At 38.9% G+C, this 144,179-nt stretch overlaps 2 protein-coding genes across 4 annotated transcripts; one reads left to right on the top strand and one right to left on the bottom strand.

Moving 5' to 3' along the window:
* Positions 1-23,189: 23,189 nt before the first annotated feature.
* Positions 23,190-104,886, top strand: ABCD3 (ATP binding cassette subfamily D member 3). 2 transcript variants are annotated; one of them, XM_055585065.1, is made up of 23 exons: positions 23,190-23,460; positions 53,420-53,456; positions 60,094-60,192; positions 65,600-65,688; positions 71,806-71,875; positions 74,764-74,861; positions 75,220-75,343; positions 77,516-77,572; positions 79,834-79,976; positions 82,901-82,970; positions 85,164-85,233; positions 85,325-85,422; positions 85,536-85,627; positions 87,224-87,315; positions 87,402-87,465; positions 87,594-87,657; positions 92,750-92,827; positions 92,932-92,997; positions 93,094-93,183; positions 93,652-93,771; positions 98,831-98,935; positions 101,318-101,374; positions 103,418-104,886. In XM_055585065.1, the coding sequence occupies exons 1-23, from the start codon at positions 23,351-23,353 to the stop codon at positions 103,493-103,495; spliced, it is 1,971 nt and encodes a 656-aa protein (XP_055441040.1). In that variant the 5' UTR covers positions 23,190-23,350; the 3' UTR covers positions 103,496-104,886. The 2 variants fall into 2 exon arrangements, with proteins under 2 accessions (XP_055441040.1, XP_055441039.1); XM_055585064.1 differs by lacking the exon at positions 71,806-71,875 and adding an exon at positions 73,342-73,411 and having other exon boundaries at positions 23,191-23,460.
* Positions 104,887-120,888: 16,002 nt separating this feature from the next.
* Positions 120,889-137,164, bottom strand: F3 (coagulation factor III, tissue factor). Of its 2 annotated transcripts, XM_055585063.1 has the most exons (8): positions 137,072-137,164; positions 132,298-132,457; positions 131,859-132,054; positions 130,661-130,772; positions 126,464-126,654; positions 124,145-124,323; positions 123,223-123,382; positions 120,889-121,888 (listed from the first exon to the last, which is right to left on the bottom strand). In XM_055585063.1, exons 3-8 carry the CDS (start codon positions 131,956-131,958, stop codon positions 121,752-121,754), a joined length of 879 nt encoding a protein of 292 aa, XP_055441038.1. In that variant the 5' UTR covers positions 131,959-132,054; positions 132,298-132,457; positions 137,072-137,164; the 3' UTR covers positions 120,889-121,751. The 2 variants fall into 2 exon arrangements, with proteins under 2 accessions (XP_055441038.1, XP_055441037.1); XM_055585062.1 differs by lacking the exons at positions 132,298-132,457; positions 137,072-137,164 and having other exon boundaries at positions 131,859-132,176.
* Between the last annotated feature and the right edge of the window lie 7,015 nt (positions 137,165-144,179).

Raw genomic sequence — 144,179 nt, 5'->3', positions numbered from 1 at the left:
TTGTGTTTCCTTGTTCATTTTCTGTTTAGTTAATCTATCCATAGGTGTGAGTGGGGTATTAAAGTCTCTCACTATTATTGTGTTATTGTTAATTTCTCCTTTCATACTTGTTAGCATTTGTCTTACATACTGCGGTGCTCCCATGTTGGGTGCATATATATTTATAATTGTTATATCTTCTTCTTGGATTGATCCTTTGATCATTATGTAGTGACCTTCTTTGTCTCTTTTCACAGCCTTTGTTTTAAAGTCTATTTTATCTGATATGAGTATTGCTACTCCTGCTTTCTTTTGGCCCCTATTTGCATGGAAAATCTTTTTCCAGCCTTTCACTTTCAGTCTGTATGTGTCCCCTGTTTTGAGGTGGGTCTCTTGTAGACAACATATGTAGGGATCTTGTTTTTGTATTCATTCAGCCAGTCTTTGTCTTTTGGTTGGGGCATTCAACCCATTTACGTTTAAGGTAATTACTGATAAGTATGATCCCGTTGCCATTTACTTTATTGTTTTGGGTTCGAATTTATACACCATTTTTGTGTTTCCTGTCCAGAGAATATCCTTTAGTATTTGTTGGAGAGCTGGTTTGGTGGTGCAGAATTCTCTCAGCTTTTGCTTGTCTGCAAAGCTTTTGATTTCTCCTTCATACTTGAATGAGATCCTTGCTGGGTACAATAATCTGGGCTGTAGGTTATTTTCTTTCATCATTTTAAGTATGTCTTGCCATTCCCTCCTGGCTTGAAGAGTTTCTATTGAAAGATCAGCTGTTATCCTTATGGGAATTCCCTTGTGTGTTATTTGTTGTTTTTCCCTTGCTGCTTTTAATATTTGTTCTTTGTGTTTGATCTTTGTTAATTTGATTAATATGTGTCTTGGGGTGTTTCACCTTGGGTTTATCCTGTTTGGGACTTTCTGGGTTTCTTGGACTTGGGTGATTATTTCCTTCCCCATTTTAGGGAAGTTTTCAACTATTATCTCCTCAAGTATTTTCTCATGGTCTTTCTTTTTGTCTTCTTCTTTTGGGACCCCTATGATTCAAATGTTGTAGCATGATACTGGATGCTTGGGGCTAGTGCACTGGGACGACCCAGAGGGATGGTATAGGGAGGGAGGAGGGAGGAGGGTTCAGGATGCGGAACACATGTATATCTGTGGCAGATTCATTATGATATTTGGCATAACTAATACAACTTTGTAAAGTTTAAAAATAAAATAAAATTAAAACAAAAAACAAATAATTTCGAATTTATCAATAGTAGCAAAAATTAAACTTGCAAACAAAACACTCAAATACTCTTTATCCAGATTTGTCTATTGTAACTATATAAATGTTGCTTTTACATTTGTGTGTGTGTGTTTCCTGAACCATTTGAAGGTCCTTTGCTTGAAAATTACAGACTTTTACTCCCAAAAAGCTCCAGAATGTGGATATTCTCTAATATGGTCATAGTATAGTTACTGACTTCAGTGAATTTAACATCAATGTAATACTCTAATCTATCAATTGTATTCCAATTTTGTCAGTTATTGACTCAGTAATATCCTTAACTGAGTTGGACCATAAAGAAAGCTGAGCGCCAAAGAATTGATGCTTTTGAATTGTGGTGTTGGAGAAGACTCTTAAGAGTCCCTTGGACTACAAGGAGATCCAACCAGTCCATCCTAAAGGAAATCAATACTGAATATTCATTGAAAGGACTGACGCTGAAACTGAAACTCCAAAAATTTGGCCATCTGATGCGAAGAACTGACTCATTGGATAAGACCCTGATGCTGGGCAAGACTGAAGGAAGGAGGAGAAGGGGGAGGCTGAGGATGAGATGGTTGGATATCATCACCAATTCAATGGACATGAGTTGGAGCAGGCTCTGGGAGTTGGTGACGGACAGGGAAGCCTGGAGTGCTGCAGTTCATGGGGTTGCAAAGAGTCAGACACGACTGAGTGACTAAACTGAGCCGAACTGAATGTCCTTAACAGAGTGCCCTACTTCCCCAATTAAAAAAAATAAAATTCAAAAAAAAAAAAATCCCATTTAGGGTCAGCTATTGCTTTTCATTGTCACCTCTCATGAGGCTTCTTTAATCTGAAATATTTCTAAAGCCTTTTTTTTCTAAAAGACTTTTCTGAAGTCTTTATGACACTATATATTTGACAAATTGGTACCTCTTCTCTTTTTAAAAAAGTGTTCCTCATTTCAGGTTGTTCTAATATTTCCTCACAATTAGATTCATATTATGCAGATCAGAATACTGCATGGGAGATGCTATATCCTTCTCAGAGTAGCACAACCAGAAGCATGAACTGTCCATCTGTCCAGCATTGGTGATGTTAATTTGGATTTCCCAGTCAAGATGTTTCTAATTTACTCACTATAAAATTACTGTTTTTCTCTGTTATAACTAATAGGTGGTCTATGGGGAGATAATTTAGAATCAAGAAAATATCCTGTTCCTTATGAAAGTCTCCTCCTAGATTTAGCATCATTGGTGATTCTTGCCTGATACAATCTTTACTGTGATTATGGCAAAATGATCATTTTCCAACTTGCTAACTCCTCCACACTTACCAGTTGGCTCTCAAATATTCAACTATAATTAAGAGCTCTTTCCTCTGCAATTTTATTTATTTATTATAGGTACAAACTCATTAATTTCTATTTCCTCAATGGCTTACAATTCATCACTTACTTTGGCACACAAATTATTCCAGATTTGGCCAAGAGGCGTCTCTTCAAGATGGCTGTCGTATTCTTGTGACATTCTTTCCTCCATGATTTTTGTCGTATCACTTCCTTATTTCTGGCATAACTAGATGTTTCAGGTTCATCTAATACCCACTTTGCTCCATCTCTGGTGTTAATCATTTCTTTGAGGAGCCCTGGTTCAACTCAGCAAAGAACGGTATTAAAGACCAAGATTTGGATATTAGGTATTTCCAAATTTGGATATACCTAATATCCATTTGGATATTAGGTATAATCACTGCTACCAGTATCTTTGCTTCTTGGTCCTTGCAGTGGACAGAATTAAAAATATAAATATACATACTTAAACACATACACTTACATATGCACACACCCCATATGCATATTTTGTGTTTGTGCTCAGTCACTCAGTCATGTCTGATTCTTTGCAACCCCATGGACTGTAGCCCACCAGGCTCCTCTATTCATGGAGGTAACCTCAGAGAAGGGATGCTTCTTCACATGCCTTCCACCCTATTTCCTCCCATTCTGGTGTGCTATCACTTTCATTATTATCTGGTTTCTCCTTCAGTGTTTCTTTTTGTAAAGATAGGCAAATATATGTATGTATCCTTACTTTTCCTCTTTTGCACATAAAAGGTAATATCCTATATAAGCCACTCTACTTTTTAAAACTGTCATATCATCAAAATTATGCTATTTCAATTTACAGAGATCTTTTCTATTATTATTATTATTATCTACAGCTGCATAGAATTCATTGTGTGCCCATGCCAAAGATTCTTCAATCAATGTCCTACACTTGAATCTTGGGTTCAGTTCAGTTCAGTCGCTCAATTGTGTCTGACTCTTTGCGACCCCATGAATTGCAGCATGCCAGGCCTCCCTGTCCATCACCAACTACCAGAGTTCACTCAAACTCATGTCCATAGAGTCGGTGATGCCATCCAGCCATCTCATCCTCTGTCGTCCCCTTCTCCTCCTGCCCCCAATCCCTCCCAGCATCAGAGTCTTTTCCAATGAGTCAACTCTTCGCGTGAGGTGGCCAAAGTACTGGAGTTTCAGCTTCAGCATCATTCTTTCCAAAGAACACCCAGGACTGATCTCTTTTAGAATGGACTGGTTGGATCTCCTTGCAGTCCAAGGGACTCTCAAGGGTCTTCTTAGTTTCCATTATTTTGCAATTTCAAATAATTCTACAAGAAAGAATTTTGTGCATATACAGTTTTGTATTTCTGGAAGTGGATCTATTTCCTCTGATTTCTTAATCCCTAGAAGTAGGGCAAGAGGCAAATTGCATGTATAATTATACGTGTGTATAATTATGCCAAACTTCTCTTATTTTTTTTCATTCCCGTGGTGATGTATGAGGGACAAACATGTGAGAACATTTTCCTCATAGTATTGCCACAGGGTAACCTTGTTAAGTTTTTGAACTCTTGCCACAGAGTAACATTGCTGAGCTTTTTAATTTTTGCCAATATTACGGGTAAGAAATGTACCCCAGATAATTTCTTTTCAGTTGAGTTCAGTCACTCAGTCATGTCTGATTCTTTGTGACCCCATGGACTGCAGCACGCCAGGCCTTCCTGTCCATCACCAACTCCCTGAGTTTACTCAAACTCATGCCCATTGAGTCGGTGATGCCATCCAACCGTTTCATCCTCTGTCATCCCCTTCTCCTCCTGCCTTCAATCTTTCCCAGCATCAGAGTCTTTTCAAACGAGTTAGCTTTTCACATCAGGTGGCCAAAGTATTGGAGTTTCAGCTTCAATATCAGTCCTTCCAATGAATATTCAAGACTGATTTCCTTTAGGATGGACTGGTTGGATCTCCTTGCAGTCCAAGGGACTCTCAAGAGTCTTCTCCAGCACCACAGTTCAAAAGCATCAATTCTTTGGCACTCAGCTTTCTTTATAGTCCAATTTCTCTTATTAAACATTTTTCAACATGTTCAAAGACCATTTTTTTATCTCTTTTTGTGAACTGTCTGGTTTTTGTCATTTGTTCATTTTTCCCTCAAGTTTTATACATACATTATTTATAAATTAGGAATGTTATTAACTGGAATGTAGGTTGCAAATATTTTTATTTTTTTCTATCACTAGTTTACCATTGTCTTTGGACTTTGCTTATGCTGTCTTTTGGACATATTGAAGTTTTATTATTACTTATATTTATCAATTTTTTCCTTTCATTGCATTTGGATTTTTAGTCACAGTTAGAAAAACTTTTCTGATACCTGGGTTAAAGAGAAATTTGTCTATGTTTTCTTGCAGTACTTGTGTAATTTATTTTTTACATTTGGAATTTATTCTGGTGTATGATGTGGGAAATGGATTTAAGATGATGTATTTTTCAAATCATTATCCAGTTCTCTGAATATAATTTATTTTTAAAAAGTATATAATATTTGCCCAGTGATGAGAGCTACTACTTGTATCAAATGCTAGATTGTTATACACAGTTGGCTCCATTTCTGGATTTTCTATTCTATTCCATTGGTCTATCTATTCATGTGTCAATGGCATCACTTTTAATTATAGATGCATTATAGTATGCTTTAATATTTGAAAGGGTTAAATCTTTTCTTCTCAGTTACTCTTGTGTGTTTATTTTCCCATATGAACTTTAGAATTAACTTATCCACTTTCATACAAAGCTCACTGGGATTTTTCTTGAAATTGTACCATTTACTAAGGGAGAACTGACATACTGATGATGTTGAAACACCTTAACCAAGAAACAGGATGTCTTTCTGTTTGTTCAAAGCTATGTTTGTGTCTTTTGGTGATGTTTTATAATTTTCTTCATATGGGTTTTGAGTATTTTATTAATAAGTTTATTCTGAAATAGTTTTTCTTTTTTATTGCTGTTGTTAATGGAGTTTTCTCATCTATTATAGTTTCTAAACTGGTTGTTATTTGTATATATGAATGTTATTGATTTTTGCATGACAAAGTTATACCTTGCTATTATAACTTTTTATAACTTTTTTATGGTTTGAGATAATTTTATCATTGCTTCTTTAGGGCAGAGTGCAGCAAACATTTTATGCAAAGAACTGGAGAGTTAATATGTTAGACAGGAGGATCTAAAGGTCTCTAATGCAACTACTCAACTCTGTTGATGCAGTGTAAAAGCAGCCATAGACAGAAATGAGTAGACATAGCTGTGTTTCATTCCATTGTTTTTCTCTATTGCTTTGCATTGCTCACTTAAAAAGGTTTTCTTTTCTCTCTGTGCTGTTCTCTGAAACTGTGCATTCAGTTGGGTATATCTTTCCCTTTCTCCTTTGCTTTTCCAATAGAATGGGAAAGACTAGAGACCTCTTCAAGAAAATTGGAGATACCAATGGGACATTTCATGCAAAGATGGGCACAATGAATGATAGATACGGCAAGGACCTAACAGAAGCAGAAGATATTAAGAAGAGGTGGCAAGAATACAGAAGAACTATTAAAAAAAGATCTCAATGACCTGGATAACCAAGATGGTGTGATCACTCACGTAGAGCCAGAAACCCTGGAGTGTGAAGTCAAGTAGGCCTTAGGAAGCATTTCTATGAACTAAGCTAGTAGAGGTGATGGAATTACAGCTGAGCTATTTCAAATCCTAAAAGATGATGCTGTGAAAGTGCTGCACTCAATATGCAGGCAAATTTGGAAAACAGCAATGGCCACAGGACTAGAAAAGGTCAGTTTTCATTCCAATCCCAAAAAAGGGAAGTGCCAAGGAAGGTTCAAAAACTACCATACAATTGCGCTCATTTCACATGGTAGCAAGGCCATACTTAAAATCCTCCAACCTAGGCTTCAACAGTATGTGAACTGAAAACTCCCAGATGTACAAGTTGGATTTAGATAAGGCAGAGGAACCAGAGATCAAATTGCCAACATCTGTGGGATCATAGAAAAAGCAAGAGAATTAAAAAAAAAAAAGTCAACTTCTGCTTCATTCACTATGCTAAAGCCTTTGACTGTGTGGATCAAAACAAACTGAAGAATTATTAAAGAGATGGGAAAACCAGACCACCTTTAACTGCCTCCTGCAAAACCTGTATGCAGGTCAAGAAGCAACAGTTAGAACTGGACATGAAACAACAGACTGATTCCAAATTGGAAAAGGAGTACGTCAAGGCTGTATACTATCACCTGGTGCAGTCAGATAAATAAATATTTGTTAAAATGAAAAACTATCCATCCATTATTGTAGCACAAATGAAACTATGAACAAAGCTGCTATCAGGTGTATTAGGAAACAATTAAGACCAAGAGACCCACTCCAGTGTTCTTGCCTGGAGAATCCCAGGGACGGGGGAGCCTGGTGGGCTGCCGTCTATGGGGTTGCACAGAGTTGGACACGACTGAAGCAACGCAGCAGCAAGACCAAGAGAATGAACAGACCAAAAGAGGAACCTAACCTTCCAAGCAGAAAATAAATAACAATTTTAAACAAAACAATCTAAACCTTCTTAATGATCAGTGATTGGTAGTCAAGTCAACTTTTTCCTATGTAGAGTATTCTTTAAAATGATTTAATCAGCTATTTGTTGTTGTTTGGTTGCTAAGTTGTGTCTGACTCTGCGAACCCATGGACTACAGCACACCATGCTCCTCTGTCCTCCACTGTCTCCTGGAGTTTATTCAAATTCATGTCCATTGAGTCAGTGATGCCATCCAACGCAACCATCTCATCCTCGATTGCCTCCTTCTCCTCTTTCGCTCAATCTTTCCCAGCATCAGAATCTTTTCCAGTGAGTTGGCTCTTTGTATCACATGGCCAAAGTATTGGAGCTTCAGCTTCAGCATCATTAAATGGTTACAGTTAATAGTTAATTAGCTATAACTGCTCAATTAACTATAACTATTTAATTAGCAATTTCTTAATTTGTTTAATGAATCTCATTATTTATTTTCTAATAATCCTGCTTTGATTATTAAAATCTCAAGTTAACAACTTTAAATAGAAATATCTGAATTCAAGTGTGTAGTAACATTAATACACTACTTTGAAAGGGTCTGTCTTCTTAATATAACTGTATTAAAGAGGAAAGAAGTGAGAAAGATATAGAAATAAAAAAAATGGAACAGGGAAGATTGTACTGATTCTGTCACTAATTAATCACAGAATATTAGCCAAGGTACTTCACCTCTCCTTAATTTAGTTTCTTCATCTGTAAACAGGCCATGGGTCTAGATATAAAGGTCCATTCATCTGTTGCTGGACATTTAGGTTGCTTCAATGTCTTGCTATTGTAAATAGCAATGCAGTGAACATTGGGGTACTTTTGAATTATGGTGTTCTCCGGATATATGCCCAGGAGTGGGATTGCAAGATCATATGGTAGCCCTATTTTCATTTTTTTAAAAACCTAATGTTGGGACTTGGCTGGTAGTTCAATGGTGAAGACTCCACACTCCCCATGCATGGGAACCCAAGTTCACTCCTTGGTCAGGGAACTAGATTCTGCATGCTGCAGCTAAAGAGCCCACAGGCTGCAACGAAGATTGAAGATGCTGCATGCCACAGCTAAGACCCTCATAGCTTAATGAAATATACAAATATTTTTAAAAAATTAAATGTTTATTGACAGATGAATGGATAAAGAAGATGTGTGTGTGTGTATATATATATATATATATATATACACACACACACACACACACATATATGTGTGTGCATGTGTTAAGTTGCTTCATTCATGTCTGACTCTTTGTGACCCCATGGACTGTAGCCTGCCTGCCTCCTCTGTCCATGGGATTCTCCAGGCAAGAATACTGGAGTAGGTTGTCATGCCCTTCTCCAGGGGATCTTCCCCATGCAGGGATCAAACATGAGTTTCCTGCAGCTTTTGCATTGCAGGCAGATTCTTTACTGCTGAGCCACTGGGGAATCATATAGATCCAATAGAATATTACTCCACCATAAAAAAGAATAAAATTATACCATTTGCAGCAACATAGCTGGACCTATAGATTATAGATTATCATACTAGATGAAATAAGCCAGACGGAGAAAGACAAACATCATATGATATCACTTACATGTGGAATATTAAAAAAAATGATACAAATGAACTTATATACAAAATAAATAGGTCAATAGACATAGAAAACAAACTTAAGGTTACCAAAGGGGAAAGAGAAGGAAGGATAACTTAGAAGTGTGAGCTTAACATATAGATACTTCCATGTAGAAAATAAATAATCAACAAAGACCTACTATATAGCACAGGGAACTCTACCCAATATTCTGTAATAGCCTATAAGGGAAAATAATCTAAAACAGAATAGACATAGATATATATGTCTTGCCATGACTTGAAACTAACATCACATTGTGTGTCAACTATACTTCAATTAGAAAAAAGCATCAGCATCAGCTTTAGAATCTGTTCATGCTTACCTTTTTATAGCTTTCCCCCTCATAGCTATCATTATGATTTAAATAATCATCTTCTTGTAATTGTTTCACAAAGTAGGACCCAAATAAATATAAAATAAATACCAAGCATTAAAGTAAACAAAGTAAGTCAGTCGGTTTGGATAGAATCAGGACTCACATTTTAGTTATATTGATTACACATATTGTGATCCCTTATCAAACACTAACTTTCCCCCATACTTGCTAATTTAAAGATCTATAAAATGAAGATACAGGTATTATATTTACTTTAAAAATTTGCATGAAAATGAACCCATTCAGTTCAATCTCATGTTGTTCAAGGGTCAATTGTATTCATAAAACAGTGTATATTTTCAGTTGTTAAAAATTTATATAAATAAAAATAATAAAGAGTTCTTTGGCCTTTTTATAGTTTTTTAATTTCAAAACTTTCTGGCTTTATTATTACACACCAAATTTTAGCAACTTCTTAAGTTTCCATCCTGGTGGGTAGCACACAGTGCTAGAGAATCCAGGAATCAGACAACAGCTGATCATCAAACAAAGAGGCTGTGGAGCAGGACCCTAGGCTGGGCAAGTAACTGTGCAAAGTTCTATTTCTACACAGGAGGCCTGAGAAGACTCAGCACAGTGTCTAATCCCAGTTGGGGTCAGGGTAGCACGTTAGTCCTGAAAGAGGGATAAAGTGGTATCCAGGTGAGTAATGAGTCAAACATCATTACGGAGGCCATAACTGTGTCTCTTTGACTAGGTCCCCTATACAAATGGATGACTGAGAATTTAGCCAGTCAGATAGGGCATCAAAACTTTAACTATGGACTTCCCGGGTGGTACAGTGGAGAAGAAACCACCTGCCAATACAGGGGACATGAGTTCGATCCCTGGTTCAGGAATATTTCACATGCTGCAGGGCAACTAAGTCTGTGCTCCACAACTACTGAAGCTCGAGTGCCTAGAGCCCGTGCCCCACAACAAGAGAAGCTACTGCAATCAGAAGCCCACGTACCACAACAAAGAGTAGCCCCTCCTCCTTGCAACTAGAGAAAGCCCTCATGCAGCAACAAAGACCCAGTGCAACCAAAAATAAATAAAAATTTTAAAACGACTGTAACTGCTATTTGAATCAAGGTTTGCTTAAAAATGATCGGAACTGATCATACAAGTGTGGGGCACGGTGTACCAGACGGAGAACTGAAGTGAGTGTAAATGCAAAATTCAAGTGTAGAAATAAGTGTTATCAGGAACTTGGCTCCTTATAATTCCCTAGCCTGTATTTGTCCTTATGTTGTTCATTTCAAGAGGGTAGGGGCTATCTTACTTACTTTTGAATTTCTTGTAAGTAGGTTCCCAATACATGTGTGGCAGGATAATTTCTTGAGGCATCAGTTTATGTTTCTCCCTATCATTTCCCCTTTCCCTTCCCCATTCACAGAAGAAAGCTTCTGCTACATTGCTTCATTTGGGCTTGGTAGGATGGCTTCATGACTTTTGATTGTCCAAGCTTACACTGAGATTGGAGTTTGAAGAAAAATAAAAAGATCATGCCCAAGACTGGAGGAGGAAGGGGGTTCTTAGCTGCATAGTGCACCAGGTCAGTTAAATACTAGATCAGAAGATCCCAGCCTCATCCAAGGTTTCCTGGCATGGAAGGAACTGTGCATGCTGAGACGATGCTTCAATCGCAGCTAGCACAGAGGACTGATACAGGAAGGTGCCTCTAAAGCTCCTAAGTCATGTAAGAGACCGCAAAACATCGACATGCCCCAAAGGAGGAAAGCTTGAAAAGACTAAGTTTATCTATTTGTTTCATACTTAAATTTCATTTCAAAAATATAATAGGTTCAAAAATAGTTCTAGGACAATTGAATGTTCACATGCAAAAGAATAAAGGAAAAAATTAGACAGTTTCATACTAATGTGCAAACATTAACTAAAGATTAACCAAAGGTCTAAATGTCAAAGGTAAAACTTACTCTATAAGATAAAACAGATAAATCTTCATGATCTTGGATTTGGCAATGGATTCTTAGATATGTCACCAAAATCACAAGCAACAAAAGAAAAAATAGATAAACAGGACTTGATTAAAATTAAAAATGAATGTGTCTTAAGGGACATTACCAAGAAAGTGAAAAGACAACTTTAACAATGAGAGAAACTATTTGCAAATCAAATATCTGATAAAGATCTAGTATCCATAATATGTAAAGAACTCTTACAACTCAACAAAAAGACAATTTTTAAAGGACAGAGGACTTGAACAGACATTTCTTCAAAGAAGATACACAAATGGCTAACAAACACATGAAAAGATACTCACCATCATTAGTTCCTAGGAACATGCAAATTATTACCACAATGAGTATTTGCACTCACTAGGAGAAGGCAATGGCAACCCACTACAGTACTCTTGCCTGGAAAAGCCAATGGACGGAGGGGCCTGGTGGGCTGCAGTCCATGGGGTCGCTAGGAGTCAGACACGACTGAGCAACTTGACTGTATTTTTTCACTTTCATGCATTGGAGAAGGAAATGGCAACCCACTCCAGTGTTCTTGCCTGGAGAATCCCAGGGACGGGGGAGCCTGGTGGACTGTCGTCTATGGGGTCGCACAGAGTTGGACACGACTGAAGTGACTTAGCAGCAGCAGCAGCAGGGTGGCTATAATTAAAAACCCAAAAAATTACAGGTGTTGGTGAAAATGTTGAGAAATTGGAACCTTCATTTACTGCTGGTGGAAACACAAAATGGTTCAGTTGCCGTGAAAACCAGTTTGGTGACTCCTCAAAAAATGTCAACAGAATTGCCATACATCCAGCAATTCTACTCTTAGGTATACATCCAAGGAATTGAAAACAGGTACTCTAGCTAACACTTGTGCATGCATGTTCATAACAGCATTATTCACAGTAGCCAAAGGTAGAAACAATCCAAACTTCCATTAGTTGATAAATAAAATGTGGTCTGTCTATACAATGTAACATTAGTCAGTCATAAAAAGGAATGCTACAATGTGGATTAACCTGGAAAACAGTATGCTCTGCGGAAGAAGCCAGACACAAAATGTCACATATTGTATGATTTTGCTTATATGGAATATCCACGATAGATAAATCCATAGAGACAGAAGATTGGTGGTTGCCAGGAGCTGAGGGAGGGCAACAGTGAAGAGGAAATGCTTAATGGGTACGGGTTTTCTTTTCAGGTAATGAAAATGATGATGATCTAGACAGAGGTTGTAGTTGTATAACATTGTAAACATACTAAATGCCACTGAATTGTTGATTTAAAAATAGGTAATATTATCTTATATGAATTTCAACTCATTGAATTTTTTTCTGAAATGTATTAGATGATATATTCACATGGTTAAAACATAAAAGGTACAAATTTATTCAGTGCAAATCTTTCTTCCTACTTCTCAATTCCATTCTACCCTTCCTGCAACTGACCAATATAATCAACTTTATGAGTATCCTTTTAAAGGTATTATATTTATCTATAAACACTTTTATGAATGGTAACATATTTTACAAATTATTCTACTCCTAACTTTTTCCCCCCTGGTTAACATTATATTTTAGTATCATTCCATCATAGTACATACAGAATGGCTTCATTCTTTTAGTGCATGTATAACATTCCATTATTAATAAGAATGACATTACAGGAATACATTACATTATAGAATTAAAGAATATTCCCATTCCTTGCTTTTACAGAAAGATGCATCATATCTATGTGAGAGTAAATCTATGGAATCAGTTCTGTGAAATGAATTGCTAGGTCAGAAAGTATGTATATTTGGGACTATTTTAAAGCTTTTTGAGGTAGGAGATAGATGGGCCCTTGGACTGGACAGCTGGTATTTGTCAAGTGCAGTAAAATTGAAGCTTTGGTCTCAACCAGACCCTCCAAGGACAAAGCTAGTGGCAAAAGCTAAGCTCTGCTAAAGTAAAGAGATAAGGTGCCCACTTCTGATGTCAAGGTAAACTTCCCTGTCTGCACCTGCCCAGGAAGGCTTCTTGGAGGTCAAAAAGGGAAGAGGGTGCCACCCCTGTAATAAGTGTGGACGTGTACCCATAGACCTCTGCAGTGGGATCCATCTTAGCAAAGACTTGTGCACACATATTTGGGGGGAGAGGTGGTCCTAGGACCAGGTGTGAAAAAAGAAACAAGATAATTTGCCAAAGGTAAGCAAAATCTCAGAAGAACTGTCCTATATAAGTGATTTAGATTTCTTTTTTACCGCGCTCCTCATTCAGGATGCCCACACTCCTCTCTGGCTGTGTATTTCTGCCTTGTTTCTGACTTAAACTGTTTTTCTATGTGCTCTCCCACGTGTCATACTGTGTCTCTAATAATAAACATTGAACCTGTTTTTACAGTTTTTGCCTCCTTGAAACAGCCTTGGTTTCAAACAGGAGAAAGAGCCAAGGACACTTTCCTTCTGGCCTATAGCCTCTTGTGGTCTGGTGGCTAGGATTTCTGATTTTCATACAGGGTACCCAGGTTCAATCCCTGGACAGGCAGCTAAGATCTTTCTTCAGGACCACTCATTGCTGTCTCTCTGAGATCTTTTTGACCAATTATCTTACAGTTTGCTCTAATTTGCCTGGCCCTCAGAAATATTCATTAAAAAATGACATAGTATGTTTTAAAAATTTGGGATCTTTGCTGATTTGGTGGGTGAAAATTGTATTTTAGCGTAGCTTTGTTTTGTGTCACATATCATGTGTGATAAAAGTTTTCAAATTTGAATTTTTTATTCTGTGAACTATTCATATTATTTACCCAGTTTTCTATTTAGCTGTGGCTTTTTTCTTACTGATTTGATGTACTTTTAGGAAAATGAACCTCTAGTATAAGAAATAAAGTACAGGTTTTTTCCTACAGTTTTCTTTTTGCTTAGTTTATGGTTGTTTTTTTTTTTTTTTTTTAATCAAGAAGACATTATTTTTAGTAACCAGTATCAATTATTTTCATCTACAGTTTCTGGATTTTAATATTTGTGGAGGTCTTCCTCATGTCAAGATTATAATTATTTCATGAGGAATTCTTTGTTTTCTGTCAATGATTTTAATAGTTTCTTTTCATTTCTTTTTTCTTTTTATTCATTCTTTGAGCAGTTTAGAAATTATTCTGTTTCTTTTGTTTGCAGTATGAGGTATGGTTCCAATTTTTTTATTGAGGTGATATGGGGTTACAGAAAAATAAGGGGCTTCCCTGGTGGCTCAGTGGTAAAGAATCTGCCTGCAATGTAAAAGACCAGGGTTCAATCCCTGGGTTGGGAAGATCTCCTGGAGAAGGGAATGGCACCCACCCTAGTATTCTTGCCTGAAGAATCCCATGGACAGAGGAGCCTGGCAGGCTACAGTCTGTGGGGTCACAAAGCGTTAGACACGACTGAGCTACTAACACTTTCACTTTTTCCTGGTGGTCTAAGGGCTTCCCTAGTGGCTCAGACAGTAAAGAATCCCCCTGCAATTTGGGAGACCTGGGTTTTAAAACTTCACTTTCAAAGCAGGGGGTACGGGTTTGATCCTTGGTGGGGGAGCTAAGATCCCATATGCCTTGGGGCCAAAATACCAAAACATAAAACAGAGCAATATTATAATAAATTCAATAAAGACTTTAAAATTGGTCCACATCAAAAAAGAAAAAAAAAAAAAAAAAGAAAAATAAGACTTGGTTCCTCCCCTTGCTATTTCCATTAACATGAATAAGCATTGTAAAGAAGCTGTCACAAAAGTCAGAACAGTGTGCATTAGGGACACCGGAGAGAGGACAAGAGAGTCCAGGAAAGGCTTCACAAAAGAATATATCTCCAATACTTAACAATAATCTGAATTAATAATCCTATACCCTTCTGGAACTCTCTTTTATCTTGACTTCTGTATCATGCCTTTGTGTTCCTATACTACCATATAAATTATTCTCACTGCCCCAGCTCTTTTTCCTTCCTTTATCCCTGAAATGTAGGTGTTTCATAAGATTATACTTCACTTCTCAACTGCCCCTTTTTCTTTTTAATTCTTATTCCATTCCAAGAATTCATCTGTTTGTAAACAGAAGACTTCTAAATCCATGTCTGTGTGTGTGCTTAGTCACTCAGTTGTGTCCAATTCTTTGTGGACCATATCCTACCAGGGGTTCTCCAGGCAAGAATACTGGAGTGGGTTGCCACACCCTCCTCCAGGGGATCTTCCTGACCCAGGAATCGAACCCATGTCTCTTTACGTCTCCTGCATTTGCAGGCAGGTTCTTTACCACTAGCTCTACCGTATATCTTTTCTAAATGTATACTTGAAACTCTTACTGTATTTGGATTTTATAATTATTTTATTTTTTGCTTAATATCTGTTCAGGGTGAGGGCTATTCTGTTTTTCTCACCATTGGCCTCAGTTCTTGGCCCAAGGTAAGTCATTAATAAATATTTTCAAATGAAAAAATGTTTAGTACTAGTCTTTTCCCTATGAACTAGATCTTAATTTTGTAATCACTTGCTGGGCATTTTCCACAGGGCATTCCTGTTAACACTAGAAAATATTTGCTCAATTTAACAAACATTTGCTATGTGTCTGCTATATGTCAACAGTATACAGGGCTTAGGAATGTACCTACTCTATAGAAAACAAAAAGCACAACTGTGTATGTAGGGGGGTGCTTCCCAGGTGGCACTAGTGGTAAGAACCCATCTGCCAATTCAGGAGACATAAGAGACGTAGGTTCGATCCCCGGGTCAGGAAGATTCCCTGGAACAGGACATGGCGACCCACTGCAGTATTCTTGCCTGGAGAATCCCGTGGACAGAGGAGTTTGGCAGGTTATGGTCCATGGGGTCATGGAGTCTGACACAACTGAGTACACACACACGTGTGTATGCTTTTAATCAGTATGACCTGCTTCATCAGTTTGCGGTAATACTCACATATCACTTCACATCATTTATTTTTTCAGTTAATTGACCAGTTTAGGTCCTTATTAGGAAACCCAGTACCTGATCTTTGAGACTGCCTTTCTCAGCCAATTCACCTCATGTGCTAATTCAGCTCACAGAAGTTAGTTCTCTGTCTCCACACAAGACAGGAAACTGTGGCCAAAAATCTTTGGCTACTAGCTGGTGTTGCCATTGCAAGTTGGCTTTCCTCACCATCCTTGCTCCCCTGTCATGACATCCTGGGTACACAGCTTGTAGAGCAGCTGAAGCATGGATCCCCAAGGTGTTTCTATGTTTGGATACTGTTCCCAAAGAATGTGGGTATTCCTACATGACTGGATTTATTTATTTAATTTATTTATATTATATATATATATTTAAATTCAGATGGCTTTCATGGCTTAGCTGGGCTTCCCAGGTGGCTCAGTGGTAGAGAATCTGCCTCCAATGCAGGAGATGCAGGTTCAATCCCTGAGTCAGGAAGATCCCCTGGAGTAGGAAATGGAAAATTCTTGCTTGGAAAAATTCCATGGACAGAGGAGCCTGGCAGGCTGCAGTCCATGGGATTGCAAAAAGTCAGACACGATGGAGCACATGGGCCATGCGTGGCTTTGCCAAGGACTGTGCTGGAAACAGCTCTTGCACCCATGAGACTCTGTTATTGAACTGGTTCACCAGCCCAGGCTTCCTATTTCACCTGGGAGTTTCTCTTTAGGATCCTGAGCTGTGAGATAGGACTATCTCTGTCTATCAAAATCTATCAAAAGGTTGTAATAATGTTGAACCTGGAAAGCAAAGAAGTTGACATCTCAATCTTTCTTCCCAAGAGGCAATTCCAGGCAAACTTTCTCATTACCAACTTGGGCTAACTAGGATTATTTGGAGGAATGGTCTTGTCCAGATGTCCTGTTACATACTTTCCCCAATCCAATGGGTACAAAACACTCCTATAAATGTGTCAGTAAGAAGGGCCTTTCAAGTGTTTCTTTTCTAAGCAAAGATGAACTGTTCCTGGTGACTTGAGGTTTACTTTGTCAGAGAAATGACTAGCAGTTTGTCTTAAAAGAAAGTTTTAAGATCTGCCTCCTTGATAACCTACTATCAGTTCAGTTCAGTTCAGTTCAGTCGCTCAGTTGTGTCCATCTCTTTCCAATCGCATGGACTGCAGCACGCCAGGCCTCCCTGTCCATTGCCAACTCCCGGAGTTTACTCAAACTCATGTCCATTGAGTCGGTGATGCCATCCAACCATCTCATCCTCTGTCATCCCCTTCTCCTCCTGCCCTCAATCTTTCCCAGCATCAGGGTCTTTTCAAATGAGTCAGCTCTTCACATCAGGTGGCCAAAGTATTGGAGTTTCAGCTTCAGCATCAGTCCTTCCAATGAATATTTAGGACTGATTTCCTTTAGGATGGGCTGGTTGGATCTCCTTGCAGTCCAAGGGACTCTCAAGAGTCTTCTCCAACACCACAGTTCAAAAGCATCAATTCTTCGGTGCTCAGCTTTCTTTATAGTCCAACTCTCACATCCATACATGACTACTGGAAAAACCATAGTTTTGACTAGACTGGCCTTTGTTGGCATAGTAATGTCTCTGGTTTTGAATGTGCTGTCTAGGTTGGTCATAACTTTTCTTCCGAGGAGCAAGTGTCTTTTGATTTCATGGCTACTATACATTAACCTGCTATACATTAAACAGAAGTAGTACAAAGGAGGGAGTGGTTAACTTTGCTGGGAGTTGGGGTGGATGGTGGTGGGGAAGTGGTTTCAGAAAAGACAGTTTGGGGTAGGAGACCATCAAAGCTTCATCTTAAAGTATGTTAGGACAAAACGGGATTGGTATTTCAAGTAGAAGGAATAACATACTCAAGGGAAAACCACAGAGGGGAATAGGAATGTGCATTTGTCTCTTGCATCAGGGGTAGAATATAGCTGCCAGGGCTGGGGAAGAGTGCAAAGTTAGGAATTCAGAGAGGTGGTGGTTTAATTGCTAAGTTGTGTCCAACTCTTGCAACCTCATGGACTGTAGCCTGCCAGGCTCCTCTGTCCATGGGATTTCCCAGGCAAGATTACTGGAGTGGGTTGCCATTTTCTTCTCCAGGGGATCTTCCCAATCCAGGGACTGAACTCCAGTCTCCTATACTGCAGGCAGATTCTTTACCAACTGAGCTACCAGGGAATTCCCTTCAGAGAGGTAGACAGAGTTTATATAATTGCCTTTGAATAGGATGCTAAGAATCTTGGGGTTTATCTTGGTGATGAGGAACTAGTGAGGAATTCATTTATCTGCATCTCATTATCTTTCCTGACAAGCAGGTGCCATTTCTGCGCCTCTGCCTTCTGGTAAATATTCTGGTCCTCTCAGAGTTAATTAAAAAATATCTAAATAATGATCCTACTAAACAACAATCTCACCCATCTCCATCCAATCTGAATCCACAAAGTGCTTTCCTTCCTGTTTGCTCTGTGCTGCTCTCACTCAGATGCCCACAACCTTTTACCTAGATTATTTCAGAAGTGTTCAAACTGGTCTCTCTACTCTCCTTCAATCCATCCTACACACTACCTTTCTTAAATGATAGCTGAGGCCCCGAAACCTGCAATACTCCCTTTTATACACAGAATAAAGTCCCAACTGGTTATCTTGGTGTTTTAGACCTTCCATTAAACATTGCATCCTCGTCTGTCATTTCACACCCCTTCTTGAACCTCCATCCACACCAGACTTAATCATCTTCCTGCTTTGTATCTTCTTGTCTTTGTGTCTTTTTCCTCCTATTATATCTTCTCCTAAAGTCCTTTTCCTCCACCCATCTTACAAGGGTTAGCCCTAATCACATCAGCTGCATAATACATTACTTCAAAATTCAGTAGTTTAAAACAGTCTTATGGACTCTGTGAGAGAGGGAGAGGGTGGGAAGATTTGGGAGAATGGCATTGAAACATGTAAAATATCATGTATGAAATGAGTTGCCAGTCCAGGTTTGATGCACGATACTGGATGCTTGGGGCTGGTGCACTGGGACAACCCAGAGGGATGGAATGGGGAGGGAGGAGGGAGGAGGGTTCAGGATGGGGAACACATGTATACCTGTGGCGGATTCATTTTGATATTTGGCAAAACTAATACAGTTATGTAAAGTTTAAAAAAAAAATAAAAAATAAAACAGCGATCAGCATGTATTCTCATAGCTCGTGTCAGCTAGGAATTCAGGGGTATCTGGGTTTAGTGTTCCAGCTGGTGATGGCTCATGAGGCTGCAGTCATCTGAGACTTGACTGGAGATGAAAGATCTGCTTCCAGGGCTCAGTGACCTGGTACTGGCTCTTGGCTGCTGCTGCTGCTAAGTTGCTTCAGGCGTGTCCGACTCTGTGTGACCCCATAGACGGCAGCCCATGAGGCTCCCCCGTCCAGGCAAGAACACTGGAGTGGGTTGCCATTTCCTTCTCCAATACATGAAAGTGAAAGGTGAAAGTGAAGTCGCTCAGTCGTGTCCGACTCTTAGCGACCCCATGGACAGCGGTCCACCAGGCTCCTCCATGGGATTTTCCAGGCAAGAGTGCTGGAGTGGAGTGCCATAAGTCCTCAATTCTTCCCCAGGGCTGTTTGTTCCTTGCAGCAGTTGGCTTCCCCAGCAGCAGCAATCTGAGAGACCAAGGCAGGAACTACAACACCGTTCATGATCTAATCTCAGAAGTCATGTATCATCACCTTTGCCATAATCTTTTGTTCACACACATCAGCCCTTGTATGTGGGAGATTACACAAAGGTATGAATACCAGGAAGCAAGAATCACCTGGGGCAGTGCTGGAGGCTCTTCAAGAGGTTTTCTAGATTCCTTAGCTCCATATGCCCCTCTCTTCCCTATTCTCAATAGTTCAAATTCTTTAAAAATCAGAGCTTCTGGAGATTGCCCAATAAAATCACATTAAAAAAATTACAAAGTATGAATCTAAAAAATTGCTTTGGTTAATTATTGAAGGATACAGTACTAAGGAACCTTTTCCAAAATCCTAGGTTGACAGAAAATTCATTGTTTGGAACTCCTATTAGTGAGGGGCTTCCCAGGTGGCACAAGTGGTAAAGAACCTGCCTGCCAATGCAGGAGACAAAAGAGACTCTGTTTTGATCCCTGGGTCAGGAAGATTCCTTGGAGGAAGAAAAGGCAACCCACTCCAGTATTCTTGCCTGGGAAATTGCATAGACAGAGGAGCCTGGTGGGCTACAATCCATAGAGTGCAAAGAGTTAGACACAACTGAAGTGAACTTAGCACACACACGCATATTCTACATTAATCTTATCTTTCAAGAATCAGATCCCCTAGTCTGCTTCTCGATGCAGGTCTGATATTAATTCCTTTACATATAGATCTGATTCGCTCTGAATCTATTAAGTACTGTTTCATTTAGTCTACCTAAATTCTTTATTTCCCCTAATATGATAACCGTCCACTTTTCCTCCCTTTTTGGAGACATACCCATAATTCCTCGGTTTCCTCTGCTCTGTGGTTTCCTTTCCTGCAGCAAATTAGTAAATGTAACTTTGTTGGGTTACAGATTTGTCCCTGGTGGTATTTATATGATGGGATAAAATTATTTGAGCTCATATTTAACTAACTTCATTTTTAAGAATCAGTTATGCTTCTTTTTAAAATTATTTATTTTATTTTTGGCTGCATTGGATCATCTTTGCTTTCTCTAGTTGCAGTGTGGGGGCTACTCTTTTTTTTTGAGTTTTAAACGAAAATTATTTTTTTAACACCAAAAACATTTTCTGCTGGGGTATAACTGATTAACAATGTTGCTGTAGTTTCATGTATGTAGGGAAGGGACTCAGCCATACATATACATGTATCCATTCTCCCCCAAACCCCTCTCCCATCCAGGCCGGCACATAACTTTGAGCAGAGTTCCATGTGCTATCAGTTCAGTTCAGTTCAGTCACTCAGTCGTGTCTGACTCGTTGCAATTTCATGAACTGCAGCAGGCCAGGCCTCCCTGTCCATCACCAACTCCCAGAGTTCATCCAAACTCATGTCCATTGAGTCGGTGATGCCATCCAACCATTTCATCCTCTGTCATCCCCTTCTCCTCCTGCCCTCAATCTTTCCCAGCATCAGAGTCTTTTCAAATGAGTCAGCTCTTCACATCAGGTGGCCAAAGTATTGGAGTTTCAGCCTCAACATCAGTCCTTCCAATGAACACCCAGGACTGATCTCCTTTAGGATGGACTAGTTGGATCTCCTTGCAGTCCAAGGGACTCTCAAGGGTCTTCTCCAACACCACAGTTCAAAAGCATCAATTCTTCGGTGCTCAGCTTTCTTTATAGTCCAACTCTCACATCCGTACATGACTACTGGAAAAAGTGTAGCCTTGACTAGACGGACCTTTGTTGACAAAGTAATGTCTCTGCTTTTTAATATGCTGTCTAGGTTGGTCATAACTTTCCTTCGAAGGAGTAAGCGTCTTTTAATTTCATAGCTTTACAGTAGGTCTTTGTTGGTTGTCCATTTTAAATATAGCAGTGTGTACATGACCTTCCCAAAGTCCCTAACAATCCCTTCCGCCAGCGGGGGCTATTCTTGATTGCAGTGCATGGGCTTCTCATTGCCCTGGCTTCTCTTGTTGAGGAGCCTGGGTTCTAGGCACGTGGGCTTCAGTAGTTGCAGCATCTGGGCTCAGAAGTTGTGGCTCAAGGACTTAGTTGCTCCGAGGTATGTGGAATCTTCCCAGACCAGGGATCTAACCCGTTTTTCCTGCATTGGCAGGCAGACTCTCATCCACTGGGCCACCAGGGAAGTCCACTGATGCATCTTGAACAAGGGTATTTTTAGAATATCTTGCCCAGTGAATCATTCTTGTCTTTTCTCTGATCTGTAGTCTACTTCCTAAATGTACTTTTTTTTTTTTTAAATAAAATCTATTTACTAAATAGACATATTTTGGACTAACCTTGCATGCCCTTTCTTCACTGCTAGAAACTCCAAGATGATAAACTTTCTCCATTTGTCCCTAACACTTTCACAGTGCTATGCAATTTTTAAATGAACTAGTAATTTTCCCTTTTGCCTTCTTGAGTGATTCTTGTAATCTGTATCAAGAAATTGTCAATTTAAATTGAGAAAACACCTTCGGAAACCAATGTTTTGTGGGCTACTTCAAATGGGCTACTTTAATATACGAACTTGTTTTCTGATTGACACACCTGTTTTTTTCTCCTTTCCTCAACTAAAGACAGGGACTCACTAGTCACTGTACAAAGCCGTCTAAATGCTAAGGATTTCAGTATCACAGGCCCTAGCTGAAGAATGCTGTAATCTCTAATGCCCTTCTGATTCCGGGAGTAAGGCCAGCATGATCACAATGCACTCTTGTTATGGCTGAATGTCCCTCTGCAGAGAATAGTGTTTCTCAAATGTGTTTGATCAGAGCCACATTAAGAAATACATTTTGTTTCACTTCTGGGGGCACATAGATCCAAAAGACTGGTATAAAAATTTCTCAGAACAACTCCATTACACGTAAAGCACCCTGAGATTGTTCTATTCTTCTATATTTCATTTAAAAAAAAAAAGTGATGGTCTCCATCTACCAAACCGATATATAATACCCTAGAGGTGATAATTTATGGTTTAGAAAACACTGGCTTGGAAAAAGACTTTTGATTTGTAGTCAGTCTTTCCACGTTTCCGTACACCTCTGAGAGTTTCCTGCAGTTGTTTTCCTCTAAAGGATTACTGCCCCCTCAGTTTTGTGTAAAGGATCTGTGATGGGGCCGGTCCCCTTCTTCCTGGCTCCTTTAAGAGGGTGGTAACTGCCCAACAGTGGAGGCGGAGTGGCAAGTCTCACCAAGTCGCTGACACAGCCCAGTCCCGCTTTTCCAGTTCTTGTGAAAGCCTTGTGCATGTGCATGTGCGTGTACGTGCGCGGAGGGCGGCTAAGGGTGAGATCGCGGGATACCCAGAGGGCTTGTTAAAAGCGAGCCTCGGCAAACAGAGCCTCAGGGGCGTCTCTGCGCTCGCGTGCTCGGCGAACCCAGGAGGGTAGACGCGTGCGCAGAGCTAGTCTGTTCCGGCCCTGTGGCGCCCGCGCGCGCTCCCGCCGAGCCAAAGTCCAAGGTGGGCTCCGGCGCGCGGCCGGCGCGGCGGCGCGCGCCAGGGGGCGGTCCTGAGCGGTCGGCACCGCCCTCCCTCCGCGCGCTCCTCTCCTCCCAGTCTCCCTCGCGCTTCCTGCACTACGGTAGTCGCCGCCGCGTCCGCGTCCCCGATCCCTTCCCTGTCTCGCTCGTGCTGGCTGTGCCATGGCGGCCTTCAGCAAGTACCTGACTGTGCGAAACTCCTCGCTGGCGGGGGCCACGTTCCTGCTGCTTTGCCTGCTCCACAAGCGGCGCCGCGCCCTCGGCCTGCACGGGTAAGAAGGCCCGTGGCCGCGCCGTCTTCCCGGGCCCGAGCTGGAGCTCCCCGGGCTCTGTTCTCCTTCGCCCGGCGGACGATCCCCTTTGCTCCGCGGGGTCAAGTGGAGCCGGGGCTGGCCGCGGGCGCTGCCGGGCTCCAATGTCAGGGTGCCCGGGTGTCCCGCGACGCGGGAGTTCTCCGTGTTCCCTGCGCTCAGCCTGCCTGTCTAGCTGCCCACTCTGCCCCCGGGGGTGTGAATCTTTTTCTTGCACCCGCTAGCAAACCTGTGCCTCTGACCCGAGGAGTCGCCCCCCATATCCTCCCCTTTTTACATCAACTCCACCACCTCCTTTTTTGCATCAACTTTCTGGGTGTGTTATAGGTTTGCCATCTCATCTGACTGTCAGTGGGTTTGCTTTGTGGACGTTTATGTGTGATTTGAGGATGAGGATTGGACGCACAGGCTGGAGGCTGTTGTTTAAGTCAGTGGGTGAGGTTTGGCATGAATCCTTAGTAGTTGCCATTGAAAGTCGCTAGGATGGTTCATGTGAACTATCCCAGATCCACTTGTAAAGTTGCTTTCTAAAGTGGTGTCCGTTGGAGTTGGTCAGTGGACGCCCTGGCATTTCAGCCGAAAAGGCTGAATGGGTTCCGAGGTATTTGGAGGGCAAGGTTCCCTTTCCTGATTCGCAGGTGGAAGGTGCAAGTGTGCTTTAGATCAGGGTTAGGAGCTCTTTTGATTATACTCCGTTGCTTCTCCCTCGAGAATTTTAATGTTTAAATTTAACTTTGGGAGATTATAAGATTAGAGAAGGAATAGAGAATTGAGTTACTTGTTGTGGGGTTATAGATATAATTTATTTGCTTCAGCAAATGAATGAGAAAAGGCTATGTCAAGTCTGCTTGCCTGGAAAGTATTAGGTATTTCATATGGAATCTTGGCATAGTGTTTTCATACATTTTATCTCATTCATTTCTTTGGGCAGGTATTGTTGCCTTCTCTTTTGGTTTGCCTATTATATCTGATTAGTAGTAAACGTTGATTTAAAACATTGACAAGTGGGCTTCCTTCCCATGAAGTTCTTCCTAAACCTTCCCCTGTCCCTGATTTCTTTATCTTATTAAAGTTTGAAGTAGTGGCCTTTCTTTTCCTTCCTAAATCTGCTTAACAAAGTTGAAAATGATTGGCATCTTCGTCGGAACAATACAGAGCTTTTTCTTCTATCCAGTTTGCTTTTAAAATACTTATTCTGGAAAATATAAACAAAATTTTAGATGAGATTGTATGTTTTCTGAGCTCCCAGTTGCAAATGGAAGTTATGCCTTATCTGGCAATATGCCAGTAGAAAATGTTGAATGTTGTAAAATAACTTTGAATTACACTTTTGCGGAGAAGTATTTCAGGGCATGAAACAGGTGTTTTATTATGGGAGAGGGGGATTTGAGGACTGCCCTAACAGCTCTGGCTTGCTTTTATGATTTTTTTTAAATAAAAACTTCGTTTTATTGTAGAATTACATACTTGTAGAAAAATACATGTAAGTGTAGGGCTTGAAGAATTTTCACAAATGAAACTCACTCATGTAATCATCACTCAGATCTGCACCCAGTTAAGAACATTGTCAGCATCCCAGAAACACTCTCCAAGTCCTTCAGGTCCCTTCCAGTCACAGCTAAAGTAGTTCCTGATTAATAAGGCCATAGATAATCGAGTGAGGGAAAGTTTAAGCATAATCTGATGGGAAATAGTAGCAATAATAGCAAAACAATATAATATAATCTGGCTTAGTAAGTAATTTTGGGTGTTTATTCATTATTAATGTAAAAGGCTCTATAGATCTCTTTTTGAGAAATTTTGTAAACTTTGGAGGGGATTAAACTATGCAGCAGTTAATTTACTAAACAAAAGATTCTTGTTAATCTTTTGCACTGGCAGTACAGTACTAAGGAAAATCTTTATTTTACACATTAAATAGTTTGTGGGAGGCGAATGCAAATTATGAGCAGATAAGCTTGAATTTTAAATTACAGAGATAAAGTGGTTGAATTATTTTAAAGTCATGAAGAATGGTGTCAAATCTATCTCTGTAGATAATATACTTCCAGAATCATTTGGATATCTTTCAGTTGCCGTCTTTGGCATCGTAGTGTTGTAGCCACTCATTCCGGCAAACAAACTCACTCAGAAGGACAATGCAGATGGTGGAGGCCAGTTATTACACTGGCGGGCCCAAGGCAGAGTCTCTTCTTAGCCAAGGACCCTGACCAGTTTTTGTGAAAACCTTATATACTCTTAAGTGTACGTGCCCAAACCCACCTCCCCAAATTCCCTGAAACTAGTCTGAACAAAGGAAAAGAAAGATACAAAGTTAATCCGTGATTCATATGCCTTAAGCCTAGGTAATTAACAGTGGACAATTATCAATAGGCCTGTGGCCATACCCCAATAAGCATAATAAAATTTATGATTCTATTTGGTTACACAGATAATTAGGATATTCTTTTAGGCTACGGAGAGTCTAGGTACGAGCCCTGGGGCTCTTACATCCCGGGGGTCTGGTTTTCCAGTTGGTATGTCGTTTCCATAGATATTGGGCATATAGCTCAAAGTCCACAGTCCGGCCCAAGATGGGGTGCTGCTTTCAAGATGGAGCTTGTTCTGTCTGTTTCCTCCTTCAATAGTTTGAAGATTAGAAAATTCTAACTTTATATTTTACTGGCTTTTTGGGTATCTTTGGTAACAGGGCTAATTAACTTTACTATCTAGAGCCTAATTAAAGAAATTGTGACTGCTTGACCTTTATAGCTTGTCTGTGCTATTGACAAATTTGTCTTAGAAGATATTCCTTAGAACCAGATAGGTAATAAAGATAGTAAAATCACTTTAAAAGATACAATGTTACGTTATTCCAGACATTGGGAGAATGAGTAATTTAATCTTCTGAGTAGTTTTTTAGTTATATATGATTTGACTGGGAGAAATATACTTTTTATTACAGAAAATCTCACACGCATTCAAAGTAAGCAGAATAATTTTGTGGACCCCCATACACTCTACACAAAAAGTACCATCAACATTCTACCATTCTTGTTTCATCTATAGCTCCTTGCTCCCTACCCCTTATTTTTTAAAGATTTTTAGGTAAAATTTGTATATATTGAGCTGTACACATCCTGCGTATTTTTAAAATAAATAGATGCAACAGTTTAACACATTCCTTTTGCAAAATTAGAACGTTTTCATCTCCCCAGAAAGTTCCCTTGTATTTGTTTTATATGACCACTGTACTAACTTTTTCACCCTAGTTTTGATTAGTCATACATCTTATTTGTTTATTATTTATATGGAGAATAGTGGAATCATTTTATTCATGGATAAAGGAGACTCATGTATTCAGTTCAAAGGAATTATCTGTTTCATAATGTATTACCACACTAGGTGCTGTGAGATGGAGGTGTTTGTATGCATGTGTCACACGTACATTCAAAAAATATATGACATCTTTAAGTGTGAATTAGTTAAAAATGTAAGATGATGACAATGCAGTGTACAGACAGGCCTTAGACATTTCTGAAAGAAGAGATTAATATGGTTGGGAAGAGTTAAGGAAGGTTTTATGAAGGATATGAGCTAAGCCTAGAATGAGGGTAGGAATGAATGACTGGAGATAAATTGAATGTTAACAGAAGCCTTTATCAGATTTTTGTTGCATTTTGTGAGGCATGGTTGTGCTCTTTCAGTCCAGTGTCCACTGCCACGAGAGCTCTTTTTAAGAAACACAAATATGGTCATGTTATTTCATCATTCAACTCCTTCAGCTATTCTAAAATACAAAATTCTTAGCATGAGAGAATGGTGTTCGTGATCTGGTCCTTTACTACTTAGCCAGCCATATGAAATTAATAGTCTCTGAGCAGGATGAGCTCTGCCCAGCCGTTGCCGTCTAATTGTAATCATTCTCATCCCCACCACTTCTTCCCACCCTTTGATGTGTATTTTCCTTCATGACTCAGTTCAGTTAGCACTTTCTTTTAAATGTTGTCTGTCTTTTCCTGATCTCCAAACTGATGTTGTTGTCCTCTGCTCTCATGCTGCGCTAAGCATTCCTCTGCTCTGTATTGTACCAGTTTATTTTCTTGGCTTCTGTCTGCATCAGACTGTGAGTTTCTGGAGGCTATGAACTGAGTTATCTTTACATTCCTAGTTTGCATATGTCACAGGATAGACATTCAGAAGCATTTATAGGGTGGACAAATGATACAGGATAGTTGAAGACTTTTTAAGGATAATTGACAGGCAGTTGGAGATGGGGTACTAGCACAAACATGAGTTAAAGGCATTATCTTCAGAGAGGTGATAGTTGTGTGCCTGAGATTATATAACAGGAACTGGGGGTAGGGGAGGGTAGGAAATCAGTGGGCCAGTTTTAGAAGGCAAGGCAGGGACCAGTCAACATTGCCAAACTATTTTATGATCTTAAAAAAAAACAAAGAGCAGAAGCAGAACAAAGCAGTTTTCTTTCTCTTCTCATGAATGCTTGTCAGAGTTCAGATTTCTCATCCTGAGTTTCAGAATCTGCCTTTATCTGGTCTCACCTTACCTGCTAATCTTTTATTCCGTAACCTGTTCCAAATAGACCAGTTTCTGCACTGTTTTCTGAACAGGCCACACTGCTTCTTGGCTTTGGAGCCTTATTCATGGTTTAGCCATACCTGGAATATCTCTTTCTATATTCTTTGTTCTTCAACTCTTATCCTTTAAAGGTTAGGTCAAGGTCACCTTTTCCATGAAGTGTTTTTAAACAACTTTTAATCTGAATGATAAGCATTCCCCTTTAGTCTTATGAACCGTGTGTTTAGGTACTTTTTTTGTTTCATCTATTAATTGTTTGAGTGTGATCTAGTTGTTGGCCATCAAAATGTAGCCATGTCCACCAGCTTATGGGGTGGTCCTTTGTCTTTTTCAAAGCCCCAGTCTGTAGATGGTAGGAATAGCCAAATGTTTCTGAAGAGTTTCAGAAAGTTGTGTTTTTCTTAGTCATGCCTTGCTTCACTTCTATGTTTCTGCTCTATTTTAGCTTCCACTTATATCTTGTCTCTTGAACCTGTTATTTTGGTATCTGCCTTGATTCCTCTAAATTCACAAATCAGGTTTTATTGTAGAGGTTTTTGAAAATTTGGAAATAGTGGCAGGGATTATATCACAACATGTTGTTGTTGTTGTTTAATCATTCAGTTGTGTCCGACTCTTTTGCAACCCCATGCACTGTAGCCCACTAAGCTCCTCTGTCCATGGAATTTCCCAGGAAAGAATACTGGAGTGCTCTTCTCCAGGGGATCTTCCCAACCCAGGGATCGAACCCAGGTCACCTGCATTGCAGGAGGATTCTTTACTTCTGAGCCATTGGGGAAGCACCATATCACGACACAGAGAACAGCTTAAAATGAAGTTCTTTTATTTACAAGTTTCTTGGACATTCCCATATGGGGGCCACCCCTATAACATCCACTCTCATGGTTCACCCTAAGGGTCTCATTCCCCCTGTTAGAAATTTGTTAGCTTTGTTGGATGCTATAGGGGTTGGCCCCATATGGATCCTCAGAATAAAAAGGAGATGCTTAAGTAGCTATAGGTGAAGAAGATCTCAAAGGATTTGCCAGGAAAAGCAGCTACGTACAGAAACCAACTGATGAAGTTCGTTTCCTCAGAACTGTGTAGCTGTCTGTGGTGCCTCAGGTAACTGGGTACAGACCGCTTAGTAAATTACACGTCTCAGTTTTTGGCACATTAGCATCATTAGCCAGGCAGTCTATTTTAGGGCTTTTGCTATTGCCATTCCCCTGCCTGTAATTCTCTTTCCTCATTTATCACTACTGTTTTCTCCCATTTTTCAGTCTTTTAGCAGATGTCTTCTCAGTGAGACCCTCCACTGGCACTTAGTGTAAAACTGCATCCTTCACATACACCCTCACTGCCTGCTTTCTTGGCTCTATTTTTCTCTGTAGCACTTAGCACTATCAATTGCTTATTTAATTCACATATTAACTTACTTATTGTATCTCTGCTGCTGGAATGTAAGTTCCATGAGGGCAAGAAATTTTTGTTTGTTTTGTTCATTGTTATAAGTCCAGTGGCTAGAGCTATGGCTGGCATATAGTAGGCACTCAAAAAAGTTTGTTAAATGACTACCTCTGAAATGCTCATTTCTTAGAGCTTTAGTTACTATTGTTTTAAATAACAGTTTTTTTCTTGCTACAAATGTAAATGTTGTCTCCTTGAGTATATTATGAACTCTTTAGGAGCTGGGCCGCTTCTATATGCATGCATAAAGCATATCTTAGAAATGTATAAAAATAGTATCATTATTATTATATTTTATAACCTGCTTTTGATAGTTAGCAGTAGAGTGAAAACATTAAAAACAGTTTTAAAAAATTGAAAATCATGTATAATGGGATCACCATAATATACATATTGTTTTATTTTTATTACCTTTATTATTTATATGCATAGATTTTTACATAGCTGTATGCATGCTTTGCTATTTTCATTTTAAAGCATAGACATCATTATTGTGTATTTACATGAACCTCTACTATATTTTAAAAGAAATCTATAAATACTCCTTTGTATGACTATATCATAATTTATTTTACCCTTAAATATTGGATATCTAGATTGCTTCTGTAATTTTTATGGACAATACTGTATGTATTTGTGAGTGAACATTTCTCTCTCTGCTGAATTATTTCCTTGGAATAATTGCCAGAAATAGGATTAATGAAGGAAAGTTACAAGCTTTCCTTAGTGTAGTTTATACCTTAGTTTATATCTTTCCTTTTCCAGAAAAGGTGTAAACATTCTAGAGCTACACAAGTTCTACATATTACTTTTTAAGAATTGTGCCATAGAATACTATGAATGAGTGCTAGTTTAATTCTCTAATCATCATTAGAAGATCATGGTATCTGGTCCCATCACTTCATGGGAAATAGATGGGGAAACAGTGGAAACAGTGTCAGACTTTATTTTTTTGGCCTCCAAAATCACTGCAGATTGTGATTGCAGCCATGAAATTAAAAAACGCTTACTCCTTGGAAGAAAAGTTATGACCAACCTAGATAGTATATTGAAAAGCAGAGACATTACTTTGCCAACAAAGGTCCTTCTAGTCAAGGCTTTGGTTTTTTCAGTGGTCATGTATGGATGCGAGAGTTGGACTGTGAAGAAAGCTGAGCACTGAAGAATTGATGCTTTTGAACTGTGGTGTTGGAGAAGACTCTTGAGAGTCCCTTGGACTGCAAGGAGATCCAATCAGTTCATTCTAAAGGAGATCAGCCCTGGGATTTCTTTGGAAGGAATGATGCTAAAGTTGAAACTGCAGTACTTTGGCCACCTCATGTGAAGAGTTGACTCATTGGAAAAGACTGATGCTGGGAGGGATTGGGGGCCGGAGAAGGGGACAACAGAGGATGAGATGGCTGGATGGCATCACCGACTCGATGGATGTGAGTCTGAGTGAACTCCTGGAGATGGTGATGGACAAGGAGGCCTGGCGTGCTGCGATTCATGGGGTCGCAAAGAGTTGGACATGACTGAGCGAGTGAACTGAACTGAATCATCATTAAGGGATATTAGAATTTTTTTGATAGGGGGATTATTTTAGAGGGGTAAAGTAATGTTGAAGACTTATTTTAATTGTCACAAATGCATATTTTTACATGTGAAACTTACCTTTGTTATGGAGACACTTGGTATAGTATAAAACATAGTCATTGGTGTTAGATACAGGTTCAGGGTTTTATTCAACTGTCTGCTAGACCTGTGATCTTGGTCAATTACTCAACTTCTTTGAGCCTCAGTTTTCTTATCTGTAGAACGTGAATAATGGTATTTACTTAACTGAGTAGTTGTGAGGATTAAATGAGGAAATGTCCTAACTCAGTAGCTGGAACAAAGCTCAGAAGATAAAGTGAAGTGGCTCAGTAGTGTCCGACTCTTTGCAACCCTGTGGACTGTAGCATCCGTCCGTGGCTCCTCCGTCCATGGGATTTTCAAGGCAAGAGTACTGGAGTGGGTTGCCATTTCCTTCTCCAGGGGATCTTCCCAACCCAGGGATTGAACCCAGGTCTCCCGCATTGTAGGCAGATGCTCTTACTGTCTGAGCCACCAGGGATAAAAGATAACTTTAACTTTCCCTTTGCTTGCTAACAGACAGCAAAAACCCATTGTGAGGTTCTCAATAATTATTGAGCCTTCCTAAAAATTTTCCTCACAAAAAAAAATATGCCCACAAAAATCTCCCTAAAGAAACCTTTTGAATCAGAGTTGGAAAGTATTTAAGTTACTTTTTATGTGACATGGTTTCAAGCCTTAGTGTTTTTCAGTTGTTGCTTCCTGAATATGATACTCTTTTTCCCAGCCCCTTAAAGAGGAGGTCTGAAACTGAATTCATTATTCTAAGTGTGGTCTGATCGGGTGGAATAGGTTGTTACCTGCTTTGTAGATCCAAAGCTTTTGTTAAAATAGATGAAGTTGCATTCATTATTGTGGCAGTAAGTATTCTTTACGCATATTTTAGCTTTCACAATTGTTTCTCTCCTTTCCCCTTCTCAACTTGCTGGTTTGATTTTTTTTTTTTTTTTAAACCTGGGTATGGGTATTTACAAGTTATCTTTGGGCATGTTACTTCCTGCAAAATTTTTTTTATCCTGCACATTAGTATTCCTTCTGTATATTTAGTCAGTAAATTAAGTTATTGGATAAGACTAAGTGTAGAACAATATATTTGTAGCACTATAACCTTTCTTTTAAATGATGCCCTCTGGGTGTTATATTGGTTCTCATCTTTAACCTGGTTCCTTTTCACATGTTTTCTTCTAGTGATGATTTGGTCCTCTAACAACAGGGCTAGGCGTCAGGGCCAGAGTCCTTCCTGCTCTGTGATGTTTCTGCTGGAGTCAGTGGTGAAGGGTCTTTCTTTTTTCGTCATGGATGATGAATATCACCACCTTCCACTCTGCTGCAATGAATAGAAACTGAAATTATAATTTTTGGCCATACCACATGGCCTGCAGGATCTTAGTCCCCTGACTAGGGATCAGACCTGTGCCCCCTGAAGTGGAAAGGCGGAATCCTAACCACTGGACCACCAGGGAATTCACTGAATTGGAATTGTGAAGTAGAGATAGGCACTCTTTGTAATTTTCTTTATAGAGTTATATATACCAAATTAAGTTTTATTCAAAATGGATAGTGTATTTCTCTATTGTTATTTTTTTGGAATGATTCTTTACAGAATGTTAGAGATGTTTAAAAATGACATGTGTAGTCATTTCTAGAAAAAATTAGGCATAAGGCCCTTGGTTAAGAATATGGCTTTTATCATAACGTTCTTTTTATGAAGAAATAACTTTTGTTTTAGGCATCTCTATCAGGAATATAACCTTCCATAGCATTAGGATAAAATGCTCTGGATAATTGATCGGTTGTTCCCAATAGTTGTGGGGACTATTATGCATATTTAAGATAGTTTGAAGCCCTGCTAGGTGAAACTAGTAAGTGTGCTTAAAAGTGTTTTTTTTTTTTAATTCATTTGTTGTCCTTTGGATAATTAGCAGTCCTAAATGAATGCAGTTAGACTAATAAAGTATAAAATTGAAAATAAAGCTCATCAAAGCATTCAGCTATATTGATATCTGTGAATCACTGCTATAATGATACTGTAATAATAGAAATAAACGTGGGTTGTATGATTTATTCTCTGCTTAAGAAGTTATCTATTGGCATTAAAAATAAATGAATTATGTGAATGCATGTATTTTGCATATCTTCAACTTGCTTGTAAAAAATGCTTCATAATAATTTGCATCAAACTCAATCTTCTGGCTCTAAATTCAGTGTCACTATCATTCTCTTTTCATTGTATCTTAGAAGTGAACTTAGGTTATAGCAGAAGAAGGAACTGAGGTACGGTCAGATGTTTTCCTCATTTCAGAACAAGGACTGGAGGCGTAGGTTGGCATGGGAATCAGTGAACCACTCAAAGAAAGGAACCCAAAGATCATGCACTAACTCATAAAATGTTGCATGCCTGCTACATGTTAGATGCTGGGTTTATCAGTTCAGTCGCTCAGTTGTGTTCGACTCTCTGTGACCGCATGGAGTGCAGCACACCAGGCCTCCCTGTCCATCACCAGCTCCTGGAGCTTACTCACACTCATGTCCGTCGAGTCGGTGATGCCATCCAACCATCTCATCCTCTCGTCCTGGGTCTGTAGAGATGAATAAAAGCTCCTGTTCTCAAGAGTTGGGGTATGATCCAAGTCTGTACCTTCATTCAACACTTAGTGGTGGCTCCTGAGGACACACAGTAGTAAGTGAGGTAGGTCTGTTTCCTAGATGGATCCCATAGTGGGAGAAGACCTATTTCATTTTAGTTTTGTATTGGGCACTTGGGAAGATTAAAAATTGAATTAGAATTTTTGCTGTTAAGAAACTCACAACTATTGAAAGAATCCTGTGTCTTAACATTTCACACTGAATTTCTAGTTTAGAACATCTGGTATATTTTATTTAAAATATTATTTCTCCATATACCTCTGAATACAGTTTTGTTGTATCAGGAAATGAGATTTAATTCAACATTTTAAACATTTGCTTTCCCCTGCAGTAATGCCCAAGATGTGTTGTTTAGGAAGCAAGTGTCAGAGAATCAATGAAATGATCCCCATTTTTAATAGATCGGGTAATTTCCAGTTTAACTATTGATGGGTGAATACATTTCTCTGTGTATTTTATCATTGGCTCAACAAAATAGCTACTTCCCCATCACTGAAGAAAGTTTCAGTGTTGGAGGAAATAAAACATTGATCCAGTACATTCTACTGAATGCTTGTTATATGTCACTAGGCTAGGTAAGTACTGAGATACCAAATTGATGAACGTTATTTCTAACCTCGGTTTTATGGAAATGCAAATACATAGAAAAGTTTTATTGTACAAATCAATATCAGTAGACGTTTGGTCTGATAATAATTCTGTGGGAGGGAGCTCTGAGCTGAGAATGTTTGATTGTTTTGGTTGTTACCTGGGGAGGTTTCACTCTTGGACCTGATCTTAAGAGATAAGGAGTAAAAGGCATTCCAGGTAGGGAAGGTAGCATGAGCAAAGGTATGGTGTCGGTGGAATTATGATTCGAGAAGGACTTTCAAGACATGAAGCTGGTAACATTACTATTAACTGTTTATTGAGCACTTGTCATATTATAGGTTTAAATATTTTGCATTTATTCCTTACAACAGTCTTTTGAGATAGTTGTTTTATTATCTTTATTTTATTGGGGAGTAATCAGAAAGGTAAAAATGACCCCTGATGATAAGAGTTCTTATGGTTGAATTAGCCATGTAGAGGGTAAAGGACGGAGTAAAACACTTATATCAGTCCTTCAGATTGACTTAGATTTGTAACCAAGCAAGGCCTCACGCGCCCATTCTCGCAGAAAGCCAGACTCTTGACAGCAGGTGTTTTCAGCCAAGTAAGGGTTTGTTGCAAGAGGCCAGGCCTGGGAGTGAGAGCCTGTCCTCAGATCCATTTTGTTTTTTGAGTTGGAGATTGTCTTAAAGGGGAAGAACAAAGAGGATGGGCCTAATCATCATCTGTGACTTTTTTTAATCATAGTTTTGGGAGTCAGGATGTTCTAGCTTAGGAGTCTCAGACCAGGTGGTCCATGGCTTGGGGGTCTGTTATCTGATCTTGCCCTGGAGAAACAACCTGGGTTAGTATGTTAATGATGATACACAGACTAGCGATTTTAGTACATTAACGATGTTATCGACACCAGCAATTTTAGTCATCTGACTGTGGTTGATTAGTGTTCAGTTAGCACAGGATTGAGGTCAGAGGGGACAAAAAAGGAGTAAAGAATTGGATAGAGAGATTAATCATAAACTCAGTAAGGGAGCTTAGATTCAAAAGAATAGCCAAGAATCATTGGGGGTGGGGTAGGGAGGGGAAAGAATTATTCAGAGGTTAGAAAGAAGTCTTATGTTGAATTCAAAGTGAAGTTAATTGTTACATTAACAGTTTTGTCATAGTACATTAGTATTGACGTATTATAATCATTGGAGGAGGTAGTGGTAACCCACTCCAGTATTTTGCCAGGAAAATCCCATGGACAGAGGAGCCTGGTGAGCTACAGTCCATGGGGTCGCAAAAGAGTGGGACACAACTGAGCAACTGGGCACTGAGCATATTACAGTCATGGTGAAATACTGTTTAAGATCTTGAAAGCTTTTTTATTGTACATTATACAACAAAATGTCGGAGAAGGCAATGGCAACCCACTCCAGTACTCTTGCCTGGAGAATCCCAGGGACGGGGGAGCCTGGTGGGCTGCCGTCTTTGGGGTTGCACAGAGTCGGACACGACTGACGCAACTTAGCAGCAGCATATTTGAACTACATACTTTGTTCTCTTAGAGAACTGAGGTTTTGAGGACTTCACTTTGCTGTTAGGCCTTAAGTTAAGGTTTCTTGAGTGACACTATAGGAAACAGCAATTGAAAACTCACTTTAAATGTTACTTATGACATCAAGTCGGAGAAGGCAACGGCACCCAACTCCAGTACTCTTGCCAGGAAAGTCCCATGGATGGAGGAGCCTGGTAGGCTGCAGTCCATGGGGTTGCTAAGAGTCAGGCACAACTAAGCGACTTCACTTTCACTTTTCACTTTGATGCATTGGAGAAGGAAATGGCAACCCACTCCAGTGTTCTTGCCTGGAGAATCCCAGGGATGGGGGAGCCTGGTGGGCTGCTGTCTATGGGGTCGCACAGAGTCGGACACGACTGAAGCTACTTAGCAGCAGCATGCAACAAAATGTAGAAAAGTGCGTGAAATACATATATGAATTAATGTCTTTTTTGTGTGTAACTAGCACCCAAGTCAAGAAATATCTTTGCCATCCACCCAGAAGCCTTCCACTTGGCCCTTCCTAATTACAGCCCCTTCCCTCTATAGTCCTGACTTCTCTGGTAATGGCATCTTTGTATTTCTTTATAATTTTTATCATCCAAAGCTACACTCCTGAGCACTGTAATTTAATTGTGTTTGTGGGGGTTTTTTTGTTCAAGTCTCTCTTAATCTCTGTGTCCCCATGCCCTTTCTCTTTCCCTTTTCTTTATTATAGTTTATTTGTTGAAGCAACCAGGTATTTCCACCTATACAGGTTTGCTAATCTGTCTTATGCCTCTTGTGTCATTTTTCCTCATTTTCTGTATTTCCTCTAAATTGGTAGTTGAATCGAAGGGCTTGATCAAGTTTAGATTTTGGGTTTTGGACAAGAATGCTTCCTAGGTGTTGATGTGGTATACTCTGTTGCAAGGTATATAATGTCTGGTTGTTTCTCTTTTTGTAATTTGAGCAGCCATTGATATTTGATGCCTAGAACAATGAACTTATTAGGGCTTACAAAATGGTGATATTTGAATTGTGTTCTTACTTCCTTTGTAAGGTGGAATGCTTCCATAAAAAGAAACTTTTCTTCATCTGTTTGGTTATCCAGTGACACAGTTCAGTTAGGAAAGGCAGGATAGATATTTTCTTCTTTAGTTTTTAAAATAATACAGTTTATATGGCAGAAACCAACACAACATGGTAAAGCAATTTTCCTCCAATTAAAAAAAACAATAATGTATTAGTTTCTTATTATTCTCCAAAGGTGATCAGTGAGTTTTTCTTAAGTGTCATTATGAGCTTATTGATTTACTCCTTGAAAAGAAGAATTTACTACTCTCTTTTAGATGCTTTGGAGGAACCTTTATGAATGCAGTGAATCTTATACATATATGAAATGTGCCTCAGTTATCAACTCTTGCATTGGTACCATTTCTATTTAAATTTTAGAATCAGCATGTTGGGATATTGATGAGAATTTCGTCTCATTTATAGATTAATTTCTAATACTGGTTATATTGCCCTTGCCTTTTTTTGATCAATCTTGCTATGATTGTAAAATGTGTCAGTTTTTTTTAAAAAATTGACTCTTAGTTTTGCTATACCTCTATTGTCTTTTATTTCATTTATTTGTATTTTCTTCAACTAATTTTGTTCTTTTTCAAATGTTCAGATAGATAATGATTTCAGTCTTCTTTTCTAATGTATGCATTTTAGGTTATAAAGTTCTCTAAGCACTGTTTTGTTGCATCCCACAGGTTTTTTTGATACGTAAACTCTTATTTTGTAAACATATAATTTGAGATATATGTCATTCATTTCAAATATTTAGAAAAATTTCTTAGACCCATGGCTTTTCACAAGAAAAAGTGAATCTCTTTCTGTCAATTGTAACACACCATCCCAACAGTTATTTCTGAGTGGCTGCGTAGTTCCTTTGCCAGGTTTGTCTAGCTTCCCTTATGAGCTGTATTCAGTAGAGGACTGGCTGTGCTTTGTGGTTCGTATCTGGTAGTTGGTGCTGGCTGGTGGCTGGGATGCCCTGGTTTTCATTTTAGTGATTTTGTATCTTTCAGTAGGCTCAACAGTTGCTCAAATGGTAGTCTCAGGTCAGCATTCCAAGAAGTCAAGGTGAAAGCAGAAAGGGTTCCACACATTCTGTTGACTGGAGCAAGTCAGAAGCCTGGCCCAGATTCAAGGATGGGAGAGGATTTCCTCCATTTTAGGAATTTGTCTCAGTATTTAATCTACCACAATTTCCAGACATTTAGGGGTTTTTCTTGTATTTTTCTTTTTGCTGTTAATTACCAGCAAAATTGCTTTGTGGTTAGAGTATTGATTTGTTTTTTCATCATTTTGTTTTTACCTCTTTTAGTTGTTTGGAAGTTATTCTCTATTTAAATTTTTAAAATTTTTTACTGATTACCCTAGAAATTTTGACATCTGCTTACCTTTTCAAGTCTAAACCATTAATCAATAAGAAATGCTTCATCATCCTCCCAGGCAGTAAAAGGACTTCAGAGCAGTGACCCCATTAACTTTGCCCCTGATTTAGATGCCATTTGTTGCTGTTGTTGGTTTTTTTAGTACTATAAGTCATTATGTTGTTGTTTTATATAATATTCACTTAGAGGTAATTATATATTTGCGATATTTGCTTTCCATTCCATCTTGCAATCTGTGCCTTCCAGCTGGAATCAACCCTCCTCTTCCCCGTAATATGTCCTTTAGAAATTTCTTTAGTACAAGTCTGCTCCTGATGACCCCTCTCCATGTTGTCAGGTAATGTCTTTATTTGCCTTCATTTGTGTAAGTGTCTTTTTTCCATAAATGTTTAAGTGTAGATTGGCAGTAGTTTTCTTTCTGTACATGGAAGATTTGATTCCATCATCTTCTGGTTTCCTTTATTCATGTTGAGAAGTCGCCTGTCAGTTTCTAACTGTTGCTCCTTTGAAGGTAATTATTCTTTTTTTCACCTGTAGCAATTTTTAAGAATTTATATTTGTCTGTGGTTTTCTGAAGCTCACTATAATTTGGTTAAGCGTGGATTTATTTTTTATATATCTTGCTTAGGATTCACAGGCCTTTTAACTTTTGTGGATTGGTGTCTTTCTTCCATTTTGGAATATTCTCAGCCTTTATCTGAGATCTGTTGAACCAATTGATGAGATATTTAATTTTAATTGTTGTATTTTTTATTTTTATTTTTAAGAATTCCATTTGGTTTTAAGTCTGTGCAGCTTTTTATTATTTCCTTGTCTTTGTAGATATCTTTATTTTATTTTATTTCCTTAAATACAGGCTGCGTTGTCTTATAGGATATGTTTGGAAATTCAAGTATCTGAAATCTTTTTAGATCTGCTTCTGTTTTCTCTGATCTCTGCTAGTTCTTGGTTATGGAGTTTAGTTTCCCGTGTGCTTGATTATTTTTGATTATGATCTGGACATGTTATTTAAAATCACTTGTAGGAGTAATTTTGAGGTTTATAGTAAACAATACTTTAATTTTAAGAGGAACGTTTACTTCTTAAAGTGCCTAGGAGCAGTGTTAGTTAGGGAACAACTTAAACCAAATTTCTTAAGAGAACATACTAAAATTTTTAATACAGTATCTTAATAAGCAGACGCAAGACTCACATTTCAGGTTTCATAGTTTTGTTTCCCAAAGGTGTTATATCATTATATATTCACATTATTGTCATGTTGTTGTTTAGTGGCTAAGTCGAGTCCATTGTCAGGTTAATTCCTTTGAAATTAACGTCTCTACTTTTGAACTTCAAATCTCAACTTAAAAAAAATTATATTCTGGACAATCCCATATAGTTATCTTATTGGAACCTGAAAATTAGCACATTCACATTATTATTTCCCTGAATGCTTCTGTGATTATTATGGTAAATAGAATCACTGTCCTCAGGTCACTCAAGGTGTAAACTATTTGTGAGGCAAGAGTTAAAATGATCTTTACCTTTCAGGGCATAAATTTGGAGCTAATACTTCCAGTATCTTTACATGGTTCTTTAAATCTTTGTTCTTCTTTCATTTCCATATTTAGTTAGGCCTTTATGGCACCCCACTCCAGTACTCTTGCCTGGAGAATCCCAGGGATGGCGGAGCCTGGTGGGCTGCCATCTGTGGGGTTGCACCGAGTCGGACACGACTGAAGCAACTTAGCAGCAGTAGCTCTTATCTGTTCCCTCATCCTGTTATTTCTAGCAAATTTTTTTTGCATCTTTCTTTCCATTTTCTTAGCCACCAGCTTTGCTCAGCTCTTCATTGTTTCTGGTCCCTGATTGACCTTGGCTGTGTGTGTGCATGTGTGCTTCCCCAGCCCCACCCCCCACCCCCTTAAACACACTCAGTGTTTGATGTGGCTATGGAAGTGAAGTGGGAGAGAATAGAAATGACAAGGAAAATCCTTCTTAGAAAGCAGGTGGGAAAATCGTTAGTACATGAGAAATTTTGATAGCCTGAATTGAAATCGGGGCAATAGAGGAAGAGGAGAGCATGGAGAGAGATTGGATAAAAAGAGTAAGCGAAAGGGAGATTATCTAAGAATAATTCTCAAGTTTGTGGCTGGGGTTGGGTAGAAAAAGGTACATTCACTGAATTAGGATCCATTTCAGTATGAGAAAATGGAAGAGTAGATTTGGGGTGGAACAGTAAGTTCAGACATACAAATACATGGAAAGTTTAAAGTAGTTTCAGTAGATACAAGTACAAATATCTTATTTTAAAAAATGGATATTCAAGTCAGGAGTTCAGGAAAGATGAGGGTACTAGAGGTTTGGGGAGTCTTTGGAGTACAGGTGATAGCTGTTATCATGGTTTTGACTGAGGTGTTCTAGAGCGGTATCTCTAGACTCTAATGGATCTAATGATTCTGATAATTTTTTAACTTTGTTAAATTTTTCATCTTAGTGATGTTATAAATAAAAGAATATATGCACCTTCTGGGTCATCTGAATGACTATTGCAGATTTGTGTTTCTGTTTGTGTTTGAATGGTTGTTTGTCTCCAAAGAGACCACATGTAAACAGTAAACAGACCTGCTGCATTAGAACCTGTATTAGGTTGACATGTAGTAATGTAAAATTAAGAAAATCATTTTAAGCTTTTAAATTCATGTTGTTCAGTTGCTAAGTCGTGTCCGACTTTGCCAACCCATGGCCTGTAGCACATTAGACTCCCTTGTCCTCCACTCTCGCCTGGACTTTGCTCAAATTCATGTCCATTGAGTCAGTGATGCTATCTAACCATCTCATCCTCTGTTGCCTCCTTCTCCTCCTGCCCTCAATCTTTCTCAGTATCAGGGTTTTCCCAATGAGTTGGCTCTTTGCATCAGGTGGCCCAAGTGTTGGAGCTTCAGTGTCAGCCCTTCCATTGACTATTCGGGGTTGATTTCTTTTAGGATTGACTGGTTTGATCTCCTTGCAGTCCAAGGGACTCTCACAAATCCTCTCTAGCACCACATTTCAAAACCATCAAGTTTTATATTTGTACTGAATTTTTTTGCTGTTAAAAGTTTCTTTTGTAGTGATAATTACAGGTGAAACTTGTCTTCATAGGATTTCTAAGTAACTGAACTCTTACTATAACGAAGCTTTGGATTTAAATAATGAAAAAGACATAGAGCAGCTGAGCAGTGTATTACTGCAATTGTCACAAACATAAAAGAACGTAGGGCTTTCGCGTGGATGATGTGTTGAGGGCCAGTGAAGGCTTCATAAATGTCATGGTACACACTGAATAAGATATTTTATGAAAGCTTGGAGGGAGAAAGTGATGGCAGAGTTGACTGACTGATCGTGTGACCTGTTGTGGGTGTGTGTATGTATATGCTTGTGTGGGTGGATATATGTGTGTACATATGTGTGTACGTATGTTTTATTTATGCAGAGTTCTCTTTTTGTGAGCAGTTATATTACATGAATCCCTGTTTATCTCTATAAATACCAATTTGTAATATTTATTTGCAATAAGGCTTATGATATTTTCTCTGAGTTTTTTGATTTTTTAGAATTTTCTTTGGGGGTATAGTAATAAATTGATTATCTCATCAGCATTCATAAAGCAGTGATTTAAAACCAGTTCATTGTTTACAAAGGAAAAATAGTATTATTAAGAACTCTCAGCTATTAACTAGCATATGTAACACATAAATAATTGCTCCTGCTTTTTTACCCCAGCACTGGCGAGTAGTTGGAGCAGTGCTGTCTCACCTGTCACTTTAAATGAACATTGATTCCATTTTTATTGGCTTTAACGTTTTTGCTTGTTTTTAAGTGATACATTGTATTTTGTGAATGTAGAGGAGCCGTAAAGGAAAAGAATATATTCAGCTGACTCTTAAACAGCATGGCTTTGAACTGTGAGAGTGTGCATACGTGTGGATTTTTTTTCACTAAATACTCACTTCAGTACTACACAATCCTTGGTTGAATCCAAGGATCTGGAACCTCAGATATGGAGGGCCTGCTGTAGAGTTATAAGTGAATTTTCAGCTTCGTGGAGGATCAGTGCCCCTGAACCTCATGTCAAGGGTCAGTTGTACTTAATTGTATTCTTATACATATTTAAGAAAGAACCAATTTAAGGCAATGCTGGGGTCTGTAAGAATTTTTTTTCCTTCAGGAGAGGTTAATCCATTACCCCAAGTCTAGAAAACACTGGTCTAGGAAAATGAACTAAGTGAGAAATTCTAGGATCAGAATTATTGTTCTGGATAACTAAACTCCGATTAAAGTTTTCAGAATTGTGTTCTTTTTTTGCTTAGTCTAGAAATTGTCTGAAAGCTTCTCTTCAGTTTTTGTCAGTTTCTTTTTCGTAGTCTCATAGTTTGTTGGAAGTTTCTGCTTATTAATTTTACATATTTTGTTGACTTTATTAAAGAACAGTTAACTCCTTCTCCCTCGCTTTTCCAATAAAGAACAAACAAAATTTACTTTTATATTGTATTCTTAGGAAAATGTCTCTCCTAAATTTTGGTCATCTTCCTTTGCTGCTGCTGCTGCTGAGTCACTTCAGTCGTGTCCGACTCTGTGTGAACCCATAGGTGGCAGCCCACCAGGCTCCCCTGTCCCTGGGATTCTCCAGGCAAGAACACTGGAGTAGGTTGCCATTTCCTTCTCCAATGATGAAAGTGAAAAGTGAAAGTGAAGTCGCTTAGTCGCGTCTGACTCTTAGCGGCCCCATGGACTGCAGCCTACCAGGCTCCGGGATTTTCCAGGCAAGAGTACTGGAGTGGGTCATTTTTTCTTTTAGAGTTTTATTAAAGCTTTATTGATGCATAATGAACTGCTTATATTTAAAACACAACTTAGTAAGTTTTCACATGTAAGCATCAGTGAAACCATCACTCCAATCAAGATAACAAACATCTCCATCACTCCAAAGGTCCCCCTTACCCCTCTGTGGTCAGTCTTCTCCCCTCCACCAGCCTAAAGGCACCACTGACCTACTGCATAAAACTGTAGATGAGATTTGGCTGCTCTGGAATTTCACATCAGTGGAATCTAACTATGCACATTTTTTGTCTAGCTACTTTCAGTCAGCATCATGATTTCGAGATATTTTCATATTGCATGCATCTTTTTTTTTAATTATTGAATACATTTTATGGAAATACTTTGATTTTTAAAATCCACTTGCTTGTTGAACATTTGGATGTTTCAAGGTTTTGGCTATTAAAAATAAAGCTACTGTGAACATTTGTGTAAGGTCTATGTCTGGAAATACACTTTTATTTTCCTTGAGCAAATACTTAGTAGTGGAATGGCTGGGTTATATGGTGGGTGTTATGTTTAACTTTTTAAGAAACTTTTCCAAAGTGAGTGTTCCATGTCATACTCCCATCAGCAGAATAAAAAAATTCCAGTTGCTCCACATATTGATAACACTTGCAAGGATCGGTCTTTCTAATCTTAGCCATTCTAGTGGATGTATGTAGTGGTTTCTCATTGTGGTTTTAATTTGAATTTCCCTTAGAACCAATGATATGGGGCATGTTTCCTGTTTATTTTTCATCCGTACATTTTCTTTGGCAATATATCTGTTTAAATCTTTAAATGAATTGCCTTCTTACTTGATTGTGAGAGTCTGTCATTTATTCTGAATACAGTTTTTTTCTTGGGTGTGTATTTTACATATGTTTTCTCCCACTTGGTGGCTTGTCTTTTACTTTTCTTAGCAGTATCTTTTGAGAAACAAACAGGATTTTGATGAATTCTAATTTATTGATTTTTTATTACTGTGCAATTTATTCTATTTAATGAATCTTTATTTAACTCTTTGGAGAAGGAAATGGCAACCCCATCCAGTACTCTTGTCTGGAAAATCTCATGGATGGAGGAGCCTGGCAGGCTACAGCCCATAGAGTCGCGAAGAGTTGGACACGACTGAGCGACTTCACTTTGCTTTACTTATTTAGCTCAAGATTACTGAGATCTTCTCCTCCCCCCTCCCTCCCCATACCGTCCCTCTGGGTCGTCCCAGTGCACCAGCCCAAGCATCCAGTATCGTGCATTGAACCTGGACTGGCAACTCGTTTCATCCATGATATTTTACATGTTTCAGTGCCATTCTCCCAAATCTTCCCACCCTCTCCCTCTCCCACAGAGTCCATAAGACTGTTCTATATTTTTGAATATGCTATCTAGATTGGTCATAACTTTCCTTCCAAGGAGTAAGCGTCTTTTAATTTCATGGCTGCAGTCACCATCTGCAGTGATTTTGGAGCCCAGAAAAATAAAGTCTGACACTGTTTCCCCATCTATTTCCCATGAAGTGATGGGACCGGATGCCATGATCTTCGTTTTCTGAATGTTGAGCTTTAAGCCAACTTTTTCACTCTCCACTTTCACTTTCATCAAGAGGCTTTTGAGTTCCTCTTCACTTTCTGCCATAAGGGTGGTGTCATCTGCATATCTGAGGTTATTGAGATTTCTCCCGGCAGTCTTGATTCCAGCTTGTGTTTCTTCCAGTCCAGCGTTTCTCATGATGTACTCTGCATATAAGTTAAATAAACAGGGTGACAATATACAGCCTTGACGTACTCCTTTTCTTATTTGGAACCAGTCTGTTGTTCCATGTCCAGTTCTAACTGTTGCTTCCTGACCTGCATACAGATTTCTCAAGAGGCAGGTCAGGTGGTCTGGTATTCCCATCTCTTTCAGAATTTTCCACAGTTTGTTGTGATCCACACAGTCAAAGGCTTTGGCATAGTCCATAAAGCAGAAATAGATGTTTTTCTGGAGCTCTCTTGCTTTTTCCATGATCCATAGGATGTTGGCAATTTGATCTCTGGTTCCTCTGCCTTTTCTAAAACCAGCTTGAACATCAGGAAGTTCACGGTTCACATATTGCTGAAGCCTGGCTTGGAGCATTTTAAGCATTACTTTACTAGCGTGTGAGATGAGTGCAACTGTGCGGTAGTTTGAGCATTCTTTGGCATTGCCTTTCTTTGGGATTGGAATGAAAACTGACCTTTTCCAGTCCTGTGGCCACTGCTGAGTTTCCCAAACTGGCTGGCATATTGAGTGCAGCACTTTCACAGCATCATCTTTCAGGATTTGGAATAGTTGATCCAATACCATTGGTTAAAAGATTATCCTTTCCTTAATGAGTTGCCTTTGCACCATATATGTATAGGTCTACTTTGGACTTTTTTATTTCTTGACTTCTATTTATACTCCAATATCAAACTCTCCTAATTAGCATAGCTTTATGATAAGCCTTGACGTCAGGTGCAGTTCCTCTAATTTTGTTCTTTGTCAGAATTTATTGGTTATTCTAAGTCCTCCACGTTTACAAATGGAGTTTAGATTCAATTTGTTACTCTTTACAGAAAAGTCTGGTAGGATTTTGATTGGGATTTCATTGAATTTCTAGATCAATTAGGGAAGAATTGACATTTTAATAATATTGACTCTTCTTATCCTTGAGCATGATAGATTTCTCTAGTCTTTTTTGCACATTTCTTTGCAGGGTGTTGTATTTTTCAGCATGCAAGTCTTGTGCATCTTTTGTTTTCATTTTAATACTAAATATTTAATATTTTGATGCTTTTGAAAATGGTATGTTTAAAATTTCAATTTCCAGTTGTTCTACACTCATATTTAGAATGCAGTTGATGTTTATGTATAGATTTTATATCCTAGAAACTAGTTGAACTCCCTTAGCTTTTTTGTAGATTCTTTAGGGTTTTCTATATAGATATTAATAGAGTCTGTGATAAAGGTAGTTATACTTATCCGTTTTCATTCTATGTGCCTTTTGTGTCTTCTCCTTGCCTTATTGTAGTGTGTACTTCAGTAATGATATTGAATAAAAGTGCTGAGAGTTGGCATCTTTGGCACGTTCCAGATCTTACAGAGATATTAAGTCTTTTGTTTTTTGGTATGGTTATAGTTGTAGGTGTTTGTTGATGTCCTTTGTTATATTGAGGAAGTTTCTTTTATTTATAGTCTGAGAGTTTTTTAGGATGAGCAGGTGTTGGGTTTTGTCATAAGGCCTTTTCTGTATCTATTGATATGATCATATGTTTATTCTTTTTTTTTTAATTTAATTTTATTTTTAAACTTTACATAATTGTATTAGTTTTGCCAAATATCAAAATGAATCCGCCACAGGTATACATGTGTTCCCCATCCTGAACCCTCCTCTCTCCTCCCTCGCCATACCATCCCTCTGGGTCGTCCCAGTGCACCAGCCCCAAGCATCCAGTATCGTGCATCGAACCTGGACTGGCAACTCGTTTCATACATGATATTTTACATGTTTCAATGCCATTCTCCCAAATCTTCCCACCCTCTCCCTCTCCCACAGAGTCCATAAGACTGATCTATACATTAATGTCTCTTTTGCTGTCTCGTACGCAGGGTTATTGTTACCATCTTTCTAAATTCCATATATATGCATTAGTATACTGTATTGGTGTTTTTCTTTCTGGCTTACTTCACTCTGTATAATAGGCTCCAGTTTCATCCACCTCATTAGAACCGATTCAAATGTATTCTTTTTAATGGCTGAGTAATACTCCATTGTGTATATGTACCACAGCTTTCTTATCCATTCATCTGCTGATGGACATCTAGGTTGCTTCCATGTCCTGGCTATTATAAACAGTGCTGTGATGAACATTGGGGTACACGTATCTCTTTCTCTTCTGGTTTCCTCAGTGTGTATGCCCAGCAGTGGGATTGCTGGATCATAAGGCAGTTCTATTTCCAGTTTTTTAAGGAATCTCCACACTGTTCTCCATAGTGGCTGTACTAGTTTGCATTCCCACCAACAGTGTAAGAGGGTTCCCTTTTCTCCACACCCTCTCCAGCATTTATTGCTTGTAGACTTTTGGATCGCAGCCATTCTGACTGGCGTGAAATGGTACCTCATAGTGGTTTTGATTTGCATTTCTCTGATAATGAGTGATGTTGAGCATCTTTTCATGTGTTTGTTAGCCATCTGTATGTCTTCTTTGGCCCATTTTTTGATTGGGTCATTTATTTTTCTGGAGTTGAGCTGTAGGAGTTGCTTGTATATTCTCGAGATTAGTTGTTTGTCAGTTGCTTCATTTGCTATTATCTTCTCCCATTCTGAAGGCTGTCTTTTCACCTTGCTAATAGTTTCCTTTGTTGTGCAGAACCTTTTAAGTTTAATTAGGTCCCATTTGTTTATTTTTGCTTTTATTTCCAATATTCTGGGAGGTGAGTCATAGAGGATCCTGCTGTGATGTATGTCGGAGAGTGTTTTGCCTATGTTCTCCTCTAGGAGTTTTATAGTTTCTGGTCTTACATTTAGATCTTTAATCCATTTTGAGTTTATTTTTGTGTATGGTGTTAGAAAGTGTTCTAGTTTCATTCTTTTACAAGTGGTTGACCAGATTTCCCAGCACCACGTGTTAAAGAGATTGTCTTTAATCCATTGTATATTCTTGCCTCCTTTGTCAAAGATAAGGTGTCCATATGTGCGTGGATTTATCTCTGGGCTTTCTGTTTTGTTCCATTGATCTATATTTCTGTCTTTGTGCCAGTACCATGCTGTCTTGATAACTGTGGCTTTGTAGTAGAGCCTGAAGTCAGGTAGGTTGATTCCTCCAGTTCCATTCTTCTTTCTCAAGATCGCTTTGGCTATTCGAGGTTTTTTGTATTTCCATACAAATTGTGAAATTATTTGTTCTAGCTCTGTGAAGAATACCGTTGGTAGCTTGATAGGGATTGCATTGAATCTATAAATTGCTTTGGGTAGTATACTCATTTTCACTATATTGATTCTTCCAATCCATGAACATGGTATATTTCTCCATCTATTAGTGTCCTCTTTGATTTCTTTCACCAGTGTTTTATAGTTTTCTATATATAGGTCTTTAGATTCTTTAGGTAGATATATTCCTAAGTATTTTATTCTTTGCGTTGCAATGGTGAATGGAATTGTTTCCTTAATTTCTCTTTCTGTTTTCTCATTATTAGTGTATAGGAATGCAAGGGATTTCTGTGTGTTGATTTTATATCCTGCAACTTTACTATAATCATTGATTAGTTCTAGTAATTTTCTGGTGGAGTCTTTAGGGTTTTCTATATAGAGGATCATGTCATCTGCAAACAGTGAGAGTTTTACTTCTTCTTTTCCAATTTGGATTCCTTTTATTTCTTTTTCTGCTGTGATTGCTGTGGCCAAAACTTCCAAAACTATGTTGAATAGTAATGGTGAGAGTGGGCACCCTTGTCTTGTTCCTGACTTTAGAGGAAATGCTTTCAATTTTTCACCATTGAGGATAATGTTTGCTGTGAGTTTGTCATATATAGCTTTTATTATGTTGAGGTATGTTCCTTCTATTCCTGCTTTCTGGAGAGTTTTTATCATAAATGGATGTTGAATTTTGTCAGAGGCTTTCTCTGCATCTATTGAGATAATCATATGGTTTTTATTTTTCAATTATTAATGTGGTGTATTACATTGATTTGCGGATATTGAAGAATCCTGTTTATTCTTTTTTAAACTGTTAATAGGATGAATTGCATTGATTTTTCAAATGTTAACATGATCTTGGAAAGTTATAACCAACCTAGACAGCATATTGAAAAGCAGAGACATTACTTTGTCAACAAAGGTCCGTCTAGTCAAGGCTATGGTTTTTCCAGTGGTCATGTATGGATGTGAGAGTTGGACTATAAAGAAAGCTGAGTGCCAAAGAGTTGATGCTTTTGAACTGTGGTGTTGGAGAAGACTCTTGAGAGTCCCTTGGACTGCAAGGAGATCCAACCAGCCCATCCTAAAGGAAATCAGTCCTGAATATTCATTGGAAGGGCTGATGTTGAGGCTGAAACTCCAATACTTTGGCCCCTTGATGTGAAGAGCTGACTCATTTGAAAAGATCCTGATGCTGGGAAGGATTGAGGGCAGGAGGAGGAGAAGGGGACGACAGAGGATGAGATGGTTGGATGGCATCGCTGACTCAGTGGACATGGGTTTGGGTGAACTCCGGGAGTTGGTGATGGACAGGGAGGCCTGGCATGCTGCAGTTCATGGGGTCGCAAAGAGTCAGACATGACTGAGCGACTGAACTGAACTGAACCTGATTTTGCATTTCTTAAATAAAACCCTGATAAACATTTTTATAAATAGTTGGTTACTATTGTCTTTCTTTTTTGTAATGTCTTTGGCAGAGAAAAATGAGAAATCTGCAAAAGTACTTCTTGCAGTGTACTAAGTACAGAGGTTGTCTTCAGAGAAAGCACTGTTCAATTATTTGAGTTGTGAACTGAACTAGCTACTTTGTGTGTGTGTGTGTGTGTGTGTGTGTGTGTGTGTGACATCATTTTTACTTGGAAGAAAGACTGAATAACTGTGTTTATTCAGCCTTGAATATTGCAGACATTTTCTTGTATTGCCTTCAAGGAAAAACAACTGGCAGTATTTGTTGCTAATATTATAATTTAGGCTTTCAAGTGAAAAATCGGAATTTGAAAAAGTTGTTTGCTACCATGAGCTTGCTAGCTTCCCAGTGCTTAAGGCCTTCCTTTCTGGTAAGATTGGCGGCAATATTAACAAGTGTAATTTTGAAAAACATTGTATAATAAAATGTGTTGCATTTGGAAGGCCTGCAGTTGAACTCAGTGAAGCATTATTGTCCAAATGACTAGTACCTGATCTTAGAAAATCTAGAATGGGTAAAAAGAGCCATTGAAAATGGAATATAATGTAGATTAGTGAATTTTATTGTATCAGAGTATAAGTTTATTGATACAATTTTCAGACTGCATTGCCACATTATAGTATCACAGAAGAATGTCCACACTTCTAGAATACTCCTGTTTTACAGCTACCTAGTATTCTTGCCTGGGAAATCCCATGGACAGAGGAACCTGGTGGGCTACGGTCCATGGAGTCACAAGGAGTCAGACACGACTTTATCAACTAAACAGCAACAACAGACCTGTATTGCCGTAGATAGAATAAATACAGACTCAGATATGAGAATCCACTTGTCCTCTATTAAGCCAGTCGTTAAGGAGATTTGTCAAAATTTGAAACAATGCCACTTTTCTTACTAAATTGTCTTTTTAGGAAAATACAGCTTTTTTTTAAATAAAAATTTTACTTAATGTATAATGTGTTTATTATCTTTAAATGAGTAAATAAGTATTTTTTTTTAAATTTCTGAGGTTGAAATTCTGTGTGATAAGTATTCATGTAACACAAATAAATAAAAGTTCTTGAGGATCCTGAGACCAGAAGGTTCGAGAAGTGCTGATCTAGAACAGTCCTTAGCATGCAGTAAGCAATTAGTAGATGTCTGAATGAGTCTTGACCATGTTACTTTATAATTTACCTGTCTTTTCAGTAACACGTGCATTTGATAATGTATCTATTCTGTGTGCCTCTGTTTCTTACTCTAGCAACCAAACTGTTTTTATACATCTTATCCTGGTACTGTGATTCTCTTTTCCTTCCCTCTGCCCAGGCGGAGCTATTGGGAAGTCAATGAAAAGAATTGATGTAGGACTGCCATCCAGTGTGCTGATTTATTGAACAAGAAGAAAATAGATGAGCAGCTCCTGTCTGAACATAACATCGATTTTGATATAATAGACTGGTTTAAGGTCATCATTCACATAGTCACAAAATTAGATTAAAAATAATTTCATTCGGTTATACCCTGAGATGTAACAAAACAGCTGATATTTAGTGACTGCTCCAAATCAGATTATAGATACCTCACCTGGTGGCTCAGCTGGTAAAGAATTCGGCCGCAATGCAGGAGACCTGAGTTTGATCCCTGGGTTTGGAAGATCCCCTGAAGAAGGGAATGGCTACCCACTCCAGTATTCTGCCCTGGAGAATTCCGTGGACTGTATTATCCATGGGGTCGCAAAGAGTCGGACATGACTGAGTGACTTTCACTTTCACCATTTTGTGTTCATACTGGTAATATATTTTGAACACGTTGAATGCTTTTATTTAATGAATTTAATTTAGCTGCTAAGTTGATTTTTTTTGGTAGTCAAAAGAAACAGATGAGTAGAAGACATGTCTGTTGTAGAGCCTTTCTAGTTTCATAGGATAAAAATCAAAAAAAGGAAAATACTGAATTTTTGTTAGACTTGAATCTGCCTACTAGTAGATCTTGTTTTTGGAAGTACATTGACTTCTCTCTACACTTTAGACATATGAAGTAAAAAAAGAAAAATAATCTTTTTGACATATGAAGTAAAAAAAAAGTAATCTATTAAACAGGATTCTAATATACTGCTCTCATATATCCTAAGTAATTTATATGTGTTTATATAGCTGGTAAGGGCTTCCCTGGTAACTCAGTCTAAAGAATCTGCCTGCAGTGCAGGAGACTCAGGTTCGATTCCTGCGTCAGGAAGATCCTCTGGAGAAGGAAATGGCAACCCACTCTAGTATTCTTGCCTGGAGAATCCCATGGACAGAGGAGCCTGGCAGGCTATAGTCCATGGGGTCGCAAGAGTTGGAGATGACTTAGTGACTAAATCACATATAGCTGGTATCTTCAAAACTGAGGAAACTTTAAAAAATTCTTTAAAAATAGGAATTTAGAAAGCCTTATAAAATGGGCTTATAATTAACTGTGCATGCTTGAACGTGTATATATATATATATATATAAGAGGCATCTTCTGAAACGGTTTTGTAGTCTCATGAAAATGTAAAAACAAATGAGCAATCCTGCAGTATAGTTGAAATTAGAAACAGTAATAATATGCCTAAGCACTTTAAAAATGATAGCATTTACCGCATTGTAGTTGTGTGTCTTCTTGCCTTACTCAGTGACATGGTGTCCTGTAATGAAAATGTTCAATCTGCAAAACTCTGGGGCTCAAGTAGGTATTGAACATAGAAGATTGGGTAATATATGACCCTTGTAGTAGAAAAGGAGATGTGCTATCCAGATTCCCCTTCAAAGAAGGGCTTATTGTCCAGCTATGAGCAGTGTGAAACACCAGGTAACCCCTTCTGCACACGTCTTAGGGTCTGCCTCAGCTGCAGAGCTACCTTCTCCAAGGTCATGGTCTTGCTGGAGCAGGGTAGATTTGCTTATTGAGTTAGGAAGAGGTGTAAAAAACCCTACCATTTCATCCCGTCTCAGAGCACTAGGATGAACATTTCTTGCTTCAGGGCTTCCCACCTGGTTGGCTGAAATTTTGTTGGTGTGTATCTCAGTTTTGAGTTCTGCCTAGCTTCCTTCTTTGCCTTTCTTTCACAGATGCTGATCTCTAATAGACCTTAGTACTCTACTTTGGAGAGACCAACCTGCAGTAGCTCCTGATTTCATGGAACTAATTTACTGGGAGGAAACGTACATTAAACAAGAGATTTTAACTGTGATCAATATTATACAGAAGCATAGGGTGAGGTGGTAGTGTATATAAACAGAAGCCAAGTTTGGTTATTAGATTGTTTAGGGGAGGAAGCCTGGGTTAGTAGTCAGATCTGGGTTCAAGTGGTAGATTAACTACTTTGAGTTGCATGAACCTTGGTGGTGCTACTGACTCTTCCAAGCCGGTTTTTTCATTTGTAACGTGGAAATGACACACAGTCTCCCATCCTTTAGGCTACTAACTGGGATCCCTCACAGGGCTAGGAAAGGATTCCCAGCAGCAAGAGAGTGAGCCTAGTACACAAATGTTTTCAGGCCTTTGTTTGTATCAGTTGGCTAATGTCATGGCCAAGCCTTGATTCAAGGATGGAAAGATAGATTCCAGATCTTCATGGGAGAAATCATAGAATAAGTATATTTGTGTGTGTATGAAAAAATTACAATGTAATGCCTGACACATGATAGTGGTAGTTAACATTTATTGAGCATTTTCTGTGAATTATAGTTCGTAAGAGGCAGTTGGACTATTGTATTTAATATAGTTTGTCTCAGTATGACATGTAAAAGAAGAAACTCATTTGGAGAATTTGGTATATTCTTTTTATTTCTTAAAATAATTTTTTTATGATGGAAACAATTTGCAAATAAAGCTCTCTTGCTCTTTTTTCTTTTTCTCTGCAGTAAGAAAAATGGAAAACCACCATTACAGAACAATGAGGTAAAATTTATATCATTTACTCTTTGGGATTTCATGCATTTACTTCATTTGTTTCATTATATATTTTTGAACTAGGATAAAGTCATGGAATTTTAGGGTTAGAAGGGAACTTAAGTATCATCCCAAACCTACTACATATCCTAAGATAGAAAGCCTTGATAGGTGACTTCCAGTATTTACTTAAATCTGTTCATTTGGTGGAAAGTACTACCTAGGAGACAGCTGTAACTTTGTTAGTTCAAATCCAAGGTACAAGTAATCTTTCTCTAAGATTCTATTTTGTCTTCTGTAGAGACACAGAACAAGTTTACTCTGCTTTCTCTAACAGACTCTGATGTTGTGTGAAGATAGTTGTATTTTCTGAATCTTTTTTTTCCCCCCATGCTAAGCAGTTCTCATTCCTTCAAGTGTTTCTCAGGTAACATGGTTTCTGATTGTTCTTAATTATGTATACATTCCTCTGGATCTGTACTAGTTACTTCCTCCAGACACTATGTTTAGGATAAAATGTAGTTGTCCAGAAATGGTCTGACTAGCATGGAATGCATCTGCACTATTACATCTCTTGATATGAATACCATATTGCTAAAATTCAGCCTAAAGTTGCTTTTACTTTTTTAGCCATTACTTCTGTTTACATTAATGGAGTTTATGGTAAATTGTAAGCTTGAGGTATCTTTCTGATGAACAGCTTTTTTAACAGATACCTGTATTCATCAGTTATTTCTTTTTTTGGGTGACAGTTTTATTGAGATGTAATTCATATACCATAAAATCCATCCATTTAAGTGTACAATTTAGTGGTTTTAGTATGTTTACAGAGGTATACAGCCATCACCACTATCTAATTTTTAAAAAATTTCAATTCCTCATGAAGAAATTCCACACCCATTAGTAATCATTCCTCATTACCCTCTCCTCCTGTCCCTTGGTAACCACTGAGCCACTGGTCTCTGTTGATTTCCCTATTTTGGACATTTCATATAAATAGAATCATGTGGTAATATTTGGCATTTTGTGACTGGCTTCTTTTATTTAACATGATGTTTTTAGGGTTCATATGTGTTGTTGAATGCATCAGTACTTCTTTTTTTTTTTTTTTTTTAATTGCTGAATTGTAATCCCCTGGAGAAGGAAATGGCAACCCATTCCAGTATTCTTATCTGGAAAATCCCATGGATGGAGGAGCATGGCAGGCTATAGTCCATGGGGTCATGAAGAGTTGGACACAACTGAATGACTTCACTTCACTTCACTTCATTTCATTGTTTAGATATACCGCATTTGCTTAACCATTAGTTGTGGGAAATTTAAATGGTTTCCTCCCTTTTGATCATTATGAATTATGCTGCTGTGAACTTTCATGCATTCATGTACAGGTTTTCATATGGACATGTGGACATATGTTTTCATTTCTCTTGGGGTATATACCTAGGAGTAAAATTTCTAGGTCATATGGGAACTCAGGTTGTTGCTTTTAGATAAACATTAAGTCAACCTGCAGGGTCTATGCTGCTGCTACTGCTGCTAAGTCGCTTCAGTCGTGTCCAACTCTGTGTGACCCCATAGACAGCAGCCCACCAAGCTCCCCCGTCCCTGGGATTCTCCAGGCAAGAACACTGGAGTGGGTTGCCATTTCCTTCTCTAATGCATGAAAGTGAAAAGTGAAAGTGAAGTCGCTCAGTCGTAGCGACCCCATGGACTGCAGCCTACCAGGCTCCTCTGTCCATGGGATTTTCCAGGCAAGACTACTGGAGTGGGTAGGGTCTATACTACTAGTCTATTCTATAATATATGTATTCTATTACTGTAATTTTTTTTTTTTTTTGGCCACACTACACGGCCTTCAGGATCTCAGTTGCCTGACCAGGATATAAACCAGGGCCATGGCAATGAAAGCCCAGAATCCTAACCACGAGGCCACCAGGGAACTCCTAGTGTAATTTTGAATATAATTCTATCACCTAATGTGTTAGGTGGAAGGTATTATGTACAAATTTAATTTGTCTTCTCACAATTGCTGATGGTATTGTCTAAGTTAGGACAAGAAAATTCCTCTGTGGCATCTCTTAATCTTGGTTTTTTTGGTTATGGTTTATTTAGCTATGACTATATCCAACTGTCACAAAATCTGGTCTTTATTTCTCCATTAAGGCCACAATAGTTTTATAAGAAATATCAAATTCCTTTTATTAAGTCATTCTGTCACCATGTATTGATTGAGCACCTCATGTATGCCTGGCATTGGTCTGGTTTTGTGTGTATAGCAGTTAGAAAAGTTCCTACCATCATGGAGCTTATGTCAGCTAATATACTAATACGATGTTCTTGTCAAACAACAAAATTAGAAGGGTTTGATATGACTCATTCCTAGTAAACTTCTGCTGGCTTCTTGTGATTAGAGTCTCTTGGGTCTTCCTGAGCCCTCATATGAATGTCTGTTCTCTGCATATCCTGGATATTGATATCAAATTGCTACTCTTTCGTTTCCATAGTCTAAAAAATGAGACATTTTATGCTTATCTTGTTATTTCCATCTTCATAGTCTCTCATATGTAAGTTATACCTGAGTCTTCAAAGCTTAGTTATCTTAGTTATATCATTCTCTGTATACCACTGTACCTGCAAGTTTTAGGACATGACTGAAACTATTCAGTACATCAGTATTTGTTCATACATTTTAAAATTCTTCCTATTTTTTGTATATTCTAAAAAACATCTACTTGTTTGCTACTTGTATAGTATAAGCAAGATAAATTTAGTTTTAGAACAAATGGTTGGCAAAAAAAGGTTTAAGACAATGTACATGTTGGTACCACATTTGTAAAATTTATAAGAAGTGCACACACGGACATATTGGTAAGATACGTGCCAAATGTTAATAGTTGACATCTCTAAATGGTAGGTATAGGCTCTGTTTTTGCTTGTCAGAATTTTCTAGTTTTTCTACAGTGAATGCGTCTCTTATGAGGGGAAGCAATTAGAATTTTTTTCATTGAAAGTTTTAGTCTTTGGTAGGATGGGTTGAGGTGAGATAATTTTCATAAGACATGAGATTTAAGGAGAAAAAATTTTAGAGAAGAGTATAAAAAGTGTTGACTTGACTTTAAAATAATAATTCTTTTGATTTTGATGTAATACACAGGATATAAAATTCAAAATATGTAAAGGTAACTCTGTGCTGGTTTTGGCATTTAGCATTCCCATGCATATTTTTATCCTTTTGAGGTATGTGTATAGCTCCATAAACACTATGGGTAGAATTATTTTGCTTATTGGAAACTTTTATAAATCAAATCATTGTATTTATTGTTCTACTTTTTTTCAGCATATTGTTTTTTTAAGATCCATATAGACCTAGTTAATTTAACCACTCTGTAGTATTGTCTTGTATAAATATGAGCTGCTTCCTTTTCTGCAATTATGTAGAATCTTCACTGTATAAATTTGCCATGATTTATATAGTATCTCATAATTGATGCACATTTAGGTTTTTAATTTTATAATATTATAAAACAGTATATGAGTTTTTTCATTTTTTATGTATTTAAGCACATGTGCAGGAATACCTCTAGGATAAGTTTCTGAAAGTAAATTTGCTGGATTGTTTTACCTATAACAGTGAGTATACATTGTACATTTTGATGGATACAACATAATAGTTGATTTATAGTTTCTCTAACAATATACAGAGGTGCTTACACTTTGTCAGTACCCTTTGACCTTTTATTTGCTATTTCAAGCATCTGTCTTTTTTGTCGACTCTAGTTCATGTCACCTTTCTAAGTTGGTTGACACATCAGTAGAATCTCATTGCCCTTTGGCATTGTTGCCTCCTGAATGTCAGGGACATATATATATATATATATATATATATATATATATATAATTTATGTATATATATATAATTTTTTTTTTCTGAATGCTTTATTACTTTAGCTTCTTAAATGGTCTTGAATGTTTTTTTTTCCCCTATGATTTGCATGTCAGATTTATATCATCAAAGTGTTTTTTAATATTTTAAAAAATTACTGGGAAGTTTATAGGTGGGGGAAATCAATTGAGAATTTAAAATGAATTCTTAGAAGAGACTTGTAGTGTTTATGAGCTGTACTGTCTCTGTAGTTATTTGTATTTAGATTGGTTTCAGGTATGAATTTTATTATGTGTCAGGAATGGTAGAGCACCTTGATATTTCTTCAGCCTTTCTGAGTCAGCCCTCCAGTCCAGGTGTCTGTTGTTTCCTTATTTTAGGAAGTATATAGTTGCCTTCATGGATTCAAATTTAACAAAAATAATAAAGTCAGCTTTCAGACAGCATAAGAAATAGGAGCAGTGACAATAGGAACAGGAGAAAAAGAGGAGGGGAAGTTATATACCAGGTAAAGTGCTAATTATATACCAGGTGCTTCATTGTTACTTTTTTATAACTTTTTTTTTAAACCTTCTTCATGGTTTGCCCTAGATCCTTTCTTTAGAGCAGCTAGAAATAGTAGTCCTTTGTTTAAATCAGAGGTGGTCATTTTATCTTGAAATTATTCTAAGGCTCAAGCTAGAAATGGAGAAGGTATCGACTACAGGTGGGATGAGGTGAGGTTGGGGGGCAGTTTCACTTTTTCTTTTTAAGGTAGTTGATGTTATATTGCTTTCTCTTTGTTCTTCCTATACTTAGTTTGTGAGGGGGGTGTGAAAGGAGAGATTTAGGTTGAAGTTGTAAAGTTTGGCTTGAGGAGAATAGACTAGCTCGAGTGAATCGACTGTGAATAGGGCGTTTTAGGTTTTGCTCACTAGTGGACCCTATGATTTAGAACAACGCCTGGGACCAGGTAAATATTGAATGAATGAATGCATATACGTGTGAATGGAGTAGACTTTTGCCTGTGACTCAGTAGGATGAGGTTTATAACCTTTATAAGTTTTGAAAGACCTGAACTTTGTTCCAGCAGGAATCAAAGGTACATGATAAGTTGACTCTTATCCAGTTATTTCTGTCTTAGTCTTTCTGACCTAACTCTGCACATTCAGTGCCTTCATGTTTTAGTCTACAATTCTGTAATCTATGCAGTGACTGTTTATTAGGATTATATATATAAAGCACTTAGTACAGTGTCTAACATGTGGATGGTAGCTTATTATTCTAATTCAGTTTATAGACTACTCACAGGGTTTAATAAGATATTAATTTAATTAAAGCACATTTACAACAAAGTTTGTCTAATAGAATTTACTATACCATGGCTATTTGTTTATCATGGGCATAGTATCAAGAGCATAGTAGTTAGTAAATAAGTGAGCAGAGATTATGGGAGTTGGGGAAAGGAGCTAAATTGAGGATGAGGTCCTTCTGGAGAGTCTTGCCAGTTCTGATAAATTTCTTCTGCCCGCTCTTACAGACAGCCCAAAACTAATAAGGTAAATAACGTCCACTATACCCAGTGCACATCACTTTTTTCTTATCCTTGCAAGTGGTTTGTATCTAGGTTTTCATGGACCAGTGGCAATGAAGAAATGTCTGAGAGTAGTCTCTGTAGCTCAGATGGTTAAGAATCTGCTTGCAATGCGGGAGACCTGGGTTCAATCCCTAGTTTGGGAGGATCCTCTGGAGAAGGGAATGGCAATCCACTCCAGTATTGCCTGGAGAATCCCATGGACAGAGGAGCCTGGTGGGCTACAGTCCGTGGGGTCGCAGAGAGTTGGACACGACCGCGTGACTAACACTACTAGTAGGATGGCTTTCTGCTCTTAACTGCCTTCAGTGGTTCCCCTCCGCACTGACAGTGAACTCTGAATCCTGCCTGTGGCTGCAGGGCTCTGTTCTTCGGGGCCCCGCCCCCCTTCTTCTCTCCCCTTGTCTCCTCTGCTGTCATCTCGTGCTTCAGCGTGCACACCAGCTTTATTCCTGAACTGGGTTTTGTGCCTGGTGTTGCCCGTGCTTTACTGCCCTCACCCAAAGGGATCTTTCTTCTCATACTTTCCTGAAGTCATTCTTTTTCTCTTGACCCTGCCTGGTCTATCTGTAATAACTTGGTTATTGGTTTATTTTTATCTGTGTTTCCCCTGCTAGAATGTGAACTGAATGAGTAAGGGAACCTTGTCTGTCTTTGAATTCTTAAGGAAGAGAGTGCACATTAGAAATGCTAAATGATAAATCTAGGAATCCAAACGTTTCCTGTAATTGATAGAAGGAAAATTCCTGTTCAAGATTTTTTAAAAATTCTGTTGTTAATCAGGAAGTGGATAATGAACAAACAGTAAGTACCTGACCATTTCTTAGTTGTCCTCTGACCTCATCTTCTACTGCTGTCTCTTGCTCACAGCTCCAGCCAGATTGGCCATTTTGTTGTTAAATGGGCTTTCACCTTGGTATTTGGCACTTACTGTTTCTTCTGTTTGCAGTGTTCTTTTTCCATATATTTTCTGAAATTTCAGAACTTATCACCTCCTTTTTCAGTTTTTGGTTATATCTTATTTTCTTGAAAGCATGTTTGAATATGAAGACCAGTATAGGACTATGTTCTTCAAATACTGTATCCATCTTGATAGTTGTTTATATTGACTTAGATGAAACATGGTTTTAAAATCTTATTTGTTATAGCTATTTAAAAAGCTTTCTTTCTTTCTTTTTTTTTTAATGTAGAAAGAGGGGAAAAAAGAGCGAGCTGTGGTGGACAGGGTGTTTTTTTCAAGGCTCATGCGAATTCTGAAAATCATGGTACCTAAAACATTTTGTAAAGAGGTAAGTCTTACGAAATTATTGCTTTATGAAACTGTTCACTGTTCACCTTTAATGGTTACATGAGGTCAGAACAACAAAATTATAAAGCCTTTGTTCTGCTACAAGTCAAATATCACTGTTGTTCAGTGCCAGTTTTTAAATGATTTTCTATTGCTTGTGAAATATTATTTTATTATATTTTATGTGAAATACTGGAGTACTTCAGTACAGCTATCCTAAATGGTGTTGCTTTGTTATATTGAAGACAAGATTAAATTTAGAAAGATCTTTTTATTACATTAAGATGTTAACAAGTAACATTGATACGAAATATGTTTGAAGGTTGCTTTTTCATATTTGATTTAATGTTTTTAAGATACCTGAATTCTTTATTTTTAGGAAGTGAACTGGTTGTCGGAATTAAGGTTTATTATTCTTTCCTTTGCCCTTCTATCAAGATTATCTTTGTCACTATTTATTATTTTTAATGATTAAAAAATAAAATAATACTGTGTTCTCCATCTTTAATTACCTTAGTATTCTCCTTTTGTACAACTGGGAATATTATCACCTTTGACTCTCGTCTCCATACATACCTGTCATCCTTTTAGTCACTGGTATCTGCTAATTTTTCTTTCTGAATATTCTTACCTAGATACTACAGTGTTTTTCAATTGGCCTCATTTCAAAGAATCTCTCCTTTTAAAATCTTTTCTGCCAAATTTGTCTTCTTCAAACATAATTGTTTCCTATTCTTCACATTTTAAAAATCATTAGCCTTATAATCTAGTGACAACAAGAAAAGGGTTAGACATTAAAGCACTGTAATTCTCAGAGAAAAGACACATTCCTCCATACACTGGGCTTGCTCTCCTTCCCCTCACTTAGCATCGTGTCTTGTTGACTCTACCCATAAGAAACTCTAAAAAGTAATGTAATAACATTTGTTTTTTTCCTAATTAGATAGAGATAATGTGTGTTTAGATAGTATCACCAACTCAGTGGACATGCATTTGAGCAAATTCCAGAAGATAGTGAAGGACAGAGAAGTTGGTGTGCTGCAATCCATGGGTCGCAAAGAGATAGACATGACTTAGTGACTGAACAACAGTATGTGTTTCATGGAGGAAAGTTAGATATGCACTTTTTAAATCTGCTTCATCCCTTATATTTTAAATGTTTTTTTTTTCCCGAGTATCCTTGAGTTTCTCTTTGATTAGTCCCTTACTTTCCTTTTATACTGTTCTCTATTACTTAGATTATTATAATCTCTTAATTGGTCTTCTTTTCTAACTAGTCTTTCTTTCTGAAACACTTACAAGGACATTTGGCTTCTTTTATCTTATAAATCACCACCTGACTTTACTTTTCTTTTCAATATCATCTACTTATAAGATTCTTTGCTGTTTTATAGCCAGGCCCTGTGTTCTTATTTTTTAATGACACCATGTTTATGCTCATTATCTTCTTTGTGAAGGTGCCCCATGTATCTTCCAGGGATAGTTAATTGTTTCCTCTTTCCACAACCTACCTGACTTTGAAGAATCTTTATTTAAAATATAAGCTTCGCTGGAAAGATTTGTGTTACATGTACCCCTCCCCCTCCATCACTTGATAGCTTAATGTTCATTTAACCTTTAGGCAGGGGTTTGCTGAATATAAAATGAATGTGAGACTTTGGATAGATCTCTGGGAGTTAGTACGTAGCTTGACAAGCCTAACTTGGCCAACCTTCCAGTTCTGTCAAGGTATATCCATGCCACAGAGCCATTTTATGAATCATGTTTGAGAGACAGAAAAATCCAAGCTTAACTTGAGTTCAAGAAAGTGAAATAAACTCCAGTAGAAATCACAGATAAATTAGATGTAGAGATAGAGATTATGGAATAAATAAAAATACTGCATATGAATATATGGAAGTTCATCTATATCATGAGGTGAGAGACTGCCTAAATCAGGGTGATCTTTAGTTTCTGACATATTCTGCAAACCCAGGAACGGAATTATGGTGATTCTAAGGACATCTTTTGCACAAAAAATGCATTTCCGGATGGTCAGTAGTCAAAAGTTTAGTAGATTTTGCTAAAGTGAGCCAAATAAACTTGGTAGTTATTTTAAGAATAAGCAAAGTACATAAAGGAAAATATAAACCGTCTTTGTCTAATGTTACCTTTATTCCTCAAATGATTAATTTAGGACTGAGACTGCATTTAAGGTCTGAACTAAAAGTTAGCATTATAGCTAGAGTGTCATCTACAGAGAGCATTTATTAAAAATCAATGGGTTCTTCTGTTGTCAGTTTAATACCTAACTTTGAGGTGGTGGGACCAGGTAGGAAGATGGTACCCTTCTTGCCAGCCAACTCTGGGAAACGTTGGGGGAGCAGCTGTTACAGCTCAGTCCCATAGATTCTTTTTTGACGTTGTTTTCTTTCTTATGGATTCATTTGTTACTTCTGTGTTTTTGACTCCCTGCCTTGTCTTTCACATTTTTAGTACCTTCACCTTTTTTGAAAACAAGATTTGTTTGCAAAAATTGCAGAAGTCGTAGATGCGTTTGCCCCTCAATTCTGTAAATTCAAAATCAAACACTTTATCCAGCAAACATTTCCCCTGCCATACCCCTCCTCTCTGATGTTAGCTTCTGTGTTGCTGTATATATTCTTCCAATTTAGAAAGATTAAGGTCGGCTTTGAGTGGGTGTGTGTGGGAGTTAGAGACTGGAGTGTGGATTCTCGTCCCGCACACAAGACAGTTACTCCTCACCAGCGACTCAGTCTCTCATCTATCCTCAGTAATCTCTCTCTCCCAGCATTGCTTAAGTAATGTTCTTTAAACAACAGTTTTTAATATTTTGTTCAAGCCGAAAGCTTGCAGTAGTTTTTTAAGCTCTGCTGGATATGATAATTCATGTGGTTTTAATCTATTTTTTATTCTCCATTAAATCTTTTTTTTAACTCATAATCCTCATTCTCTTTTTGGTTTACTTGGTTTATTTGATGTATTTCTAATGTCATAACCCTCTTTTGTTACTTCACACCTTCCAATTTGCCACTTACTCCAAGAAGCGATGCAAATATACTTACTTATATTGGTCTGTTTTCTTGTTGTGTGTAAATCTTGCCTTAATAACTAAATTGAAAGCCCTGCTAGGGCAGGGGCACTGCCTATTAAAGGTTTTCCTAACAAATTGAACCAAATTTATTCTACTTAAGCAAAATTTTAGTCTTCAGTATTTGTTGATAACTGTATGTTGGTAGTTGTCATTTTTCTTTATTAGAATCGCATATTCAAAACATAGGAAAATCACAATACATTGTAATCTAGGTAGTCTAGGTTATATTGCTGGTTTCTGTCATTGATTATGTGAAGGCAAATCATTGACCTGCCTAGGATTCACTTTTTAATGTAATTCTGGTTAATGGTGACCTTCAAGAGGGTTTACACCAAAGGGACCGTCCCCTCCTAGTGCCCGCGTCCCTGTAGGGACCCCTCTGACCCATGCCTCTGCAGGAAGCCCTCCCAACACTAGCAGGGACTTGTGTTTCAGTCTCCTGTGGATCGCTACTCCTTTCCTCTGAGTCTTCAGTTCAATTCAGTTCAGTTGCATCTGACTCTTTGCGACCCCATGGACTGCAGCACACCAGGCCTCCCTGTCCATCACCAACTCCCGGAATTTACTCATAGTCCTGTCCATTGAGTTGGTGATGCCATCCAGCCATCTCATCCTCTGTCATCCCCTTCTCCTCTCGCCTTCAATCTTTCCCAGCATCAGGGTCTTTTCAAATGAGCCAGCTCTTCGCATCAGGTGTCCAAAGTACTGGAGTTTCAGCTTCAGCATCAGTCCTTCCAATGAACATTCAGGACTGATTTTCCTTTAGGATGGACTGATTTGATCTCCTTGCTGTCCAAAGGAACTCTCGAGAGTCTTCTCCAACACCACAGTTCAAAAGCATCAATTCTTCAGCGCTCAGCTTTCTTTATAGTCCAACTCTCACATCCATACATGACCACAGGAAAAACCATAGCCTTGACTAGACGGACCTTTGCTGGCAAAGTAATGTCTCTGGTTTTTAATATGCTATCTAGGTTGGTCATAACTTTTCTTCCAAGGAGTAAGTGTCTTTTAATTTCATGGCTGCAGTCACCATCTGCAGTGATTTTGGAGCCCCCCAAAATAAAGTCTGACACTGTTTCCACTGTTTCCCCATGTATTTCCCATGAAGTGATGGGACCGGATGCCATGATCTTTGTTTTCTGAATGTTGAGCTTTAAGCCAACTTTTTCACTCTCCCCTTTCACTTTCATCAAAAGACTCTTTAGTTCTTCGCTTTCTGCCATAAGGGTGGTGTCATCTGCATATCTGAGGTTATTGATATTTCTCCTGGCAATCTTGGTTCCAGCTTGTGCTGCATCCAGTCCAGCGTTTCTCATGATGTACTCTGCATATAAGTCTTGGTGTGTGCAGAGTTTTGTCTGTGCCCTCCCTAGACTTCCCTGGTGGCTCAGACGGTAAAGCGCCTGTCTACGATGTGGGAGACCCGGGTTCGATCCCTGGGTTGGGAAGATCCCTTGGAGAAGGAAATGGCAATCCACTCCAGTACTATTGCCTGGAAAATCCCATGGACAGAGGAGCCGGGTAGGCTACAGTCCATGTGGTTGCAAAGAGTCGGACACGACTGAGTGACTTCACGTTCACGTTCATGTTCCCAAGACTGGAATCTCTGTTTCCCCCAGTCCTGTGGAAGTCTTGTAATCAAATACCACTGGCCATCAAGGTCAGATACCCTGGAGATTCCTAGTCCCTTTATTAGATCCCCAGGCTGGGAAGCCTGACGTGGGGCTCAGAACCTTCACAACAGGGGCAGAACTTCTTTTGGTATTATTTTTCTCCAGTTTATGGATCACCCACTTGGCGAGTATGGGCTTTGATTTTATCATGATTGTGGTGCCCCTCCTACCGTCTTGCTACAGTTTCTTCTTTGTCTTTGGATATAGGGTGTCTCTTTTTGGTAGGTTCTAGCATCCTCCTGTCGATGGTTGTTCAACAGCTACTTGTGATTTTGGTGTTCTCGCAGGAGGAGATGAGGGCACATCCTTCTACTCCACCATCTTGAGCTGGAAGCACTTTTTAATTCTGGATGAAAAAGTTAGATTAACTGATCTACAAGGCCTTTTCCATTTGTAATATATATTTAAACTTCTTTCAAAATTATATTGATGTATGGCAGAACCAATACAATACTGTAAAGTAATTAACCTCCAATTAAATAAATTTATATTAAAAAAAGTTACCTATCAGTAAAATGTCAGCCAACTACAGTAGAGTAAAGCTTTGAATTTAGAAACCAAAAATCTTTATCAAAGTAATGTTTCTTTTAACTTTCTAAAATGCACGTAATTGATTTACTCTACCTGGTTTATTTTAGACAGGTTACTTGATACTTATTGCTGTTATGCTGGTGTCTCGAACATACTGTGATGTTTGGATGATTCAAAATGGGACGCTCATTGAAAGGTACTTTTCATCTTCCTCCTTTTTTGTATGAAATACTAACTTGTGTCATATTTAAGATTATCTTAAGCAAGAAATAGATTCTAATTAGGTATAAATAACATAAGTCAATTATGTCTTTGTTCATGTATTTAGTAGCTATTGCTTGATTGTCTCCCTTGTGCCATAGGCAGAGATGAAGATGTACCTGTTAGTGAACAGGAGAGACCCTAGCAGAGCTGGCAGTTTAGGGTCAGAGACAAGGTGACTCTAAACGGAAAATTATGGGACACCCTGGTGGTCCAGTGGTTAAGACTCTGTGCTTCCACTGCAGGGCCAGTGATCTGGTTCCTGGTTGGGAACTAAGATCCTAGGTGCTGTGTGACGTGGCCAAAAAGAAAAAAAAAAAAGGGATGTGCTGTATATTAAATTCTGTAGTGGAAACTTAAGTCACCAAATTGGATGTCTGATATTAATGAGATAATTTGAGGAAAATATCAAAGCATTTCAGGGAATAATGTTGTGAATGTTTATTAAACAAAAATTATAAGGCATTTCCTTCAGTTTCTGAAGTTAGTGCTTTGTGTATGTTTTTTATAGTCTTTGTACATATTATATTATTAATTGCTGTAATAGATGACTTTGAATTTAAAAACAAAAATAACAGTTGTGATATTAACTTTTATCTGTAAATAAAGGATTTATTCCTTGTGATAATACCAATTTGAATGTCAGTAGAAAATTTTTTCTTGAAATTTTGTTTCTTGGCATGTAGTATTTTATCAGAAAATTTCTTAAAACATTTAAGATAACTTTTTAAATGACAGTACTTAAAATTTTTAAATGCTCCCAAATTTTGAAGGTTTTTTTTTTTCTTTGACATCCTTGATTCCTGATTTAAGAGGATTTGTAGGAGAGGAAGAATGTTTTATGCAGGTATTTTCTGACTCCTGTCTCTAGGAAAACTAAGAAGATTGTCTGCATGGGAGTAAGGCCCCAACCACAGATCTCTGAACGTGTAAATTCCACATGCCTTAGAATACGTGTATGGGTGTCCCGGGGCTTTCCTAGTGGCTCAGATGGTAAAGAATCCACCTGCAGTGAAGGAGACTTGGGTTCAATCCCTGGGTTGGGAAGATCTCCTGGAAAAGGGAATGGGCTACCTATTCCAGTATTTTTGCCTGGAGAATTCCATGAACAGAGGAGCCTGGCAGGCTAGTCAATGGGGTATAGATGCCAGTATTCAACTCAGGATTCCCTGAATCCTTTGGTTAGCCCCATGGCTTTTTATTTTAATCAAGATAATGTATGGATAGCTTAAGAAGTAAAGCATGAATATAGTTTAATATCAAATAACCTTACAGAACTTAATCACAAAGCCATCAATCCTCTGTGATTCCTGGAGCCGCTTGCCTTCTGTTTTTACTGTTTCATCTCTTACTTTGTCTGCATTTCTTTGTAACATACTTACATTGCTGTCTCTAGATTTTCAGTTTTAGACACTATGTGTGTATTTCTTTATCTCTTAGAAGATGAGAGTTAGCTGTTTTACAGTCCTATGCCTGTCCATGCTCATTCTCTCAATGTTGTATCACAGTTTTTTGTTAAATCAAAATTTATTGTTTACATAATTTTGATTATTATTTACAGCTGAGCCACATGCTCTTTTGTAGTTTCTTTTACATACAACTTTTTGTTTTTCCTGCCATTTATAAACTGCAGGTTTTTGTGTACATTAATTTTTTGCCTACTTACTAATTCAGCTCAAGCTTATTGTCAACAGTTTAAAATCTCAATTTTGTAATATGCCAAACACATCAGATAACTTACTGATTTTTATTTCTCTTACCATCCCTCCCCATACCTCTTGTTAGTTTTCTGTCTTCCTGCTCTCATCAGGATTGATTGTGCTTTAGCTCCACTAAATAGCAGTCATGTTTGAATTTACTTTTATCATGATCTTAGGAATTTTTTTCATCTTCCTCTCCTGCATTGAATAACTCGTGTCTTCTGGATCTTTGGTTTTCCTCTTCCTCAGTTTACTTTGTCTTTTTGGCAGATGCAATCTTCTTCTGAGAATAGGTTACAAGGGAAGTAAAATTTTGGGAACTTGTAGGTCTGATAAAGTCTTCTGTTCTCACACTTGATTGGTAATTTAGCTTTATTTATGCATTCTAAATTAGAAATCACTTTTTGTCAGAATGTGGAAAGCATCACCCTATTGTCTTCTATAGGGCTCTGTGGTTCTCAACCCTGGCTGCAGAATAATTAGACTCATCTGGGGAATTTTGAGAACTACTAATGCCTGGGTCTACCCCTCGGGATTCTGATTCAATTAGTTATTCCTTTTTTGAAGCATCCCAGGTAATCCTTCTGTGTAGCCAAGGTTAGAAACTACTGATCCAGTTTCCACATTGGGTGTTAGGCCCATTCCTGTGCTGGTTGCCCACCCTTAGTAGCAGATCTGCTTTTACCCCCTTTGGAAGCTTTATTATTTCTTTATTATTGATTCTGTATTGCTAGGGTTTAGGCATTTCACTGAATGTTAGTGTGAATTTTTTTTTGCATTCCTTGTCATTGTGACTCTTTCAGTCTCATTCTTCATTCCAAAGTAATTTCTTGTGTTTTTAAAAAAGTTCTTCCTCTCCATTTTTTTTTTCTGGAATTCTTACTAGTTGAGTGTTGGACTTCCTGGACTGATCATCTGACTGTAATTTCTCTTCTATATACATCTCTGACATTTTATTGTATATTCTAGGAGATTTCTTTTATCATCCAGTGAATTTTTGTTTTATTTCCAAGTACTGTCTTTTTGTATGAATGTTCATTTTTGGTAGTAGTCATTCTTTCAAGTCTTTGACTTTCACTGTCCTTTGTTATTCTGATCTTTGTCATTCATGTTAGAGCTTTCCTCAAGCAGTCACTCTTGGCTATGTATTCATATTTAACTTGTCAGAAGCCAAGTTGTGGGATTGTTGATTGTCTGGTGTCCCTGAAGGGGATTTGTAGGGAGAGTCTGGCCAGTTTGTGTGTGTGTGTGTGTGTGTGTGTCCCAGTGAGAAATCTTCTAAAGAATCCTAAGAAATCTAAAGAATCCTGAGACGTAAAGCATTAATATAATTGAAGTATTTGTTTATTGCTGCTAGCACATCAACTTTAGCTAGATCAGTTTTATTGCTAATTTCTCTTTCTGTGAGCTTTGTGCACAAGTAATTTGAGTCCTTTGTATAATTAATATAGAGAAGACTTATATATCCTTTTACAAACTATGGAATTTTATATATTTTTCCTTTGGCTTTACTTATTATTTAACTGCCATATCTATTAATAAAAATAGGCTTCCTAACTATAGTGTTATTAATTACCTATGGCAAAAATAACAGGTTACATCCACTGTGAACATTATATTAGATATGTATGTAGAATATGTCACATGATACATATAAAGAACCCTGCACAATCATGGTATAATATAGAAGATTATTTTTAAAAGGTTTTCCCCTTTTATTCAGATTTTGTGATTTCATGTTTTTGTAACCTAAAAGAATAATTTTTAATTTTCTAAACTAGGGATTTCCAACTTTAATTAAATAGATGCTTATTTTAATTTTCTCAAAGACTGAATGCTCTGGAGAAAATGCATTACTAAGAGTAGTTCAGTTCAGTCCCTCAGTTGTGTCCAACTCTTTGCGACCCCATGAACTGCAACACACCAGGCCTCCCTGTCCATCACCAACTCTCAGAGTTTACTCAAACTCATGTCCATTGAATCGGTGATGCCATCCAACCATCTCATCCTCTGTCATCCCCTTCTCCTCCTGCCCTCAATCTTTCCCATCATCAGGGTCTTTTTCAATGAGTCAGCTCTTCACATCAGGTGGCCAAAGTATTGGAGTTTCAGCCTTAACATCAGTCCTTCCAATGAACACCCAGGACTGATTTCCTTTAGGATGGACTAGTTGGATCTCCTTGCAGTCCAAGGGACTCTCAAGAGTCTTCTCCAACACCACAGTTCAGAAGCATCAATTCTTCAGCACTCAGCTTTCTTTATAGTCCAATTCTCACATCCATACATGACTACTGGAAAAATCATAGCTTTGACTAGACTAAGAGTAGGTGGTGCATTAATTGGTGATGATAGATAAGAGGAAATTATTGTGTAGCATGAGCCAGCTTATAATTCTGCCAGAGTAATCAACTTGTTGGGTACTCAGTTTTAAAATTTAGTTATGAGATGTAGAAAAAGTAAGAAAACAAAAAATTTGAAGAGTTTTAAGAAGCATATTATTTTCCTGTAATTTAAACTTGCAGAGATGTTGCAAGAATAGTACAAGGATCTCCTTATTGTGGACTTAAAAAATTACTCATAACCTAAAAGCTGAGGGTTATGTTTTATTCGGTAGGAATTTTTAGGACTTCAAACCTGGGAGACAGCATCTCCAGTGACCCAGAGAGAACTGCTCCAAGGAGGCGAGGGGAGGAGCCAGGTTATATAGAAGTTTTGCAGCAAAGGGCAGGTAGTCTGAACATCAAGAGATTATTGTTACTTAAAGAAAACCAAATATCCCAAGTTAAGGAATTTAGCGCTTTTCTATGTATGGGAAAATGCAAGAGTCTGGGCTCACAGAAATTCATCATTCCTTTAACATGCACCTCATCTATCTGGGGCCAGTGTTCTGCTTTCACATCCTGAGCCTCCTCTCCTCAGAGCTTATTGAGGGAGCAGCTGCAGTCTGATGGCTGCTAGATGGCAGGTATTCTTTCCTTCCTGAGTACCCTCAGGGCTCAGCAGCTTAACCATCTGTGGTGGCTTCAGTTGCTGATGACAGTGACATCCTTTGTTTACTGATATGACAGGAAATATTCCATTTCTCATTATATTCTTAACATACCCTCATGGGTTCTAAAGCAGTTGTTTTAAAGTTAATTGTTGAGGTCATGGGTTTTGAGCACGAGCCACCCATTCTCCTTGCTTGACCTTGCAATAAACCTTTCTCTGCTCTAAAAATTAAAAAAAGTTAGTTGTTAACTTTCTCCTGAATGTTTTTGAACTTCTGCTGTGCATGAGATATTTGATATTTGGTCAATCTTAAAGTTCTAAGATACTGTGAATTCATAATATAAAACAATTTGATTTGAAAAAGTAACATGTTTCTTTAACCTGCTACTAATGCTACATTGTAAATTTGTCTTTTCCATTTTGACTCTTCCAAAGTGTGTTTAGATTCATATACACTTCTGCTAAAATAGAGTCTCAAAGAGACTTGTTATGATCCTTGATGTACTTAATTTTAGTATCTTTTATATCTTTTAGGCTTACTTGTTAGCAGTGACTGATGTCTTTGGAATGGGGCAAATTTTAATAGCATAGGTAGAGGTTGACAGTTCTATGATATGGAAGGTAATCCTTCATATCTTGTTGTTGCTGCTAGAGAGGAAGAAATTTTCCTGTACTCTCCTGGGTTTTTCTGGCTGATCTAAGAATTAAATTGACATGAGACAGATTAACAGGAGAAAATGAAACAAAATTTTAATAACATATATACATGGGAGAGATCCTGGAGAACTTAGTAACTCTCCAAAATGGCCAAAGCCCTCATCTTAAAGACAGCTAAAAACAGAAGAGGGTGTTAGGGGTAGTTGTTTGGGGCTTTACAGGGGAGACAGGCAATTTACATGAAGACGGAAAAGTAAATGTTTGGTAAACAAATGTTTGTTGGCCCTTGTGGCCCAGACTTAGAGTGGACTCAGAGTGGACTCTGATATCTGATTCCCTCAGCACATTTGGCCCTTGTGCTTTGCAGATAAATGTGGTCATAGCTCTGTCCTGGGAGCAGGCCCTTTTTTGTAAATTCTTTAGGTAGCTAAAGGGAAGGCAGAAAAGAAAGGCTTCCTGACACTTCTGTTTCTTAAAAATAATCAGCCTAAAACTAGCTTGAGGCCAAAGAGATGCATTTTGGCAAATTGTGTTCCGCTATACTGCCATATGTAATCATAAATGTATATTTTATTTACACCTGCTTGGCTGTAAGTAACATTTTAAAATTACCAAACTATCTTAATTCCTATATGTTTTAGAAGTAGTTATGATTGGGACTACTGTAAAATTACTCTTTATTGATGATTATTTTTCTTTTGCAGCGGAATAATAAGCAGAAATAAAGCTTTATTCAAGAAACCATTTTTTAAATTTATAGCTGCTACTCCAATGGTAAACCATTGCTGAATGGTGGCATGTGCTTTACCAGTGTTTGATAATCTTGTGTGTTTCACAGCTTGGGCAGCACTAAAGCACTTTGATTTTATGTGAAATTTGGTTCAGTTTTAATTTAAACCTCTAAACTTCTGTACTGTCTTAATTGCTGCTCATCTCTAATATTCTTATTGCTGTAGACAACATTTTTATGTGGTTCTATTGTAACTTCTTTCTAGTTCAGCTTAAATTTTTTTTCTTGTTAAATTTTTAGCAGCTATGTCAAGATTGGATTATTAATTTTTCTATTGGTCTAGAGTAACATTTCCCAAAATATGTTCTTGGGAATCTTAGCTATGGGGAAGGAAATGCTACAGTGCTACAAAACTATCTCAGAGAGTTTTACAATGTATAATATACTTGAGAGCTTTGAGAGGCTCTTTGGTAAAGAAATTTGTTAGCTTTAACTCAGGTTTTCCCAAATTTCTTTGACCATGGATTTTTTTTGCCCTAAAAGATCAGTTGATGTTACTTGGCATTATTCACCTACTCCCTCATAAAAAGCAAATTATTTCTCTGTCAGTGTGTATCCCAGTCATTTGTGTGTGTGTGTGTGTGTGTGTGTGGAGCTAGGTTTGAATCATTTAGCACAATTGTTTTTAAAAATATATTTAATTTGCTTTGGGGAATATTAGTATTATTTGGAAAAAGAGTACATGATCAAATTATATTTTTGCACTAGTGCATTTGGTAGTCAAAGATCCTTTACTTAAAATGATATCGTGGCTTTCTAGGTTAAAAGTAGCAGAATCCTTTAAATAAATTCTTAGTGGATATTTTAAAAACAGTAAATATTTTAAATAGATTAAAAACAGAAGATCTTGTTTCATTGAAATCCCACTATCATCTGTTTTGATAAAATTGTCTTAGGACTACAGTTAATTGCTTTCTTAGTTGTTTTTGCTCTCCAATAGCAGAATTGAGTAGTTGCAGCAGAGACCTTACGGCCTGCAAAGCTAAGAAGGGTTTACTGATCTCTCATTAGTCTGTCTCTCTGCCATTAGTTCATACAAATGACAATCAGTATGTTAAAATATTTAAAACAAACAAATACTAGTTTGTTTTATCCACAGTAATCCACTCCTGGGTCTGTAAAGTTAATTGTCTCACCATATAAAACCCCTTTTGTGACTGCTTAATTAAGCCTGCTGTTTAATTATCATTTTTATGAGGGAAAGAACTAGCTGTCATTCTTACTTAATTTTATCATTTATAGAGTGATTTCCAGGCAAGCTGTTTAAAATGATAACATTTCAAAAGTTCAAGCTTTTGTTAGAAAATAATTTTAGCATCTTTTTTTTTTTATTGATTCATTTGATTCAATAAACTTTTCCAAAAATAATTTTAGAGATTTACAGAGTTTTTTTGTGTGTGACAAATACTGCTTCTTTTGCAACTAATGCATTGCATGTGGTGGTTTGCAGTGGTATCATTGGTCGTAGCAGAAAAGATTTCAAGAAATACTTATTCAACTTCATCGCTGCTATGCCTCTCGTAAGTGTTATTTCTTTAAAAATTTTTACATAGAAAAAAATTGCATCTTACTAAAATCTTTTAAGGATTTTTACTTATTAAGTTCTTTAAAGATTTATATGCTAAATTTTTTCAAGTTTAGTTTTGTAACTTATAGGAAATGTATCAATGCAAACCTTTATACTAGATGGAAAAACTTAAAGGAATTATGCTTGGATCAATTTCTTTGCATCATATGTGGGTATGTACAACTGGAGATGATGTTTTCTGACCATTAGGCCAGGGTTTCTCATAGTAACATAGTAAACAGGATGGAAATAGTATCCTCCCCAAGCTGTGACAACAAAAAATATCTTCAGTGTCTCCAAACATTGCCAGATGTCCTGTGAGGGCTCAGGTGAGGTTGTGGAGGCAGTGAGCTGAGGGCAGAAATCCTGGTTGAGAGTCATTGATGTGGGCTATAAACTGTTACTTGAACCACTAATGTGATTTAAGTTGAATTGGAATTTATTGCGTGGATTTATTAAAAATAAAGATAAGTGGTCCAAATCATAAGTAATTTTCTTAGCTTGAGTATTTTATTGGCACCATAAGAATTTTAGTATTTTTTGTGTGAGAGTAATAGGGAGGAGCTTGCTTGTAAAATTTACTTGATTGTAAAATCTAATTATTAGAAAATATGTCAGATTTAATAGAGCTAGAGGATAGTCATACATGGAAATCCTTCTAAAAGAGAAAATTAAGCAGCATTGGTGTCAATCAAAGATTAAGATTCAGCAGACCAGTGTTTTCTTGACAAAATTTTTATGTAAATGTGACTTGAGAACCATGGAAGAATTAATTTTAATATAGTGGTGGAAAAGAGTAAAGGTGACTCCAGAAATAATCTAGAAAATGGCGTTAAGTGGTGTAAAACTTGTGGTTTTTTTTTAACAGATGCAAATGCGGTGTGTATAGAATCCCATTAGCTAGGATTGTTGTGCTGGAGGTAGCAAAGAAAAGACAGACTGAGCATAAGTGTCAGTACTCCTGAAGCAGGTTCTTTACATTGAATACACAGGTGACAAATTTGGCCTTTTGTTTGTTTATACACACCTTCCCCACCGCAAATAGTTGCAAGATTCTTTCCATAATTAATACTAATATATTTTAAAATTAATTTTCAAGTAAAGGGTAATAGCTAATTGCATTTGATGTAGCATATTCTCTTTGTGTGTTTGGGAATGTTAAGTAAAAACTGAGTTATATCCATTCAAACTATCAGTTATTAAAAAATTATAGGATTTGGGGACAAAGCCAATGATAGGAAAATAAATTATGATTTTGTAAGCAGAAATGAAACAGAACTAATAATGTGTGTTTGTTTGTTTTAGATTTCTCTGGTTAATAACTTCTTGAAGTTTGGGTTAAATGAGCTCAAACTGTGCTTCCGAGTAAGATTAACCAAGTACCTCTATGAGGAATATCTCCAGTAAGTGATAACCTAATTTTATATTAAAAATACTTTAAAAATAATACTTATGATAATGAGTTATAGAAGTCTTTCTTTTTTATTAGATATGTTTTTCAAGTGAATTGCTCTTGAACCAGAGCATATATGGAAAGATCTCAACTATTTGGAATCTAATCCTGACTCTTCCATTAACTGGCAGATCATCCTTCTCTAGACTGGCATCCTCATCTCTAAAATAAATTAGGGCAATCTTTAGGTCCTCTTCTGGCTCCAAAGCTTTCTATTTCTACAAATTTGTACTACATAGTATAACGTGATTTTATTGTTGTTGTTTTTTAGAATCATTTGTTTTAAAATCATCTTCTTGTTATTTTAGAGCTTTCACATATTATAAAATGGGAAATCTGGACAACAGAATAGCTAATCCAGACCAGCTACTTACACAAGATGTAGAAAAGTTTTGTAACAGTGTAGTTGATCTGTATTCAAATCTTAGTAAGGTAAGTTTGTCTGTTTTTGTTGTTAATTTGCTAAAGTTTGAATCTAAGCAAATGTATATGATGAACATGACAGCAGCCTATAAGTATTTAATGCTTTTATTAAAAAAATTATAAAGTTCTTAACTACAGCTACTTAATTTTTTAAGTTATTGTTGTGAGGTGCCTTGACCACGAACTGAGAATTTAGTGTCTCATAAAGATTTTATGAGAATTTTGCAGGCTGATTTCAGTAAAATAGCAGAAACTTGGATTTTTTAACTTTTGACCTGTGTACTTCTGGCAGTTGTTAAAGTTTAATGGTCAATTTATTTTTAATGCACAACCATAACCCTAGGCATGGATGTCTTCCTACCCATTTCTCTGCTTCAGTATTTCTAATTCTAATAGCTCATTTAAGTAATAGTCAAAAATTTTTCACAAGATATCAGTATATTTCAATTTTTCTAATTACTGTTTTTCCCCCTTTCCAGAGTATTGCCAGAGCTTTTGACTCTGACCTTAACCAGTGTTCTTCATGCTGGTTTTATCAGCTCTTACTTACTCTTCTTATCTCACCATCCTTACAGTTTTTGCTGTGATTTTTTCATTAAGCCATTTTCTTTGCCTTTACTTCCTGCATTAGCTGGGAGATGCAGTGGTCATCTCGAAGATTTCTGCTTAGCATTACCGCCTCCCCCTCTTCCTCTCAGATGCCCCATTTCCCATCTGACCCACATGACTACTCTTGGTCTGTGGTTGGAACTTGTCTCAAAGAGGACCACTTATAGTATCTTGCCTTGGGCCACAGTTAATCCAAGTATCCAGTCTTGAGACAGAAAACTTTATACAAGGGGCTGGGTCACAATGGAAGACTAGGAATACTTCCTCTTCAGCCATGTGGATGAAGAAGTATAGGCAGGTGTTAGAAAAGTAATGTGTATTCACAAGAACTTTACCCCTCTTGACAGGCCTACTACTAAGATGCCTTTTCACTTCATGCCAAACTTTGTCCTTTATTTAGCTCTTTCTTTAAGTCTTTACTGATCCAAACTCTAGAAACTGAGGTAGCAACAAATTGCTCGGTAATCCAACTGCCTTTTTCCTCTGCCTTTTACCACATTTTAAAGTTTGTTCTCCGTGTGTGTATGGTGGTTGGGGTCGGGAAGGAGAGGTGCTGTATATATTATTTTGGTAATTTTGTAGACCTTGTTGTGTATTCTTTATTACATCTTGGCACTTGAGTTAGTCCATAGCTCAGGACTTATCACATCTGCAATAAAGAAAAATGTTAGCATATTAACTAATTGTAGTGGTGCTATATACTACAGTATATTTACTTTATAAAATATGTAATTGAACTCTGACTTAAACTGAATCATTATTTTTGTCAGTAATTTAAGTGCACTTGAACTTTATATGTATAGGTAAGTATGCCTAACTTCTTGATAGTTCATAAGATAGGAAAGAAAAGGTTCATCTTAGTACAAGCCAATTATGAGCCAACCCATCTATCCTAGTAATGATATAGATATTAGAAAAGGTGGCTATGGACTTAAATGAACACGATTTGGGTTTCTTGAAAAACACTTCAAAATATGTACAACTTTTGGTATGTCAATTAAATTGTCTCTATGTGAAGACCAGTAAATTAATGTTATTTTAGTTTTAGGAGCTTGAGTTTTAGATCATAAAATTAAGATTTATAAACTTACTCAACATATTTCAACATATAGATGTTGTGGTAAAGTCCAACATCAAGAGCAGAAAGAGTCTCTCATTTTTCAGATGAAGATATATAGAAACCAGAAAAACAGGTAGTAGATTTGGGGTTATAACTCAGATCATTTTCTTGCATCTTTATAGTGCATTAAGAAATTGCTAAGTAAGTAATGGTTAGTTGTCACAGTAGAGCTATCTTAGTTGATGGAAAGTGGTAAATATTTTCCCTAATTGATGGTCAGTAGACATTGGTCAGGCTGTCTCCATTTTGAGCTTCTTGAGAATAAGAATTGTGTCTTTTATGTATTCATCGAGCTACGTACTGTACAGTACCTTGTACATAGTGAGAACTCTACATGTTGACAATTATGTGTTAAATGTTGACTAGCATTGTGTATTTAACATGCTTATTAGCTATCAGTGTAGGCAGTTTTGTTCTTTTTAATTCTGTGCCTTCTGATGTTTATTTTACAGCCATTTTTAGACATAGTTTTGTATATCTTCAGGTTAACCAGTGCAATAGGAGCTCAGGTGAGTTTACTTTTTCTGTCTTTTAAATTGCTTTAATACTGTGCTGTGAATAGCTGGATGGTTTGTTGGAATTTTTATGTATCTCAAAGAGTGTAATTTTATAAGTGTAGCTAATAAAGTCTGGTTATAAAATAATACTCTACTAGAGATTTTTAAAGTTTTCTGATTCAGCTTTTCAGTTTTTCTTAAGCCAGACACTTGGAAAATTTTTGTGGTTTTAATAACCAGAAATGCTTAAACATTGAACACACCTGTATTTATTGTTGCAAGGTAATGCCTAAAAGGGGCTTCACTGGTAGCTCAGCTGGTAAAGAATCCATCTGTAATGCAGTAGACCCAGGTTTGATTCCTGGGTTGGGAAGATCCCCTGGAGAAAGGATAGGCTACCCACTCCAGTATTCCTGGGCTTACCTGGTGGCTCAGCTGATAAAGAATCCCCCTGCAATGTGGGAGACCTGGGTTCGACTGCTGGGTTGGGAAGCTCCCCTGGAGAAGGAAAAGGCTACCCTCTCCAGGATTCTGGCCTGGAGAATTGCATGGTCTGTATGTATAGTCAATGGGGTCGCAAAGAGTCAGACACGACTGAGCGACTTTCACTTTCTTTTTTATTTCAGTGCCTAAAAAGAGATTTGGAGACAGCTATTTTAATATGAAATATGAATGTTTAATTACATTTAGAATGACTATAACAGTTTCAATAGTATTTTATAATAATATAAATTGTTGACTGTCCCATGAGGTCATCTTATTAGGTCTCTCTGACATTTGTGTTGGTAAGATCTTTAAATGTTCTGAGTATTCTTATTGAAGTCTAACTTTAGTCACTTAATATGTAAGGTTATTGTTATATATTTATAACACAATCATATAATAATGTGGTTGTTTTATGTATATATATACATATGTATGTATTTTTGTGGTTATTAATAAATAATTTATATAGTGATTTTTGTTCCATTTCAAAACATTTGGGAAAATAGTTTTTTATTTTAATGTTCTTGTCTATCTTCCTAACCTTTTGATACCTCATAAGCTGGGTTAAATCATTTTTATAACTTGTTTTTACTATAAATAAGTAAATAGTCTTAATGCCTCTTATTGGTATAACTTTTTATGGTACTTATTACATGTTTATAACACTTAAGTATTATATTTGTATTTTAAAATGTCTCCATATATTCTTATTTTCTGATTTTGTATTTCTTAGAGGTAGAGACTATGCTTTAGTTATCTCTTTTATCCGTACTTCTAGTAATTATTGAAAAGCATTGAATCAGTCACATTGAATTTAAAAATAATATACACCATATTCCAATTTAATATATGCTATATTCCATATACACTGTCTGAATAAAAAGATGAGTAAGACACAGTTCCTACTCAAGAGAAGTTATGATCTGGTGAAAGGATAGATAGTCAAACAGTTGTAATGGAGAGTGATGAGCCCAGTAGTGGAAGTGAATAATGTCTTTAGCGTCCAGAAGAATTGAAGGTGATATTGGAGCTGCTTTGAGGATAAGTCGGCCTTTTTTAGATATGTCAGGCTTGCTAAACAGAAGAACAACTTCATTGAGTAGCATGTTCAGGAAACAATTATTTCAGTATGGCAGAACATAAAGGATATATATGGGAATGAAGAGTTTGAAAAGGCAAGCTTGAAGCTTCTCTCTTGGAAGGGTCGATGCACATGGAGGTACTTTACTACATTATGGCAGCTAGAAGCAAGACGCCGGAGAAGGGAAAGGCAAATTGAGCTCATCTGAGGGAACTGAGCTTGAGGTTACAGAGAAGTAAACTAAAGATGTACAGTAAATATTTGGAAACAGTATCTAGGAGTGATGGGATTAGAGATATAAATTTGGGAGGTAAAGGGAGCAAGAAAAGGAAACCTCAGGCAATACTAACGGTCAGTGAGAAGGTGAAAGAGAGTTCTGCACATTATTGTGGAATCAAGAATATCAAGAAGAGCTCCGTCAGAAGAGTTTTTAGATGCTGTAGAAAGAGTGAGGACTGCAATTAGGAGTTTTTAAGTGAGCAAATTTGGGAGAGCTGGGGGAGAGATGTATGGTGGGAGGAGAAGTAAATGAGTAGTGAAAACAAAGAGGCCCAGTGGGTATCTTCTTAGAAAAGAAACAAGGGAAAAAGTCAAAAGAGTGATTTCTTTCAAGGTAACTGGAGTTAATTATAAATTGTGCATGTTGCATTCAGTGAATTTATGATATCCTTGATCTTTGTATATCTTTCTCTCCTAATAATATCAGGGCCCAGCAAGCATGATGGCCTACTTGCTTGTTTCTGGGCTATTCCTAACTCGAATTAGACGACCCATTGGTAAGATGACAATAACTGAGCAAAAACTTGAAGGAGAGTATAGATATGTTAATTCTCGGCTCATCACAAACAGGTAAGGACAAATGTATTAAATGTATTTAACTGTACTAAAAATTCCTTTGTGTGGATATTGAAGTCGTGTAAGCCAACTCCAAAAAATCTAGTAACACTGTTACTGAAATTATGTCTCTGCGTATTTACTTCTTTTGAAAATATATATTATGAAGGATATTGGCTTTATTAAGTAATCTTAATAACTACATTTCTAACCCTTTTTCTTATTAACTATTTAGTATCCCTGATTGACCTCTTCGTGTCTTCTGTTGGCTAATTTTCTGTTAATTTCACATAAAGCAAAGTCATAAATTTAAATTCAAATTTACTTACTGCTTCAGAGAAAATTTTATCTCAGTTTATCCACAAGTATTTTTTGTTTGAGTCTATATTTGGAACGCTCAAAGTTAATACAGTCTCGTTGCATGTGTCTCTGTCTATTTTCCAGATAGTTTAAAAATCCAAAGTAGGAAGAAGTATTGGGCTTTAGAGCCAGCCTGCCTAGTTTCCAAATTTACCTTCTCCACCTATCAATTATATAATATATGACTTTTGGAAAGTTATTTATAGTTTCCCTTTTCTTATTTATACTAGGTAGCTAATTCAGGGTTGTCATGAGGATTAATATGATATATATAAAACTTCCAGCACTGTTTTTAATGTGTAGCAGGTACACAATAAATTTTCTCATGTATTGATGATCTGTCAACCTTAAGTCATTTTGAGGGTCCTAATATTTATTTACTACCCTGTTGGCATTACAGAATTATTTAGGAAATGGTCTTTTAAAAGTTCCTTCTTCCTTTATTTCCTTGGATTGACAAAACAGTACTTACTGGTTTTAAATAGGCTTTTTGTGTTGTAGGGAGGCAGAAGAATAAAAGGTTTTGTACAGAGGTGATTTGCCAAGTGAATGAAAGAGCTATTAGCTAGGATGTTTTCCAATGCAAGAAACGGAAAACCCTGACTCGGGTGGCTCCAACAATAAGGACATTTACTACTTCACATTAAAAACTTTTAAGATGGACCAGCTCCAGGCACAGCATGATCAGGGTGTCTGACTCTTCTCCTGACTCTGTCCTCCTCTATATGTTTCCCTTTTCCTCTGGCTAATTATTTTTCTGATCATAGGATGGCAAAAGCAGTTCTAGATCTAGATCCACCAGCCCTCGTCTCCTGCAAAAAGTCCAGAAACAAAAGCAGCCACTTTTGCTGTCTCTTTAAGAGAGTGGGAAGCCCCCACTACAACTTTCTTTTCACATCTCATTGGCCAGAATTATCACTAAAGCAGTTACAGCAAAGTCACTGGCTTAGATCAGTTGGAACTCTTTCCCCTTTGGATTGGGGCTTGAGGCTATTCCTCAACCATTTGGGTGCCTAGAAAAGGATACAAAACTTTAAGAAAATTGGGGTTCTTTTAGGAGGAAGGATATGGAAGAGAAAAGATGCTGAATAGGCAGTTGTTAGTATTTTGGAAGTTCTGAGCTTTCAGGTTTTAAGTTTAGGATAAAATGTTCAGGAGAAGTAGAGTTCTCACCTTGTCTTTCTCAATGGACTTAAATGTGCGGAGGAAGTAGAAGGAATTAAGACATTTTAGGTACAGAATTGTGTTAAACTAGGATTCTGATACCCTGGGGCTCTCTGCTGCTGCTGCTAAGTCGAGTCAGTCGTGTCTGACTCTGTGCTACCCCATAGACGGCAGCCCACCAGGCTCCCCCGTTCCTGGGATTCTCCAGGCAAGACCACTGGAGTGGGTTGCCATTTCCTTCTCCAATGCATGAAAATGAAAAGTCAAAGTGAAGTCGCTCAGTCATGTCCGACTCTTAGCGACCCCATGGACTGCAGCCTACTAGGCTCCTCCATCCATGGGATTTTCCAGGCAAGAGAACTGCAGTGGGATGCCATTGCCTTCTCCTTGGGGCTATTATTGTGTAAAGGAAACTGGGAAAGGCTGGTCAAACATGATGCAACTATATGGAAAGTTAATTTACTTAAAGGTATTGATTTTTATGTTTTTATGATGCAAAAAAAATACAGGTACATTTTAGACTACAATATAATGTTCACATAAATTTTTGAGGCGGGGGAAGAGACTTTTAAGAAATACCGTGTTTTAACTTTGCCTTCTAGACTCGCACGTAAATCTTTCCTTTCCTCTGCTGTAAGAGGTACTTTGCTGGGACAGTTTGCATCAATCTGGGTAGAGTAGAAAACTAGATGTTAGGGTCAGATACAAGTTATAATCTCAGCTGTTTAACTTGTCAGCTGCATGACTTCTGCACATTAACTACACTAAACCTTTCTTCACTCATAAAATGCCCTTTTTTTCCTAGTTAAGATTGTTGTGGCCCCTATGTACCCATTCAGATCAACTCAAGGAAAGAGGAATTGATGTGAGGATATGGTGTGGTTCCAAGAATAAGGACAACTGTGCAGCTAGGCCTCTGGGAGCTGGCAACTGTCAGGCGGGCAGGAATTAATTTGTTTTTCTGTCCTTTAAAGGCTATATGTCATGCATCACTACCTGTTTTTTTCCTAACTCTTGTTGTCTCCTTTCCCTTCTGGCTGAGTCTACTCAGTTTGTAATCTGAGATGGCTGTCCCAGTCCTGCCTTCCTATATGTCATGGTATCTTCCTTCTTGTTTCTTTATTCACTTTTCGGAGAACTAGCTCAGCACATCTTTTCCAGCCAGGCTACATGTGGGATATGCAACTCGTGTCAGAAGTGCAGCCTGTGATGCAGTCAGGTGTATCAGTACAGGGGTAACTGTGCTCTGATCAGTTGAGCTATGTGTAGATCATGGCTTGAGAAGTACCCAATAAACTGTTAGTCACAGAGTGTCCGTTTATATACAAATATTTAGTCAATAAGTATGGTATTTTAAGTTATTTTCTAGGCTTAAGTAGCATTAAAACTAATTGCTAAATTATTTTCCTTAATAGTGAAGAAGTTGCCTTTTACAATGGAAATAAAAGAGAAAAGCAGACAATCCACTCAGTCTTCCAAAAACTGGTAAGATAAACATGTTGGAGGCTCATGTATGTATGAAAAAAAAAATCTTGACCTGTGCCAGGATACGTATATACCTTTAATCTTTAAAACATTTATTTTTAAATAGCTATAAAGAATTTTAATGCTGTGTTTTCCTAAAAACTATCAAACCAATACGTTAAGCTGCCCAGTTATAAAAATGGGGAGATTTATTAAAATAATTATCAGTGTATTTTTGAAGTGGTTACTTAGGAGTCTTATTTAATGATAAACTTAGTGATAATTACAGAAAGGATTTGTTCTGTAGTATTTCTGGGAATACTGTGAGCACAGTTCAGCAAACATTTCTGTAGTGGGCACGATAAGTACCACGTATGGTTTAGGCTTTTCAGGCCCTATGGTCTCTCTTGCAACTATTCAACTCTCTCCTTCAAAGTAGCCATATGTAAATGAATGGATGTGGTATGTTCTAATAAAACTTTATTTACTGAAGTAAGTGGCAGGCTGGATATGAACTGTGGATCATAGTTTGCTGACCTTTTACTTAGAATATAAACATTGTTTCTTATGTAAACAGTATGTAAACTGTGCTTCGGTTTTTATCTACTTGCCACGGGGAAGATTTGAATTTAGTTAATTTTGTTGATTATTCATTCAGAAGATACGGAGCACCATCTAAAGGTGTCTTGCGTGTCCAGGTGACAGTGGTGTGTAATGGACCAAATCCTGCCTTTAAGGAGCTTACATTTTAGTGGAAAGTTTTGAAATCAAATACGTATTTGAGGTGATTGTTAAAGGTTAAAGAAGTTGTTATTTTAAATTATTTAAATTAAGGTTAAAGAAATGGAATTTTTGTCTTTTTTATGTTTAACATGACTGAAATTTGATAGCATTCACTGATAAAATGCACTTACGGTAATTGTCTAAGGGACTGCTGTTAACTAGTTCACTCTTCATGTGGCTTGCCCATGCTTTTGCATTAGAGCTCAGCCCCAAAGTTAACACCTTTTGAGGCCATGTCTTCTTTGATTAATCCATCTAAAGTGACCTCCACCAGTTACTTCCCATTTTAATGATCTGTTTTCTTAAAAGCATTCATTACAATTTCTAATTATCTTGTTTTTTTACTGGTTGTCTTCTTCATTAGAATGTAAATTCCATGAGCTCAGGAACCTTGTCTTTTTATTCATTGTTGCGTCTTCATTGCTGAGCTCAATATATAACATCTGGCATTCACTGAATAAATGTTCCAGCCATTGCTCTTTTGCAGAAGATACTAAGAGCAAGCTACCTTGTACTCAGGAAACCCACATTTTAGTGGGGGGGATATAAACAAGTAAACATTTTATATGCTTTCAGGTCATAGTGAATTCTGTGACCAAAAATAAAATGGGATAAAGTGGTAGAGTGTGATGGGGGTATTGCCAAGCAATTTAGGATGACAAGAAAGTCTCTCTTGAAGGTGGCATTTATATCTGGAAATCAGTAATCCTGACAGAGGAAACAAGGCGAGCAAAGGCCTGAGGCAGAAGCATGTTTGAGGAACCAGTATTTCTGGAGCTCAGTGAGAAAGGGCAAAGTAGAAGCAGATGAGGTTGAAGATAAAGCCCAGTGGCAGATCATGCAGGGCCTGAGTAATCTGATAGATGAAAAAGTCAAGAACTTTAAAAATGCAGAATAAAATACATTTTTAGATTTGCAATTTTGGGGTAATACATGCTGAGATTAAAACTACAGACTCAAGTTATGAGGTGTTATATTAGCACTTGGCTCAAATTGAGTGTAGTACAAGTCTTAGCGAAAGACCAGGTGTTTCCAACTAAAGTAAAGCATTGAATGCTATTTCCAGACAGCTGGTTTCACCTAAATTATCTGTTTCTGTTTTTTGTTTGTCAATTTTTGCATATATGTATCCGACAGTATTATGAATACAGTATCATTGTACTATTTCATGCAAGGGACGCCAAACACATATTCTTTGTGTTTTCCACTCTGTTTGCATAAAAATGGATTCATGAAGGCTTTGTTTGGCACCTGTTCTGTGATCAGCATTGTGCTCAATGAAATGTGATGTATAATGTAATCAGAAATTATAGGTACTCAGTAAATATTTGTTGAATGCATAAATTATACAGTTTCTTTTGTCCTCATGGTAGATTAATTTTTCTTAATACATTGGAAGTATATATATATTTTGTTTTTGCTTTCTGTCAGGTGGAGCACCTACATAATTTCATTTTGTTTCGGTTTTCTATGGGCTTCATTGACAGCATAATTGCCAAATGTAAGTATGCTTTAAAAGAGATAGTAGAATGGAATTTGTGGGGCAAGTGAGGTGGTGTCGATGTTTTTCAGTCTTAACTGTTTGGTTTCAGATCTCGCCACTGTGGTCGGGTACCTAGTCGTCAGTCGTCCTTTCTTAGACTTGTCTCACCCTCGACACCTTAAGAGCTCACATTCGGAACTTCTGGAGGTAAAGTGGTAATGGTAGTCAGACTCAATTGAAATCTTAAAAACAAAAATTTTAAAAAAGCTAGTTTTAATCTTCTCAATACAAGTGAAAACTAATATTTCTTTCTATTTCAGGATTACTACCAAAGTGGAAGAATGCTTTTGCGAATGTCTCAGGCTCTGGGTCGAATAGTTTTGGCTGGCCGTGAAATGACTCGATTGGCTGGGTAAGTTAAGATTTGTAATACTGAGCAATTCAGAGAATTTTTTTTTTTTTTTTTTTAATATGTTATCCTTAATGATTGTGACCAGTTGAGGTTGAGATAAGGAGCACCTGAATCCCCATATTTCCTACTCTTGGAAGCTGGTTTTGATAGAAAATTAGGAAGATTTTTTTCTGATAGTGTGCTTTTTATGTTTCCTTAAGATAGCTGTTTTGAGCCTTAAACTAGGTTAGTTGTTCTCAAGCTGTCTGCTCTGTGAATACTGGTATTCAGTAAGATGGGAAATGTTGAATCATGGCAGTCTTTCCTTAGTTTACAGAAAATTAAGTTAGTGAATAAAATTTTTTCATTTGGACTTTTTTGTCCCCTACCAGAGTTTTCTTCCCATTAGGTCTTTGGTACTGGTAATGCATAAGCAAGGATGAAATTTATTTTAATGGGAAAAAAAAAGAAAAGTTACCTTGTGGTAGCTCTAAGTCCAGTTGTAAACCAGTCAGGGTGTCTGGTAAAATTATTCTTAGACCATCAAATGGAATTAAATATTTCAGAATTTCAAAGTTTAGTATAAAGGGCTTGGTATGATATTTAAGACAGCACATAATGTAAAAAAGCCTTAAGTTTCAGGTTATCTGAAGAAATTGAATGACTTTGGATCTTTTCCAGGCCTGTGATTTATTTGCATTATTTCCTCTATTCCTTCTTCTCTACTCCTTTAGCAGTTAAGGTCTTCATGACAGGATAGAAGAAGCTGTGACTACTGTGCGGAGTCGTTCTTGAGAATGCTGACTTTCTTCCAACTTGTTAATAACTTCCTCATGCCTTTACATTTCCTAGCGTAGAGGATGTGTCCATTCCTTTAGGAGGTTTCTGCTTGTTATTCACAGGACAATTCTGTTTGCTTCTCTGGTTAGAATGCTTTCTCCTTGGCCATCATGCCATTCATACTTTTCAACTTCTTGTCAGTAGTTTTGCTTTCTCTCTTATCACCACAGTGATTTCTCTCTAATATTAAGAACACTTCATCTTTTCCCCTCTTCAGAGGAAGAAGGAGAAAGATCTCCCCAGTTCTTCCCTGTTTGCAGGAAAGTAGTGTGCATGTGGCATACTTAAAATAAATGATGTCCTCAGAGAGAAAGGCCAGCTTTATCCAAGGCTGCGTAGCTCACCCCAGCAGGAACTCAGGGTTCGTGCTTCACGCGTGTGTCCTTTTTTAGTATTTACTGGGAAATTCCTTAAAGTCCTAGTTGCAGACAACCTTCTTGACTTGCCTATTAATAAAGTCAGTATCTGTTGAGGTGGGATCCTACGAGACCTCTTTTCTTAGCCCCATCTTCCTGCTCTCCTACTAAACCATAATAGTAAAATGTGTATAGTATCACTAATACTTGTATAATACCACTAATGTTGGTGAGAATTCTTTTAAGTGATTTCATTGAGACTACATAATAAGTTTAGAAACTTAAGTCAGGTTTGTATAAAATAAAAGAAAAGAACCTGATGTTACATGTCAATTATATTCAAATAAATAATAAAAATAAAAGATATGATAGCCTTTGGAGTTTTGCTTATGGCTTTCTTTGTTTCTTTTTCTAATTCCAGCTTTACTGCTCGGATTACAGAATTAATGCAAGTACTAAAGGATTTAAATCAGGGCAAATATGAGCGCACTATGGTCTCACAACAGGAAAAGGGTAAATATGCATGCACGCAGTCACATAAGTTTCTGCTGACATGACTTGGTGCTTTAACACTTATTTTTCCATTTAATGTGTTGAAGGAGCACAAGACATTCCCTTGATACCTGGAGTTGGAGAAATCATCAATACAGATAACATTATAAAGTATGTACAGAAAAGGGTTCTTTAGCACCATAAACATTTGTTAAACTACACAGTAGCCTTTCTCTTTCAGCTACATCTACTTAGTGTTTAACGTCAAACTATTCTCTTTTTATTAATTTCCTCTATAGATTTGATCATGTTCCTTTAGCAACGCCAAATGGAGATATCTTGATTCGAGACCTTAATTTTGAAGTAAGTTTTTACATGGTTATATAAAAGCTTAAATCATCTTCAAAACGTGAACTGAGAAACTTGTCTGAATGTTTAAAAGAATTTTAAGGCTTGACTTAGTCTCTTAATCCACAAAATTGCCTTAAAAAGTAAGCTTTTATAAAGGAGGAGTGCCTTGGAGTAAGGTATTTTAAATTTCCAGTTACAGGATAAATCAGTACTAGGGATGTAATATACAACAAGATAAATATAAAAACAAAATATAAAAACAATACTGGATGTTATATGTGAAAGTTGTTAAGAGCGGAAACCCTAAGAGTTCTCATCACACACACACTTTTTTTTTCTGTTTCTTTAATCTGGCATCCGTATGAGATGTTCACTGAACTTACTATGATAATCATTTCATGGTGAATGGGAGTCAAATCACTGTGCTGTATACCTTAAACAGTACTGCATGTCAGTGAGATCTCAGTATAATTGGAATAAAAAGTAAAAAATAAGTCTTTGAAACAGAAATCTATTTTTATTTGACAGAACTTTAAAGTTTCAAATACTGCTATCAAAAAACCTTTTTGCAAATAAAGTCCCTTTCAAGAAAGCCATAGAAGATATAGATAATTGGAATCTTCACTGTAAGATGAATATTTAAACTTGCGTATATAACATTAGTCTCTTTAAATTAAAATAATTTATGAGTTGGTATTGTTTTGATGGTACAGGAAGATCTGTACCTATAAAAACAAAATACAGTTTTTTATATTACTGATGAAAACCATATGAGACCAGCACGATAGCACTGCAGATTGCTCCTCACCCAAGGCACAAGACAGCTCGAGCCAGGTGAACTGTGATGCTGATTCAGAAGAGTCCGTTAACCAAAAGAGCAGGCCAAATTAAAAAGCAAAAGCAAAACATGAGAATTATTGTATGATTTTATACGATTCTCACAGACCGAGGGGTTATTTTTTTGTTTGTATCTATTGTGACTTTATGAATAGTTCACATCTGAAAATCTTGAAGACAGTAATCAATGTCTATTACATGTGCTGCCTCTCTAGTTCCAGATACCATTACTCTAGAATAACACTATCCAATAGAACTTTCTGTGATATGGAAATGGTCTGTATCTGCATTGTCCAGTATAGTAGCCACATGTGGCTATTGTACTCTTGAAATGTGGCTAGTACAGTTGAGGAACTGAATTTTAAGTTTTTCTTAATTTTAATAAATTTGCCCTTAAATAGCCACTTGTGACTAGTGGTTATTGTATTAGAAAGTACAACTCCAGAATTCTTCTCCACATGCTCTATGTTCATGGCCCTCTGTAATTTGTGTTATATATGGAGATTATTTCCAATTGCTTTCATTAAAGAATGTTGTCTGATAGTTTATAAAATAGAAGTAGAGTTATTAGATTTGTTTTCAAAGTGTTATTAGGTAAGTCTTCAGTTTTTCTACTTTTAGCATGTATATTTATTACGTACATCTCCACTTTTTTTTAAAAAAACTATAAAACTGTAAAATGTTAGTTTTGTAAAGTACTTGGGACTTAGTATTGAATATTATATATTGTCATGTTTGTTTTAAAGCCAGGAAACAAAGGGAAGTACCGAAAATATGAATATGGTTGATAAATGTTTAATGGCACAAGTATTACAGAAGTGTGTTTTTCATTTAGCCCTGGGTGCTACAGTCAAATAGGCTCCATTGGCAGAGTACGGGGCCACCTACAGGGCTTGGTATCAGGAATAAACAGAGCTCAAAACCCCCTCTTTGATAGGTTTCCAGTAGCCCCTGTATTGTTATCACCCAAGCATAGAAAGAGCCATGAGACTTTCTCCATTGAAGAATCCTCTGGGCCCTTTCTCCTACTTTCCCTTACTTCTGTCTTTATGCAGCAGAGAATACACCAGCAGCACAGAGGCACACATGTCTTGTGCCTAGTGGGGAGAGATTTGCCATCTGTGTGTACAGATACAAGGAGAAAGTAGATCATGATTTTGGTCTGCTCACTTTGTCATAAAGCAACCACACTACTGCTGTCCTTTCATTCTAGTCCAAAGCCCTTCCCTTTAAAACCTTTATATTTGAATTTTAGTATACTTCTGGCCAGTCCTGGTAACTTCACTTTTTTAGCCTGAGAGAGGCCCTTACTTTTTTGCTTTTATTTTGGTTTCATTTTGGAAAGTCTTATTTTACAATCCTGCTTGTTTAAGTTTTTTAACTCTGTGATCATATTCTATACCACTGTGACCTGTTCTATGATTCTTGTATTGCTTTCTTCTCCACTGAGACCTTTCTTTGACATCTGTCCTTTTGGTCCACTGTTAAAAGCTTTTCTTCTGTCTGTTTCTGACTTAAGATATTTTAAGTTAGATTTGCCTTTTTCTCATTTGTTTTGTCTTTTCCAATATTTGTTTAACGTAATTTTTTTTTTTTAATTCAAACATCCTTTTTTTTTAGCATCTGATTGTTTTCTCCGCATCTGGCTCGCTTGAAAATAAAGAAACATAATGTGGTTCAAAGCATTCGTTGCCCTAGTAAAGCAATCCAGGATCCTCAGTAATAGAGTGTTCTTAAGAACTTGGTTTTCAGTGAAAGTTCTCCTTGGCTTTTAGTCGTAATTCAATCCGGGGCAGGGGCGGGGAAATACGGTCCTATAACTCTTGAATTTGGAAAAATTATCATTGGCTTACCATGGCTGATGGCATAATTGGAAGTTTTGTCCAACATTATTATTACCGTGGAGTAAAGAAAAGTTAATGCTGAGTCTCAAGACATTTGTGCATAAGAGTATCTAAGGATTTCAGTAACTCTAGTTATTATTTATACATGTCATTACAAACTTGGTTTCTAGGTTTCCTGGCATGTTGCATCAAATAATGTGGAGAGCTATAGGATGGCAGTGAAAACCACAATAAGTAGTTAGGTGCAGGAAAAACATACTTATGGCTAACATTACCTAGATAAATCAGGGTGATAGGGATCCATTTAATTAATAGTTCTCTGAACTTCAGGCACTCCTCAAGGCATCACTATTATAATAGAATACAGTTATTATATATAATGTATTATTAGGAATCGTCGCTATTTTCAATTGTATAGAAGCAAGAAGTATGTGTTTAGAAGTCCATCAAAATGACTCTCTAATTTCTCGGAAAAAGAGACTGCTCATCATTTGGAAAACTCATTCACAATAGCTGCTTCTCTAATACTGACATGCATAAGTTGTGGCATTTTGTTAGAGATAACTGTGGTAAAATGCACACAACATAAAATTTACCATTTTAACTATTTTTAAGTGTACAGTTTAGTGGCATTAAGTACATGTAGTGTATGGTCCAGTCGTCACCACCGTCTTCACAGCAAACAGAAACCACCCATTAAACAGTAGCTCCTTTTTCTCCCCACGCTCAGTCTGCGTAGCCTCTGTTCTACTTTGCATCTCGGTGAATCTGCCTATTCTGAGGGCCTCGTGAGTGGGGTCATCATATTTGTCCTTTTGTGTCTGGCATTTTTTGCGTAACATCATGTCTTCAGGTTCATTTGTGTTGTGGCACACACAGAATCTCATTCCTTTTAAGGCTGAATGGTAATATTCCATTGTATGTATATGCCACATTTTGTTGCTTCCACCTTTTGACTGGTGTGAATAATGCAAGTGGCTGGGTGTGTTACATCAGAAGCTCCTTCAGTGGCTTACAGCGCCCTGTAGCATTTGCCCACTACTGCCCTGACACTCCGTCTACCCCTCTGAGCTCAGTTCTCCCGTTCTTCTCTCCTGCTCTTACTTCTTTAGTAGAATCCTCTCTGACTTTTGAACAGGACAGGTGCATTCCTGCTCAGCTTTTGTAGCTCCTCTTTGTGGGTGGAAACTATAATGATCTTCCTCCAGATAAACTTCTAGTTTACTTCTTTCAAAAGTTTTGCCCAGTTGTCATTTTCAGTGAGGCCTGGCCTGACCAGCTTAAAAATGCAGCAACCCCCAACCCCTAGTTTTTTTTTTTTACCTTGATCTATTTTTTCCCCATTGTACTTATTTTCTAACGTACTGTTTAATTTACTTATTTATTATGCATGTTCCTCATTGTATGTGTCTCCCACTAGAATGTATACCGGTAAGGGTTAGGATTTTGGTGTGTTGTTGTTTGGGGGGTTTTTTGGTCTCTTTTACTCACTAATGTATCTGTATTGCCTTAGAACAGAGCCTGACACTTAGTATTCAATACATATTCATTGAGTTAAGTAATAGGAACCTAAGACTCAACAGTTTTTAAAAAGGCAGGTTCCGCAGCTAGGGTAACTCATCTCTCTCTGATGTGTTTCCTGCTGCGCTACATTGCTGGGAAGGCTAGAATTATGACCCAGGGTTTTTGATTCATCACAGGTTTGATTAACTCACATTATATAAACTTAGAACTCAATCCCTCTTGACATTTTTGCATTTAACCTCCATCTTTACATTCTTGCAGAACAATTTGGTGAACTTATAAATATTTATAATATACATACACTTCGATGCAACTTATAATTTCTAAGATCTATAGAAATAGTTCTCACTAGTGTATCAATTTGCTTCCTGACTTGGAGTTGCATTGCAGTATTATTAAAAAGCAAACAAAATGCAGATGACCTAAATACTTAACAAAAGGAGAGTATTTAGATAAATTTTGATACATCCTTATTATGGAATACAGAAAAGAATGGGGAGAATCTGAATATACTGACCTAAAAGAACATCTGTGATATATTGTTAAATAATAACAAGTTATAGAGTAGTATATATAGAACAACTGCATTTAAAAATAAAAGATTGTGTATATACATAATTGCTGTTTTCAAGAATTCAAGCTTTAGCTGTTTGTATTCTGATTGAGATTTAAGTTGATATCAATCAATAGTGGTTTTTAAGTGAGGAAAAGAAGTGACTGAGTAAAAATGGAAAGTAAACAAAAATAAAAGGCCTCTTCATCCATACCGTCCACTGCCTCTATCTAATATCACATCTGTAGACAAAATGGAAAGCTTATCACTAGCTTATTTGACCCTGAGGAAATGTTCATTGTGTGTATATTCTATTTAATTAATTCATAGACTGATTTCTTTTCAGGTTCGATCTGGGGCCAACGTTCTAATCTGTGGTCCAAACGGCTGTGGAAAGAGTTCACTTTTCCGTGTTCTTGGTGAAGTAAGTAAAGACTGGCCTTAGGATTTTGCAGTCCTGCTTTGCCCTATCATCTATACCACACTATGAGATTTACAACTGTTCCCCTTCCTCCCCTGCTTTTACAGTTATGGCCTCTTTTTGGAGGACGTCTAACTAAACCTGAGAGAGGAAAGTTATTTTATGTTCCTCAGGTAAGGCCTTGCTTGAGCTATTTTACAATCTTTGGTTTAAAGATCTTTTGTTTTTAATAAATTTACTTCTAATGATTTTTGCTCTTTTACTATCAGAGACCTTATATGACCCTTGGAACACTTCGAGACCAAGTGATATATCCTGATGGAAAGGAAGATCAGAAGAAGAAGGGGATTTCTGACTTCGTAAGGAAATGTTTATATACTAGCCTTACTGAAAACACTCCATTTCAGAGTCTGTATCTTAAGTATTTTAGATGCCAAGTAGTTAATCCTAACCTTTTGTAAAGACTTCTAAAACCTTATCATTAATTATAACTTTGCAGGCTGTGGTAAGATGTTAACCATTTTGCTTAAATATGACTGTTGAATGTTTAGTATCATCTTTACACTATTATTTGTTTCCTCATTGTCCTCATCCCTTAATTGTGCAGAATAATGTTATTCTTTTTAAGCTGCTAGATTTATTTTGTCAAAATTACTAAAATAGGAACTAAAAGAGTTTTTGGTTTACCTTTCACATTCTTTGGTGAAATGTACCTTTTTTTAGTGATATTGGCAATAGAATTATAGCAATTCTAGTTTCAAAAATACAGCAAGACAGATAATGGTTTATATTCAACACAATTTCATCTTTAATCATTTTGCTGAAAGGTGCTGAAGGAGTATTTAGATAATGTCCAGTTGAGTCATATCCTTGAACGTGAAGGTGGCTGGGACAGTGTTCAGGACTGGATGGATGTGCTAAGTGGTGGAGAGAAGCAAAGGATGGCGGTAAGTGTGCTCTGAAGACACTGCACAGCAATGCAGCTGGTTGCATGAAGTCCACTCTTAGACCCCAGCGTTTTGATAATCAAGGCATAGTTTTATTAATCTTTTTATTTATCAATGATTATAGTATAGTTGTTTATGTGATAATAAAAGGATAATTTGCATATAAATTTAGAATTCTGAAAAATTCATAAATATTCCCTTGAAAGGAAAAGATGCAGATCCAATTATATACCATTAATCTGTTTTTCTAAAAGTTAGGGGAACTTTGTAGCACATTGGTCCTGGTTGGGTTTGAGATCCCTTTTAGTACTTTTTTCCTGTAGACATCTCTCTGTCTTACTCAGACTGTTCTCTCTAAGGTAGCTGAAGGTGTTAGAGATGTTAAGTTTATTTTATTTTTATTCTTTGTTCTGTTCTTGCCCTTTCCCTCTGTCATTATATGTATTCTGTTTCAGAGCTCAATGTTTACTACTTAAAGTTAGAATTTCAAAATTTCCTAATATAAAGAAACATTTGAAAGGAATTGTTTTAATTTTTCTATAATTGACTAAACTTATCCCAATCCAACATGGCTATATAACACAGCATATTAAGAGTGATTCGTGGAGTACTCTGTAAAGAGGGATAACTTTTTAAAGAGTCATTTTCTAACTAGTACCATAATTTGAGCAGATCCAGAGGAATTTTGGAGGGAGGGAGTGTAAACTTTGTGTAAATTAGAGAAAACCATAGCCAAGGAAGCATAGCACAAGAGTTGACGTGTTGCTGAATTGCTTACTCTGTGTCTTCAGGTTATATCCAGCCTCATGGTTGCCTCCCACTCTGTGAGGAACATGTTTTGCATGTTGTTTTCCCCCAGTTCATACCCATTCTTTATGAACTTAATATCAACCTAATATTGTGATTCATTTGGCTAGTGTTATAAGGTGAAATTAATCTAGACTGATGAATAAATCATAAACAGAAGAGACAGATCAGCCATTCTCAAAGTGGATATTGGGCTGGAGGAGTGAGAATTTGAAGTGATTGAGCACTGAGTGATTGGGTGACATGTCTCTTTCCTTCATTACACTCATTTGGGTCCAGCACCATCAGCCAGGGTTGCTCCAGATAATATTATAGATTGGTCTGCTTCATTTCTTTGACTCATAGTCGTTTTTCTGCTCCACTATTCTTTCTTTAAAATTTATTTGGCTACATGAGGTCTGAGTTGCAGCAAACAGAATCTTTAGTCACAGCATGAAGAATCTTTCTTTTAAGTTGCTGCATGCCAACTCTTAGTTGTGGTGTGTGGGGTCTAGTTCCCTGCTCAGGGATAGAACCCGAGCCCCCTGCATTTGGGAACGTGAAGTCTTAGCCACTGAACACCAGGGAAGTGCCTCTGCTCCACTATTCCTTCCTATTCCTCTTTAGTGATTTTTTTTTTTAATTAAAACATATATATAATGGAAAGGTTGAAATACTTACAAAGGTATGAAGAAAGGCGCAAAGCCTCTTACCAGAGATTCCAGTGTCATAAGATTTTGTGTTTTTTTTAAGTCCGTTTTGTAATTATTTCTTTTACCTTATTGGCAGTTGTTCCCATTCCTCAAAGTCACTGAGATCTCTCTAATATTGACTCATTCCTTTTCTACAATTGATCGGTTCCCTTTTGACTCTGCCTTTTTTCCTATCCAGCACAGACTTACTAATCCAGGCCCTGGCACATAGGAGGTACAGAGGAGATATTTCTTACATGAACAAATGATCTCTTCCCCTTAACTTCCTTTTTCACTTTTTGTTTTCTCATATTATTTAAATACCGACCCAGGAGCAGTTGTTTGCCTTGGCATTTTTGTGCACGGGCTTCTGAGCACCGCTGGAAAAAAGTCAGAGAAAGAGATGGATTGCTGCCACCGTACTTCCATGGTTTCCAGTCTTTCAGGCACTCACAGCATGTCTTGGCAGTCATTTTACTGATTTTTGTCCCTCTGTCTCATTTTTCATGATAATCATATGAAAACTACCAGTTTCAGGCCTTCTACCCCATTATTACCCCACCACTCTCAGCAGAATAACTTACCTCCTATTCCTTAAAGAAAAAAGAGAAGCTGTTATTTCAGTTAAATGACAGCTAATTTTTATTGAGTGCTTAATAGGTGATAGGCAATATGCCAAGCACTTTACACAGGTTATCTGACTTCATTCTCTCAGCAGTCCTGTGAGATGAGAGCTATGAGAATCCCATTCCGCAGAGGGAATAGAACTGTAGAACAGTTAAGTGGCTTGCCAGGCAAAGATATCTAGTAAATGTTAAAGCTGGTAGAAGGCTGTGGGTGGCTTGTCAAACTCAGGCAGCAGTATGACTGCAGTGTTCATATTCTTCAAAATCTACTTGTATTGCACTACCAAGTGGCTAACCACATAGTAGGAGAGAGAAAGACACATGATGAGAAAATTTCCTTATAGTGTGGTAAGTGTGGAGACAGAGGAATGCAAAGCATTCCCTGGGAACGCAGAGGAGGGGCATTTGAATGCTTTCAAATAACCATTCCTCTTAATAACCTTGCACTGGGCTGTCCTGAACTCCTGTTTCCTCTGTTTGTGGAGGACATATCATCCTTCCTCTTGAGAAAGCCTAATTAGGCTAACTGTTTCCATCTGTGTTTTTGGACCCTCCCTCCTCCAACTTTATCACATCCCTTTCCTTCAGTTCTGCACCACCCTGACACACACACACACCTATATTTAATTTCTTCTAGTCCTCTTTCCAGAGAAGGCACTGGAAAGTACCCACTCCAGTACTCTTGCCTGGAAAATCCCATGGATGGCGGAGCCTGGAAGGCTGCAGTCCCTGGGGTTGCTGAGAGTCAGACACGACTGAGCAACTTCCCTTTCACTTTTCACTTTCATGCATTGGAGAAGGAAATGGCAGCCCACTCCAGTGTTCTTGCCTGGAGAATCCCAGGGACGGGGAAGCCTGGTGGGCTGCAGTCTGTCGGACACGACTGAAGTGACTTAGCAGCAGCAGCCCTCTTTCAGAAAGATAGTTTCAGGTTGCTGTGATCTAAGGACCAAACTCTCCCATAACCGAAGGTCCCAGGTTGTCTATACCTTTCATTCTCTGCACAGCTGAACTTCTCGATAGTCTGTCCTTGCTGTTTCCCCTTCCTCACCCTTTATAAATAAAGTGCAAACTCCAAGAAAGCTGCTTTGATTATTCATTGATCAAATATTTGAATGTCTGCTATTCTCTACAGGCGTTAGGTATGCAGTAGTGATTAAAATGGTGTCTTGGCTTTTGTGAGTATTACAGCCTAAGGGATAGACAAAGAAACAGACAACGTAGTTTATGCTGTGTGAAGAGCTACAGAGATGTTACAAAAGGGACCCGCTTGGGTTGGGAGAGATCAGGTAGGTTTGTCTGAGAAGGTGATGTTAAGTAGAAATTTGAATGATGCAAGGAGCAGAGTGAGGCGTTTGAGACGTGAGGAAAGTGACATGTACTAAGCCTCCTCTAAGGCCTATGACACCTTGTCTCCTGGTCGTTGAGAGGAGGTGATGGTGCTGGAATGCTGAGGTTAGAGAGTGAGTAGGAATAAGGTTGTGCAGCGTCTTGTAGGTCATGGTAAGGAGTTTGGATTTTATTCTGAGTGAAATGGGAAGTCATTCAAGGGTTTTAAGTAGAAGCATGAAATTCTCACATTTCTGGAAGATCCTCTCTGATTACATGGAGAATTAAAGAGGCACAGAGGAGGAAGCAGGAGGCTATTTGTGGTTATCCAGGCAGGAAAAGGTTGTGCTCTGGGCTGAGGGCATGATTGGAAGCTGGGGGAAAGTGAGTAGACGTCACAGGGCTGACTTGGACTAAAGATGGGGGTAGGGGAGGAGGAGAAGACCAGGGAGGACTGACAGCTTTCTAGCTTGAGCAGCTGCTCTGAAGTGTTCAATATGGGGTGGAGGAAATGGATGAATGGATTTATATTTTAAGTCTGTGAGTCCTGTAAGATATCCAAATAGAAAGATTAAATAGGAATTTTTATGTATCAGCCTGGAAATTAGAACAGAAGTATGGGTGGGAGAGAAATTTGGGGGAGTAAATGTAAATAATATTTGAAATCATGAGACTTGAAAAGATCACTCAGAGAAACAAAATAGGAAAAACAGAAGAGGGCCTAGAAATTAACCCTCAGGGACCCCAGCATTTAATGGTCCAGCAAAAGAGAAAATGCTGGAAAAGAAACTTCAGAAAACAGCTTAAGATACTTGGCATGGTCTCACTCTCACTTTCTCAAGAGGGAATGGTCACCTGAGTTCAGTGTTGCAGAGAAGATAAATTGGGCAAGGAGAAAAAGTGCCCACTTTATATCATCGAGATTGGCGTTAGGAGGCAGATGACAATTTGGAATATCTGTTAGACAAAGGGTCAGGATAAATAATTCCCGGAAAATAAAATACATATGGAAAATAAATAGCAACATGTTCAGCATTCCTGCTAATCAAAGAAATGTTAAGCTATAACAGTCTTGATGTTAATTTTCTCTTATAAAATTCACATAGACTTTTAAAAATGAGCATGCCCAATATTGACCACAGCGATATATACAACATGTGCACTCAGACATTATTGGTAGGAATATAAATTCACAACTTAATATTAGTTGGCATTACTTAAGCAACAGACTGTTTAAAAATAGTCAGTTTTTGCATTGAGTTATCTATAGTCTGAATTCTAAGATTTCATGAAAATGTGTATCCTCTAATCTTGTTTAGAGAATTTTTTAATATTAATTTAAAACTCAACTTCATCTGGTATCAGTCAAGAGCTTTTGCTTTACTCTTAACAGTATTTCTCATGTGTTACATTTTTCCCTTTGCTTGGGAAGGCGATGAAAGCAATCAAGTTTCTTTATGTTGTTTTTGTTTCTGAGAAGTAAATTTTTTGAGTTAGAATACATTTCCTTTTTTGTTTACAAGAATATAAATGTATATTTAATTTAAAGTAAATCTGTTTTAGCTTACTAATTTTATTCAGTAGTGTGATATATGATTATACAGAGTATTTCCTTTCATGCTTCAGATGGCAAGATTATTTTATCATAAGCCCCAGTTTGCTATTTTGGATGAATGTACAAGTGCAGTTAGTGTGGATGTGGAAGACTACATTTACAGTCATTGTCGAGAGGTGAGTGTGATAAATTCTCAGTCCCTGCTCCCACTTTACTGTGTCCAACCAAATATCTCTCCAAGAGAAGATTCCAAGTTACGGAGTGACAAAATTACTATCAAAGGAAGGCATCTTGCTTTAATAAAGATTTTAAACTGATAAATAGATACGACTAAAAGAGAAAATTGTCAGTGAGTTCTGTATATAATTCTTTCTAGCCATGTGTTAGATATAAAATAAAGATTTAAAAATTTCCCCTTTTATCTCATTCCTTATCCTCAGTGTTAATAAACTGATATTTTCTTAATTTGTTCCAATTAGCTTTACCTAAATATCATTTTTTTATAAAGAAAATTTAAAAATTTTTTTAATTAAAAAAAATTGGCTAATTATTTGACAACTTTGAATGTATCTGTTTTTTTTGTCTGGCCTGGTCAATATTTTACCAAGGCTTCTTTTAGTATAGTAGCCTTTTTTTTTTTTAAATCCATTTATCTATACAGATTTTCAGATTTGAAGGTATTAAGAGGTGTTTGTGGAATTCTCTTATACATAAAACAATGTAGTCTCTATTTGATTAGTGACTTAGAAGCTCCATGCAATTTCCTCTTATATCTAGCTGTAGGCTACAAGTCTGCATAAAATATGCAATTCTCCTGTGTATAGATTCCATTTAAAAGAAAAAAATTCCTGTGGGGCCCCCAGTTGATAAATTGTATTACTTTAATGGCACTTAAAAATGGATAAACATGAAATGAGGTATGAACTTAAACTTAAAACTCCTTTACAGCTACAAAACCAGTATAAACTTACAAATTAAGTACAGAAGAAATTTTAAAACACAGTTTCAAAATTGCAGCATTAGAAAGACATTTGATACTGTTTTGCTGAAACTAAACTACTGGTTTGGATTGAATGTGAGGTCCAAATATAATATGAAGTCCAGATCTTATGTTTTGAATTTTGCCTATGTATTTTGACTTAAATAATTCTGTAATAAAGAATGCCTTCATTCAGTTGAGATCTGATCTAATTATTTTAGAATTATAAGAGAAATAATATCTGAAGTAAGCTTTCAAAAATCACATGTGTTGCACCATTGAAATATATATTTTATTAATAACTGACAGTATATTTGTCATGCAGTTTCTGACCTGTCTGATAGCCTTCCTTTGGCACCCGAACTTATTACACATTAAAAGTTTTAAACGATACCAGCTTAAGTCATCACATGGTACCAGCAGAAGGGTATGCATGAACCTAGGCACTTAAATCTCATGATAGAAGTGATAAGAAGAATATACTTACCCCAATTCTTTTTAATTCTCAAGATGAAAGTAAGATTTGGAACTCATGGTGGAGATTTCCTGGTTACCCTAGCCTGTTTCTCAGCCTCGAGAGACCCATGTTGAGAAACCATGATCCTAGAGCAGGGTTGCTCAGGCTCAGCACTGTTGACGTTTTGGGTGGATTATTCTTAGTTGTGGGAGGCTGTCCTCTGCTTTGTGGGATGTTTGGAACATTTTTGATCTCAACTCATTAGATGTCTCTAGCACTGTTAGTTTTGATAATCAGAAGACCTTGAAATGTGTCCCCTACGGGGCAAAATATCCTGCCTCTTCTCCCCGGTTGAGAATCACTGATCCAGAGCAACTAGCTACATCTCTTGATGTTGTTTTGAAAATCTGAAGAATGGTCCATAAACCCTAATTCACAGTCTAAAATCCAGTAAGCTTTTAAAACTGAAAAAGATTTGTCATTGTTTTGTGGCAAGCTTACTGGGTAGCCAGAGCTGGCCGGAACTAATAGATTTTTAAGCCCTTTTATTGATATTTATCTTACTGAATGTCCATGTCCATATGTGTTGCTGCAGAAACATTGATGTGTTAATTTCAGAATTCTACCTCAGAACCCTCTGGGAGTGGTAAATGCTGCTTTTCCAAAGTCTGAATTCTAAGACATGTTCCAAATTAAGGGGTTCTAGTAAAGATTGTACTGTATTTGAAAAACAGATTTATTGTAGGCAATACTATATTGATTTAATTTTCCTGATTTTGACCTTTTGCTATTTTTACCATCCTTATGCTCTTTTCATATATTTTTCACAATCAAATAGAAAATATGCTAGGATATATATTTTGTGCCCAAAACAAAATAATACACTTAATTAAGCTAGTAACTGTTAGTTTAGTTTTTTTTCTTTCTTAGACTCTATTGATACTTGTTAGTTTTTATTATGTAGTGGATGGCCTATACTTTCTGTTACTTTAAACATTTGGTATCAGTTGATTTTTAACTATAGCTACTGAAGCCAGTCATCTTAACAGCTTAAATTATATAAACTAATTTACTTTGTAACTGTGTTATTGATGTAAACCTAAATCGTTTTCCTTGTATTAGGTTGGCATTACACTCTTCACTGTGTCACATAGAAAGTCTCTTTGGAAACACCATGAGGTTTGTATTTCTTATATTGAATGGTATAGTGAGAGTTTGTTTTATTTTCATAATATGAATTTAGGTGATTATGACTTTAGATTTCTTGGTGTGTGTTCCATCATAGATATATAATTTAAGGGGAAAAGGTGATTCTAATTCATTGGTATAAAATAGCATTTTTATAAATATTATTGTAGTTGTCAATTTTGAGGGCTATATAATGTATATTAATATGGATAGTCTCTAGTTGTATAGGAAAGGTATTAGAGAACCAGTTAATGATTCTCCAGTTTTATAAATCACTGTTACATAATGAACTGACTAAAATGTACATAATCTGATCACAGCCTTTTCTAACCTTTCTCTACTGACCAAAAGGAAAGAGAGTCTTAAGAAGGATCAGATGGCAAAAAGTTTAGGGACAGCTTTAGTAGAAATCAGGACTACAAGGAGGAAACTATAATGTAAGCTGTTTATCATCACACACTATAATAAAATAGAATTCATTAAGTGGTCCCTCTAATTTACAAAGATACTACAGTGAGTTTTGCAGCAGTTCAGGTTCTCCGGCAGTATCACAGAGCCATTCTCACCATAGCAGTTCTTTTCCTCTCCTAATGTAAAATGATCAACCCCGAAGAATAAACCCAGCTTAGTTCATTTCTTCTTTCTTTCCTTTTTTCTTTCTTTCTCCCTGCTTGCTTTCTCTTGCTCTCTCTTTTTCTTTCTTCCTCCCTCCCTCTCTTTTTTTCTCTCTTTCTTTCCTTCCTCCTTTCCTTCCTAAATGATACAGAAATTTCAGGTGAAAGAAAGGGTTTGAGAAAAATTGCAACATGGTAAGGCTATCTTGTCCCATAAAATACCCCTGATTGAGCTCCTTTTTTAAAAAAAAGCCAAATACTGGGCTAAGTGTTATGAGGGATACAGAGTACTGTCTTTGCTCTCAGGAATATTATGGTCCAAATGGTAGTGTACAGATGGTTAAATGAAGATCATGGAATTTGAAGTCAGAATATCTGGGTTTAGGCAACACTGTTTCTGACATTGTTTCCTTTGTATAATAGAGTTACTGATCCTTGCCCAGCTGTGTCTCATAGGTTACCATGAGGATCAGATGTAGTCTGTATGAAAGCTCTTAATAAACTTTAATGAAATCGTGTATAGCTGTTGACTTTTTAAGATAGTTTTATAATGGCACATTAAAATTTTCCCATTTTTGTTAATTGAATGGAAGACTAACTGGATATCAAGGCAGTTTAAAATATACCCAAGCCTTTGTGTTTTCACAGAAGTTCATAAACATTACAACCATAGACAGTGAAAGGACTTGGCTTTCCCCTTTCCTCTTCTCCTGGAGGTGTAGACAAGTAGCAAAGTAACCATCGGATCCGTGACCGTGTGATGGAGGTGGAGACACAAAGAACTGCAGTGTTGAGTCCAAAATAGCTTAAAATAACAATATAGAAAACTGGAAAAAAGAAGATCTTTTCAGTAAACAAAAAAACCACTAAATAAAACAGAAGGCTTTGTAGCTGCTATCCTAAGCATCTTTGTAGGATGGAATTATATGGGCTCTTTTCCTCCTTTGCCAAGTCAACAATTGAACAAAAAGCCTTAAGTTAGAGGTTCGGAACCAATCTGGGAAACCAGCTAAAGTGAATGTTTCAGAGGCTGTCCTGCCTGATAGGCTTGCACGTAGCGCAGCTGCACCTCTGCTGACCAGATCAGTTGTGGAGTGACAGAAGCATTCTACTTTGTGGGATGCTTACAGATTTGGTTCCTTTAAAATGAATGAGGAGGTCTGGTGTTTTAGTTCTCATAATGGAAAGTGCTATATCCGCTACAAGCAGAGGTATTTTGTGACTATTTTTAAAAAGAGCAAACTTCGTCATTTAGTCTTTCCTTGGAAAATGGTATGCATTTCTGAGTATAAACTTTTGAAAATTTTAGTGGCTTAAAATGATTGTTTCCAGTCATTTTCTTGTATGATGACCTCTACATAAATTCCTGACTGAAAGAAGATTCTCAGTTATTGATTTCTTTCTCCCTTCTTTCCCATAGTACTACCTGCATATGGATGGCAGAGGCAATTATGAATTTAAACAGATAACAGAAGATACAGTTGAATTTGGCTCCTAGAATCCGGAGAACTGTATTGTACCAGCTTCAATGAAATAACTACACAATACAATTAGAAATACAAAGTACATTGTAAAATCAAGTTGAGCTTGTTTTTTAAAACAAAGCAACAAATTAGGTACCAAATAATCGAGAACAAGTTATTGAAACATTTAATATTATATAGGATATTGCTAATTGTGTATATGTTGGTTTAATTATTAATATGTACTAAGAATGTCCTTATTCTTGTGGTTAAAAACCTGCCTAAATTAAATTGGGCTTAAATCAGTGTAACCTGATTCATCCTGGGATGTAAACCATTTGAAGTCAGCTACTTTGACTTTTATGGCTCTATCTTTTCCTTCAATGAAGAACCCTATTTAAAACTGGGGTCATCACTTGTCCTGTTCTAACAAGAGTCTTGAGTTTCATTTTCTTGTGTCCCATGATAGTGGGAAACAAATCACAGTGTTTTATCAAAATGTGTATCTTGGCATAATGGCATTTATGACACCGTGGCAGAGTTCTCGGGCTGCCACAGTTATCCTCATTCCTTGCATATGTCTTGGGGTACACTGGACTCCAAGAAAGCCATTTGAATTTTCTTTGCCTAAGTAATAAATACGCCCCTCACAGTCTTCAGTATTGAGTTGTTTTGGGGTTCTTTGTGATGCTGCAACGAAAGTACATGCGCAGTCTTGCTTACAGGGGAGGGTTACTGTGTTTCCACCTAGTCTTCTCAGTGATTGGGATATTAGAACACAAAGTCCTTACATGTCAAGCTCAAAGTCTTCTAAGGTTTTTAGAATTTCTAATGAATTGAGTGGATTTGTGTATGTTAGAAGCCCATTCATTAAATGCATGGTGGTTACACGGTGTTAAACTCCAGATGAGCCTTAAGAGTGCACTGCATCAAGTGAAGCACTGAGTATGCAATGTTATCACTGTCTTTGACCGTGATTGTATGTTTAAGAAGTGTGTTATAAAATTATGCACGTGGGTGAATTATGTTTCCTGAGGCACTGGTTTATCTCTGTGAATCTTGAATAACTTTTTTATATTTGGGTTATTATATTGAACTATATCCTAAGAGAAATCAATTTTATCTCACCAAACCACCATTAATGACTGTGTATTATTTGCACAGGGAGAACTGCAATTGAGTATTATCAATAAGCTAGATATGAAATCAGTTTTATCAAACTGGGATTCAGAAAGGGGCTTTTTATATTCTTGTTTTTGCATAACTGGTTTGGTTTTTTTGCAAAATTAACTCTAAGAATCACCAACTACCGAAGTAAAACTTGTACTGATTCCATAATACATAACATTCAGTTTTTACAACTTCTGTTTAGCAAACTTGTATACTTACTTATTTTCTGTTCAGATTAAAAAAGAATCATATCCTATACAGTGTTTGCTCATTCTTTTTATTCTGGTATATAAATCCTAGATAGTTCATACAGAGTTCATACAGTCTTGACTTGAAAAATACAAAAATAAAAATTCAGAAGGCCTTTTTGGCACCCAGTGTCTCAATTTTAAAAAGTTTTGTCAAATGTGGTTTTATTGAAATGAATTCCTTTTTTAGAAAAATCATGAAAAAACCTTAGGTGTACTTCACAAATGCTACCAAATAGTCAGGGGACCTTGGAAGATCATGTCAGTCCTAGGGAAGATTTTATGACATGGGGGAAGTTTCAAATTATCAGATCGCTAAGATACCCTAAGCCTACTAATGGAAGTATTTTCCTAACTGCCCTGTTATGCCTCTCGTGATCAAAAAAAAAAATGTTTCTCCTTGATTTTTTCCTCCCTGTAAATTAAAAATTGCCTCATCATTTGAGGTGTGAAAGAAGATCCCTTCCCTGGAGAATCACCGTGTACATTAACTTGATAATTCTAGGAAGGCTTACAATAAAGGAATCCAGTGTTTCTAAGATGTGATTGACCATGGGACATCTTTTTCCACATAATTCCTGTTAGCATCATCCATAGACTGCAGTGGGAAATAAATGGCTGTTTAATCTGCAAATAGATGGGGAAACAGTGAAAGACTTTATTTTTTGAGGCTCCAAAATCACTGCAGATGGTGACTGCAGCCATGAAATTAAAAGACACTTACTCCTTGGAAGAAAAGTTACAACCAACCTAGACAGCATATTAAAAAGCAGAGACATTACTTTGCCAACAAAGGTCCATCTAGTCAAAGCTATGGTTTTTCCAGTAGTCATATTGGACTATAAAGAAAGCTGAATGCCAAAGAATTGATGCTTTTGAACTGTGGTGTTGGAGAAGACTCTTGAGAGTCCCTTGGACTGCAAGGAGATCCAACCAGTCCATCCTAAAGGAAATTGGTCCTGAATATTCTTTGGAAGGACTGATGCTGAAGCTGAAACTCCAATACTTTGGCCACCTGATGCAAAGAGCTGACTCATTTGAAAAGACCTTGATGCTGGGAAAGATTGAAGGCAGGAGAAGGGGACAACAGAGGATGAGATGGTTGGATGGCATCACCAACTCAATGGACATGAGTTTGGTAAACTCCAGGAGTTGGTGATGGACAGGGAGGCCTGGCGTGTTGAAGTCCATGGGGTCGCAAGGGGTTGGACACAACTGAGCGACTGAACTGAACTAACTGAAGCTAAAGATAAGGGCTTTCATCCGTGAGCAACACTGCATATCAAGTTTATCACTTGGTTCTCGTAGCAAGCTTCTACTTTTGTATGAGAAAACAGGGATGTAAACAGCTAGCATTGTATGCTGTGCACTAACAGAATAGCAGGTACCTGGGGTTTGCCTCTATAGGGGAGGTAAAATTTTATCTCTACCCTCTTAGGCCCAGCCTAAGAATTAAGTTGGCATAAAACAGATTAACAGATGAAAAACAGACACATTTATTTTAAGTTTTACGGGAGCCCTTATAAGGAAAGGAAGCCCCAAAGAAGTGGCAAAACTAAAGCCGATGATGCTGCAAAGAGAGGTGACTGTGGAAACGTAACTGTGGAGAGCCTAGGGGAAGGTAAGCATTATTTTAATAAGGTTTGTATAGAATTCTGTCAGCCTCAACATCCTGTCCTTGGTAAGAGTGTTATTTTCCTTCTGGTGTAGGAAGGACATCTTGTCTATGGAGGTTTTACTTCCTGTTTTTAGGAAGAAAGGGGGGAGAGTCAGAGTGACCTTCCTGCACCTGCTGTTTTAAGTGCCTTTAACTCAAACTAGTCCTTATTGCAAAGTGGGTATTTTGGGATGACAAATCCTGCCACCCTTCACCTCCACCCTACTTAATGATTAGCATTTGACTTAAAACTGTGGTGATGTTATAACATCTGTCATTTCCTTATATAATTTTTTAACTTTTAAATTTGATGTTTAAAACCATAATTTGCCTAAAAGCAGAATGAATTTTCTTCTAGTAGATGGACTTCAGCATTGTTAACTGTAGGAAATGGTTTACATTTTTCCCTACGTCAGTTATTTTTCCTTTGTGAAGAATTGAAATGCTCTAACCTGTAAACAAGCACGTCACTTAATAAATTCTAGTACCAGAAATTAATGAATAACAGCCCTTCCCCATGCCCTGAGGGCAACCATTTTTAACTTCTAATTGTTTTGTGGTGGTTTTTATTTTTTAGATAGTGTGTTACATAACTGTTTCTTAATTTATCAGTTTTAGGCATTCCCTACTGCCTGTATTCCTGTCACACCCACCGCATATAGTTAAATCATTTTAAAAAATTTGTAAACACTTTATTGCAATATAATATGTAAACAGAAAAGCCCATAAATCTTAGGCTCATTGAATTTTTAGAAAGTGTTCATGCTCATTTCCATCCCCACCCAGATCAAGAAATAGGACATTGTCCCACTTGAAGGCCACCTTCATGTCTTCGTTCAATCATGACTGTAAAAACCATTTTATTTAGACTTATAAATTTGGTTACCTCTTTTCGAGCTTCATATGTAATTAAATACCCTTTGTGTGTGTTTTCTTTCCGTCAACCTTGTGAAAATGACTGATACATTTTAGATGTGGCAAAAGTGCCTTCACTTTTATTTGCTGTATAATATTTAATTATATGAATAGATAACACTTCATTAATCTTACCATCATTGGGGATTGTGCTTTCTCTTCGGAGCTATTACAAATAGTTCCTATAAACCTTATGCATGTCTTTTGGTGCACATACGTGTTCATTTTTGGAATGTAATGTATTCAACTTTGGTACGTACACCACCACCAAACTGTTCACTGAAATGCCATTTTGACACTCCCACTGTAAGTGTATGAGAATCTGTTTTCCCCATCCTTGGTATTATGAATGTTTTTTCTCTTTTATTTATGTATTTTTAGCCATCAACAGTAAATCATCGTGGTTTCATTTTGCATTTCCCTGACCAGTAACAACTGAGCTCATTTCATGTTTCCATTTGGATAGCCTCCTTTTTGAAGGGGCCATTTAAATCTTTGGGCCTCCTTTTATGAATTGTCCTATTGATGTTAGAGATTTATATATATTCTGAATATGAGTCCTTTGTTAGATGAATGTTTAAATATCAAAGTAGACTCTTAAAACTTGCCAGATCTTCATGTTTATTGTTTATTTGACAAGTATACTATAAGATGGTTAAAATGATCCCCAGAAAGGTTAAGACTCATAGCACAAAGTAAATTATTGGGCTTATAGAAGAAGTAAATGGCAGACCAACAATTTGAGTTCTAAATTGTCTGATTACAAAACCTAGGCCAGCTGGTCCTTCTTAATTATCTATTTTACATATAGTAGTGTGTATATGTTAATCCCAAATTCCTGATTTATTCCTCTCCCCCCAACCTGCCCTTTTGGGTAACCATAAGTTTGTTTTCTATGTCTGTGAGTCTGTCTAGGTTTTGTAAATAATTTCATTTGTATCATTTTTTAGATTTCACATATTAATGATATATATTTGTCTTTCTCTGACTTATTTCACTTAGTTTGATAACCTCTGTGTTGTAACAAACGGTGTTATTTCATTCTTTATGTCTGAGTAATATTCCGTGGTATAGATGTACCACATTTTATTTATCCTTTCATCTGTCCATGGGCATTTAGGTTGCTTCCCTGTCTTGGCTATTGTAAATAATGCTACAGTGAACATTGAGGTGCATGTATATTTTCAAATTATGGTATATCTTCTTTGTAAAAATGTCTGTTTGGATCTTCTGCCCATTTTTTGGATTGTTTGTTTTAATACTGAGCTGCATAAACTGTTTGTATATTTTGGAGATTAATCCCTTTTTGGTCACATGGCTTGCACATATTTTCTCCCATTCTATAGTTTATCTTTTCATTTTGTGTGTGGTTTCCTTTGCTTTGTAAAAACTTTTAAGTTGAATTAGGACCCATTTGTTTATGTTTGTTTTTATTTTCTTTACTCTTAGAAGTGGATCCAAAAAGATATTTCTGCACTTTATGTCAGAGTGTCCTGCCTATGTTTCCTCTAAGTATTGTATAGTATCCAGTCTTACATTTTGGTCTTTAATCCATTCTGAGTTTATTTTTGTATATGGTTTTAGAGAATGTTCTGATTTCATTCTTTTACATATAGTTGTCCAGTTTTTCCAGTACCACTTATTGAAGAGAATACCTTTTCTCCACTGTACATTCCTGTCTCCTTTGTTTTAGATTAATTGATCATAGGTGCTTAGGTTTATGATTGTTTTAAGTTGCTAGTGTCTTAATTTCAGAGGCATTTCCAGTATCCTGCATTTGTACTCTCCTCACAGTGCCGAAGAATTGATGCTTTTGAACTGTGGTGTTGGAGAAGACTCTTGAGAGACCCTTGGACTGCAAGGAGATCCAACCAGTCCATTCTAAAGGAGATCAGTCCTCGGTGTTCATTGGAAAGACTGATGCTAAAGCTGAAACTCCAATACTTTGGCTACCTCATGCGAAGAGTTGACTCATTGGAAAAGACTCTGATGCTGGGAGGGATTGGGGGCAGGAGGAGAACGGGACGACAGAGGATGAGATGGCTGGATGGCATCACTGACTCAATGAACGTGAGTCTGAGTGAACTCTGGGAGTTGGTGATGGACAGGGAGGCCTGGTGTGCTGCGATTCATGGGGTCGCAAAGAGTCGGACACAACTGAGCAACTGAACTGAACACAGTTATTAGTTTTGATACCATACTTGTGTGTGGATGATTCCTGCTTTTACTGTATGTTTGCCTTTACTAGTGAGCTTTCCCGTTCATAATTTTCTTGTTTGTAGCTGTGGTCTTTTCTTTTCTACTTAGAAAAGTTCTTTTAGCATTTGTTGGGAAGCTGGTTTGGTGGTGCTGAATTCTCTTAGATTTTTCCTGTTTGTAAAGCTTTCAATTTCTCTGTTGAATCTGAATGAGAACCTTGCTGGGTAGAGTATTCTTGGTTGTAGGTTTTCTCCTTTTGTCACTATAATAAATATTGTGCCGCTTCCTGGTAGCCTGCAGAGTTTCTGCTGCAAAATCAGCTGATAACCTTATGGGGATTCCTTATATATTATTTGTTGCTTTTGCCTGTTGCTTTTAATGTTTTTTCTTTAATTTTTGTTGTTTAATTTCTTTAATGTCTTTGATTTTTGTCAAGTTGATTATTATGTGTCTCAGCATGTTCTTTTTTGGATTTATCGTGTATGGGGCTCTCGGTGCTTCTTGGACTTGGGTGGCTGTTTCCTTTCCCACGCTAGGGAAGTTTTCAGCTACTGTGTCTTTGGGTATTTTTTTCAGGCTCTTTCTCTCTTCTCCTTTGGGACCTCTATTATGTGAATGTTGGTGCATTTAATTGTGTCCCAGAGGTCTCTTAAACTGTCCTCATTGGTTTTCATTATGTTTTCTTTATTCTGTTCCACAGCAGTAATTTCCATCATTCTGTCTTCCAGCTCACTTATCCATGCTTCTGCCTCATTTATTCTGCTATTGATTCCTTTTTGTGTATTTTTCATTTCAACTATTGTATTGTTCAACTGTTCTTTGTATCTTCTAGCTCTTTGTTAAGCATTTCTTCTATCTTAGTCTGTGCCCCCATTCTTTCTCCAAAATCTTGGATCATCTTTACACTCATTACTCTGAGTTCTTTTTCAGGTGATTACTTATCTCTGCTTCACTTAGTTATTCTTCTGGGGTTTTGTCTTGTTCCTTCATCTGGAACATATTCCTCTGCTGTCTTATTTTGTCTAACTTTCTGTGTGTGTGACCTCCGATGCTTGGAATGCAGGGTTGTAGGTCTTTTTGCTTCTGGTGTCTGCCTCTTGGTGGGTGAGGCTGATCTAGAAACTTGTGTAGGCTTCTTAGTAGGAAGGCCTGGTGCCTGCCCACTGGTGGGTGGAGCTGAGTCATGTCTGTCTGTCTAGTGGGCAGAGCTGTGTCAACAGGTGTGTTTGCAGGTGGCTGTGGGCTCAGGAAGACTAGGCAGCCTGTCCCCTGTCCCACCCTATTTGTTGTCTGCCTGAGGCGTCCCAGCACTAGCACCTAAGGGCTGTTGGGGGTGCCTCTGCCACTGGTGTCCCTGTCCCCACAATGAGCCATAGCCACACCCTGCCCCTACATCTCCCAGAGTCCCTCCAGGACCACGAGGTGCTTCTGGCCCAGGCTCCTAGGAAGTCACTGCTTTCCCCCTGGGTCCTGTGCACATGAGATTTGTGTGTACCCTCCAAGAGTGGAGTTTCTGTTTCCCCTTGTCCTGTAAACTTCCTTTGATCAAGCCCCACTGGCCTTCAAAACCAGATGCTCTGAGGGCTCCTCTACCTGATGTCAGACCCCCAGCCTGGGAAGCCTGATGGGGGCTCAGAACTCTAACTCCTGTGAGAGAACCTCTGTGCTAAAATTATTTTCCAGTTTGTGGGTCACCCACCTGGAAGATATGGGATTTGATTATATCACAAATCTCTCCTACTATCTCATTGTGGCTGCTTCTTTGTCTTTAGATGTAAAATATCTTTTTTTTGGTAGGTTCCAATCTTTTTTGTCAATGGTTCTTCAGCAGATAATTGTGATTTTGGTGTTTTTGTGAGAGGAGGTGAGCTCAAATCCTTCTACTCCATCATCTTGTCTCAGAACCCAAAGTATACTTTTAAGACAGCAAGCATTTCTAAACATTAAAAAGGACATTTCGTAATGATAAAGGCTTCATCAACCAATAACAAAACAAAACCTCACATAAATATTGAACACAGCTAACCACCTTGACCTAATTAACGTGTGCACCCAACAACTGCAAAATTCCTGAACATGATAGATTCCTCGTTTATTTAAGACTTTTTCAGTTCATCTCACATACTATCAAAGGAAGGCTCAAAATTCTCCAAGCTAGGCTTCAACAGTATGTGAATTGAGAACTTCCAGATGTTCAAGCTGGATTTAGAAAAGGCAGAGGAACCAGAGATCAAATTGCCAACATCCGTTGGATCATAGAAAACGGAAGAGAATTCCAGAAAAATATCTACTTCTGCTTTATTGAGTACTCCAAAACCTGTGACTATGTGGATCACAACAAACTGTGGAAAATTCTTCAAGAGATGAGAATACCAGACCACCTGACCTGCCTCCTGAGAAATCTGCAGGTCAAGAAGCAACAGTTAGAACTGGGCATATAACAACAAACTGGTTCCAAATTGGGAAAGGAGTACGTCAAGGCTGTATATTGTCACCCTGCTTCTTTTACTTATATGCAGAGTACATCATGCAAAATGCCGAGCTGGATGAAGCACAAGCTGGAATCAAGATTCCTGGGAGAAATATTAATAACTTCAGATATGCAGATGACACCACCCTTATGGCAGAAAGTGAAGAGAAACTAAAGAGCCTCTTGATGAAAGTGAAAGAAGAGAGTGAAAAAGCTGGCTTAAAACTTTAACATTCAAAAAATGAAGATCATGGCATCTGATCCCATCACTTCATGGCAAATAGATGGGGAAACAATGGAAACAATGACGGACTTATTTTCTTGGGCTCCAAATCACTGCAGATGGTGACTGAAGCCATGAAATTAAAAAGATACTCCTTGGAAGGAAAGCTATGATTAACCTAAACAGCATATTAAAAAGCAGAGATACTACTTTGCCAACAAAGATTCATTTAGTCAAATAGTTTTTTCTATGTTGTGTATGGATGTGAGAGTTGGACTATAAAGAGAGCTGAGCACCGAAGAATTGATGCTTTTGAATTGTGGTGTTGGAGAAGACTCGTGAGAGTCCCTTGGACTGCAAGGAGATCCAACCAGTCAATCCTAAAGGAAATCAGTCCTGAATATTCATTGGAAGGACTGATGCTGAAGCTTGAGCTCCAATACTTTGGCCACCTGATGTGAAAAACCGACTCATTTGAAAAGACCCTGATGCTGGGAAAGATTGAGGGCAGGAGGAGAAGGGGACGACAGACAACCATCCAAGATGGTTGGATGGCATCACCGACTCGATGGACATGAGTTTGGGCAAGTTCTGGGAGTTGGTAATGGACAGAGAACCCTAGCAGGCTGCAGTCCATGGGGTCTCAAAGAGTTGGACACGACTGAGCAACTGAACTGAATGTTTTGTTGTTTTCAGTGTAGAGGTATTACATATTTTCATTAGCTTTATTGCTAGGCATTTGATATTTGTTGATCCTATTTTATTTTCTGATTCTTTTATCTGTCTTATTTCCTAGTTGTTACTTTTTATAAATGTGCCTTTGTGACACATAGTGTCTTCCACGGATGGTCCCACCCTACATGTTCTCTGCAGTGTGGGATCAACATACTGCATCGGGAAGTGAGGTCTGTATTCCCTCCCCTTGTGCCTGTAAACCTTTGTAACTTCTGGTGGTAAGCTCGGGGGCTTGGGAGTTGATCAAGGAGACAAGATCATGGGAGGCAGTAACATGTAAACTTTATCTGGCAGCACTTGGACAGGACTGCATGAGAGGAAGCCCTTCAACATGTGAAAACTGACAGAACTAAGAAAAAATTAGTTCCAGTGATGGTGGCGTGAGACCACCGCCTATAAGGCAGTAGGACAAGGGGACTCCCAGGGCGGTCGTGGAAATCAGAGAAGGGGTCACATGTCTAGGTGGTGTCCCTCAGCAGCGAGTGCTCGGTGACAACAGTGGTTTGACAACAGGGTTATCTTACCTGTGGCTGGCAGATGTTCAGTACAGTTTCATGGGATATGTAAAGTAGGTAGGCTCTGATCAGCTAAAACCATGGTTTGGGACTATATTTAAAGCAGTCGATGTGTGAGGGTTTGACTTTGTCACAGGTGGGCTTTTAGCTTATCATCCTAACTTCCTGTGAAGAAATAAGCAACAAAGGAGCCATTATAGGTGATTACTGAATAGCTGCCTCTGGCTCATTTATAGAATACTTCTGCACTTGATAGAATACAGCAGAAGTTCCAGTTAAATCATTTAAAATTAATGATCAGCGTTTGTTTCTTTTTTTCCAGTGTTTTTCTATAATGAATCTGTAATACTCTTTACTGCAGAACCAAGCAGAAAACTGTGTCCCTTTCTTACTGTCTTTCCCCTCTAGTTTCTGATTGCCTTCCTTTAAAAAAAAATTGCCCCATCTGCTTTAATTGTCAGATAACAATCTTCAATTATTCCCAGCTGTGCACCATGTCGATGTTCTATTACTTGCCAGAGATAGTCTTCCTGGGCTCCTGTGTCCCTCTTCACTGTGGTTCTGTAGGCCCACCGAGCTATCAGCCTGACACTGAGCCCTCTTGCATTGCATCCCACATCTTCCTCTGTTTGGGATTTACTCACTTGTTTAGTGGAACGTGTCCTACAGCAGCATCCTGGGAAAGAAAGCACGGAAGGAAAATTCTGGGAAGTCCCTTATGTGTGAAAATATCCTGTTCTGTTACATTTGGTGGGAAGTTCAGCTATAATAACTGAACTTAAGCTTAAGATCATTTTCCCCTAAATATTTTTTAAGCCACTGTCCTTCCATTTATAGTCACTGAATATAGTCTCAAGAATATCCTCTGCCATATCTGGCAAGTTGGTGTGTCTGAGCCTCTTGAGAGCTCTATGAAGGCAAATTAATTTTCCTCCTCCTTTCCTCCTCCGCACACAATAGGGTATGACTCCCCTTTCTGCGTATAAGCTTTTTCTGTGCCTCAGTGCATTATTTACTGAGTGCATTAATTTCCTCTCTCTTTTTTTCTTTGTCCCTATAGATTATAACCTTTTAAGATTACTTAGTATCATGGTAGTGGGGTCTTAGGAAGGAGAAGAGAAGCATGTTTCATCTTTGGAAGTCCATAAAGACTTTTAAAAGTCATTATATTTATTTTTTTTCCACAAAAGTTTGCTTATTTTAGCAGTAAAGAGGATAATACATATAAGAAAACTCAAAATGAAAAATTGGGCCATGATTCTGAGGTGTTCTTTAGAGTATCATATTTCCAGTGATTATGTAGAGAGACCCATGATGTATAACTTTTTTAGAATGTTCTGCTGACTCAGGTAAAGCTCTTTTTGCTAGTTCTTCGAATGAAAGAGCAAGCTCTGTGACTGGTCATTCTGGTTCTTTGAAAATGCGTCTTAAAATATTAATGATCATCCTAAATTAAAAAAAAATAGAGCTAGTACTTTCTAAAACTTTTTTAAAGAAAGGTATATTTTTATTTTTTAATTGATAAAGGTCTCTTTGTTTTCAACCTAGATAATAGTCTTTGACTTGGAAGTTGTGTGGGGAAATGGGGAAGCTCTGTTGCAGCTAAGTAACTAAGAATTGACCACACCGTGTAATGCTGCTCTTCTAAAGGGGAGGAAACTCCTAATCAGTGCTACTTCTGCACCTGCTCCATTGAAGAACTCGCTTGTGTACTGCATGACAATTATTTACCATCATATCTGTCTCCCATGTCAGACTATGAAGTCCTAGAGGACAGAGGCTGTGTATTCTTTTTAAATTTTTATTGGAGTATAGTTGCTTTACAATATTGTGTTAGTTTTGCTATACAGCAAAGTGAATCAGTTATACATATATCCCCTAGAAAGATAAACTTTAAACATAAATTAATTGGCCCAACTCTTAATTTAGCCAAAGATATTTGGCCAGATGGCTTTGACTTTGGGATGCTGAAGGCAATATAAAACTCCAGATTTTGTCAAACACACATTTATTTTTGGCGTTTTCCTATGTTCAAGTTACTGTTTGTGATCAAGCCTTCCCTCTTCTGGAACCCTTCTCATGCTTCCTCCTCACCCTTTCCTCCATCCACTTTGTTAACTCTGTCCTTCAGCTGATATTTTTAGATAGCCCTTCCAAGTCCAGGTTAGAGGGTCCCACCTGAGTTCCCCAAAGCGCCCTAGACTTCCCTTATCATAATGTTTATGTTCTGTTCTCATTACCTGTTTGCCATTTTAGCCCACAAATACATGAGCTCCACAAGAGCTGAGATTGTACCGTTTATATTTTATCAAATAGTAGGTGCTTAATATTAGAACGCAGGAGATGCAAGAGATGTGGGTTTGATCCTGGGTCAGGAAGATCCCCTGGAAAAGGAAATGGCAACACACTCCAGTATTCTTGCCTGGAATATCCTATGGACAGAAGAGCCTGGTGGGCTATAGTCCATGGGGCTGCAAAAGAGTCAGACACGACTGAGTACACACAATATTAGAATAAATGAATGAATTCAAATGCATAAGCATGGTTCTTGCCAGAAAAAATTACCATCTATAAAGGGGCCATGGCAAGTAAATATTCTATACAACATTAAGGGTGGGAGGAAAGACCTGTGAGAGTGCGGGAAGGAGGTAGAAAGAGTACACTGGGCATCTGGGAGAGGAAGGCACCTGAGTGAGATCAGGAATTATTATCCACAATCTTGGAGGCTGGGTAGATAGAAGCAGGGCGCATGAATCTGTGAAATTGAGGCAGGAAAGCTTTTGGTCTTAAGAAACTTGTGAATTAAAGCAGAGGTCCTCAAAATACTATCCTAGTGAAATGTGTAGTATTTGAGTATGATCATGTCTCTACTTTTAGTTTTGGCATGGATTAATAACTTGCTGATATTTAAGGTTGCTAAACGGCATCTTCTTGTCAGGGCTGTGCACTTCTGTCCATTGCTGAAGTGTCTCTCTCCCTTCTCCACCTTACTTCCCCTACCCTGCCTTTGTGAAATCAGAAGAGTGGGCTAAATGATTGGGGAAAGCACAGAGCTTCCCAGACGTCAGTGTGCATACAAAGTACCTGGAAAATGCAGATTCTGGTAGGAAGGGGTTAGGATCCGAAAATTTCTGTCTCTACCTCTCAAATGATGTCCCACGGCCACACTTTTAAGTATTGAAAGCAGATTCTGGAGTGGAGCTCTCTAGCTTTAGACTAAAGAGACCATCACAGGTAGACTTGTAGCACCTTGGAGAAGGTTCTCTGGTCCAGTGATTCTGACCACTCCAACCCCCATGTTCCTTCGTTCTTAATCATTTATAGGTGTTCTGGGTTTTATTTACTATGTATGTGTGAAAGTCGCTCAGTCGTATCCGATTCTTGGCAACCCCATGGACTGTACAGTCCATGGAATTCTCCAGTCCAGAATACTGAAGTGGGTAGCTGTTCCCTTCTCCAGGGGATCTTCCCATCCTAGGGATTGAACCCACGTCTCCCACATTGCAGGCAGACACTTTACCAGCTTAGTCACCAGGGAAGCCCAGTTCATGAATTCTAGTCAAATTGCAATCTTTCTGAGGAACCGAAGATGGCGCCACAATCTTGGTCTTAAAGGGTACTTCCCACCCAGACGCTGTTATGCAAAGGAAAAGCATCGTCCTGCCTCTCTGAAAGTTTCTTGTTCTCTGACCTTAAAAACTTAGAGAAGACATGTTGCTTCACAGATGGAGCATAGATTTCCAGTGATTTTTGAAATTCAGGCTACATTACGTCAAAAACCTTTCTTAAAGCTTTTTTAGAACCCCGTTGTAAATGTTTGTTGGATTTTGTGTGTTCAAGGTGAATTGCAATTTCTGTTACAAAACTCCTGGATTGTTATAAAGTATTTCCATTTCTGCCAGAGGTACTGTTATCTTTCAGTTGGTAATTATTTGTGCTGTATCTAATAACACATAATCACAGAATTTAAGCTTAAAACTATTGAAGAACTTTCGAACAACTAGCTCACTTGACAAAAAGAGAGAATAGGCTTCCCAATTTTGCTTAAGTTCTCCTGACTTTCGGCACCTTACAACAGGAAAAGTCCTAACAGACCATGTGTGATAGACCTTCCAGTGCGGCAGCTGCAGACTGAGGATCTTATCTAGGCTCTATGTATTCTTCCTTTGATTTAGGCTTCACAGCAGACTGAGTTCAGACTTCTCTCAGGGCTCAGAAATGTCCCATTTGAGCATAAAACTATTCCTAGTCTCTTATGGCAGTGAATTAGAGATTAAGCCAATGGTTCTGAAACTTTACTGAGCATTAAATCACTTGAAAGACTTCTTGTTAAAATATAGATTTGTAAGTTAGTAAGTCTGAGGTCAGGGTTATGAATTTACTTCGCTAATAAATTCTCGAATGATGCTCATTCTTATTCCATCACCTGCGATATGGGACCACACTTTGAGGACCATTGGATTAAGCTAACATTGTGGCTAACACATTTTTTTCATTATGTTCAGCAAGAGAGAGAGCATCCCGACATTCTCAGAAAGAGCCCTGAGAGTCACCCTTCCTAGACCACGTTAGCACATGTGCCAATCTCTGCAGCCACGAGGAAGGAATGTGCTGAATGGCAAAGCCAGAATCACGTCTGTCTGCAGCTGAAAAGCAGGGGTACGGGGAGGAACTAGAGTCCAGTGAATGCGTGTGGTGTGAACGCTGTAACCGTCACCATGCTTCTCAGGTAACTACTGGAGAAGAATCACACGTGCTACCACGTCAGAACAGGTGAAAACTGCATTTGGAAATGAGTTTATTTACTATGTGGTTGAAGTTTTTCCTTTGTTTATTTGAGACAAGTCCTTAGGTTACTGCCTGTCAGCTGTAACTAAGGTAAAATATCTTTGGATTTCACAAATATTAGTCTCTTATATGTAAGTCAAACTTGGTTAATGATTTAAGATCGTAAAAACCTGTCTTCAAAGCACAAACGTTTAGTTTACTAGCAGTTAGCTTTTCAGGACGCTTTAAGGGGCCAGAATAAATAACGAAGTATGATTTGGCCCACTGGAGGGCAGCAGATCCTGGAGAACAGTCAAAAGTTTATTTTTCTGCCCCAGCACTAACTACAATGTTGATGATGTTCGTCTCAGCAATAGGGACGGGCTTGGAAACCCGAGTCGTGGTTAGAATTTGCAGTGTTGAAGCTTCCCAATCATTGTACTGTAGCCTTGTTTGGATCTATAATGAATTCCTTCCCTGTGAACAGCCAGACATCTCATTTCTACCCAAACCAGCTTTCAGTCTACCAGTACTTACTTTAGTGGGACCACTCACATTCCTTAGATTATGAGGCCACGGGATTGCATAACGCGGTGCTAATTCCTGCCAGGGAAAGAGCAGCCAGATGCCCTCTCTGGGAGCTTGTTCTACCCTCGTGCGCTAAGCTCTTTGTCCCAGTTAGCCCCATGGGAGCAGGAATTCAAGATAACAGCCAGCGCACACTTCTTTCGGGACATGCCCCCATGCCAACCTCTCTCTGCTGCAACCTCTCTCTGCTCTGTGTGCACACCCTCCTTCTCTGGTGTGAATGCCACTTCAGCACTGACACAGATTGACTATGGCAAACAACCCAACCAAATCAGCCCAATGAACCAACCACGGGTCTGATTCCCTTAATTTCTCTAAAATATCTACTTTTTTCCCCCTTCTTTCAGGCTGCCATCTTTATGAAGACGTGAAAGGTTTGTTTGGCCTGTGCTTCCTTAGAATATGGTGTTATACCTAGCATTTCATGTTTAGAATTTTACTGACAATGCTTAGCGTTCTTTAGAGCAAAAGAACAAAATGCACTTAAAATTCGTGAACAGTGGGCAGTGAGCTGGGTGTTTGCGGAGGGTCTCCTCTGTGGGACCATGTGCAGGTGGGGGTGCCCTCTGAGACCTTCCCTAGACAGCACTATAGCTTCCCCCCCGCCGCACCCCCCTGCCCCAACCCCCCCACCCGCCGCACAGGAAGCAAACAAGACCGTGACTCATTGGGGTGCCAGGAGTCTCATTTTCATCTCTACTTAGAATCCTCTTTCAATACAGTTGTGAGATCAGGACCCGTCTGTTAGATTTTATTTGCATTTGAATGGAGGACTCACTTTCTACATTCCAGACAGAGGTAGTGAAGTCAGTTCGACCCAGCTGTGTCTAACAGCCCATTGGCAAGGCCACAGGGCTCTCAACCGTGTGTGTGTGTGTGTGTGTGTGTGTGTGTGTGTGCAGGCGCACGTGCGCACACATACTCAGTCATGTCTGACTCTTTGCAACCCCATGGACTGTAGCTCACCAGGCTCCTCTGTCCATGGAATCTTCCAGGCAAGAATAATGGAGTGGGTTGCCATTTTCTACTTCAGGGGATCTTCCCAACTCAGGATCGAAACCATGTCTCCTGTGTCTCCTGCATTGGCAGGGGAATTCTTTACCAACTGCACCACCTGAGATGCCCCTCAATCTAGTTTGCTTTTAATTAATTCTAGAAACCCCACTCTACTTCTCTCTCTTCCTATCTTACATTGTCCTTTTATCCAATTTTGTTTGAACGATCCAAAAATTTTTCTTCTGTTCTCCTCTCTAACCTTCATGTGCAACTCAAACTAATGCCCATGGGAAGAACTCTCTCCCATTAAGTCGGTGGTAGATGGCAGGCAATTTCCTCCCTTCCCTGGAAACTATACATCCATGCCCGTTGCCGTGTGACCTGTGGTGCTTCCCACAGGGTAATGTCAGGCTTTGTCATATGTCCAGCCTGGACCAAGGGTACGTAAGCAGAAGTGACATATTGCCACTCTGGAGCAGAAGTTTTAGGAGGCAGCTTAAGTCTCCTGCATTGGCAGGTGGGTTCTTTACCACTAGCACCACCTAGGAAGCCCTAGGAGGCAGCTTAAAGCCTGAAGACATGGCTGCCTGTTCTACCTGTTTTTTGCTTTGCCCTCTGTGAGAAGGAAACGGCCACCCACTCCAGTATTCTGGCCTGGAAAATTCCATGGACTGCACAGTCTATGGGGTTGCAAAGAGTCGGACATGACTGAGCCACATTCATTTCACTGTCCTGATCCTAAAAGGGGTTTCACCTTTGATTTGGGTCCTAGAATGAATGAGAAGACATTTAAGAAGAGTTGCAGTCAATCCACAGCCACCAAACCATAAGTGTAACATAAAGATAGCATTGTCATAAGCCACTGAAAATTTCAGGGTCACTTGGTACTGCAGTAGAATCAACCAATACAAAGGCCAAACCATAAATAATAACTGGAACATGTAATAGTCATATTTCCCAGTCACCTTTATTTATATAAAAGTATATTAAATAAATTATCTCAAAATATACAAACAACAATATTACCTCTATAAATAGAAAATCCCCATATATAAAACCTTTTTTCAAATTATATAAATACATACAATGTGGACCATAAAGTCTGAAGTACCTTAAACCTTAAACTCAATATGATTTGCTGGTAGAGTAGTCTTATAAAAACATAGTTAGCCGTCAAGTGTTTCATCGACAGCGCTTGTCAGTTAAAGTGCTAAACTGTAATGCGTATTAAGAATGTGCCCCAAATACAAGTCTTCTGCTTTTAACACATTCATATAAACGTTTGCTAATTGTTCAAACCACCAAAAGCACTCAAAAAAAAAAAAAAGACCTTAAACACCAAATTACAAAAAGACAGACATACGTTAGAAAGTCCACCCAATTTCCACCTTACTTTCCCACAAGGTTTGATGTCAGCCTCTCAAAAGTTCTCCGAAAGTCCACGCAGGAATTTTGAAGGCATTTGTTCATTTGTTTTTCCTTAGATAATCTGGCTTCAACTTGAACGTAGAAAATATCAGTCTGAAAGCAGGATACGTGCAAAAGGTGCCTTAGTGTTAAAATAGCAATTTTAAAAACTTGGAGTTGGTTGTACCGCTCATTACATTCCAAAGTGTCTTAATGCTGATGTTGAAACCAAGATGCTAATCGCAAGAAGAGGTCAGATAAGAACTTTTTTCGAGCCCCAGGGTCTGTATGCTCCAGAACAGTCACTTGTGTTTCCATGTGATCTACCGCCTTAAGAGCTCTTGGTCACAGCGCAGCACGAGCTCTGCAGCGTTGGCAGAAAGCTCCAAGAGCAGGATCTTTTATGCAGCGTTGAGCGGCGCGTTCTCCTTCCCATTTCGCTCTGCTCTCACCTTCCTGCACTTGTGCAGAGACACAGACAGGACGACGACGAAGATGATGATCACCAGCATCACTGTGCCAATGATGAAGAAAAGTTCTGAAAAATAAAAGGTACCAAGTCAACTCAGAGAGAGAGCCTGAATCTCATTTTTCAGTGGGCAGAACCCCAAATTACACCATCCAGCTTTTGTGTAACTTGAAATCTCTTTTCTCCACCACACATTTCTATTAGGAAAGAATCTCTCAAACCCTAGATGTTTGCAGGCAATTGACAACAATGAAAAAGCATTTAACAAACTGGATAATGCTCACAGTCTAGAAAGATACATGTAGATAGAAGCAAGAATAGCTGTTAGAAACAAGTGGCTAAAGATGATGCCGAGTTGGGTAGCAATGATTATAGTAGAAGATGAACTATCAGTGCAAAGAGAGATACAGAGTGCTACCCAGATTCACATAAAGAAGAGATAACTGGTTGGGGCAATAAGAAGGCTTCCTGGTAGAGGCGGCACATGAAACGATTCTCAGAGGACACATTTCAGCAGAGAGAGAAGAGGCAGGGGAAGCAGTGATCTAGGTGTGCGCGAAGACAGCGAGGCAGGGGAACTCAAGCTGGCTTTAGGAAGATGGATGTGAGGGCTGCGGGTGTGATGGCCCAAACGGTGCAGAGCCCTTTCCTTCTGTCAATGTCAGTTAACAGGAGAGAATTTTTAAAGTGACTTTAAAATATTTAAACTGCCTCTCAGCAAGGCACTAGGTCATTATTACTATCCTCTCACTCTTCTGTTCCCTTGAAGTACTCAGAGCACCATCCCAATCAAGCCTGGAGGCAGATTCCTGGGTTCTCAGCCTCGTGCACATCTGAGCCTCCATGGCACCTCCAGATAAGATCCACTCCTCACCTGGCGTCTGTGCTCTGGTGTGGCACATGTGCACACACATGTGTGCCAGTGAGGCACACACATGTACACATGGTATATCTGCTAGCCCCAATCCCTTTGCTTCATGGGTTATGACCCTGGGGTAACAGCAGCCCATGATAGGTGCTCACAAACGTCTATGGGGTGTTGTTGCACCTGGTTCACCAGGTGAGCTGGTGAAGCTCCCCACAAACCAGAAGTATGAAAAAATGCCCAGAGAAATCTGTGATTTGATACTAAATCCTAAACATCTACCATGGGCCCAGGGCTCACTCAGCAGAGAGCTTAGCGCATGCTAGGTGCTAAAAAAAAAACAACTAACTAAAAAACACCTGTTAATACAAGGGAACAACACAGAAACTAAATGTCTAAAATCATGAGTACCCCCTGCCCCCCGCAAACCACAAAAAACCCAGGCAGTTTTCCCCTGAAGATAGTACATCTAGTCCTGAGGATAGAGCTAGTCCCGTGGAAGGCAGCCCTGCCTCCCAGATCATGGGCAGAGCCTCACCTGTGGACAGAACTTTCTCGTGGCTAGTGCACTTGATGGGACTTTCTGGACTCTTCTGGTTCACTCTTCGTGATAGAATCACTGCTTGAACATGGAAACAATAGTTTTCGCCTTTATCCACATCAATCAAAAACCCATTAGTGTTTGTCGTGGCCTTTTTCTGTTAAAAGATAAGAGTTCTTTATTCATCCAGGCTCAGAGTGAATTCTGTTGCCTTTACTAAGTCACTGTGGTAGTAAAATCAAAGTGTTAGTCACTCAGTTGTGTCTGACTCTTTGCGACCCCATGGACTATAGCTCACCAGGCTCCTCAGTCCATGGAATTCTCCAGTCAAGAATACTGGAGTGGGCAGCCATTCCCTTTTCCAGGGGTTCTTTCCAGCTCAGGGATAGAACCTGGGTCTCCTGCATTGCAGGCAGACTCTTTATGGTCTGAGCCACCAGGGAAGCCCAGCCTATGTGGACACATCTGACATAAAGATTGGAAGTCAGTTGACTCATCAAGCTCCCCCTGATAACTGCTAAGGATTTTTTTCCCCAAGGATGAAGACATCCACTTTGGATACAGTCAACCCAATAATTAGCCCCTTTAGAAGATACCTGCAAGAAAGGAAAAAAGGAAAGAAGTACTAATTGTTGAATGAAAAACAAATTCTGTCTCTGGGATCCTCAATAGAAGAAGAAATGTGGGAGCTGGTAGGAACCTTAGAGATGACTGGTCCTGCCCCTTGGCTGGGAATCTGGGTTCCCGAGGCGGGCCAGTGCAAAGCAGCTGGAAGTCACAGGCAGAACCGAGACAGCAGTCTGCTTCCTACTCCACAACACTGCCCTGTCAACCACTTGCTTTGATGTTTGACTTGGAGAAGAAATGAAATCAAGGATCTGCAATTTAAAACCAGTTATAAAAACAAAAGAATGCTCACCTTTCCTGTACTGGAAGCTTTCCAGTAATAAAGCGTATAATTCAAGTCCTTGCCAAAAACATCCCGGAGGCTTAGGAATGTGCTGTTCGCTCTGACTAACGTACGTGCATCTTGTACCGTCACATTCAGTTTTGTCCCAACTTGTTCAAAACTCTGAATTGTTGGCTGTCCAAGGTTTGCTATAACACAGAAAATGAGCTTCGTTGGGACCAAAGAGTTCTATACGAAGTAGAACCCCATTGAGTTATCATGGTTAATAACCACCTAGTCATCCCTCACAAAATACCTCAAAGAACCAGCTCCCTGGCACCGGAGCTGAACCACGAGACATTCTACAGCAGAGCTGTCTAGCGGAAATGCACAGGGAGCCACAGATGTCACTTTAAATCTCCTGTGGTCACGTTAGAAAAAGTAAAAAGGAAGGAGTGAAGTTAATCTATTTCATTTCACCCAATATGGCTAAAATATTCTAACTTTAACATGTACTCAATATGAAAACTTTGAGATCTTTCTCAAAATCCAGTGTATATTTTACACATATGGCATTAGCTGACGTTTCAAGTGCTCAACAGCCACATGTGGTTAACCAAACAGCTGCAAAAGATTCCATATTTTAAATACAATAGAGGCTGTGGGAAAGCCCATGAAACGTCCTTGGTATCTCAAAAAATCACTTTTAACCACCAGGTCTCTTCGATGGCTCAATTAGCTCATGTGCTTTGGTTGAATAATAGTGAAATGAATCCTCATAATTCAATAGGAATTATAGGCAAGGGTGTGTGTGTATAAGCACACAGAAATATAAGCTATTTTCTCTCTTGCACCAAAAAAGGATTTGAAGTAGCTTACAAAAAGCTCAAGAACAGGGCTTCCCTGTTGGCTCAGTGTTTAAGAATCTGCCAGCCAATGCAGGGGACAGGGACTCGATCCCTGATCTGGGAAGATCCCACATGCCTCAGAGCAACTAAGCCCTTGCGCAGCAACTACTGAGCCTGTGCTCTAGAGCCCAGAAACCACAGTTACTGAGGCCATGCGCCCTAGAGCCCGTGCTCCACAAGAGAAGCCATCGAAATGAGAAGCCTGTGCACCGCAACTAGAGAGGAGCTCATGCAGCAAGAAGACCCTGCACGGCCAAAAATAAAAATAAATAAAATTATTTTAAAAAAATCCTCAAGAACTATAAAAAGAAATCATGAGGATGCTGCCCATGGAGGGAGAATAAATATCAATGAACATGTAGTTACTATAGGTGGTCATGGGTGGGATCTAAGCTCAGAACTGGGAGAGGCACACGACTAAAAGCACTAAGGAGTTTGAAGACAGGCTCTGGCAGATGGCTCAGGGCAGGTCGTCCGATTCACCTGGGGTGAGGCTGCCTCCCGTTTCCACCCTCAGAGTACACACCGAGGGAAAGGGGGCTGCCTGTTTCTCTGCCCCTTCTCTCCACCCCTGCCTGGAGAAGCTCCCCGTGGGCTATCAGCGGGGTAAACGTAAAAACACCAGTAACACAACACTTTCATTCTAAATCTTCTACTAGAGCCGCTGATGTCCCTCTTCTCAATGTGCTACATGTTTGTTTATTTAAAATACTTAGTTCAGAACCATAGCCATGATGAAAATTCTGCATCTCCTACTTGGCAGGAATCCTTTGTACTCCCTTAGCAAAGGCTGGGGAGAAAAGCATTCTGTGTTTTCAAGACCAGCATGAAGGAAGCACGATGGGAGCTGGCCTGGCAAGTGCCAGCACATCACAGGACTCAAATCCTGGTCAAGCAAGGAAAAAGGTCAGCAGCCCAATGACGGGATGGAAGGGAAACCGAACTTGCCCCGTGGATTTGTAACCTGTGAAAAACCCTAATTGGGATTTCTGGTCTGATGATGGGACACAAAATTCAGAAGGTATATAAAATCTCCTAAATATTGGGTCAGTCAAAAATTTCATTTGGGCTTTTCCATAAGATCTTATGGAACTTTTTGGTCAGCAATATATATGGGGAAATACTGGACCTGCCAGCCTTTGTGAATTTCCTACTCTCTGCCCCCTATCCAGCCAGTTACTGGTAGGGTCTGGGGACAGACTGGTGGAGAAAGCTACTTGATGACATTTTTATCAACTCCAAAGTTCACGTCCCATGAGCCTCCTACCACATCCAGAATGAGCGAAGAGGGCTGTGGCACGTCCTGCTTTCTGAGAAAACAAGATGTGTTTACGGATAAACTTTTTTTTAATGTAATCATTCCTAAGGGTCACAAGCTCACGGAATATTTAGAAGTTTATGAAAACAAGAATGAACGGTTACTACAAATCGAGCTACTTACTCTCTAGGTAGGGTGTGAACTCCGGGGAGTTGGTAAACGGAGGCTCCCCGGTGGAACCGCTGGTGTCCGCCGGGTAGGAAAGGACTCTCGCCAAATATGTCTCTTTGACATTTTTCACAATCTCATCAGTGACATCACACTCCGTGTTTGTTGTGTAAAAGCATTTGTTTTTCCAATTTCCTAATCTAGGGCTGAGGAAAGGAAGGAAGAGAAATGGAACATTATGATTTGCATCCAATAAGGTAACTGTTTTCTGGCTGGGGTGCTGTGTTCCAACACTGACTTCCACAAACAATCCTGAGGAAGTCTTTGCTACGCTGAACACATCAGGTCCTCTCAGCAACCTTTGGTGGTGGGGCGGGGGCGCTCTGTAATTGTCTTTGTTCTTACAGATAAGGCCACTGAGGCAAAGGGAGGTTGCGTGACCAGCACAAAGTCACACAGCTGGATTTTTGAGCCAGACAGCAGTTCGACTACTGGGTCTGTGCTCTGAATCATTTTGTTAAATACCTTTCTTAAAATGTAGATGATCTGTCATGACTATGTGGGAGAAGGGACAATTTTCCATCAAGACTCAATTATTTACTAGTCTACTTATTATATCATTATATTCTGTTTATCACATTCTGTATTCTATGTTGAATATAGTCAATGCAGTCATAGAGTCTATATAATAATACATTCTATTCTATTACATTCTATTGTGACCATTATTGGTGTGGTTACTTAACAGTTATTAAAACTACCATAAGCCAGGCACTCTACTGGACCCTTAAACATGTTACTTCGTTTGGTATTAATCCTTTCAAGAAAGTACTGGATCTTTCTCACATATGAGGATACTGAAGCTCAGAGCTGCTAGGTAACTTGTATAAGGTCTTACAGCTTATGAGAAGAGAGCTGGGTCTGTCCCTCTCATTATACGATCAGTACTTGCCTCCCTCACTTTCACAGGATGAGCCATCAAAAATGATAGAGTAACGATACAGGTAGTGTCTGTCAAAGTCTGAGACTGGGACAGATCTGAGTCTGTCTCTTAAGACAGATTTTTCTTTTGTAAGATCGTAGAACAGAAAATGATTTAAAGCACTAAAATGAAAATGAAATTATCCTGAAATGATATAAAGAACTTCTATGAAAAAAGTGAAACTATTCTACAGAACTGAAACAATTAAAATGTCAGTGCCACCTGATGCACGCACAAGTGTCCCACGCAACTTGACAGCTGCTCTGTTGTTTCCCATCATCAACCCCCAGAGTGTCCTGCCCATCATCCCAGGCCACACTCCAATCCCACCGTCTACAGGAAACTCCAGATCTCCTTGCTCAGAACTGATCTCTCCCTTCCCTGGCCCCAGCACGGATATCTCATTAAAGCACTTAAGCGAGCCTGGTACTTCCACGCCCTTGTGCTCCTCCATCAAACAGTGGGGCTTTAGGGCTTGCACATGGCCAGGATTTGTGGAGCATTAGATGGTTTACATTTAGAGGCTGAACTGGGGAGGAAACGAGCTGCCACAGGGATTTAACTGTCTAGATCCAGGCATAAGAATCATAAAAAAGAATCTTTTAAAAGTCTGAACTAAATAACCAGGCTAAGAGGGTGTGGATAAACACACTCTTGGTCCTTAAATTCACAAACTAAGATTAAGACAGAAATATGTTTACATACTCTTAGATTTCTCTAATTTTCTGTGATAAAAGTAGAGATGCAGCCTTAATTCCAGAATGACCAGAATGCATTTTTTTAAAACTGCATCATTTCTATTTTAAAAAGTGAACAAGAACCTGATGATTCTTCTCCACTGCTATGGCAAACAAGTTGTTCAGATAACAGGAGAAACACTTCTGGGTGCTGTGGCTACATTCCATCTGAGAGATAGCATCTGTGGTTCCTTCAGCTCAGAGGAGGAACCACAGACCTCTGGAAAAATTTAGCACAGGTAATAATCACCAAAAGTTATAGAGCTTTTAAGTACTGCAAACTGGCTGGGAAGGGGCAATTCTGCAGTCAGTTCCTCTGACTGCTATTATCAGCATTAACACGATAAACGCCTCCAAGGTTCCTCTGGGTATTGCAAAATCTCCTGATTTGGAAATAATAAAAGTCCCGCCTGAACTTCTAAAAAATCCCAACATAATTCAGACCCACCAATTAAGGAGCAGGTTATTTTCTACAAGCTCTGGAAGTTCCAATTTAGAATTTATGGAACCAGTATTTCAGGGGATGGTTGGGTGGTAAGGCTTGAGCCAGTAACACTTTGCAACTGAAAACTGTTTCCAAAAGGGAAAAATGCAGTTGGAGCTCCGGGCACAGCTGTGGCGCCCTGTGTCTGGGGACAGGCTGGTGGTGGGGCGGCTGGCTCCGGAGGAGCGGCGGGTCAAGATGCTTTCTCTAGGGAGGACGACTGGGAGGGAGGACGACTGGGAGGGAGAAAGGCGCACTGAGGGGACCAGTGGAACGGCTCTCTTTCCTCCTCCCGGCTCTGGAGTCTCACGTAAGACTCACGCAACCCACTGAGAAGGTGGGGGTGCGCGCTGCTCCGTAGGCCTTGCTTCCTGACCTTGCTGTGTGCACACCAAGGTAAGTCCCTTACCTTTCCAGGGCCGGTTTCCTCGCCTATAAAATGACTACTATGGACCCTTTACCTAGGAATCCCATTTACCCGTGGGCTGGTAATGGAAGAGTGGGGGTCTCCAGCAGGGGGTTGGAACCACTCACAGTTCCTCTAGCACACAAGAGAGACGGCCGGCTGGGCCAGAACCAGCCCCACCCAGGGCCCCCGGGCGCCCCCAAGCTGCAGCTCTGCGCTAGGTTGTTTGCACACAGAGGCCATGTCCGCTTAAATAATAGCAGCCTTGCAGCTGAGAACTTGACTTGACACGCTTACATAACAGTAGCTTTGCAGTCTGAGAACTTAGAATTGACGAAGTCTAAATGTTTAAAACTCTGGTAAATCAGAAATATGTTTTCTCACGTTCACCAAACTTAAGATTCAATATATTTAGGACGTAAGCATCCTTCCTAAAATCTTCTTTTCACTACCCAGAAACAAAGTGTCTACTAAGGTAAGCTTCAGCCCTGCCTGCATTTGTGGAATTAGTAACTTTCATCGAGTGGAATCTGATTTGACAAGTTTGGCCATAATTGTAATTATTACCTCGACTTTTAAATTCTTCTAAATCTTTCTTTGTATATATACAAGCATGTATGCATGCACACACAAATTTTCTTCCCTGTTGGCTTGGCAATAGTTGTCATGAAGTTGATGTTGGAAAAAAAAAAAAAAGAACATCCGCCTAAAAGACCCACTCCATACTTAAGAGCTGCATTTCAAATGCTATAAAAGACTTGGCACAAGTTAAAACAGCAAAAAACCTTTCATTTTAGTCAGCAACATGTCTGTACCTTCTATAAGGAGTCTTAGTTTCCATAGCTGCTGTCCTCTACTTAATAAGATCTCTACCAAGCCTCCTAGAACATTTCAGAAACAAAAAACTTGCTAAAACCAAAAACTTGATGGTGTATTCCTTCCCTGCTCAGTGAGTCACGGATTTGACCTCCTCCAAGATCATGTATGCAACGGAATTTTGAATCACGAATCCAAAGATTAATGAATCAAACACTGCTTAAGGGCAACATATACGTCCGAACTCCTCCCTACCTCTTCTCTAACATGTTAGATCCAGCTGGCAGTCTAGACAGCACGGAAAAGGCTGTGTGTACTTAGAGAGATGAGTTATCACTGATCCACGACCACATCTATCAGTGCCCCCATGGCTTGCTCAAGAAAGTTCACATCTCCACAGCTTATACTCACAAATTTCCCCAATCATCTCCGAAAACAAAACATTCTATCAGTTTAAGGTCTGTCAGTGTTACAGACTTGATGAGTATGACTCAGGCCAGCAAATTACCATGCTGCTACTGCTGCTAAGTCGCTTCAGTCATGTCTGACTCTGTGCGACCCTATGGACTGCAGCCTACTAGGCTTCTCTGTCCATGGGATTCTCCAGGCAAGAACACTGGAGTGGGTTGCCATTTCCTTCTCCAAGAAATTACCATGAATGCCCTCTTATTCTTTGTTATCTGTTAAATAATTTCATCCATCAACCAGCTTTAAAGACATCTATATTCAGCACAGGAAAGTGGAAACAACAAAAATCTTATTTTTCTTTTTTTGGTACCTAGCTTACCTTATCTGAACAGTGTAGACATAATTGATGGGTTTGGGTTCCCACTCCAAAATGGTCTTGAAATTAGTTGACTTCCAAGTTATATTATATGCTACCACTACATCTGTAGTGCCTTTAAACAACAGAGAAACAGTTATTAATGTTTACATGAACTTCTCAGCACACAATTTTATGTTGATGGTATAAAACATTCCAACTCCGTAACATCATCATAAACCTCACATTAATATTTTCCTAACCACAAAGGCTTTAACTCAATTATCATAAGAAAAAAAATCGGCAATATTTTCCTAAACCCAGAGTTTCCTCATGGCAAGACGACCTGGTGATCTAAGGAAACACACAAGGATCTTGAAGTCCTTGTTTGAAATTATTCATGGGGAAAGCCCTGTGAGAACGACCGAAGCACAGCTCAGGAGCCTTCAGTGGCCCAGGGTATCCACGGACCAACTGGAGAAGGGGGAAGGGCAGGATTCCAGGTTTAACTTAGCAGGGAAAGCCGGCTAGGATGGGTTTCTGTAAACTATGTTAAAGGGCAAAGCCCACACGTGTCAGAAGAGTTAGGACTGCATCCAATAAAAAAAAAAAACAAACAAATCTTGACTTTTTTCACTTTTATCTAATCCCCATGAATAATTTCAGTCACTATACTGAAACTTCCACAGACACCCGGGCAGACAATAAGCATGTACACTGTCGGCTGTATTCGGTTAGGATGCCTAATATTGTTAAGGTCTTCTTTGCCAGTTCTCAGAAGGTTAGTCTCTGCCTGCGTCTCACATAGAACAGGCTTACAGGGCATGCAAAATGTGGCGCCTGCTCCAATCCAAGCGACATTTTGGAAGGACTGACTAACCCAATCTAAAACACTGACGATCAAGAGAAGACCGAGAGCCGTTTCTCATTAAGGAAAGTCCACATACAATGAAGGATAACATTCAAACATTGCCTGTCGACCCCTGCAGGTGCGGAGCCTTGTCTCATCACTTTCAAGGTGTCGGCTCCCTGGGAAACTAAAGCGAGATTCCCAAAGGCACTTAGGCAACAATGGATGCCCAGGGCAAGCATCTCGAGGAGAAGGGGCGGCGGGTCCCTGGCGAGCCACACCTCGGGGCGGGGAGAGCCCGCGGTCAGCCAGACCTGTCCTCCCTCCTCCCGGTGGCTCGCCCCAGGGCTCTGCGAGGCGGGAGCCACTCACCGGCGACTCCGGCCACCTGGATGAGGACTAAGCCGAATAGAAGAGCCCGAGCGACGGCGGTCTGGGGGCAGGGCACCCGGGGCCCGTTGGGGGTCGCCATGTCCCGGAGCTGACGGCGAGGTCTCAAAAATTCTGCTGAGCCCCGGAGGCTGGAGAAGTGAGGATGCTGCGGAGGTTGGGCTGGAGGCACCTGGGGCTGCGGGATGAACCGGGAGGGATGCGGGGAGCCCAGAGTTTGTGGGAGCTCGTCCCCGCCGCGCTTTAAAGAGCTGAGCGCACGTTTGCGCCTCCGCCTCCGCTGAGTCCGCCCCCGCCTCTCCTCCCGACTCCCCGCCCCCGGCCTGCCTTCGTCGCCTCGGTGGGCGGCCCCTGGCGAGTCCACACCCCGCCCCGCCTCCTCCGAGTAGGAAACTCCGGGACCCTGCAAGGACTGATTCACCCGTGATTCAACCCGCCGCCGAGCGTGAGTGTCCTTCGGCTGCTGGCCGGTCCAGGTGCCGAGGGTAATCAGGGTCCCCAGTCGCTCAGATCCCCTGACGCCCCAGCTTCCTGACCCCGGGATCACCTATCCAGATGTCCCGCCTGAGTGGGCGGCAGGTCTGTGGGAAGGAATAAAGGGAGGTTGGAAGGAGTTTGGGGAGGAAGAGAGGGATTCCCTCCCTTCCATTTGGCGATGCAATGTCCAGGCCGGCGGGAGCGCAGCACCTACCAAGGTTAATAGAAAGTACTGGCCGCGGGCTCCTCTCTGGCTCCAGAGAGCATTTCTGGGGCGCTTTGCCCACGTCGGGCGAGCTTAGAATCTGCAGCCAAGTAACAGCATGACGAGGAGCAGAGCCTTCTGCCAGCATCGGCAATTTCGTTGTTCGCACCCAAGGCAATGATACCTGGCCTGCCCACCACCCGGGGCCCTTAGCCTAGGTGTCTTCTATGAGGTGCTGCCAATGCAAGTGTTGCGACCGGTCCGAAGGTCAGTCAGTCCAGGCACAACGCAGACCAATTCGTGTTAGTGACCGAGGAAGGACTCTCCTAAATCTGGCAGTTTGCCTCTGGGAGAATTCCGGCGTGACATATGCCGCCTTGTGGTTCCCGAAAGGATTGTTCTCACGTTGAAGAAGACATTTGTGGGATTGAGATAGTTCCGCTCAAATTAAAGAAACCATTAAATGAAAATTTTTAATGTAATCAGTCAAGCTTTCTGATTTTTCTGGCTTCCTCTTCTGAGCTTTGCTGTAAAGTTATAAGGCAGGAGAAGGTTAACTCTTATTCCGCTGAGTGGCTCTGTACGGGGTCTTGTCAAAGTATTGCCATCTATCATTACTGTTACTCTGTAGTTGCCTCCGAGACAGACTGGAGAGTTTTTAGGAGAATCGAGTCTGTTTTCTTTCCTCTCCCATTTTCCTCCCCGCCAGGGAAATTAGCCCTTCATTTTAGTGCACACTGTATACACATTTTCATATAGCCTCTTGAAGCATAGCATTAAACTCTCTTTAAAAGACATACAACTTTGCAAAATTTAATTTTCTCCTATCCTTGAACTGAAATAGCACGTCCAGGTTTAGCAGAGTCCTTCCTTCCTAGAAACTGAAAGCTGCACTTGCTGGTTTCCTCTTTGAGCTCTCTTCCAACTCTAAAACCCACAAAGCTTATATTTGCAAAACCAAGCCATGCAAGTCTCCTTTTTGCAGTCTTTGGCCTGAGGCATTTTCCCTAACAGATCTTTGGCCACCTGGGTTGTGATTCTTTGAAAACAGCTGGGAGAAAATGTTGCACTTCAACCTAATGCCTTACAACAGCAGTCCCCGACCTCCAGGATCTCATGCCTGATGATTTGAGGTGGAGCTGATGTAATAATAGTAGAAATAAAATGCACAATAAATGCAGTGTGCTTGAGTCATCCCGAAAGCACCCACGACCCCAATCAGCAGAAAATTGTCCTCCACAAAATCATCCCCTGGTGCCTAAAAGGTTGGGGACCACTGCCATACAAGATGCAAGGAATTGTTGCTCTGTCTGCACGGTAATTGTATTTGGAGTTGTATTTGGATTGTATTTGGAGCCACCGACTCTCCTGAAATCATGAAAGGCTTTAAATAATGTCAAGATCAGCAATTCGATAAGAAAAATTATGTTCAATGTTATATTGTGATACAAAAGTTGCCATAAAGCTTGGTAAATTAGATGAATATGTATTTTGCATATTCGCTAAAGTTACTAGGCAGGGAAGAGGAATTTGTTGGGTGTTAGCATGGGTTTTTGAGTGAATATAGAATGACATTTTCTAAGATTCAGAAAATGCTAAAAAAAATTTACCATTTTCAAGAAGAAGAGGAAGAAAACTGGCTATGGTAAATTAACATTGCATAGTAAAGTTTTTTTCCTGGTTGATCAGACTGTGGCCAAATGATTTCCAATGCTGCTCTACACAAAGTACATTCCTAAAATTTCACTGTTGATCATTTTTGCACAGAGACAAATTATTAAAACAATATTTTTATCCCCTTCAATAAAGTGGAGCTCAGCAGTTACCAAAGTTTCCTCCTATATGATACACCTAGGAAATTCAGAAGTTAGAAAAGTTCCTAAGCTATAATGATAATCAGGCTGGCCTGACCAATCCACTTATTTGAGATTTGAGAATGTCAGACTTGGGGGGGACCTCACAGACGTGCATTCACAGACGAAGATCCCGTGCTCAGCTGGCCTGCGTGAACCTGCTTGTGTCATCTCACAATGCAGATCTGCTCTCTGACCTCAGGAGTTTTCTTTCCACAACCACACTTTCTTCTCTCAAAGCATGGAAGTGAGATTAGGTCGTAAACTAAGGCTCACTTTATTTTATTCATCCATAGGCATCCAATAATGCTCTGCAGTTGGCGTATAAAATATTTGCAGTTTAGGGACCTCATTGTTCTCCAGCAGGAATATTCTGATGGTTTCTCCTTCAAACACACATGCGTGGAGTCATGTAGAAGAGGTTGCATTTCCTTTGCATAACCAGTGATGAAATGTGGGCAATGAGTCTAACAGTGGCTGGGGTAATGTTCAGTGCTTCCTCTGTACTTTTATGGCACTTCCCACTAATTTCACAGACCTAATTTCATCAAATATTTTACTTGATTTCAACTTGTGTTTGTTGTCTGTCTTTCCCATTACAATTCCTTGGGGGAATAAGGACTAGGTTTTTTCTTTACATTTCTCATACAATTTTAATCACATGGTAGGGTTTTAATATGTTTTGAATCAATAAACACTTTTTGAAACCACGCATGCAGCCAGATATTTTCACTGGCATTCTAAAGATGAAATTTGTCACTGGAATTTTTCTGTCTACTGGCCTGCAGTGGATATTCCATATGAACTCAACTTGGTAAGAAAATACAAATCAACCATGTGTTGTAAAGCATCACTTTACAGTGAGCTCCAATGATCTAACTAATGAGTAATGGTCCTTGCTACAGCCAGAAAAGCTAATCAGGAGAACCAGCTGAAGACCAGAAAGCAAATGCAAAATTTGTGAACTGGTTTTCATTTTCAGTTTCCTACAAGATTTGATATTGGAGTGATTCAGAAGATTTTCAGTCATCTGATAGCTTTTCTTGCATAGAAAGGCTTAATAATTCCTTTGAATAAATTGCACAAAATGTATCTCTCCCCTGGAAAAGGATCAGTTCAGTTCAGTCGCTCAGTCGTGTCCGACTCTTTGCGACCCCATGAATCGCAGCACGCCAGGCCTCCCTGTCCATCACCAACTCCCGGAGTTCACTCAGACTCATGTCCATCGAGTTGGTGATGCCATACGCCATCTCATCCTCTGTCGTCCCCTTCTCCTCCTGCCCCCAATCCCTCCCAGCATCAGAGTCTTTTCCAATGAGTCAACTCTTTGCATGAGGTGGCCAAAGTACTGGAGTTTCAGCTTTAGCAGCATTCCTTCCAAAGAAATCCCAGGGCTGATCTCCTTCAGAATGGACTGGTTGGATCTCCTTGCAGTCCAAGAGACTCTCAAGAGTCTTTTCCAACACCACAGTTCAAAAGCATCAATTCTTCGGCGCTCAGCCTTCTTCACAGTCCAACTCTCACATCCATACATGACCACAGGAAAAATCATAGCCTTGACTGGACAGAACTTTGTTGGCAAAGTAATGTCTCTGCTTTTGAATATGCTATCTAGGTTGGTCATAACTTTCCTTCCAAGGAGTAAGAGTCTTTTAATTTCATGGCTGCAGTCACCATCTGCAGTGATTTTGGAGCCCCCAAAAATAAAGTCTGACACTGTTTCCACTGTTTCCCCATCTATTTCCCATGAAGTGATGGGACCGGATGCAAAAGGATAGGTTAAACTTTATGACAGAAGATGAAATTGAGAGTAATTTGTGTGAAACTATTATATTCATATGAAATAGTGAAAAGAGCAATAAAACTATTTGGCCCAAAATTCAGGTAAAAGGCAAAATAGGAAAAAGACCAAAGGGAATAGGAGTGGGAACACAGAGTTCTGGGGGGAAAAAAATGTGACTTAGCAGAACCTAAAAAACATCTGGCAGGGAATAGTTAGTCATGGAAAAACTGACAGTCATGATTTTGCATTTTGTGAAAATATATACTAGCCCAACAGTTAACATTTAGACAGAAATTAAATAGTTGACAGCCCATACAATGGAATATATTATCCTGGTCATTCAAAAATACATCTATTAGCTTACCTTACAAGCAACTTTACCAAATATATTATCCCATAGCACCAGTATTCTGAAAAGTATAATCTTAGAGAAAAAGCTTCCAGTTCAAACCTTGGACTAGATTATTTTTTCAGCACACAACTCTGTTTATAAGCTTAAGGCTTATCAAACTACCTGCCATATTTCATTTTGAGAAACAGTAAATATTCATCATACATTCTCTACATACCATATTGATAAAATAAACCATAAATGTAAATAGTGGATATTGTTTTAGTAACAAAAAGTCATTTAAAATCTAAACCTTTAACATGTTCTTCTTAATATAACACAGATGGTTTAAAAGTTTTTATATAGTATCCTTTTATGGCAACATCCCTTAATTCCTCACTTCTATAACTCCTTATACCTGACAGTGTGGCTGCACCCTGAGGGACTGTAAGCCTTGCAGTTGCCCAGCCTGGTGATGCAGACTGATGAAAAAGCCGGGAGACAGTGACAAAGACATTAATGGTTTAATGGATGGGGGAATCTTACACGAAGGGTCCTGGAGAGACACCCCACCATGTTCGGCAAATAGTGAGCAGGAAATGGCAGCATTTCCTGTGGGAGGAAGAGGCTACTATTTACAGGGGAAATTGACATCAGGTTGTCTTATCAGTTTCCAGGGACTAATTAAGCCCTATCATTCGGAGGACTGGATAGTCCGTGTGGCCAAGCAGGTGCTGGGGGCTTCTCAGGTGGCGCTAGTGGTAAAGAACCCACCTGCCAATGTAGAAGATAGTGAGAGAGGTGGGTTCGATCCCTGGCTCAGGAAGTTCCCCTGGAGGAGAGCATGGCAACCCACTCCAGTATTCTTGCCTGGAGAATTCCATGGACAGAAGAGCCTGGCAGGCTACAGTCCATGGGGTTGCAAAGAGTTGGGCACGACTGAAGCGACTTAGCATGCACACAAGCAAGTGCTGATCAAGCAGAGGATGTACCAAGAGCAAGAGACCTGCCATCCTGAGTGGCCTGGCCTTACAGTAACAGATGCACTAACCTGAGGAACAGAAAATCTAGTCAGTCAAAAAATGCTTGAGTGTCTTACCTGATGCTGAGTTCCCTGCTAGACTTTGGGTATAAAACAAAAATAATCTTTCTCCTGTTATATAAAAATCACTCCTGTATAATGGTTTTGTATGGTTTTCTGTCAGCATTTTGGATTGGATATGAAAAACCTTAATTATGTCATTTATTAACAAATTTCCTTTCATGCAAATTTTAAAAAAATAAGCTCTAGGTATATCATAGTCAGTTGTTCAAACAGGTGTCTTTAACTCAGAAAATTAGCTGTGGGCTTGAATGAAGTACATATACTTTATCAGGTTGGATGTATTGATGAACTCTCAAAGTTTTGTATGTGGAAAAAAATGAATTGCAATCCAGAAAGGCAATTCTATTAAAAAGGTAAGTCTAATAGTAAAAAATAATTAGATGTGGATTTCCTCAGATGAAAAATGCAAAAAAATTTTTTGAAATAACCACCTCAGATGAAATATCTTTTTAAATAATGAAATAACCAGTTTAAAATCATTTGCATAGGAAGATTCATTTTAAAAAAATAATTCATTTGCGGACATTTTAGAAAATAGTATAGGTGACAGATTGCTCCAAAATTTTAGCCCATACCTCATCCAATCTCTTAGAGAAGGAAATGGCAACCCACTCCAGTATTCTTGCCTAGAGAATCCTGTGGACAGGGGAGCCTGGTGGGTTGCTGTCCATGGGGTCGCACAGAGTTGGACACAACTGAAGCGACTTAGCATGCATGCATGCACTGGAGAAGGAAATGGCAACCCACTCCAGTATTCTTGCCTGAAGAATCCCAGGGACAGAGGAGCCTGGTGGGCTGCTGTCTGTGTGGTTGCACAGAGTCAGACATGACTAAAGGGACTTAGCAGAAACAGCAGCATCTAATCTCTTGCTGACTTTAGTGAATAATGCTTCATCCTCTTCTATCAATTCCTCTTGCAAAACAGAGCTTTCAAGTTGGGAAGTAATTCCTGAATTAGCCAAGTTATTTCTACACTGGGAGCATGTTTATAATGTTTGGCTAGTTCTGATTGCCTTCCTAAACCATCACCCTTTAAGTTACAATGTTTCAGCAACTCACAGTTCTAAATCCTGTAGGTGAAAAGTGTGGCTGGAATCTAGGACAACGGCTCATGGGCAGCTTTGTGGGTTCTGCTAAGAAGCCTGGACCTGATTCAGCAGACAGAACCTCAGGACGCTTACTCCCCTGGTCACTCTGTGCCAGAAGAACTGAGTCAGGGGGCCACATCAGAAAGCTAAGCCCCTAACCCAAGTGGTGGCTGAGGACTAGGAAGGGCAGCTGTAGGAATCAGTGTGAAGGAAGAAACTGCAGTGCCTGATTGTGGGTGGGGGCATGAAGGAGAGAGAGGAGGAAGGTCTTAGGGGAGAGAAACGTGGCACCACAGGTTAAGATAGAGTCTGGGAGTTGTTGGCTCAGCAATGAAGAGCTTTACACAAGTTGAAGTTGGGAGGTGGGCAGTGACATCCAGGAAAAATGCCACGCGTGGAGAGTTGGAAATGAGGTACAGGCTTGTGAAGAGATTGAGGTTAGGGATAGAAACTGGGGAACATTTGCTTAGGAGCTTGGTCAAAGCTGTAAAAGTGGACAAGGTCTCGAAGGAGGGTCTTGAGGACAGCAAACCGCTTGGCCAGCAGCAGCACCCTGCTCCGCCTAGCTCATGTTACAGGGGAATCCACAGGCTTATGAGTCTCGGAAGCAGAAACGAGGGTCTCTAAGACTGTCTCTCTCTCTCTCACTCTTGTCTATTCTGTCTCCCATCTCCCACTCATCAGTTGGTCTCCATTTGTTTCTGCGGGGGAACTCCATGTGGTAGGGGCTGGTTGCTGCCAGGGTGACATCCTTTCAGCTTCATCACACCAGGGTCCAGCCATTATGACCAGGAAGGACTTTGCCCCTGCTTGAGGCGCATGTCTCCTCCTTGGACCAAGCACTGTTGCCAGAGGAGTACAAGTCTGGCCGCACGTCCACTCCTGGGGTCAAGGCGTGGGTCTGCTTCTAGAGGGAGCAGGCTGATAATGTTAGTGATCTGACAGCAACAATGGCTACCACTAGGCTTAGGACTGAGACTGGGAGGTGATCATGCTATTTTGCTGGGGAGGCTGATGGCCTGGGAGCAAGGGGAGATATAAAAGTTTCCAGTGGAATGCAAGAGGACAGGTGGGACCCTAACCCTAAAGGAGGAGAGTTTTCATAAGAAAGAAGAGGCCATGGCAGCTGAGAGTGAACAGAAAACCAGTAAGGTATGTAATTTTAATGGTATGAAAAGATCCAACTCCTGAGAATAACTTGGCTACCACTCTTGTCAAGTTTCTCACTTCTGGATTAAAGCAAGAAAGGCCTCCACAGTTGAACAGGGGGAGAAACGCATTAGGCATATTCGTCATTCACATCAATTCAACAAACATTTATCACCCCCATACCCTATGTGTTAGGAGGCTTCCCTAGTGGCACACTCAGTTGGTAAAGAATCCACCTGTAATGCAGGAGACCTGGCTTGATCCTTGGGCTGGGTAGATCCCCTGGAGAAAGAAATGGCTACCCACTCCAGTATTCTTCCCCAGAAAATCCCATGGGCGAGGGGCCGTGGGATCGCAAGAGTCAGACATGACCTAGTGATTAAACCACCACCACCACCCTGTATGCTAGGCATGATGTTAGGTGCTGGGGTCACAAAAATGAAGGAGATTTGCTCTGAAGATTAGGAAATAAAGGACAACGTGAGACATACAATACAGCACAGTAAGTGCCGTATCCATTAGTTCCTTGAATGTTTATTGAGCACCTCCTATGTGTCTGGCCTATGCTGGGCACCCAGGGAGCTGGGTCTGTTCAAGACACAGCCTTCCATCTGGTCGGCAGTCAGAATCCCATACTTAACCTCTCGCACTGTCACTGACCTGTATTGAGGTTATGAGGATGCTGTTCTCTTCTGCCTTGGTCTAAGCATCATGCAGGTGGGAACATGTCTGCCTTGCTCCCTCATTGAAGGCCAGGACCTCCAACGCTTAGACGCTCCTATCAAATATTTGCCAGATGAATGGATAACACACTAGACATAGCTCTGACATGATGTCACTTTCTGAGAATCCAGGGAATCTGCAAACTAACTTTGTTCCCTTTATATTTAGCCTTTTATTTCTTCTTAGGTGATGTCATGATGCCGGTGGAGAAACAAATGAGTATTTGGAAATATTCAGTGGCCCTTATCAGCAATCTATTTATGTTATTTGCAACTAGTAAAAATGTCTGTAAAATATCATTCTAGCATCCTCTAGGTATTAGTTTATTTAATTCTCACAACAACCCTGTAAGAGGTAGGTAGAATTTTATAACTTGAGTTAACTCAAAGCCCAGAGAGGTTTAGGAATATGTCCATGGTTATGCAGCTGACAAGAGGCAGAGCTGGGACTTGAACACAGGCAGTTGAGCTATGGGGTATGTGCTGCCCTCCCCAGGGACAGCACTGAAATGTGCACATGTCCCATGAAAGCTCTGTGGAGAACACTTCTTGGATTCAAGTCCTTTTTTCTTTTTTCCTCAATATTTTCTACCTGTGAAAGCTGACCATCTCTGAGGTTCCAGGCTTAAAAAAAGTTGGGGGGACCAGATTTCCCAAAGAAAGTCAAGCCAAAATCTGGCCTTCTTTGAGAATAAAGGGCTTCTTTTGCTTTATTTCCAACTCACTTTGTCCTTAATGTTTTTCCACATTCAGATATTTTTTTCCTCTCTAGACCAGTAAAAAAAAAGAGACTGTATCTTAAACTGGCTTATTTTGCCCTGACAGCATGAATTTAAATGTTCCTCAGCATTTCTGGTGCCAATTAAGAAACATAGGTCATGATTATGATGAATAAATTAAGAGTTTGGGTCAGGAGGCTCCTTCTGACCTACTCTTTGCTTATGGCATAATGGAGCTAATGTGTTTGTTTAATCCATATCACCTCCACTTATCTGCCTTCTCCATGCCTTTTCTCACTTACAAATTCATGTCATCATGATGCAAATATCCAGGCTCAAGACGGAGCTTGTTGGAGTCACCTGTATTTCCACATGTCTCTATCTGATGATCCCTCTTTACTTGAGAGCCCTGGAGGGCTTCTGCAGCTCCATTCCCACCATGGGGTACAGAGGCTGCCTCCACTATGGAACAGACTCCTCCATGGGTGTCACTTCCCCAAATGCAGTCCAGGTTGCTTCATAGCAACCTTTCTTGTCCAAGCCTGCCTCTGGGAGCAGGTCATGAGACACCAGTGCCTGGATGTCCAGGCCTTCCTTGCTTATTGAAGTCATTAGCTTTGTGCCCTGCCTATGTGGTCACTTCTGCATCACCTTTAAAGCTGCCTAGAAAAATGTTGATGGTGCCTGAGAACCCCTAACTGAGGCTGATCCTAGGGGAAAAAATCACCTTGGGTTCTCTTCCTCTCATAAGAAACATGATTATCCCTTAGAAATAAGGTTCCAATCATCATTGAGGGCAGCCAGGAGAGAAAAACCCCACAGGGGCAACCCGAGTTGAATGAGATAGTGTGTGTGATGTCAGGGAGCTGTGGGGTCAGATGGAGAGAATTTTCTTTTGATAATGGAGGGGTTTGGAGCTGACTGTATGGACACAAATCACAAGTTCTTACCAGCTGCACTCAAATACCCACACAGAAAGGAGTGCCTTGTCCCTGTACCTGAGAAAGTCACTTTGCCTCTATCTACATAGGGTAGAAATGTCATGCTATAACTGGAGACGTTACTCTAGTTCTGCCAGGCAGTACTCATAGACTCTGATTCCCAGCTGCTTGTTAACCTGGTGGGGCATGGATGGTTCCACAGCCTCAAAAGTGGTTGTTGCTGTTGTTCAGCCTCCAAGTCATGTCCGGCTCTGTGACCCCATGGACTACAGCACTCTAGGCTTCCCCGTCCTTCATCAATGATGGATAGCCATAACAGCAGGCGTGTGAAAGGCGCCCTCCCCGTGGTTCTTCTACATAGAGAAGTCCACCCACTCTTGAGTTACCCAAGAGAGCTGCTGCCAACACTAAGTCTTGGCTCTGGCCACAGTGCTCTTTTCCGATCGTATCATATCTGATGACTCCCCAGATAACCTCCATGATCCTTGTCTTTGCTTTGATCTCTAACCCTGGTATGCTGTCTCTAACACAGGCGCCCTGACAATCTGGTTCCCAGATCTCCCATCCAAGCACTCTCTGTTGCTGGAAAAGTGTGTGTGCTGGCTCTTTGCTTCATCTGTGCCTGGGGCCTGTTGGGCTGGGCACTAATTCTCGAAGTCAGCATTTCCAAAAGAAGATTAAGAACAAGTTAAGCCTTTAGTTCAAATAGCACAGTTAATCCAAGAGCAAAGCAGACTGGATTTTGAGGCCTTGTGAATTAGCCGAGTCTTAAAATCAAAAGTGGTCATGGAAAAGTGGCACGTGCTCCTTCCAGTGAGAGGGAGCAATGTATGTGTTGTGTGTACATGGATGCAGCTATGTAAACCATTTGGTTTCTCTGGATTTTACTTTTTCCCACCTGTAAGACGGGCACAAAAGGCACAGTGATCCAAACCTCACAGTCTATTTTTTGTTATCTTAGAGACTTGGGAATGTGGTCCAGAGCTTATATTCATGGCTGATATACATTGGTTGTACAAAATATTACTATTTCTAAATGACTTTTAAAATTAATATTTATTTTCTAAGGATTATAGTTCAGTTTCTGTGAACATACCTGCTAAACAGACTGGGTTCAAAACACCCAGTGTTTCCAGATATAAACTGGTTATGAGAGTTTGAGACCAAATTCAGACTCACCATTTCTTTGTCACTAGAATTAATTGAGATATTAGGAGCCGTTTGCTGTGGGTGTGCTTATTTTATTTCCTCACTGGCACACACAATGATTCTGGTTATCACAGGCTTAGCAGTGTCTAGTGTTACTCAGACCCAGCTGTGCAGTTGGCAGACAATGAATACCCAGGTCCCAGGCAGAGTGACGTAAGCAGGTACACTTGAGGAGCACATTACACATAGGAGACAGGTGGACACGTGGGCGACGTCCTAGGGCAAGGCTGGGAGGCCGATGACTGCACAACAGGCTCTGAACCTCCTCGGCGTCCATCCCTTTCCAAGTGCAGCCGTGATGTGTGTCTCGGGAGGGCTTTCAGGAAGACAGAGCCCGAGGGGGGCAGCTCAGAGCCAGGCAAAGAGTGATTTTCAGGGATTCTTTCACTTGCCTGTAAGACTCTCCTGGGCAAGCTCTCTTCAATTAAGAGCTCTTGAGACCTCAATTATTTAAAGCCTTCTTGATAATACTGGACAAGTAGTGTGTTTTTTCCTGATATCCACCTCCTACCACTCCCATCTGTAGTAAGCGCTGGTTGAAATGAGTAGGTTTCCCTTTTCCCCGAACACTTCAGAGATAAGTACTAAAAAAAAAAAGAGAGAGAGAGATAGGTACTAATTGTTTTACGAGCATTGATGAATTTTTCTGTCTAGGTCATCATGATTTGGTCAAAGGATGTATTGAGTGCTTGCTGTGACCTGGGATTATCTAATTTACTTC

This window comes from Bubalus kerabau, chromosome 6 (assembly GCF_029407905.1).
Source record: "Bubalus kerabau isolate K-KA32 ecotype Philippines breed swamp buffalo chromosome 6, PCC_UOA_SB_1v2, whole genome shotgun sequence".
Classification (NCBI taxonomy): domain Eukaryota; kingdom Metazoa; phylum Chordata; class Mammalia; order Artiodactyla; family Bovidae; genus Bubalus; species Bubalus kerabau.
Note: the sequence above shows the minus strand (reverse complement) of the source record. Positions and strands in the feature narration are given on the sequence as shown.

Coding starts and splice junctions, on each gene's coding strand:
- ABCD3 (XM_055585065.1), top strand. CDS start 23,351: ATGGCGGCCTTCAGCAAGTACCTGACTGTGCGAAACTCCTCGCTGGCG. Junction 75,344..77,515: donor TGTATTCAAATCTTAGTAAG/GTAAGTTTGTCT, acceptor TTTATTTTACAG/CCATTTTTAGACATAGTTTT. Junction 85,628..87,223: donor GAAATGACTCGATTGGCTGG/GTAAGTTAAGAT, acceptor TTCTAATTCCAG/CTTTACTGCTCGGATTACAG.
- F3 (XM_055585063.1), bottom strand. CDS start 131,958: ATGGCGACCCCCAACGGGCCCCGGGTGCCCTGCCCCCAGACCGCCGTC. Junction 126,655..130,660: donor GTCTACACTGTTCAGATAAG/GTAAGCTAGGTA, acceptor TCCTTTCCTCAG/CCCTAGATTAGGAAATTGGA. Junction 121,889..123,222: donor CGAGAAAGTTCTGTCCACAG/GTGAGGCTCTGC, acceptor TTTATTTTTCAG/AACTTTTCTTCATCATTGGC.